This window comes from Pongo abelii, chromosome 11, assembly GCF_028885655.2.
Source record: "Pongo abelii isolate AG06213 chromosome 11, NHGRI_mPonAbe1-v2.0_pri, whole genome shotgun sequence".
Classification (NCBI taxonomy): domain Eukaryota; kingdom Metazoa; phylum Chordata; class Mammalia; order Primates; family Hominidae; genus Pongo; species Pongo abelii.
Genome location: NC_071996.2, coordinates 141,593,490 through 141,705,070, shown reverse-complemented (window position 1 = coordinate 141,705,070; position 111,581 = coordinate 141,593,490). Strand labels below are relative to the sequence as shown.

The 111,581-nt window shown below is 52.5% G+C and overlaps 3 protein-coding genes across 7 annotated transcripts; all 3 read right to left on the bottom strand.

The window, feature by feature from the left end:
* Positions 1-3,508: 3,508 nt before the first annotated feature.
* On the bottom strand, positions 3,509-17,699 carry KLHL30 (kelch like family member 30). The gene is made up of 8 exons (XM_024243552.2): positions 17,609-17,699; positions 14,744-15,587; positions 13,342-13,474; positions 11,319-11,405; positions 10,479-10,634; positions 8,304-8,492; positions 7,165-7,310; positions 3,509-5,638 (listed from the first exon to the last, which is right to left on the bottom strand). Exons 2-8 carry the CDS (start codon positions 15,515-15,517, stop codon positions 5,387-5,389), a joined length of 1,737 nt encoding a protein of 578 aa, XP_024099320.2. The 5' UTR covers positions 15,518-15,587; positions 17,609-17,699; the 3' UTR covers positions 3,509-5,386.
* A 5,710-nt stretch (positions 17,700-23,409) lies between these two features.
* ESPNL (espin like) lies at positions 23,410-55,932 on the bottom strand. The gene is made up of 9 exons (XM_024243595.3): positions 54,707-55,932; positions 53,285-53,475; positions 50,550-50,736; positions 47,429-47,611; positions 39,124-39,255; positions 31,327-31,441; positions 28,958-29,070; positions 27,789-27,986; positions 23,410-26,572 (listed from the first exon to the last, which is right to left on the bottom strand). The coding sequence occupies exons 1-9, from the start codon at positions 54,998-55,000 to the stop codon at positions 24,968-24,970; spliced, it is 3,018 nt and encodes a 1,005-aa protein (XP_024099363.2). The 5' UTR covers positions 55,001-55,932; the 3' UTR covers positions 23,410-24,967.
* Positions 55,933-56,021: 89 nt separating this feature from the next.
* On the bottom strand, positions 56,022-96,136 carry SCLY (selenocysteine lyase). Of its 5 annotated transcripts, none has more exons than XM_024243814.3 (12): positions 93,969-96,136; positions 90,602-90,714; positions 86,880-86,980; positions 85,555-85,735; positions 73,464-73,591; positions 73,091-73,255; positions 71,948-72,054; positions 64,037-64,073; positions 61,397-61,480; positions 60,819-60,921; positions 58,462-58,537; positions 56,022-57,162 (listed from the first exon to the last, which is right to left on the bottom strand). In XM_024243814.3, the coding sequence occupies exons 1-12, from the start codon at positions 94,055-94,057 to the stop codon at positions 57,009-57,011; spliced, it is 1,338 nt and encodes a 445-aa protein (XP_024099582.2). In that variant the 5' UTR covers positions 94,058-96,136; the 3' UTR covers positions 56,022-57,008. The 5 variants fall into 5 exon arrangements, with proteins under 5 accessions (XP_024099582.2, XP_054406039.1, XP_054406041.1 ...); XM_054550065.1 differs by having other exon boundaries at positions 57,090-57,162; positions 58,462-58,560; XM_054550063.1 differs by lacking the exons at positions 56,022-57,162; positions 58,462-58,537 and adding an exon at positions 58,567-59,835.
* Positions 96,137-111,581: the final 15,445 nt, after the last annotated feature.

Here is a 111,581-nt window from a genome sequence, read left to right as displayed (position 1 = left end):
GCCCACTGGGCAGGTTACATCTTCACAGCCTTATGTTTGGCTTGTTAGGGTTCTTCCTATTCTAGTTGATGTGAAATAAGAGCTCCGTGATGAGTTGGAGCATTACTGCAGAAAACATAGCCCCATCTTTTCCCTGTGAGGAATGGGCATCCCACAGGTCTGAATTCCCTCTGGCACCCTGGCTGCAGCTATGGCTCAAGGTGGATGCCGTTTGGCCCCACCCGAGCCCTGGGAAGGTGAGGCTCAGGTTCTGCCACCGTCGGCAACACTGAGGACACGCAGGGATGAGGCGCCCCGATTTGGGGAACATTACCCTTAAGATACTGGTGTGATGTCATTCCACCTCACAGTGGGGGGCCCCAGCTTTCAGGCCAGCATTGAGGACAGGAGCCGTTGCCATGTGAAAAAGTTATTTTCCCAAACAATGAACAATCGTCATGATGTCATGGGCCCTGCCAGAGGCCCAAATCCAATCGGTTCTGGTGCTGGGGCAGCCTCCTGTAACACTGTCCTGAGGGGATGACTCCGCCTGGGTTGGGGGCAGAGAGCAGCGAGGCCGGGGGTCTTCAGGTGGGGCCCCTGCATGTGTCTGTGTCCACATTTCAGAGTGGCTTTCACTCAGAGGAAGGTGGAGCTCAGCGAAGAATTGCGCAGATCAAGGAGCAGCAGAAATGGGGGCCTCCCCCTGCAGGAGTAGCCCATGGGTCAGAAGTGGGGCTGGCATCGGGGTGAGCCAGTGCATCCCAGGATGGAAGGACTAAATGAGTGGCCACAGAACGGGGAGCACTGGAGCAGGAGGTGGCCTCCCCCACGCACCTTCACGCCTGGCTGAAATCTAATCCTCATTCTTGGGCCCTCATGTCACCGCCCGGGCCTGGCTTCCCAGCAGCCTGATGCAGCCAAGCTGTTCCCACTCTTCTCTCTTCCTCCAGAGGAAGGACCTTTGCCGATGAAGTCATGGGAATAAAAGCTCTCTCTGCCCTGAAAACAGTGGGACCGTGAAGTCAGCTTGTTGTGTGGCCTCCAGAGGCCCAGGCGGGCAGCCTTCACTGTTTACTGGGCCTTGCAAGCCCACGACGTCATCTAATTTGCAAATCGTGTGATTATCCCCATTGCACAGATGAGGAAACTGAGGCTCAGATCTTGGGATTGGCCCAAGGTCACGGAGCCATCAAATGAAACCACATCCAGGTCTGGCCCCTACAACTTGAGGTCAGTTGCTCTGAAGAACCCGCAGATTTAGTTCAGTTCAGTGAGCATTTGTGCAGTTGTGCAGTTCCCATGACATGCCGGCACCAGGCCGAGCGCTCGGAATACACTGTGACCTCCTGCGTGGGTGTGTGGGCAGTCTCGGGTCTCTCGGGAGACAGTTCTTTCTCACTCCTGCCCAGAGGGTCTCTTGAGTTTTCTGCTAATTGTCTACATGTTTTTAATGGATTAATTAAAATAATCATCTTTAGCTCTCCTCCCAGTTGAACGCAATGCCGTTTTGGAAAGAATCACATTCTTAAATGTGACTGATCAAAATCGTCTTGGCTTCTGAGGGAGTCACGATGGCTCCTGGGGTTTGTTCCAAACAGGACACTTCCCCCGTGGAGATTCCTGTCCTAGTCTGCCTCACTCTCAGTGACAGCCACACACCTGGCTGCCCTGCCACATACCTGGTGCTGCAGAGCCCGGGAGAAGCAGCCACACTTCAGACCAATCAGCCGACACCGCGCCGGGCACTGGGAAGGGACATTGAACGACACAGCCCTGGAGGTGCAGACATCTTTCCTGTGTACGTGGCTGTGCCCTCTCTCCTTAAGCCATTGGCACATTCTCCATCCATACACATGCTTTCAGCTGGATCAACGATGGCCCAACCAACTGGAGTAGTGGCCTGTATCCGTCTGTTTTCTTGCTATAAAGGAAAACGTGAGGCTAGGTAGTTTATAAAGAAAAGAGGTTTACTTGGCTCACAGTTCTGCAGGATGTACAGGAAGCATAGTGCCAGCATCTGCTTCTGGTGAGGCCTCAGGAAGCTTCCACTCATGGTGGCAGGGGAAGGGGAGCAGGTGTGTCACACAGTGAGGGAGCAAGGGAGAGCAGGGGAGGTGTCATGCTCTTTAATGATCAGCTGTCCGTGAACGCACCAGCATTACTGCACCACGCCATGCCTGAGGGATCCGCCCCCATGATGTAAACGCCTCCCACCAGGCCCAACTCCAACAGCAGCGATCAGACTCAACAGACTCAACATGAGATTCAGAGGGGACAGATCTCCAAGCTATGTCATGGTCTACACAGACTATGGAAAAGTGTCAGGTGACCCGTCCATTTAATTACAGTCACATGAGGGTGTCAATGGCCTGATACCAGCAACCACTGTCCCTGCCTGAATAGAGAAGATGCCGGATAACAAAAGGGGCCTGTCTGCGAGGTGTTGGGAAACTCAAGTCCAGTGGAAGTGGCTGGAAGCATGCCTAGGCCCCGGCTTACCTGAGGACCTGGGGGAGCTGAGACACAGTTGGCAGTGCTGGGCCTGGCTGAGGTCCCTGTGTGCTCACTGAAGGCTGAGGGGCCTCAGTTTACCCAGCATCCTCTGTGGGAAAGACAACATGCACCAACCTGGAGGACATGAGCACGTGGGGCCGGGAGGTGGGTTTCACCCACACACCCCTGTGGGCTTTTGCACATGTTCCAAGGCTACGTGCTCCCTTTTCTAGAAGCCCTTTTTAGCCTCAAGCCTTCTAATGAGTCCTCGCTGTCCTGGATTTTGATGATGGAAGAGGATGCCTTGGCTGCCCTACGGCTGTTGCTTGGTGAGTGAGTGCATTAATGTCCCTTCGTGCAAAGCTCTCAAGTGGGTGACGTGTGCCGGACCTTCTGGCCACCGTCCTGGTGTCCTGGCCACCTTCTCCACCTGTTCCCTGTCCCCAAGTGGCCACAACAGCCTGTCAATGGCCTCTCTTTCCTCTGGGGTCTGGTTGGGTTTGGCCTGTAGGAGGCGCTAGTGGGAGACGGGGCAGGCTAGAGAGAGAGAGGGCAGATGGACTCTGCCACCTCCTCCCAGCTGGGCAACAGGGGTGGTGGCTGCGTTCCCCCGCCAAAGCCCTCTCTCAGCAGCTCCCTGGAGTCTGCGTCTGCCCTTTCCCTTCTCCCAAGACAGACGGGGTGGCACTCCCCGCTGCTGCTGTCCTGGGACGCCTCTCCAGCCACTGGGCTCCCTTCACCCTGCCCACAGCATGGGGAGAGGCCGTCGTGAAACTCTCCTTAGCCACTCACCTCAATACCCAACAGACGCCCCTTTCCTCCTGGTGCCCTGAAGGCTGCGATGGTGCCCTGAATCAGGAGCCCAGCTGATCGGGCGAGGTGCACTTTGGCACCCCAAAGCTGGGAGCCAGGCCCTGGAGAGGCCTACGCCTTCCACCCGAGGACCGCCCATATTCCCGCAGGGTGTGCAGGGGTGAAGAGCAGGCGTTGCTCTGGCATGCCGCCCTTTTGGCTACTTTGTGATCAAAGCCTATTTTGACATTTCATGTGTTCAGTTTCATTTTTATTTATTTTAAAATATTCTTGCAGAAATGGTTTACATGGAGGCTTTGTTTTTAAACAGCCCTTTGGCTGACCTCCTTCCATCACTGTCTAGAAAACATTTCAGATTTCCACATGGAAACAGAGCCCAGGGCCCCAGAAACCCTCACCCTTGCTTCATCCAATCCATCTGCTGCCGAAGGTCTCCTCAGCTCCGGGCTCTTGTTCCTTTGGAAGCACCCAGAGGCCCCACTCTGTCTGGCCCTCCAGGGTCAACTCACTTCTCCCACACCTTGTAATCCCAGCACTTTGGGAGGCTGAGGCAGGCGGATCACCTGAGGTCAGGAGTTCAAGACCAGCCTGGTCAACATGGTGAAACCCCGTTTCTACTAAAAATACAAAAATTAGCCAGGCATGGTGGCGAGTGCCTGTAATCCCAGCTACTTGAGAGGCTAAGGCAGGAGAATCGCTTGAACCTGGGAGGTGGAGGTTGCAGTGAGCCAAGATCGCACCATTGCACTCCAGCCTGGGCGACAAGAGCGAGACTCTGTCTCAAAAAAAAAAAAAAAAGCTATGAGAGGCAGGTCTGGGAGCAAAGCAGATCCCTACCTATGGAAGCTCAAGAGGCTTAGGGGTTTCCGTCCTCCGAACCCAAGGATGTCAGAGGCCCCTCTGGTCCCCAGGGGCAGGGGGTGTTAAGGAGGAACCCATGGGCTGGTCCTGGAGAGGAAGTCTGGATCCGGCGGGAGACGGGAGCTGCCCAAGGCCTCCGGGGCAACACCAGGGCCTGTGCCTGGCCGGGTCTGACTCCTGACTTCTAGCCCCATGTCCCGGGGCGGAGCCTGTGACAGTAAGGACATGCCACTGGGCACCCAGGGGGAGTCCTTCATTGTCTCCTTAGCTACAAAGATGGGTGCCTCATTCAGGATGAGGGAGAAGCCACTCGGAGCCTGAGCCAGCCGGAGTCGGGCTGCGCGTGCTGGCAGGGGCCCATCAGATGCTACCCCTCACCCTCAGGAGGCTGCCACCAATGCACCCAAGAGTCGTCCCCTGGTGGGAAATTCCATTCTAATGAAGAGCCTTTGTTCTGACACAAAGAGATGGAGGCAATCCCTTCTGAGAGCAGTCTTTCCTGCTCACCTCCCTGGGACCCTCCAGCTCCGCCCCACGCCCTGCCTCCCTCCTTCCTGGTGCTTCTGTGGGCACCGCCCTCTGGGTGCAAGAGATGGGTGGGGGCCTCCTTTGTCCACAGAAGCAGAAACACAGCACCAACATGCAAAGGCTGAGTGGGGACCCAAAGCCCACACAGCCAGCCCTATGTGTGGTGGACGCGGAGCTTGAAGCCCAGAGAGGGGAGGTGGCCGGCCAAGGTTACACTGCTGTGAGCTAGGCAGAAGCAGGCCCACGAGGACCTGGTGCTGACCCCATCTCCGGCACCTGCCTTCCCCAGCAGCCTCAGCTTTCTGGGACACTCCGTGTTCACCCCACATTCATGCAACTGCTCCAAAAGCCCCTGCTGGGGTCCAGGGGCAGGAGTGGAGCTCGCAAGCTCTGGGAATGCCGGCCCGGCCCCCGGCTCCCCACTCTGAGGTCTCGGGAACCCCAGGGGCAGCAGAGCTTCCTGTCCCTGTTATGCCAGCGTCCGACACTCAGGCCCTTGTCACTGCTCAGCTCGGAGTTTAGTGTGGTGGCCGCAGAGACCAAGGCTGTGTCCTCCAAGCCATGCCGTCTGATCACCCCTGGTGGCCCGAGCCCAGCTTGGAAGGAATGGTAGCTCCAAGTGAATGAATAAGCGAAAATGAAAGGGGCCGTTCCACAGGGTGATGAGGGGTGGCTGTGGGGACCCCTCCCTGGGGAGCCCGGCCCTGGTTTAGTGCTCCTGGGTGGGGCTGAAGGGCTGGGTCCACTTGGAGACATCCAGGAAGACAGTGGAGGCCCCGTGGTAGAGCCAGAGCCGGGGCAGGGCGCCGTGGCGGGTCCAGGTGTCCCGAACTGTGTCGTAGGCCTCCATCTCCACGTGGTAGTCACCTTCCATGCCCTGCCAGCGGCCGCCCGTCACGTACAGCGCATCACCCAGTGGCACCAGCGCGCCGTTCTCATGCAGGCTGTGCTGGGACTGCACCTGTGCACGCTCAGCGGGTTAGTGTCCGGTGGGCGGGAGCCGGAGAGCAGGGCTGATGGTGCCCTCAGCAGGGTCGGGGGAGTGGCAGAGAGGACAGCCAGCCACCTGGCCCAGATCCCCTCCCGGGCATGAGCGCAGAGTCCCTGGGCAGCCCACCCCAGCCCCTCCAGCCTCCTCAGACCCTTCTTTTGGTGGGGAGGTCCCTTTCCCTCTCTGAACCTCAGCCCTTGGGATGACACTTCCATGCCCTGCAGCCAGAGGGGGCCCTGAGGCCTCCCAGGGAGGTCTGGGCTGACTCGAGGCCTCACTGAGGCTTCGCTGTCTCACAGGAGACAGGTGTGGCTCAGCCCTGGCAGACACTCAGGAAAAGCCTAGACCAGCCCACTGTGGGTGTCCTTGCCTCACCCCTGCACCCCCTGCTCAGTCTATGGCCTTGGCAGTGCCCCGGGAGGGGTTGTGGGGTGAGGGCCGGCGGCTTTCCAGAGGCTGGAGAGAGCTGCGGCTTCAGGAAGAGCCCGGGCGGGTGGAAGTGGGAGGCCGGTCTGTGGCCTCCAGATGAAGACAGGGAAGAGATGAGGACCCAGGCCGGGAGAGGGTAAGACAGAGCCCTGCTGTGCTGGGACCTGAGCCTGGGACAATGGCCTGGGCTGGAGGAAGGCCTGGGTGTGGCCCAGCTGGGAGGGCCCAGGCAGACACGCTGGCCTGGCAGGGCCCACCCTGCACCTGTCTCACCACTGTAATGGGGGCCCTGGGTCAGCTGAGCAGTGATGCCAGGGGACAGCTGTGGGCAGCAGGATTGGAGAAGTTCTGTTGTCACCCGGACAGCAGCCTGCAGGGCGGCTGCAGGAAGGCGTGCCACCTTCTCAGCCTGCAGGGACTAGGAGTCTTGGGGCAGTGGGCAGGCCCAGGGCATCTGGCTTGATGCCAAGACCCATCCCCAACTTCCTGGGCACTGTCCCCTTCACCAGGGAGGCCGCCCAGAGGCCTACCTCCCTCGCCTTCCTCAGGGACTGATGGTCAAAGAGCGAGCCATGGTGGGATGGTGCTGAGGACAGCAGGAAAGCCCCCAGGCTGGTGGCTCTCACCTCACCCTCAGCTCAGGAACCCCCTCCCCAACTTGGCCACCCTGGGGCAGAGGACCCCCTCCCTCCTGGTCCCTATAGCACCCTCCGGCTGAACCTGGTTTTTCTCCCTGAGAAGGAGGACAGGCCACTCCTTTGTAGGAAGCTGGGTGTGCAGGGACAGAGCACCAGTGGCTGGCAACCCAAACCACGTTCTCCCACCATCACCGTCACCCCTGTCCTCAAGGGGACTCGGGCCAGGGCACTGTTGTCACCTTGTAACCTGGGGGGATCTCGGCCTGCACAACCCCCTTCACTGTGGGCCCTCTGTGGGCACCCCAGCCTGCGCTGTCCCCTTCGCAGTGGGCCCTCTGTGGCACCCCATCCCTCACTTCCCAGGCTGGCTCTCTGATGTCAGGAGCCCCGGGCAGGGGCTCACACATGTTGGGGGAGGGGGCGGCCCACCTTCTGCCACAGGTTGGCCCCGGGGTCATACACGTAGACCTTCTTGGTGTTGTCCCCGATGAGGTAGAGCTCCCCGTGCAGTGCGGCGCAGCGCGGCGAGGACAGGTACTTGGGCAGGAAGGGCGAGGCGATCACACTCCACGCATCTGTGGGGGGCACGGGCACTGGCCACCGTCACCAGGGTTGCCAGGGCGGGCACTGGCACTGTCCCCCACTCTGAGGGACCCTGGACTCAGTGCCTCTCTGAACCTCAGTGAACCTGTCTGTAAAATGGGAGCAGGTCCCTGTGGTGCAGCTGGGAGGGACCCACACCTGCCTCTCACCCAGCCTCGATCTTTCCCTCTGGGGACAGTGGCCCCTCACAAGGCTGCAGCATAGGTGAGGGGCCTGTGGAGGGTGCAGGGGTCCCTCAGGACTCTCCCTGTGGTGGGGGTGCTTTGGCCTGGCTGCCGCCCCACCCACCCCACCCTGACTAGGGACTGCTGGGGGCCCCTCCCTGCCCAGCCCCCAACCCCGGGCCTGGTACCCAGGTGGGCCTTGCCTGGACTCTGGGCCCACCAGTCAGTCTCTTGAACGGTCCTTACATCCACGCCTCAGATCAGGGCCCGCCACCATCTACACTGTCCAGAGGGTGAAACAGGACTGGAGACCAGGGCTGGGCTAGACGGCTGAGAGCTCAGGGAGGCTGTGCTGGGCCTGAAACTCTGGCACAGAGTCCAGAGCCCAACATGGGCCTCGAGGCCTCGGAGGTCAGGGGCAGCACTCCCAGCCCGTGAGGCCCTTTTGGGTAGAAGAACAGCCAGGCAGCTGCCAGGTGCTGGGCTCAGATCACTGGCACCCCAACCCCAGCCCCAGCCCCAGCCCCAGCCCACTGTTGCCCTAAGGCCTGAGCAGGACAGACGTGCAGCTCACCTCTGCGCTGGGACTCTGTGGAGGTGTCGCAGTGGGTGTCCGACCCCTTGGGCCCCTGCCTTCCTCCACATCCCCTCCTCTTTGTGAGAGGCCTGCGGCTGCCGGCTCTCTCCACCCCGGGCCCCGTCTATCCTCAGGAGCCCCCATCCTCACCATCACTACGAGCGGACTGTCGCCTGTCAGAGGGGCCTGTGGTCCTCTTTCCTCGGTCCCTGAGCCCCACCCACCTGTGACAGGGTTGTAGCACTGCAGGGCCAGGGCGTTGTACTTGCAGGCGCTGGAGCCCACCAGGTAGAGCCGGCCCCGGCAGCCGGCGGCCGAGAAGTTGCTGACGTATTTGAGGGCCGGGCTGACGGGCGTCCAGCTGTCCGTGTAGGGGTCGTAGCTCTCCACCTCCACCACGTCCAGGGTGGTGCCTGCGGGGTGAGGGCGGGGGCAGGTCAGGGCTGGGGACGAGAGGGGAGGCCTGGAAACTCAGGGTCTGGGGCTTTGTAAGGCAGCAAAGTGGTGGGAGGTGGGGTGCGCTCCGCATTTCACAGACAGGGAAGCTGAGGCTCTGAGAGGTGCCAGCAGCTCCCAAGGCCACCCGGCCAGGAAGTGGTGTGGGGGGTGGATACTCGGGCCTAGAAATGCCCCACTCCAGAGCTCGAGCTGGGGCCGATGTTCGGGAAAGAGGTGGCAGGGAGCTGTCAGGAGGCTGCCCGCCCCCAGGCCCCTCATGTGCTGGCAGTCATTTCCTGGGGTGCTCTGAACTGGAATGGAGGACGCCAGCCCTGGGAGGGCAGGTTGTGAGACCCTGGAGCTGTAGGCAGCTCCCTCCCAGTCCCAGATACAGTCTGGGTGTGGCAGTGATGGGGACGCCTCCTGGGGAGAGCAGGCCCTGGCCTGGGCCTCTGTGAGCACCTGGGGACCTCACAAGCCCTGGGCTCGGGAGCCCTGGGTGCTTTCTGCTCTCTGGTTGGGGACACGGTAGCCACTGAAAGGGGACAGCTGGGACAGGTGGGGCGTTAGAAGTGGCCTCAAGACCAGTTCATCACCTACAGAGCTTTTGGGCCACATGTGTTTTGTTTTTCTTTTCTTTCTTTTTTTTGTTTGAGACAGGGTCTTGCTTGGTCACCCAGGCTGAAGTGCAGTGGGGTGCGATTACGGCTCATTGCAGCCTCAACCTCTCAGGCTCAGCAATACTCCTACCTCAACCGGCACGTGACACAATGCCTGCCTTTTTTTTTTTGAGATGGAGTCTCACCCTGTCACCCAGGCTGGAGTGTAATGGCTCGATCTTGGCTCACTGCAACCTCTGCCTCCTGGGTTCAAACAATTCTCCTGCCTCAGCCTCCCGAGTAGCTGGGATTACGTATCCAGCTAATTTTTGTATTTTTAGTAGAGAGGGGGTTTCACCATGTTGGCCAGGCTGGTCTTGAACTCCTGACCTCATGATCCGCCTGCCTCGGACTCCCAAAGTACTGAGATTACAGGCGTGAGCCACTGCACCTGGCCTGGCTACTTTTTTTTATTTTTTATTTTTTATGGGCTGGGGGCAGTGGCTCCCTCTTGTAATCCCAGCACTTTGGGAGGCTAAGGCGGGTGGATCACTTGAGCCCAGGAGTTTGAGACCAGCCTGGACAACATGGTGAAATCCCATCACTACAGAAAATACAAAAATTACCTGGGCATGGTGGCATGCACCTGTGGTCCTACCTACTCAGGAGGCTGAGGTGGGAAGATTGCTTGAACCCGGAACATGGAGGTTGCAGAGAGCTGAGATCACTCCACTGCACTCCAGCCTGGGTGACAGAGCAAGACTCTGTCTCAAAAATAAATAAAATAAATAAATAAATAAATAAATAAATAATTTTTAAAAGGAAGACAGGGTCTCTCTATGTTGCCGAGGCTAGTCTCAAACTCCTGGGTAACATAGAGAGACCCTGTCCTCCTCCAAGCAGTCCTCCTGCCTTGGCCCCGCCAAGTGCTGAGATTACAGGAGCGAGCCACCACACCCGGCCACACTTTGTTTTTCGATGTTCCTTTAATCAGTGACGGCTCCTGGGTGACTCCTTGCTGTAGCTGCAGGTGCTGGCAGGTGGGTGTGGCCGTCCCCACTGGCTGCTCCTGCAGGAACCCCTCCTGGGGCCTGAGTCACCATCTTGCTGTCGCTGTCCCAGCACAGCAGAGGCAATGGGAGCTGGCTAGGGAGGACACCCGGGCTGTGGGTCTCGATGGCCCACCTGGTCAGGAGCCCTGGCCTGTGGCTTGCCCGCCCCACCAGACAGCAAGCCCTGAGGGTGGCAGTGGGAGCGGCATCTCTGTGGTCTCCGAGGCCAGCATGGGGCTCTCTGTTCCTGTTGCTGCAGGGATGAGAGGCTAGAACCAGGCCCCAGGGAGAGGGGAGAGGAAGGCCTCACCGCCGATGACGTAGATCTCCCCATTGAGGGCCGCGCTGGCGTGGTTGGTGCGGGGCTTCAGCATGGGCGCCACAGGCTTCCAGGAGGCCTCCTTCAGGCGGAAGCACCAGGCCTGGGTGGTTGACCAGGTGTCTGTCTTTGTGCCCCGAGAGCCACCTGCTGGGAGAAGTTCTGTCTACATGGGTGCCACCAGCTGGGGCGCCAGGCCAATGGGGTGTGGATACCAATGTCCAGGGGCCTCCTCCCGTGCCAGGCCATGATCTCCAACGTGGTGAGCCAGAGGTGGGACCAGGCTCACCGAGCTGTGTGACTGCCCAGGTCCCTCCATCCCCCATAAACAAGGACGACAAAATCAGTGGTTTCAAGCCCCTATCAGCAGAAGTTTGTCCCCTCCCAAATCTTACAAAGAACCCCAATTTCTGAGATAGGAAAGAGCAAAGTGACCCCTACATCACACAACTCCCGCTGGGGACCAAGACAGACACCTGGTCAACCACCCAGGCCTGGGGCTTCCCGCTGAACGAAGCTGCCTGCAACCTTGTGGCGCCCCGTGCTGAAGGTCTGCAGCAGCCACGCCAGCGCGGCACTCAGCGGGAGGTCTGGAGCCTGCCCTGAAGGAGCTGTGTGATGCAGGGGTGGGTACACACTAGCTTGTGTACAGAAGCGGCTTCCAGCTCCCACGAGTGACCACGGATTCTAAATGTCCTTGTTTTCACATGCATGGAAAGGCCTCGGCAAGCCTTGACTAACCGTCAGGGACCCCACGGAGTGCGGGGAGTTGCACTGAGCCCGGTGCTTGGCTGGGCAGGGCATCTCTGGAAGGGTCCCCGAGCTGCCCACCTGTGACATAGATGTTGTTGTTCAGGGCCGCCAGGGAGAAACCCCACTTGTGGTAGTCGGGGAAGTCTGGAAGTGCCATCCACCTCTCTGGCAGGAAGAGAGAGGCACAAGGGTCAGACTGCCAGGTTCCCTGCTGGGGCGGTCCCCACTCCCCCTTCCCAGGTGCCTTTCCATGCACCGGGTGCAGAAATGCCCCCCTCACTGGTGGGGAAAGGGAGGGGCAGGGTGACACTGGTACGGGGGCCCAGGGGGTCATGGGTGCTCTGGCTCATTGTGTCTCCCCCACCCACTCCGCAGAGCCTGGCGCTCAGAGTGGACACAGGATAGCCCCCTGGAGAAGCAGCAAGGCTTTGGAGGCCGGGGTCTCACCTTGACCCTGCAGTTGACCCCACTGACCCCAAATGGACCATTCAGCCCGTGGGTCTGGTCTGTCAGTTAGATGCGGTGTGGGTTAAGTGGCCTGATCTGTGGGTGTCACTAGTGGGTGATAACACCAACAGCATGCCTGCCTGCCTGCCTTCCTGCCTGCCTGTCTGCCTGCCTGCCTGCCTGCCTGCCTTTCCTTCCTTCCTTCCTTCCTTCCTCCCTCCCTCCCTCCCGGCAGCCAGGCACATACAGGGGATCAGGACCTGCAGCAGGCAGAGCAGGTCCAAATCTCAGCTGTTGTGCCCCAGCTGTGTGTCCCCAGGCAAACCCCAGCCTCAGTTTCCTTGTTGTAGAATGCGGATGACCCCAGCCTCCCAGGAGCTATGGGGACTTCACAGAACTGCTCAGCTGATGACAGCTGTTAGGATTATTGTTCCTAGAGTTGTGGGGCAGAGCAGTGTGCCCAAGTCAGGCCTGCCTCTCAGAGCTACAAGAGGTAAACTGAGGCAAGAGATGAGAAAATGCTTTGGAAAATCAAGACAAGACAATAAATGTGGAAATGGTAAAGTCCTATAAATGGACATATTTTGGATGTTTGTGGAAGAGACACAGGCCTTCGGGATGTCCCCTAGGAAGACTCTGTTTACTGTTTATGACCATTTTTGGGAGATGCGGAATTCCAGGTCTCCCTGGGAGCAGAGCCTGGCACTGTGGGCAGGGACCGTGTCCCCGTGACTCATGGCTCTGTCACCCCAGGGTGGGGGTTGCCCAGCCGTCAACAGGCTCTTCCTGCCAGCGTCCCCGCCTCCCAGCCAGGTCTGAGAGACAGCTGCTCCCTCCTGACATCAGCCCCAAATCCCCTCTCGTCAGCCCCTGACCCGAACAGCTGGCCTCGGGCTTCCTGGAGCCTGCCAGCCGCTGATGCCAGGGAGATGGTTGGCAACCTGCCTGGTGGCCCCACGACACCAGCCAGCCTGCATCAGCCCTTTCCAGAGCACCTCCTGGGGCCAGTGCAGGGGGCCTCCAGAGCCACTGCAGGGCCCCTCATGACTCCTTTCCCTCCAAATGGCAGACCTGGCCTCAGTGCCCACTTCAGGGCTCCCTACAACTGTGTGAGGAAGCAGCAGGAGCCCATTTCACAGATGACGAAGCTGAGGCTCAGAGTGAGGTCACCTGTTTGAGGGCTGGGATTAGAACCCCGTTTGGGCTGATCCAGAAGCTGAGCTCTCACTCCTCCAGCTGCCTGCACCCCTTCACCCCCCACCCCACTCTCCCCGTGGGGTCTCGATTCCCCCGGCAGGTGCACTGAGCAGGGAGCATGGGGAGGAGGCAGTGGCCAGGCCGCCCACCCCACAGGATGCAGACTGGACCATGGAGCCCTGTACACCGGCTCCAGGGCCTAAAAGGGACCAGAGTCCTGGGCTCCGGCTGCAGGGAGAGGGAACAGCAGTGCCCCCCAGCCTTCCCCCTGCACTGGGGTGCCCCAGGCTCCTCTGCAGCCCCCAGGTGAGGCCCACCCAAGCACACCCCTCACAGTGGCCTCACACAGCTCCGGGTCCTCTGTGAGCCTCACTCGCTCCACCTGCAAGGTGGACACAGCGGCTCCCGCCGGGACAGAGGGACAGCAGGTGGGCCCAGATGCAGGAGGGGTACTTACTGGCCTTGCTGTTGTAGAAGGCGAAGTTCCCAAGGCGGGGGGTGGGCTCCTCACCTGCCTCATCCTCCTCCAGCGCCTGCCCGCCTACCACCACCAGGACCTCCTCCAGCTTCTGCTGGAGGGCGAGTGGTGCCTGTGGGGGGGAGCCCAGGGTCAGGGCAACAGCAATGTGTCCCCATGCCCTGAGCCCCCGCGTGTCCTGGGCAGGCCTCAGCATGTGTGCGCATGTGTGCATGCATGTTGCTGGAGATGGCGCGTGCCCGAGTGCACGAGCTGCTCCCTCCTTGCACCATGTGCCTTTCAGCGGCATTCCTGGCGTTCCTGAACCACCTTCAGAACCGACCCCACAGCAGGTCCGCTGTGCCACGTATAAGCTTCTCCCTGCCCGTGCTCCCTGGGTGGCCTCCAGCAGGCAGCACGAGGGTGTCCCAGCTCAGTGGGAAATGCTGGCTGTCTTAGGAACGGCCGGTAAGCAGTCACTGCCTAGGGCTCCCAGGACCCCAGGCTCTCCGACAGCCATCCGCCCTGGCCCCACATATAGAACCCCCAGATCTCCCACTGCCAGGAATTAGAATACAAGGTAACCACCTACGGGCAAGGCTCTGAAGCCAGCTCCAGCAGGAGGCCGGGCGCTCTGTGACTGGCTGGAATCCAGTGGGGACAGGGGTTAGGGTTTAGCCCACTACTCACTCCACCCTTGGCCTGAGGACCATCAGCCTGAGCCACCCTTTGTCCCTGGACTTGGCCCTAAAGGAGTGCCCCGGAGCAAGGCCCCTGAGCAGGGTGCCCGGCAGCTGATCGAGCAGCCACTCCCAGACCTGTCACTCCACCATGACCTGCCATGCCTGCCAGGCACACGGCCAGCACAAACAGGAAGTAGCACCCCATAAAAGCTCGGGCGGACTGCCAGGCCTGTCTGTACCTCCTTGCCTGTGCACAAGCTACACCACCTTCCTGGATGGTTTTCCCCTCTTTTCCTCCTTGTGAGCTCCTATCCCTCCTCTAAGGCCCAGCTCAGATGCTGCCACCTCCAGAGAGCCCTCCTTGACTGCCAGCCCCTCCCAGAATGCATCCTAGGCATGTATTTGGCCCTTCCGCACTGCCTGAGGTCTGTTTCCAGGCTTGTCCCACTGAGCTGCAGGCTCCTTCAGGACAGAGTCAGATCTTACCACTTCCACATTCCCCTGCCCCTTGCACCCAGGGTGTGACACACAGAGGCACGATCTGCACTTGAAGGGTGAATAGTGATGTCCTCATAGGGAACTGGCCCAAAACAAGGAGCGTTGCAAGGTCAGAGTGCACCTTGGAATGTCCACTCCTTACTCTGTCCCTACTCAGGTGGGGTCTCTGGGGCTTTCCTCCCTGCTTCCCAGGGATGGGGGCCTCTCAGCCGCTCACTCACCCCATCATGGCCCTGGGACAGGGCTGCCCGGCATGCCTCTGACTCCTGGATCAGGGGCTCTGAGGCCAGCAGTTGCTGCACGCAGGGCCTGGGCACGGCGTCCAGGTGCACTAGGCTGAGCAGCTCGGGCAGGTGGGCGGCCCGGGCCTGCGGGTCATGGCGCACCCAGCGCAGCAGGGCCTCGAGTCGGCTTTGCTCCGGCTGCACCTGCAGCAGGTCGCTGGCCAGACAAGTGACCAGCCGGTCTCGAGGAAGCTGCAGGAACTCGTCCTCACGTGCCACAGCCTCAAAGTTCTCTCGCAGGAAGGCCCAGGCTTTGGCAGCCACGCCCAGCAGCCCTTGCTGCTCCCCAAACTCACAGATGCCCAGGCAGTTGGCAGCATCCAGTTGCTGCTGCAGGTAGCGGCCGCAGACCTTCTGCACCGAGGGGAAGTGCAGGCGCGCAGCCGTGCGTGTCAGCGCCTCCACGTTGCCCTGCGTGATGGTCAGCCGGCCTGTGTACACGAAGTCCACCAGTTGTCCCACCACAGCTGGCTCCACGTCCCGCAGCTCCACACGCGCAGAGAAGCTCTCAGCGAAGTCACCCGCAAACATGGCATGGAAGTAGGGGCTGCTGAGCGCCAGGAGGCCACGGTGGCATGGCAGCTCCCGGCCGCCCACCAGCAGTGTGACATCGGCCAGCTTGGGCTGAGAGCGCAGCCGCTGCAGGCCGTCCAGCATGTCCTGGGCATGAGAGGGCAGGTGGAAATCCAGGTCATCCATGTTCCGCACCATGATGCCGTGCCCAGGGGACCTCAGTAGTCCACCCACTCAAGGGAAGAAGTGCCTGGAGCCGCCCGAGCTCCTAGGAGAGAAGAGAGCAGGGTCAGCCAAGTGGGGATGGTCTCAACCTCCTGAGCAACCCATCCAGTCTGTCCATCAGCCCTTTCTATCCCTTGATAAACACAGGATGAGCATCGACCATATGCCAGTCACTTTACCCACCATCTGCCTCAAGCCACCCCCAGAACCCTGCAAGGTAGGGCAGGTGTCATTCCCATTTGCAGTGAGGAAATTGAGGTTCAGAGAGGGTGGGAGACCTACCCATGGCCAGGCATTCAGGGCAGAACAGGGTTGGCAAAAGAACCCATGCCCTGGGTCTCATCCGCAACCCTGGGCTACACTGAGCCCACCTCCTAGGGGCCCTGGGTCTCATCCACAACCCTGGGCTACACTGAGCCCACCTCCTAGGGGCCCTGGGTCTCATCCACAACCCTGGGCTACACTGAGCCCACCTCCTAGGGGCCCCGGAGGCACCCAAACTCCCGGGAGGCATCCTCTGTCGCAGATCCCACATTGCTGGGGAGGCCATTTGGGGGCTGCAGCAGCTCCTGCTCCCGCAGTGCTCCCAGGTGCCAGGCCACGTGCTAAGCATACAGAGAAGCTGTGCATTCACCACTCAGCCCCACAACAGTCCTGGAGGGTGGGTGCAATCATTGCCTCTTTTACAGCTAGGGAGACTGAGGCACAGAAGATTTCAGTCACTTGCCCAAGATCACACATCTAGGAAGTGGTGGAGCTGGAATTTGAACTCAGAGCTAGGCTTGGGGGCCCAGGCTCTGAACCCTGCATTCCACGTGGCCGGGTGGAGGCTGTTAAACAGAAACGGCCAGCCAAAGGCAGCGTCCTGGAGGGTTTCGCATCACCACGCCCGCATGGTTGAAGTCAGCAAGGCCGCTTTCAGGCTCATGTAATTATGTGCATGTGGTTTATGTCCTTCTGGTATCGCACCCTAAGACAACCGTCCGTAGGAGAGATCAAGTCTGTGCACAAGCCTTCGACCCGGGTCACCCCAGGGCGAAAGGCTGCGCAGCGGAGAGGCCGTTCGTCCGCTAGGGGGCGCCTCGCGGGCCATCCCGGGCGGGAGAAGCGGCTGCGCGTCCACAGGTGCAAAATGCGTGGGAACGCCAGCGGCATGGAAATAACAAAGCTCAGCTGGAGAACCAGGAGGCCAAGAATCTGGCCCCGGCAGCCACGGTGCAGGTACAGGTGCAGGCGGTGGGAGCTAGGGCTCCCCGACTTCCCGACCCCGGTGCCACCTCTTGACCCCAGAGCGGGGAAGCACCTGGGAGCCCACAGGGCCTCGCGGACCAACCCGGGCTCGCGCACAGGGCAGCTCAGGCGGCCGGGGCCCCACGCCCCAGCATCCCGGCCGGTACACGAAGTACCCACCCAACACTGCATGCATGGGGGGTCCTGCCTGGCCCCTCCCCAGGAGGCGCTGGCCCCGGTGAAGGCGGCTCTGCCCTCCCTGGGCAGCCGGGAGATGAGCTGGGGCCTGAGTAGGCGACGGGGCTGTCCCTGGGCCACCGCCTGCAGGCCTCACATTCCCGTCATTGTTGTGCTCCCTTGGGCCAGCTGCTGCCGGGCGATGGGCCGGCAGGCGTGAGCGCCCCCACTTCCCCTGGGGAACCCAGGGGTGCCTGCTGACACCTGTCACCCTGCAGTCCCTGCATGGGTCGGGGCTTCCTGAGGGTCTCAGAGCCTCACCCCAGTGCCTGCCCAGGCCCGGAGTGAGGAAGCTGAGTGGGCAGGACAACAAAAGGCCTGAACCCAGCCAGGCTGGCGACTGTGGCCGAGTGGCCCTGGCTGCCATCCGAGGGGTGGCCCAGCCTCTCCCTCCCACCTCTCCGGCTGGGACACAGAGGGAAACCTGTCTCCTGAGCCCCCACCCTGAGGAGCCTGGCTTGGCCGCTGGCAGGGGCCAGGGGGCGTCTCCGAAGCACCCTGCTGTGATCCGGGGCCTCACCCACCCTCCCCGCTGCTCCCGGCTGGGTTCCCCCTGCCCTCTCTGCTTCCCCTGCCCCAGAGCCCCCTGGATCCTACCTGTCACTCAGCCTGGACCTCGAAGCTGAGAACACAGACCCAAGAGAGCAGGACTGCCTAGCCAGCAGCCAGGGGACACGGAGGCCTGCAGGGCGGGGCAGGGCTGGTCTGGTGGCCACGTGGGGAGGGTATTTTTAGCCGCTGTCTGCAGGGCGAGGGGAGGGTCAGGCAGTGAGGGCTGGGCTGGTGGGGGAAGGAGTGCGATGCTGGCTCCCGCTCCTCGGTGACTGTTAGCTCAGAAAGCCCACTGAGGTCCTCCAGGGACTTGTGGCCTAGGACAGACATCAGGAAGGGCTCCAGGGCAAGGACAGGTGAAAGCTGCAGCGGTTGGGCTGGCTGGTGGGGGCAGGGATGCAGCTTCCCCACCTGCTTCCTCGTCTACAAGGTGGGGACAGTGGAGCCTGTGGTGGGGGCCCGGGGTCGCAGAGAGCCTCAGCCCAGGGCCAGGACACCGACAGGTGCTGCCCTCGCTGTTGATGTCAGTGGCACCTATGTGTCCTCTTGTTCTGTTGTCACATGGGAAAATGTGATTATCATGAATAAGCACAGGTTGGTCAGCAGAGGCTTTCCAAGCTTGGGGTCCGTGGTGGCAGTGGGGAAACTTTGCCCAGAGAGGGGAGGCACCACCCTCAGTTGCCCCGCCCAGCTAGCGCAGATAGGGGAGATCCTGGGGCTCCTTGCCCTGCTACCCCATGGCCTTGGCCTCGGGGCTGCCCAGGATGGCTAAGAAACAGGGTCATCTAAAAATACAGCAGTGGACTCTCAGCCTCCCGTCCAGCACTTGGTTCACGATAGTCGCAGGGGGAAGCCCTCACGCCTGGGACTGAACTGGGCTCAGAACCACAGGCCCTGACCAAAGTGAGGTGGGTTAAGTTGGGGACCCAGGAGGCCACTGGACATTTCTCACACCATGGCCAGAGCAGAGCTTTGTGGCTGAGGGACTTCAGGTGCATGGGAGAGAAGCCCTCAGCCCTCAGCCCTCTACCCATCGGCCATGTGGGCCTGACCAGTATGACCATTTCCATGTGTGCTGCGACCTGGAGGAACTGGGGAGTACTGGGTATGGCTGTGGCCTCTTGATGCTACTAGGGATTGTCCTAATGCTCTTACAGACCAGAGAGGCCCAGGTGGCCCCCAGGGAGACAGAACCCCACTCCTGGTCCTGAGATGCACACAGCCTATGGAGGGGAAGCTCACCTACAAATTACTGCCAAGTCTGCAAGGTGCCCTCAGGGTTACCTTCCATAGAGATTCCCTGAGTCCATGCTTCCTCTACAGCCCAGCCTGGCCCAGCCATAGCCCAGCCCAGCTCAGCTATAGCCCAACCATAGCCCAGCCATAGCCCAGTCCAGCTCAGCCATAGCCCAGCCATAGCCCAGCCCAGCTCAGCTATAGCCCAACCATAGCCCAGCCATAGCCCAGTCCAGCTCAGCTGTAGCCCAGCCATAGCCCAGCCCAGCTCAGCCATAGCCTAGTCCAGCTCAGCCATAGCCCAGTCATAGCCCAGCCATAGCCCAGTCATAGCCCAGCCCAGCTCAGCCATAGCCCAGTCATAGCCCAGCCGTAGCCCAGCCCAGCTCAGCCATAGCCCAGTCATAGCCCAGCCATAGCCCAGCGCAGCTTAGCCATAGCCCAGCCATAGGCCAGCCCAGCTCAGGCAGTCCAGCCGTAGCCCAGCCATAGCCCAGCCCAGCTCAGCCATAGCCCAGTCATAGCCCAGCCATAGGCCAGCCCAGCTCAGCCAGTCCAGCCGTAGCCCAGCCACAGCCCAGTCCAGCTCAGCCATAGCCCAGCCATAGCCCAGCCATAGCCCAGCCCAGCCCAGCCCAGCCATAGCCCAGCCATAGCCCAGCCCAGCCCAGCCCAGCCCAGCATAGCCTGGCCCCCGCTCCTGCTCCTTCCCCTGCTCATGATCCACACTGTCCCAAGATTTTCCCCCTGGCCTTGGGCATCAGCCTCATGTTGGGTGGGGGACCCTCATGGAGGACCCCAACTCTCTGTGTCCAGGACCACTATGGGGCGGGTGCTAGAGTGTTGGGTTTCCATACTGTCCCCCCTGTTTGCAATCCCAGCTCGGGCTGGAGGAAATGAGGACAGGGGATGCTGATGACAGGCTGCTGTCACGGGGAGCTGGCTCTGCTCGGGGAACAGCACTGCTTGCCAAGTGTGGAGGCCTCACAGCAGCCGTTGTGGGGCTCGGAGCCCCAGCACCTCAGATGACAGGTCAGTCTGGGAAACTCAACACCGGGGGCGCAAAACAGATCCTCCATCAAGAGATTGCTACTGAGTGGCGCAGTTTTTAAAAATATACCGCTTGTTTCTTTTTATGAAGATAAAAATAACACAAGTTCCTTTTGGAAAACATAAAAATAAAAAGCAGAAAGTGTCACCAGTAAAAGATCATTCGCCATTAATATGCTTCCAGCTCTTTCCTGTTGTCAAAATGAGCCTGCCTGCATGTGTGGGTCAGCGCCCTTTCCTTACACCTTGTTATATTGTGGGCGTTTCTGATGTGATCAGCACTTGAAGATTTTGAATTTTTGCCAGGCGCGGTGGCTCACGCCTGTAATGCCAGCACTTTGGGAGGCTGAGGCGGGTGGATCACCTGAGGTCAGGAGTTCGAGACCAGCCTGGTCAACATAGTGAAACCCCATCTCTACTAAAAATACAAAAATTAGCCAGTAGTGGCAGTGCACACCTATAGTCCCAGCCCACAGAGCCTCCCGCCCCAGGCCAGGCTTCTGATGACTGCAGCTGGGCTGAGCACTTCGTGAGACATCCTGAGATGCAGCCACCACACACACGTGCTCCCGAGGAGAAACTGAGAGATGATGCATGTGACCATGGGTGTGCGCTGTTCTAGGACTCTGGATTTCAGGCAGTTGACTATGCAGCGCTAGGTCACTAGTGCAGCAGACAAAAACATGTAAACAGCAGAGCAGTGGGGGGCTTCCATCTCAGATACGAAGATGTCATCATTATAGCACAATGTGCCATCAAACAAGGTGGTTTTGACCCAAGAATAAACAAATCCCAACAGTGAACGCACAGAAAGCGGTGCCACGGCAAGTCTGCAGGGAAGGAGGGGCCGTCTGACGTGTAAGAGTGCTGGTGAAAGGGAACCAAGGACAGCCCGATGGAACCCAGGCCCCAAATCACCCCAGATGGAGTGAGAGGTGCTGTGCAGGGCTGTAAGGCCCCCGAGAGGTGGGCAGACTGATATGCAGACCTGGCCTGGGATGTCCTCACAGCTGGAAGGCCCCCAGCCCAGCAGAGGGGAGCTCACTCACAAAATTTTTTTTTTTTTTTGGAGATGAAGTCTCGCTCTATCACCCAGGCTGGAGTGCAGTGGTGCAATCTCTGCTCATGGCAACCTCCGCCTCCCAGGTTCAAGCGATTCTCCTGCCTCAGCCTCCTGAGTAGCTGGGATTACAGGTATGCACCACCATGCCCCGCTAATTTTTTTGTATTCTTAGTAGGGATGGGGTTTCACCATGTTGGCCAGGATGGTCTCCTGACCTCAAGTGATCTGCCTGCCTTGGCCTCCCAGAGTGCTGGGATTACAGGCGTGAGCCACTGCACCCGGCCTTACACATTTTAACTTGGTGATTTCACACTCGGAATCTATTCTGAGGGAATAATCACACAGGTGACGCCACCTTCGTTGTAATAGTCCCAAATGGAAAACAGCCTGAGCGTCCACAAACAGGAGGAGGTTATCACTCCTAGCTTCACAAAGAGCGATATCATCCTACTGAGATGAAATTGAAAATGTTTTTTGTTTTTGAGACAGAGTCTTGCTCTGTCACCCAGGCTGGAGTGCAGTGGCATGAGCTTGGCTCACTACAACCTCTACCTCCCAGGTTCGAGCAATTCTGCCTCAGCTTCCCGAGTAGCTGGGAATACAGGTGCCCGCCACCACGCCCAGCTAATTTTTGTGTTTTTAGTGGAGATGGGGTTTCACCATGTTGGCTAGGATGGTCTTGATCTCTTGACCTCGTGTTCCACCCGCCTCAGCCTCCCAAAGTGCTGGGATTACAGGCGTAAGCCACCACGCCCGGCTGACATTGAATTTTTAAATGAGCTGGGCTTTGCATTAAGCCTGTGCACTGACATGCGGGGAGCCCGCCCCTCTGCACATTGACCCAGCTGTGAGGGAGAAGCTGGGGTTCCAGCACTGCCCTTGAGGAGGGTTTCTGTTTTTCCACATCTCCATCCTGCCCTCATCTATGGGCTGGGGACACGGGGCTCCCTTTCTCCTGGATGTTTTTGACTCATCGGGAAGCCCCCAGGCTTTGCGCCTTTGCTTTGCACGTGGCCGCCTCACTGATGTCGGTGCCTCCAGGGCGCTGTGGATGCCGTCTCTGGTCCTCAGTGAGATTTTTGTCAATTGAACAACAGATTTATAGGCACCAAACGGGCCCTACAGCTGTGAGTGTGGCGTTGCAGGGGCCAGTGCCTGCCTGCCCCCGGGAACACGTGCTTCCCACAGGTGAGCTGCTGGTGGGCCACGGGTTCCAGCTGCTGGGCATCAGAATCGTCTGGAATGTGTTAAAACCCCAGCTTTCCAGACCCACCCAGGCCAAGGGAATCAGAATCCCTGGGGCAGCTCCCCCAGAGGCAGGGTTTTGGCAGAAGGTCATTTAGGGGTCACCCCAGGGCACCCCAGCAGCACTCCAGGGGCCCAGCCGGGATCTGAGCCACACCTCACCCCTCGCCTGGCATCCCACCCCAGGCTCTCCTGGGACCCCTGATGCGTGTGTCCCCTGCTGGCCTTGATCTAGCTCCTCAGCTGGGAAACTGAGGCCTGGAGGCTATGGAGGACTTGCCCAAGGGCACGGCGAGTGGGCAGGGACGGCCAGAGCTAGGAGGGCCGACTCCCTGCCCAGTGCTTTCTCTTGAGCACCCTCGGCCAGGGAGTGACCTGAGGCCTGCTGCCCCTGCCTCCAGCCCCCTCGTCTGTCAGGGCCCTCAGAACAACATTGCCAGCAGCTGGTGCATGAGGGGATCCCGGGAGACACTGCAGCGCCCAAACCTTCTGACGCCCCCAGCCAAGGGCTCTGCCTAGACCCACCTGATGCCCCTTGCCCTCTGCCAGCCCTGGGCAGTGGCCGCACTGGGTGGAGCAGCCCTCCTCTGTCTCCACTGGGCGCGTGTTGTGGCCAAGAGCCAGGGCCCCACTGACTGAGAGGCAGTGTTCAGGATGCTCCTGGCTGGTCCCAGTGCCCTGCTCATTAGAAACAACTCTGAAACACCCGTAATCCCAGCACTTTGAGAGGCTGAGGCGGGCAGATTGCTTGAGCCCAGGAGTTCAAGACCAGCCTGGGCAACATAGCAAGACTTTGTCCCTACAAAAAATACAAAAAAATTAGCTGGGCATGGTGGCTGACATATGTAGATTCAGCCACTGAATCTACAGAAAAGAAAAGAAAGAGAGAGAGAGAAAGAAAGAAAAGAAAAGGAAGGAAAGAAAGGAAAAAAAAGAAAGGGAAGAAAGAAACAAAGAGAAGGAACTCTGCAATGCTGGCTGCATGTTGGTGAGTGTCTGAGACGATGCTGATTCCCCAGCACAGAGGCCCCTCCCATGTGGGACCCGCGTCCTCCTTCACCACAATCCCAGGAGCATGAGGTCCGCATGCATCCCAAGCTGCAAATGAGAAACCAGAGGCTCTGAGGGACCAAGGACAGTGGCCCTGGTATTTCGGCAGAGCTGAGATGAGGACTCATCTCGGGTTTGGTACCGGGCTCTGTGAGGGCGTAGGCGGCTCTCAGGGATGGGTGAACAAGCACAAGAGAGGGGGTGGGCTAGGAATGGGAATCTATTTAGCAAACACGTGTTCAGCTTCAGCTCTACGGCAGGGTCTTTAGCAGTGGAGGAAGCCAGAGCGGGCCGGCTGCAGAGTAGGCCCTTGGGGAAAAGCCACTGGCTCAGGGCTGGGGCCAGTGCTACTTCCCTTCCCGGCCCTGCCTGCCCCAATGGCCAATACCACCCCTCCCAATTTTACATCTTCTTGAGTGTCCCTCCCCTTGGGCCCTAGTCAGCTGCGAGGGTCTCTCTGTTCCATCCAACAGCTTGCCCGCTGCCCTCCAGGTTCTGCCTGGACAATAACCAGGAGCGAGGTGGGGAGCCCTGCCAAGCCTGTCGCCTGACTGCACCCTCCTCTGTCCCAGGGGGCCTGGATGCCAGGAGGAATATTCCTGAAGCCGCCCCTCCCTGCCACTCCCTGCTGGGCCATCTCACGGCTGCAGAGCCCCGCCTCCAAAGTCCCTGTGGGCTTGGGCCCCGCCCTCCTCAGCCCCAGAGCCTGGGTGATGACCCATTCTCCTGGCTGCCATCAGAAGCTGGGGACAAGCCACACCCTATGCCAGCCATGCCCAGCACCATGCCCAGTGATACTCGGCAGCAGTACCCAGAGCCCCCGAGGACGGAATCCATCTCCCTTCCTGTATCCCTCCCTCCAGTACCCAGGCCCCTGTGAAGAGGTGTACTGTGGGTGACACCCAGGTGCCCTCAGGGAGTATCCACACCCCACCGAGGTCTGGCTGCTGCCCACCCCTGCCGGCATTCTCCTCTGTGTGCGGCAGCCTTTGAGAGTGGGCGCCAGCCACCCTGCCTGGGGGACTCTCTCTCAGCCACTGCTACTCCCACGTCCCTGCTCTCCGGCCTTGCTGGGGCCCACGACTAGGCCGGGGCTGGTCAGGTTGGAGGACAGGGGCCCCATGGGGAGCCTTCCTTTGAGGGAGCAGGGCCTCTGGAGAACCCTGGGCTGGGGCACTGGCCTGGCAGGCATCGGTGTGTGACCAGCAGGGATGGCCTGGCAGGAAGGCCTCCTGCCCATGGAATCTGTCCTCAGAATCACTCCAGCTCCCCCAAATTCACAGACAGGAGGTGAAGGGGTGTGGCCCAAGGTCAGCAGGAGAAACAGGGGCAGGACCAGGGCCTGGGGCCACCTCAGACACACATGAAAGGTGGATGTGGCCGAGACCACCAGCACCACGGAAACTGAGGGACAGGACACCAAGGTAACTGGTGGCACTGGGGAAGGACAAGCGGGAAACAGGCAGCATCCCAGGTCTCGGGGGCCAGCTGGGCAGAGGTGCCCTGGGCTGGGGTGGCCCATTGCCTCACTTCAGAGCCTGCCAAGGGGCTTCCTGGGTGCAGTGGTGAGAAGGAGTCCGAGTCCTGGCTGGGAGGAGAACCATGCCACAACAGAACAGTCCCGCAGCCTCCGATAACCAGCAGGACTGGAGGCAGCCTTGCCCGGCTCACCCGGCCACCAAGGGTGTGAGCAAGGAAAAGAAAACAGAAACCCCAAGTCACCCCCAAACCACATTCTGGAAAGCAGGCTGCCAGTAGGGTCATTCTCCAAAGTTGAACATCTCAGCTTCCTTCTCCTTCCAGAAGGCAAAGCTCCGGTTGATGTAGCCGCAGATGTCCTCGCTGTTGAAGCTGCTCTGCTGGGAGCGGGACCCCGGCCGCTTTGCTGTGGGCTCAGGGCCGCTGCAGGGGACGGTGGCGTGCGGCAGAGGCCCGAGCGGGGTCAGGCCTGACTTGCGGCCAGGCTCCGTATCCCAGGCGGGACGCTGGCTGGAGCCAAAGAAGCGGGCTTTGATGTCCTCGAAGCCGTCGGTCCAGGCCCGGCGGCCGGCGGCCACCTCGTCGGTCACGGCCTTGTGGAAGGCGCGCACAGCCTCCCAGCCGTGGATGCCCAGGTGCTCGAAGACCTCGAAACAGAGCAGGTGGCGCAGCTTCCGCTCCTCGGCCGGCAGGTCGCACTCCAGCAGCTGGAAGTAACCCAGCATGAAGAGATCCAGCGAGAGGCTGCTGTAGGGCACGGGAGCCCCGTCCACGTGGGGCAGGAACTGCTCAGGGGACAGGGCCCCGCGGGGCCGCCGGCTCAGCCGCCGCAGCTGCCGGGCGGGCACATGAGCCATGATGGCCTTCCAGTTGCCCAGCAGGTGGGTGATGGTGCTGCGCTGCTGCCACAGGTGGCCCAGCCGGGGGCCCTCGCTGGGCGGGGAGGGTGGCCCAGGGCTCCTGGCGGCCTCCTGGCCCCGCAACCCCGCGTGGCGGGCTCCTAGGGTCCTGCAGGCCACTGTCTTGAGGGCCAGCGTGTAGGCCAACCTCCTCCAGTGGCTGAGGAAGAGCATGATGATGCGCTCCTTGCGCAGGCTGGCCAGGTCCGGGCCGGCTGCGGCGCCCGCCTCCGATGGCACCTCCTTGCAGCTGATGCCGGAGTCCCTGGCCTCCTTTGTGTCACCAGGCCTGGGCTCCCCTGAAGCCAGGCCACTGTGGGGCTTAGGCAGGGCCGGCCAGCAGCCACTCAGGCACTGCCTGCGCTGGGCCCCCGGCTCGCAGGGGCCAGGGTCGAAGCCACAGAGTGGGCCGGAGGCTGACTCAAAGTTGCCCCGCAGCGTCCGCACAGACACCCCCCACTCCTGGATCTGGCGCTGGGCCTCGCTCCGAGGGGGGCTGGCCGAGGCCTCCCTGCAGGTGTCCTGCAGGGGCCGGGTGGCCGGCTTCTCATCCCCCTGTACCAGCCCATGCACGCCCTTCAGCAGCAGGGACAGGCTGCGTACCAGGCGGGAGATGTGGCTGCACCAGAAGGGCAGGGGCTGCCCCCTGGGGGCCACCTCCGAGGCCTCCGCAGAGCCTGTGGGCTCAGCCGCTGGGGTTGAGGCCTCCTCAACCTCCAGTCTGGGTGCCCGGGGCAGGAAGTGGCTGTTGACCGTGATGCTGACCAGGGGCTCGGGCAGCAGGGCCTGCAGCTCAGCCGCCAACCGGCCCAGCTCACTCTCATACTCCTGACAGCGGCGCCGAAGCTGCAGGTCTGCAATCTGCTTCTCCAGGTAGACCAGGTCATCCTCTGTCAGCAGCTCCCCAAAGGGCCCCAGGATGGCCTGGTGAGTCTGTGAGTACCTCCAGGCCGCCTGCTCCGTGGGGCCTGAGCACCCACCGTTGTCCTGAGCACAGGAAGGGCAGGGTGAGCCCGCCCACCCGCCATCAGCCCACCTAGCTTCCAAGTCCCTGAGTTCTCAGTATCTCTGCAGAGCCTCTGGTCCTGCCCCAAGGTAAGACTTTCAAGGGCTTCCCAGCTAGGGCAGAAGCCCCTGACCTGCTCTGCCCCAGTCTTGCTCTGCTCTCAGCCCTATGGCTCCCAGCCCCTATGGCTCCCAGCCCAACAGGCAAGGACAGGCTGGGCCCTCAGACACGGCTGTGCCACAGTCCTGAGACGATGGAGATGGGCTGTATTCCAGCAGCCAGGAGCCACCTGTGGCTACAGAAACGACAGGTGGCTAGTGCGACGGAGGGGCAGGACTTTTACTTTCCTTAAATTGTAATGAATTTCAATGGCTGCATGTGGCTGGCGGGATTGCGCTGGAGACAGCACTGGACCGGGGGCGCAGAACTCAATCGTCCTGACAAAATCGTGGGCCTCTGAGGGCACAATTCCTGAACTGCTGTCTGCACAGCAGCCGGGGGAGCCTGTTAAAATCCAAGGCACATCACAGCCCTTCTCTGCTCAGATTCTCAGTGGCTCCCCACGGCCTCACAGAGGTGCAATAATCCCAGCCAGGTTCCTCTCCAACCTCAGGCGCCCACTCCACGCCAGAGCGCTTCCTCCTGCTCCTTCCCCGGCCAGCCGGGCCTCAGGACCCTTGCACTGGCTGTTCCCGCTGCCTAGGAGGTGCTTGCCCCAAATTCCCACAGGGCTCCCCCTCTCTTCCCTCTGGCCCCTGCTCAAGGCCACGTCCCCAGAGGGGGCGCCCTAAGCACCCATATATCATAGTCCCCCAACTGCTTTGCTTTCTCCGCAGCAGTGGGAATCGCACCCCACACACCTGCGGGCACCCGCCTATGGGCCACGGTCTTCCCTGCTAGACGCTGCGCCCAGGAGGGCCTAGAACAACGCTTGGCACAGGCAGGCATGTGCCACACATCCGCCAAGTGGAAGGATATGTGGGACCCATGCCTCCAGAGCAGGTGAAGGGGCTCTGCTCAGAGTCCTCTGGTCAGGTTCACTTCATCCTCCGGCGGAAGCAGCAGCTGAGGCCACAGGGGAGAGGGGCCCCAGGGTCTTGGATTCAGTTCTGGGCTTCGGTCGCCCTGACTTCCACTTCCACCTACCTGGAAAAGACCCCGCCCCGCCCACTGGTCCCGCCCCTCCCCGGGGCCTACCTGGGCCTCTGCGGAGCTCTCTGCGCCCAGGCGCGCCTGCAGCTTCCGCACCATCACCTGCCGCTTCCACTCGGGGATGGGCTGGCCGCGCTCATCCCGCGTGGGCACCAACCCGTCGATGTCGCCTGAGGGCAGCCCATCCAGCTGTAGTGCGGCCAGGCCATCTGAGGTGTCCCCCGCCAGCGCCGTCTCTGTCCCCTGTGCAGAAGGGGGTGGGTTACAGAGGCCCGAAGGGGACCCAGGCCCTGAGTGGAGGGAAGATCCGGGAGGACGTGGGGGGTTGGCTCCGCCCAGGGCACGCCAACAGGGCGCCCTGAGAGGAGGGACAGTGGGGGCCACGGACGGCACTCCACCCCCTCATCCCCAGCTTAAGAGTGAGGCCTCAGAGGGGAGGGACTGGAGGGGGGTGGGGTAAGATGTGTGTGAGGGGATTGTTGGCAGAGAAATGAAACCAGAGGTCCCTCCCCGTCCCCTATACAAGCCCAGCAGATGCTCGCGGAGCACACCGTGTCCCTGGGCAAACGTGCTCTGGGCACAGCTACATAGACAAAGCCTGGCAGCCAATCCTGTGCCGCAGAGGGCTTGTCAGAGCCTTCAATGCGCTCTGCACGCTCCAGCTCTCCAGGACGGGCAGCAGCGCCGCGTGGCATTTCCCAGACTCCCACCGAACATCTCAGTGGTTGAGAATCTGCAGTACCACTCAGGGAAAGGCTGGGCTGGCTTTCTAAGGGCCCGGCGCCCAGGAAAGGGAGGGTAAGGGGGAGCAGGACCCTTCTGCTGGTCTGGGCTGGCCGAGGCCCTGAGGAGGAGGACAGTGGCAGCAGGGCCCTGCCCATGGATGGCTGCTGCGATCTCCGGACTCGAAGCAGGCACGGAGCACCCCTGAGCTCAGAGGTCAGGGAGAGGGGCTTGGGCCACTGCAGCCATCTGGGATGACAGAGAAGGGTCCCGTGTTTCTGTGGTGGGGGGACAGCTGCCGTCGCCCTGACACTCCCGTCTCCTCAGAACTCAGGGTGTTCTTGAGAGCAGCAGAGTGACGCAGGCAGCCTGGCATCCACCCTTCAGGAAAGGCCTGGCTGTGCTGGGGGCTTCCCTGGGCCCCTAAGAGGATGGGAATGGAGGCTGGCTGGGGGCCCCGGGAGACAGGAATGCAGGGGTGGGGGACGTACCTCGGGGTCGGCCGTGGCACTGGTGGTGATCCTCGGAGGGGCCGGGCTGGTCATCTGCTCCCTGGAAAGAGGCTGGTAAGGATGGCCAGGCCAGGCCGGGCTGAGGGACATGGCTGCCAAGAAGAAGGGGGGTGTTGCAGGAAGGGCAAGGGCTGAGGAGCAGAGACCCAGAGCCTCAGGGATCCGGCCCTGGGGGCAGAGCTGAGCTCCTGAACAATCTGCAAGCTGGGAGCTGACCCCAGCCCGCCCTGCCCTGGAACACCTCGGGGGCCCCACTGGACCTTCTCTGGGGAGTCAGTGGGGACCGCCCCTGCCTGGTTGATGGGAGAGCCTGCGGCACACCCCTGGGCCACGCCGCGGCCCCTCCTGCAGCAGGGGAGGAGCTGGGAAGGGCTTGAGGCCTGGAGGTCACCGGCCCCTAACGCACCTCTGCAGGCCCCAAAGCTGGTTCCCTTGCTGCCCGCAATGCTCCCTGCCCCAATGAAAACATACACTTCAGTGTCAGCCTTGAGTGAAGAACATGTCTGCATCACAGCCAGGCAGACACACACAGACACAATCACACACAGACATGCACAGACACAATCACATACACACAACACAGACACAATCACACACAAACACAATCACAGACACAACCACACAGACACACACAGACACAATCACATCACATACAGACACAGACACAATCATACACACAGACACAATCATAGAAACACACAGAACAGACACACAAACACAATCACACACAGATACACAATCACACACAGACACACACACACAGACACAATCATACACAGACACACAGACACACAATAACATACAATCACACAATCACACACAGACACACACACAGACACAATCAAGACACACAGACACGATCATACACACAATCACACATAGACACATACAGACACAATCACACACACAGACACAATCACAGACACAGATACACACACAGACACAGAACAGACATACACAAACACAATCACACAGAATCACACATGGATACACAGACACAATCACAGATACACACAATCATACGCAGACACACACAGACACAATCACATACACACAATCAGACACAATCACAGAACAATCACACAGAAACACAGACACAGAACAGACACACACAGACACAATCACACACAGATACACACAGACACAATCACACACAGACACACATGAACACAATCACACACAGATTCACACAGGCACAATCACACACAGACACACAAGAACACAATCACAGATATACATAGGCACAATCACACACAGATGCATAGCCACAATCACACACAGAAACAGACACAGAACACACACACAATCACACAGACACAATCACACACTGACACAATCACACACATACACAGGCACAATCACAGACACACAATCACACACAGACACACACAGAAACAGTCACACAGACACAATCACACAGACACAGACAGACACAATCACACATAGATACACAGACATAATCATGCACAGAAACACAAACACAATACACAGATACACAGAACACACACACAATCGCCACATACAGACACAATCACACACACAGACACAATCACACACATGAACACAAGCACACACAGATGCACACAGACACAATCACAGACACACACAGACACAATCACACAATCACAGAGACACAATCACATAGACATAATCACACACAGACACACATGAACAGTCACACACAGATACACACAGACACAATCACACAGACACACAAACACAGACACAACATACACAGATACAGACACAATCACACACAGACACAATCACACACAGAGAAGGGTCCCCGTATCTATGTGTATCACACACAGAACACACAGACGCAATCACACACAGAACACACTCCCACATGTGAGTACAGGGCCGCAGCAGGGCCCGTGGAGGAAGCTCGCCCTCACTACCTGTGGCACCTGTTGATCATTCCATTCCATTCCATTCCATTCCAGTCCACTCCACTCCACTCCACACTGGTCACAGACCCCTAATGGTGGTGGCCCACAGTGTGAGGACCGTTGCTCGCCCTGCTAGCCCATGCATGCGAGGTGTGCTGGGGTCTGAGGGACAGCAGCCCATCCACAAAGGGCTTGGGCCCAAGCGGCCCGTCTCCCCGCTTTTACCCCTGGATAAGTTACTGTGACTGTAAGTGCCCACCACGGAAAATGCTAATCCTAACCTTTCCAAAGCACCAAAGACAGTCAAGGAAACCTGGAAGCAACCGGGGAGGGAGGGTGATGGGGTGCCCGGCTGCCTGTAGACTTCCCCACCGGTCCAGGACCTCGGAGGGGAGGCCAGTGGCACCCTCTCCCAGGCCCATGCCCCGGGCGGCCCACGTGGGGCTGTGCACTCACGGCTGGGGTTCCCCGGCCCTGGGCCTCCTCTTCTTCCATCCTCCAGGGAGCGCCTCGTGGCCAACAGTGGAGGTGGGGGGAACGGCGGTGGTGGGGGCGTCATTAGCAGGGGCACCTGTGGGTGGATGGACCTGGTCAGTGGGGGTCCCCGTGGGCTCCTCCCTGCTCACCTAGACAGGGGCGGGACCACCCAGTGGGCGAGCCTTGGGGAGCCTGTGCATCTGAGAAGGGCTGGGACAGGTAAGGAGGCGGCAGGAGAGGGGCAGGTCCTTGATCAGGGTTCTGTCTCAGGGTCATCTCCTGCCTGAGTGCCATCACTTCCCGGCACCCCACCTTGGTTCCCCGCCCACCGCCGCCTCTATTGGGTGGGCCACCCTCATCTCAGAGCTGAGCTTCCAGGCTCCCTCTGGAGGCAGCTGAGCTCTGGGGCTCCAGGCACTGGGTTAGGGCCTGGTTTCCAGCTGTGCCCAGCGCCCTGTGGCCTCACAAAGACGTGTGCACACGTATGCACACATACACATGTACACTCTCCTGCACACACACATGTACACTCTCCTGCACACACACGCACGTACACTCTCCTGCACACCCCCCTCCCCGACTGCCCTGACTCCTGTGCTGTGGTCCGCCTGGAACTTCAGCCCTGACATGGGGCCTGTCCGTGTCTTGAGGGTGGATGGCCCCGTGAGAGACCTGGTGAGGAGAGGGGAGGGCAGTGGACTAGGATGGGGTCCCCGATGTGCCCACCAGCCGAGGGCATGGGCAGCCCTTTTCCCCAGCCAGCAGGGCCACATGCCACTGTCCCTCTGGGCACCTCCCCCACTGTGCCTGTCAGACCAAAGCTCTTGTCCCTGCCCTCCAGTGGGCACTGGAAGCCAGACGTGGCCATCGGGGCTCCAGGGTCAGTGCTAGTGAAAGCCGTGGGCAGAGCAGAGCACTCAAATCGGCCACGAATCTGGACATGTGGCCTGGGCCCAGGGCCCGTCGTGAGAGGGGAAGGGACCCATGCTGCAGCTTGCTCGAATGCACGGCTGTCTCTGCCTTCAAATTCGTTCTCCTTTCTGAATGCAGGACCCCCATTTTCATGCTGCACTGGGGCCGGACTGCAGTGAAGCCGGCCCTGCTTGAGCAAATCTTTGGCCTCCCTAAGCCTCCCTTGCTCATGGACAAGGTGGCACAGGCTGCCTTCCAGCAAGGACGCTGGGTGGCCCCTCAGCCACCTCCCCTCCAGGACCCTCACCCCACTGGGCCACGGGGGAGTGAACACAGTCTGAAAGCCCATCTGCCCGGCCCCCACGCACCTCACTCCTTCCAGGAATCTGTGCCCACAGCCCAGGAACCCTGGTGCACGGTGGGCTGGGGAGCAACCGCCCAGCCCCGGCCCCGGAGGCCCTCAGACGCGAACTGCAGAGTGCAGGGAGCACAGCTGTCCTGGGACACCGGGGGCTGCTGAGGCCGCCGCCCCCAGGAGTGGGAGTTGTCACATGAATATTTGAAGCCGAGGTGTCAGGTGGCCAGGCGGGCTTGGGATCTCTTACCACGGAAGCTTTAACTCTCCACAGAGCAGGGGCAGGGGAGGGGATGCTCTGGGAGATGGAAGGGGACCTGAGATCCCTTGGCCCCATGAGAAGAGAGACCACCCAGTGGAATCCCCAGCCCCACCCACGGTACGGCTCCCAGGGCACAGATGGGGAAACTGAGGCTCAGAGAGGGCAAGGGGCTTTCTCAAGGCCCCACAGCCGGGCTGCCGCGGAGCCGGGATGAGAGTCTCACTGGAGACTTCAGTCTTTGCTCCCTCCAGTGCCCCTGAACAGCTGCTTCCTTGGTGGGGGACACCACAGAGGTCGGCCTCTGGGGAAAGACCAAGAACACAAAGCCTGGCTGTCCTTTCTGGGCCACTTCTCAGGGCTGTGCGTGCAAGGAGTGACTGAGGGACTAGGAGCGACTTGCTCTCTGCTGAGCAACGGCGTGTTCCCCAGACTCAACGGTCCTTGGAGGAGACACGAACCCACGCGGCACAGCTGCCATTGGGACCCAACTCGCACCACCTGGGACTCGGGGGTGAGGGAACACCACAAAACATGATGCGTGCTCCCTGCCGTGCTGAAGGAAGGTCCTCCGTCTTGGACCCAGGAGTCTGGTGTCTTTCTCCACGTTCAAGACATAGTGAGAGGCTGGCTTCCCCGCTTCAAGCGGGGCAGAGTCAGACTCCAGACCAGACACGGCCAGAAAAGCCAGACACAAGTGGTGTCACCGACAGAGGTGGGCTGAGCCCTGCCTGGAGTGGGCCCCTCAACAGCAAGGCCACCCCAATGCCCCCGCACTGTCCCCTGCCCAGCCAGGACCGAGCCGGGAGTGGGATGGTGCCTCTCGCCTCCTCTCTGCCCCTGCCTGGGAGCCCTCAGCCCCCTCCCTGAGATGGAACCTGCTGTCAGTGGGGAGGGGCCAGCCCTGGCAGAGTTGAGGGGCTTGGCAGGATGGCAGCAGCCCTCTTATGCTGGGGAAGACAAAAGAGGTGAAAGTTAGTCTGGGGCTCAGGGGACTACCGAACTCTGGCCCCAGCACAGCACCTGTGGCCTGGGGGACCTTACTCGAGGTCCCTGTGGCCCAGCCCTGCTCCACTCCTCACCAACGAGAAGCCCGGGATGCCACCCCCTGAGCCTCCATTTCTTCGCCTGTAAATCAGAGTTCTTGGAAAGTTGAGGGACTGCGGAGAGCACCTGGCATGGTTCAGACCTCGACGCTGCTGCCACCCTCGGTATTAGGATGGTCTCTGAGTTTAACAGGGATGAGAAGTCTGGCTGTGGCGTTTCCCTGGCAATGGGAGTAACCACACCCCTGGCTCCCATAGGAAGGCCCTGGACACGATGGAGCCTCAGGGATCTGGAGGCGCAGATGTTGGGGTCTTGTCCATTGGGGTCTTAACATTTAGGCATGTGCTGCCCCGAATCCCAGCGTCGGACAGTTGCCCTGAGGTTGGCGGTCATGTGGCCCCACGGCCCCGCCCGCTGTCCCTGTCCCTGGTTTTTGGTGAGATTTGAGCACTGCGGAGGCTCCATGCATTATACATGGAGAGCATCGTGGTGAGCCAGGTCACAGGCCTGTAATGCCACCTGGTCGGGGAGAATCACGGCCCATGTATGGGTGCCGGACACCAGGTGCCATGGCTGAGATTCCATTACTGGCTGTGTGGGTGCCAGCCTTCCCAGCGGGAGGAGAGTGCCCAGGGAGCCTCTCACCTTCTCTGGGCCTCAGTTTCCTCATATATAAAATAAAGATGTCTTAGTACCTTTCTGGCCCAAAGGGGAGGGAGTACACCTGTCCCGAGGGCCCACCAGGGCAGGCGCCTCATTGGGTGCTGGAGGAGCTTCTCCTTTACCCAAAAAGCAAGACTCTGGGCCAGGTGCGGTGGATCATGCCTGTAGTCCCAGCACTTTGGGAGGCAGAGGCGGGAGGATCACTAGAACCCAGGAGCTCAAGACCAGCCTGGCCAACATGGCCAAACCCCATCTCTACAAAAAATACAAAAATTAGCTGGGTGTGGTGGCACACACCTGTAGTCCCAGCTACTTGGGAGACTGGGGTGGGAGGATCACTTGAGCCTGGAAGGCTGAGGCTGCAGTGAGCTGAGACTGTGCCACTGCACTCCAGCCTGGGTGACAGAGACCCTGTGGTGAGAAAATTGGGGTTTAGAGATGCTCAGAACTTGCCAGTGCCCCATGCCCAGGAAGGGCAGCACCAGTGCTGGCAGGTGGGGGTGAGTGGGACAGCCCTGGACACCATGGGAGATGCCAGAGGCTCTGCTCCCCAAGCATGGCGGGTTCTATGCACCATCCCTGCCCAGACAGGGCGCTCAGAGCCCCACAGCCAGGATCCCAGCTCCTTGGCTAGCAGAGGGGAGGGGGCCTGCCTCGAGGGCAGCCCCTGGCCTTCAAGACCCCATCCCTCATTGCGTGGAGAGGGGCCCCAAGGCCCAGGGAGGGGCAGGGCTGGCCTTCCGTAGCACCCTGAGCAGACCCCGAGGTGGGCGGGCCCCACAGACCCGACACAAAGGAGGCACCGAGGGGGCACCTCCCACAGGGCAGGTCTCAGCACTACTGTCCAGCATTGCTCCCCAAGCTGCTGCTGCTCTTGGAATGCACAAGTCTCCTGGGGGCAGATACAGGCTGTGCTGTCATGGGGAAAATGATGGATCTCACCACCTCTTCTGAGGCCAGCTCAGAGGCGGCCAGTGTGAGCAGCCCCTGCAGATTGCATTCCCATCAATATTGCAGCAGGCACGTGGCCTCCCCCGGCCCACAGCTGACAGCCTGCCCTCCCTCAGAGGCCTGGAGAGGAGACAGCTCTAGTGGTGAGAGACGAGCACCCCCTGCTGTCACCAGACCCTCCCAGAGGGAGAAGACAGAGACAGGCTCCAGTCCCCACCCCAAGCTCCCAAACCGGCTCCTGAAGCTGCAGACTGAGGAGCCAGGAAGGCCCCGGGGTTGGGTTTTCATGCGCCAGGCAGGGGGCGCCCAGGCGCGGGCAGGAAGAGACTGTGGGTGGGAAGGACGTGAAGAGCCTAACGCAACCCGTCCTCCACTACCACGGGGTCTGGGGACAGAAGGCAGAGGCGCTGCTTGGACAGAAAGCCCAGGCATGGGATCCCAGAATGGCTGGGGTGGGAACAGTGTCAGAGACTCCCAGGAGGTTGGGTGGGGCTGTTCCCTTGTGCCAGGGGCTTGTGGAGGCTGGGATACCTGCAGAGCAGCTGCTCTCCCCACCTGCTAATCTTGGCTGCCATCCAGGCAGGAAGTGCAGGGAGGGGCCCAAAAAAGGCCAAGGCTGACCCAGCGGCCTTGAAGGAGCTGTGGGGAGACCCAGGCAGCCGGCACTCCTGGGCTGTGGGCCGTGGAGCACCATCTTCTGTGGCAGAAGCCAGCAGAGCGCCACCACCTTCTCAAGCCAAGCCAGAAAGACAGCCTTCTGCTGAACCAGGACCCGTTGGACATCTAGCAAGCACACCATTTAGTAAATACATGACTTCCCACAGTGACTGAATTCTAGTTCCTGAAACTGCTGCACCAGGGCAAAACCAGGGCAGAGCCGTGCTCCCCGGAGGCCACCTGAGCCACCTGAGAAGCATGGCAGGACTGGTGTGGGTTTCCGTCAGTGCTAACAGAGGCCCCAGTGGTGGCAGTGTGACAAGTGTCTGGCAGGCCCCAGGGGCTGGGGGTGGGGGGGACTGTGGCTCTGTCCCAGATGCTCTGAGGGGACACATCAGAGAAGAGGAGGCACAGCAACTCCTTGGGGAGACAAAGGGTTTGGGGGTGGAGGGCGATGACACCTTCCGGGCCTCAGTCCCCTCACCTGAAAAGAAGGGCCAAGTGATTTCAGAACACCTTCCTGAAGGTGTGGCCACTAAAAGAGGTGTGGCAGAAACTGAGTTAGGTTAGATGGATTTGTCACAGTAACTGCCCTAGGCCTCCCCTCCTCCATCTCCCCTCCTCCATCTACCTCCTCCATCCATCCTTCTCCATCCATTCCTCCTTCATCTAACCTCCTCCATCTCCTCTCCTCCATCTCCCCTCCTCCATCCACTCTCCTCCATCCACCCTCCTCTATCCATTCCTCCTCCATCCACTCTCCTCCTTCCACCTCCTCCATTCACCCTCCTCCATCCACCTCCTCCATCCAACTCCTTCATCCACATCCTCCATCCACCTCCTCCATTCACCCTCCTCCATCCACCCTCCTCCATCCACCTCCTCCATCCAACTTTTCCATCCACGTCCTCCATCCACCTCCTCCATTCACCCTCCTCCATCCACCTCCTCCATCCACCTCCTCCATTTACCCTCCTCCATCCACCCTCCTCCATCCATTCCTCCTCCATCCACCCTCCTGCATCTCCCCTCCTCCATCCACCCTCCTCCAACCACCCTCCTCCATCCATTCCTCCTCCATCCATTCCTCCTCCATCCACCCTCCTCCATCTCTCCTCCTCCATCCACCCTCCTCTATCCACCCTCCTCCAGCCACTCTCCTCCATCCATTCCTCCTCCATCCACCATCCTCCAACCATCCTCCTCCATCCATTCCTCCTCCATCCACCCTCCTCCATTTCCCCTCATCCACTCTTTTCCATCCACCTCCTCCATTCACCCTCCTCCATCCACCTCTTCCATCCATTCCTCCTCCATCCACCCTCCTCCGTCCACCCTCTTCCATCCACCCTTCTCCATCCACCTCCTCTATCCATTCCTCCTCCATCCACCTCCTCCACCCACCCTCCTCCATCTACCCTCTTCCATCCATTCCTCCTCTATCCACCCTCCGCCATCCATTCCTCCATCCATTCCTCCTCAATCCACCCTCCTCCATCCACCTGCTCCATCTGTCCTCCTTCAACCACCCTCCACCATCCATTCCTCCATCCATTCCTCCATCCATTCCTCCTCCATCCACCCTCCTCCATCCATTCCTCCTCCATCCACCCTCCTCCATCTACCTCCTCCACCCACCCTCCTCCACCTACCATCCTCCATCCATTCCTCCTCCATCCACCCTCCACCATCCATTCCTCCATCCATTCCTCCTCCATCCACCCTCCTCCATCCACCTGCTCCATCTGCCCTCCTTCAACCACCCTCCACCATCCATTCCTCCATCCATACCTCCTCCATCCACCCTCCTCCATCCAACTCCTCCATCCACCCTCCTCCATCCATCCTCCTCCATCCATCCTCTTCCATCCATTCCTCCTCCATTCACCCTCCTCCATCCATTCCTCCTCCATTCACCCTCCTCCATCCATTCCTCCTCCATCCACCCTCCTCCATCTATTTCTCCTCTGTCCATCTCTCCTCCATCCACCCTCCTCCATCTATTTCTCCTCTGTCCATCTCTCCTCCATCCACCCTCCTCCTTCCACCCTTCTTCATCCATTTCTCTTCCGCCCATCTCTGTCCACCCTCCTGAGCTCTCCCCTCTCCATGTATCCCTCTCCTCATTTTTCACTCCTTTGGCCTCCCTGCTCCATTCATTCCTCCTCTGTCTGTTCCCTCCCCATCCATCCCCTCCTCTGCTCACCCTCATGCATCCACCTGCTTTTCTGTCCATTTGCTCATTTGTTCATTCAGCAAACACTTGTTGAGCCCTGTCATGTTCTAGGGGCTGGGGACCAGTGGGATAGACAAGATCCCTGTCCTTACAAATGGGGAAATGAGAGGCTGTGGGGTCCCAGGCTGAAAGACGAGAGCCAGGGCTGGAATCTGCTGCCTTCCGGCTGCTGCAGGGCTGTTGGCCGCCTTGCAATCAGCTCTGGGAGGTTCTGCTCCCACTTCTGGGGCTCCTCAGTCTGACATACATCACCCATGTCACCCATGAGGAACTCTGGGCATGGAGGCTCTTGAGTCACAGATGTGGTCTCTGTGACCTAGACGAATGGCATGGCCTGGCCAAATTCCAAAAAGCCCAGGCCACGCCCTGGCCACAGCCATGGCCCCAGGCCCTGTCACATGCCCTCTGTCCTGACCCCTGTTACAGCCCCTGTCCTTGTCACAGCTCTGGCCCCACCCCTGTCACAGCCCCTGTCCTGGCCCCTGTCACAGCTCCTGTTACAGCCTGGCCCTAGCACTGGCTGCCCTGTGGTGCCTCAGTCCCACCCAGGCCCTTGCTCCTGGCTCCGATGCCATGTATGAGTTGGATATGGTGAGCTTCCCAGCTGACTGTGCTGCAGGTTCAGCAGTGGGGTCCTGGCTGGGGTCTGGGCCCATCCCCCATGCCTCCAGGGCAGCTGGGGACCCTGAGCCTTACCGGCTGGGCCACCTCCCGCAGGTACTGGGCACAGTCCCGGTGTCCGTGGTACTCCGCCAGGTCTGCCGCCGTGTAACCATCTTCATCCCGCAGGGAGGGGTCCACATGGTGGGAGACTAGGGTCTGGCAGCACTGCAGTGAGGAGGGCACACGTGTGACCCACCACGACACAAACCAGGTGCCCATGGGACTGGCCCTGTGCAGGCCGCTCCCCTGGCCCCATGGTGCAGGCTGCCCTGATGCCCTTCCCAGCAGGGGCAGGACTTGAATCTGGGCCGTGGGGTTCCAGAGACCTGCCTAGGAGCCCCCAAGCCTCATTCCACAGCCACCCCGTCCTGGCCCAGACAGTACCAGGCACTGCATATGAAGCAGTGCTGAGCTGACAGGCATCAGGGTGCCCCATCCAGACCCCTCACAGCTGCCATGGCCCAGGTGTTAAATGCAGAACCAGTTTCCATGTTTGCCACCCTTGGAGGTGTGGATCAATGCGCGTGAAGAAACAAGGCTCAGAGAGACAAGCAACTGGCCCCTGCCCCGGGGACTCAGGGCTACCTCCCGCCACAGCCCCACTCTCCGTGGGACCATCCTCCTGGCCCCATGAGGTTCCCCCCAGAGCCCGGAGCACCAGCTCATGCCTGACCAAGGCCGCTCACCACCTTTGCCAGCCACACTGCATGCTCCTACCCAGCCAACTTGGGGCCAGGACCCTCCTGTCTCCTTGTACCTGACGGGCTCTTGTAATTGGAATGGGGAGGAAGAAGGGAGGGAAGGAGGCTGGGAAGGGAGTCCACAGGACTGGAAGGCTAGAGGACATCTTGGCCTGTGAAGGATTCAGATGGGAGAGGGACGGGGGACCTCAAGAATGAATTCCGTACTTTATTCTGTAAACATTTCTGTATCTCTTTTGTAGTACTAGGGAAACACAAAAACGAACTTGAGTTAGGCGAATGCTGTGTTCACAAAACTGTGCCTTTGACCCAAACGTTATCTCTGAGATAGACCAGCTGGGCCTCAGCATCTTTGGGTGACACTGAATTGAACTAAGTAAGAAGTTGTGAGACCCTTGGCTGGGCGCAGTGGCTCATGCCTGTAATCCCAGCACTTGAGGAGGCCAAGGTGGGTGGATCACCTGAGGCCAGGAGTTCCAGACCAGCCTGACATGGTGAAACCCTGTTTCTACTAAATACAAGCAATTAGCCAGGTGTGGTGGCGGGAGCCTCTAATCCCAGCTACTCAGGAGGCTGAGGCAGGAGAATTGCTTGAAGCCGAGAGGCAGAGGTTGCAGTGAGCCAAGATGGCACCACTGCACTCCAGCCTGGGCAACAACGGTGAAACTCCATCTCAAAAAAGTTGTGAGACCCCAAAGGAATTTTCAGCTCCTCTCTGGACTGCAGTGCCTCACCTATGAAAGGTGCAATTAGTGTTCATTGTCTACAGATAAATACAGGTTCAGCATGCACGTGGAGCGGCAGGTGTGCCATGCCGTGAGTAAACACAACGTGACGCTGTCGTGCGTGGCAGGGGGCCTGGCAGCAAAGTCCAGCGGCCTTGAGCTCATCTGGCTCTGTGACTTGCCGGTCAGAGAACTTGGCCAGCTAACTGGGCCTGTCTGTAAAGTAGGGACAGCTGCACTGATCGATGGCCGGCACCACCAGCCTCCCTCGCCCCTGGCCCCTACCGACACCCAGCTGTGCAGCTAGCAGGTCAGCTCGAGACCTCAAGGATGAGTGCCTCGTCCTGGGGGAATCCTTCTCTGGAGGGCTTCCCTTCCCTTCCCTCCTCTGCCCTGAGCTCCATGGCCTCCAAGGTGGCCACAGCCTGAGGAAGCCACGGCGCCACCAGGGGAAGGTGGACAAAAAGATGGAAAGAGCCCCGCTCCCTGGAAGCCCTGCAGGTCCGAAAGACCAGCGCCAGAACCGCCGCAAGATCACGCCAGAAACGCCGCAAGATCACGCCAGAACCGCCGCAAGATCACGCCAGAACCGCCGCAAGGTCAGCGCCAGAACCGCCGCAAGGTCGGCACCAGAACCGTCCCAAGATCGGCGCCAGAATCGCTGCAAGACCAGCGCCAGAACCACCGCAAGATCACGCCAGAACCGCCGCAAGATCACGCCAGAACCGCCGCAAGATCACGCCAGAACCGCCGCAAGGTCAGCGCCAGAACCGCCGCAAGGTCGGCACCAGAACCGTCCCAAGATCGGCGCCAGAATCGCTGCAAGACCAGCGCCAGAACCACCGCAAGACCGGCGCCAGAACCGCAGAGCCACAGGGCTTGTCACTGCCTGAGGATGATGACCCTGCGCCTCTAAGCCGCGGACTGGGGTGTCTGCCCGTGCACTGCCTGCCTTCCTGGGTGCCGCGCTACCCTCCAGAGAGTAAGCAGCTCAGCCCGGGGGCCGCCGGCTCTGGCACAAATACGCAACCCTGGTTGTGGTGCGAAAGCTGCCACCCATAGCGTGGCCAGGTGCCCACAAGGCTTTATTTGTGGGCACTGACATTTTAACTTCAGATGTTTCATGTGTCATGAGATGTGATTCTTTTTCTTTTTCCCCATCTAAAAAGGGAAAAACTATTTTGAGCTTGTGGGGCCACACAAAATCTGGCGTGCAGGCACCCCTTCCCGGGGGGTCTGCTGGGAGGCTTGAACCAGATAACGCCTGAAGGCTCTTGGAGGCCCAGAAGGGCTGAGCCAGTGGCTGTTGTGGCTGAGGAAGCAGGAAGCATTTGTCAGATGTGCAAGGACGCTGGGGCTGGGGAGGCTGGGGCAGGTGGCTGAAGCCAGTCGCTGGAGAGAGGCACTGCTCCCAGAGGCTCTGGGCTGGGGGAATGGCAAAGGTCTGCCAGGACGCGGTGGGTGTGTGGGTGGGTGGAGGCGGAGCATCCCCAAGGAGCTGTTGCTGGGAAGAGGAGGCTAAGATGCGGAGGAGGGGAGTTATGGGGTCTGCAGGAGTATGAGGGGTGTCACAGCAGACGAAGGGGGACAAGTGTCAGACCTGGCCCCAGATGGTGCTGGGGAGAGAGGGCATAGCCCTGACAGGAACAGAGCCATAGGGAGGAGGAAGGGAACCTCTCTCCCAGAGTGACAGACCCCATCACCGCTGGGATTGTCAGCAGAGGGGGGGTGGTGACAGACAGAACTCTGTCTGGAAGTCTGTGCAGAGGCCACAGCAGTGGAAAAGCAGGTGAGCAGATGGATCCACTCTAGGGAGGAGAGAACCAGGTGGGTCAGAACAACCCACTGCCCAAGGACATGAAACACGGATTCACCGTAAAAGTCACCTGCCGACAGCCTCAGTAAGGTAACACAGAAGTCAGAGAGGAGTGACCCAGCCACACTCAGGAGAAAAGGAAAGCCTGGCGGGTGAGGGGTGTGGGGGAGCCCAGCACTCAGAACTGCCCTTGCTCTGAGCCTGGGCTGACGCCGGAAGAACAGTTATATGATGTGCCTTCCTCCAGCAGCCTCAGGCGACCAGGGAAGCCAGGAACAGTGCGGGCTCCACCAAGGGTGGGGGCTCTGGTTGACCCCCTCCCGATGTAGGCCAAGGGCTCCACCCTCAGAGAAAATGGAAGCCAGACGTCAGCCAGGCCCCTGGTTCCTATCATAGAGGTGGTCCTGGGAACTTCCTGCCTGGAATGCGGATTAAGATGATCCTAGGCCCACATGTGCCCAGCAAAGGCAAATAAGATATTGCCAAGGCCTCCAGTTATGCCTGCACTTCATTTTTCATGTCAGCGTACGCCAACAAAAATAAAAATACAAGGAAATAAGATACCATGAATGAGAACCAGAAGACCCAGCCCACAAAGAAATAGAAATAAAGCTCTGAGAACTAACAGACAAAAACAACTGTGCTTACTACTTTTAAATAAAGAAAAATCCAGGCAGCCAGATTACATCTCCTCAAAATAACAGAGTAAAAATAAACCCCTAAACAGTAATTATACTGACTATAGATGGTCTAAATGCACTAATAGATAAAGACTGTCAGGCTGATGAAAAAAATTAAACATGACTGCATATGGCTAACCAGAGGTACTGGCAAACATAAGGATTCAGAAGGCTGAAAGTAAAGTACGAATAAGCTTCACCATCAAATAAGTATAGAAAGAAAAGTCATGTGTGTACATATATCAGATAAAACAGACTAGATATGGGGTTCAAAATATATAAAACAAATGGTGACAGGATTATAGGGAAACACAGACAAATCCAGAATAATAGCCAGGAATGTTCACACACTTCTCTTGAGCCATTTGAAATCCAATAAACTAAAATGTGTACTATGGAGATTTGAAGAACACAATGACATGTAGAGAACAGTCTGCAAACTCTACGGTCTTTCCGAGAACCATGCAACGTTGATAAAAATTGACCATACACAGGGTAATAAAGTAACTTATCAAAAAATCAAAGGATTGAAATCACCAGAGTATGTTTTCTGACCACAATGCAATTTGGACAGAAATTAATAACAAATAGATAACTGGAAGGAACCCCTTCATATTTGGAAATTAAGAAACATAATTCCAAGGAATCCCTAGGGCAAATAAGAATCAAAATGGGAATTAGAAAATATTTTTTAACTGAACAATTATCAAACAGTGGGATACAGCTAAAGCAGTGCTTAGAGGAAAATGTATAGCCTTCAATAAATATATTAGAAAAGAAAAAAGGTTGAAAAGTAAGTGAAGTAGGCACCCATCTCAGTAATTTAGGAAAGTAATAACAAAGATAAATGCAGAAATTAATGAAATAAAAAACAAACATACATTGGAGACATTTAAATGCTTTTTGGAGGACCTTGAACAAGTTAAAACCTGATCGTTGGAAAAACTAGTGACTAACATCTAGTGAAGCTGATTGAGACAAAAAAAGAAACACGAAAATAACCAATATCAGGAATTAAAAGTGGGGAAATTACTATGTACAGACAATAAAGGATCATGAAGATATTAAAAATAACTTCATGCTAATACACTTAACAACTTAGATAAATTTGATTCCTAGAACATTTATAGGAAATAAATCCTAGAAAAATATAATTTGCTGAAAGCAACACATAAAAAGTAGAAAGCCCTAGTAGTTCTATAATTAAATAAATGGAATTAGTAATAAAAAACCTTCCCTCAAAGAAACAGCCAGATCCAGAGGATTTCACTAGTGAATTCCACAAAACCTTTAAAGAAAAAAATAAGTCTAATATAACCAAAATGTCTCAAAAAATAGGAAAAGAGGAAACACTCCCTAATTCATAGCATATTTTGATACCAAAATCTAACAAGGATAAAACAAAAAAAGGATATTCCATGCCAATTTTACTCAAGGATATAAGGCCAAAAATCCTAAACAAAATGTTAGCAAATTGAATTCAGCTATATTTAAAAGGAATAATATGTCATGTTGAATTTATTCCAGGAATGCAAGGTTGGTGTAACATTTTAAAGTAATCAGGGTAGATGCAGGTATTCTAATGCTGGGTATACACATCCAAAAGATTTGAAGGCTGGATCTCAGAGATATTTACACAACCCTGTTCGTGGCAGCATGATTCACAACAGTCAAAAGGCAGAAGAACCCAAATGTCCATTAACAGATGAACAGAGAAAGAAAATGTGGTATATACATACAATGGAATATTATTTAGCTATAAAAAAGGAAATTCTGACGTGTTACAACAGGGATGAACCTTGAGGACATTATGCTAAGTGAACTAAGCCAGAGACAAATGGATAAATACTGTACAATTCCACTTATATGAGTTATCCTAAGTCATCAAGTTCATAAAAAACAGAAAGTAGAATGTTGGTTGCCAGGGGCTGGGAGAAAAGGGAGATGGAGAATTGCTGTTAGATGATGGCCACAGAGTCTCAGTTTTACAAAATGAAAAAGTTGTGGAAATTCTGCTGCACAACAATGTGAACAGACTTAACGCTGATGAAGTGTATGCTCAAAAATGGCTAAGATGGTAAATTTTATGTTATGTATTTTTTAATCACAATTTAACAATTTTGAAAAAAATTAGTGTAATTCACACCATTCAAAGGATAACTAGGCCAAGCACGGTAGCTCACGCCTGTAATCCCAGGACTTTGGGAGGCCGAGGTGGGCGGATCATTTGAGGTCAGGAATTCAAGACCAGCCTGGCCAACATGGTGAAACCCCGTCTCTACTAAAAATACAAAAATTAGCCAGGTGTGGTGGTGCGTGCCTGTAATCCCAGCTACTCAGGAGGCTGAGGCAGAGGTTGCAGTGAGCCAAGATCGAGCCTCTGCACTCCAACCTGGGCGACAGAGTGAGACTCTGTCTCAAAAAAAAAAAAGAATAACTAATGTGATATACTGAAACATAAAACCTGTTAAAAATAACCATCATTCCTCTTTAGAGGTTGCTGGAGGATCCACTCATTGTTTTGACATTTTATTTTTAAATGGGAAAAAGCTGTCAGAGCCAAGAGGCATCTAAGGAGACTTGATAACTAGATATAATACAGCATTCTGAATGGGATCCTGGGACAGAAAAGGGACATTCGGTAAAAGCTAAGGGCATCTGAATGAAGTGTGGGCTCTAGTTAGTAACACTGTGCTAGTTTGGTTCACTAATCGTGACAAATGTACTGTACTAACATAAATTGTCAAGAATGGAGGAAAAGGCCGGGCATAGTGGCTCACACCTGTCATCCCAGCACTTTGGAAGGCTGAGGTGGGAGGATTGCTTGAGCCTAGAAGTTTGAGGCCTGCCTGGGCTCAGCATAGTGAGACTCCCATCTCTACAAAATTTTTTAAAAAAATTAGCCGGGTGTGGTGGCGTGCGCCTATAGTCCCAGCTACTCAGGAGGCTGAGGTAGGAGGATTGCTTGAGCCTAGGAGTTAGAGGTTGCAAACGGTGATGACACGCTGTTGTGTGTTTTGAAATCCACAGTAAGAAATTTTAAAGGGAAGAAGTCTCTGTTTTGAGGCTTGAGTAATTTTCTTTTTACAGAGGGAAGGTGAGGAGCCTGAGGATTCAGCTGATTTATTAAACTTCTTGGGCTCCTATCGAATATTTCATTTGAAAGAAGATTTTGCTGCTTTAAAAAAGCTTGAAAACCACTGGCCAGGGGCCACTTGCCCCCTTCTGAGCCGAGGTCTCCTGGGGGCCTGCCTGAGCCACTCAGCAGAGCTCCTCCTGCCACCAGCTACCTGTCAGGGACACGCCTCCCAGGGCCTTCGGGTCACCCCTCCCCCCACTTCCTATCTCTGTCTAGGTTGGGGACAGCGACTGGGGAGACAGAGCTGGGTTGTGCAGAGCTGAGTGGACGGGGGATGGTGAGAGGAAGGGCGGTAGTTGGGGGCCTCAGAGAAAGATGCTTTCAGCAGCGCTGCTGGGAGCGGGGATTGGGTTTCCTCCGCATTCTGCCAAAAGCTCAGCTCCGCAGGGAATGCGCGCCTTCCGATGGCTCTGCGGCTGCACCGTGTGTGATTCTTTCAATGGCACTGCTGAGAGTGGGTGACCCGGGGCCCCAGGAAGACCTTGGGTTCCAGCTAGGAGCAGTTGTCTAGACTCGCAGACCCAGAATGCGATGGTTGGTTGCCCTTCCACGTAAAATCCCCCAGACTAGCCTTGCAGAGGCCTGGAGCACGCTTCTGGCTCCAGACTGAGCAGCCTGAGCCCAGGAGACCTCATGGAGGTGAACAGACCCGACACTGCTCAGGACTGGATGGGGCTGGGGAGAAGTAAACTGTGTGCTTTCTCCTGAGATGGGGCCTTGCCTTTAGATGAGGTCGACATCGGGTGGGCACCTGTGTAGGGCCAGCGGCTTATGGCTGCACCCACCCTCAAAGGCTGGGTGTGGTTCTGATGTTGTTGAACATTTGAACACCATCCCTGCCTACGCGGGGTTTTTGGATGTCGTGTCCTTGAGGCTGGGCCATGTGAGCCCCCAAGATTTATCCGGGTAATAGCAAAGGGGCTGACATCACACCCCTGCCACAGCTCTGCTCCCAGGCTGCTCACGGCAGAGGGTCCGCCCCAAGGGCTCTTCTGAGAAGACTGTCACCAAGAACAAGCCCTGACTGGGCACGAGGGAGTTTCTGCGCGAAGGGAGGGAGCATGGTACGCAGGACGAGAGCATAGAGCTTGGATCTTGCCACTTGACCCTGGGCTCTTGACCTTGGGCAAGTGACGGTGCCACTCTGAGCCTCAGTTTACCCATCTGTAAAAGGGGGGTCATCACTCTTACAGGTTTGCTGTGAGGGTCAGTGACACAGCACTGGGCATGGCTGGCACTTGTGACTGCTCACCCTGTCTCCCTCGCACCCACCTTACCTCCATCTGCCCGTTCTCTGCTGCGTCGTGGAGGGGGGTCCCACCCCAGGAGTCTCTCAGGACGGGGGCACCCATCAGCAGGAGTCGGTCTAGAATGGGCGTGTGGCCGCCTCGGGCTGCAAAGTGCAGGGCCGTGGCCCCCTCATTGTCCCGTGCGGTGAGTCCGATGTCGGTGAAGGTGACCTGGAGAAGAAGGAGCAGAGGGAGGAGCCACCCTCCCAGGGAGGAGGCACACAGAGTGGGAGGGGCTCGGAGCAGAAGTGAAAGTGGACCCTGGCTGTGCCTCTCAGGGCACAGGGTACAACCTCAGGAAATCCCAGACAGGGCTGGCTCAGCATGTGCGTCCCCGTCACCCTGGGGCAGCAGGACCTCTGGGGTCCAGGTGGGGATGAAGTGAGCACAGTAGCTTAATTTGGAGACACCATGGTCCCAAATCTGAAAGCAAACATCATGGCAAATGAAAACACCTAGGGAACAGTAAACATGTGTTTGCTATGAAGGAAAGACAGAAGGAAAGAAGGGAGGGAGGGAGGGGCAGAGGAGGAAAGAACTTCATTTGGCCCGAGGGTGGCGCTGCCTTGTTGGGCATTTGCACTGAGCCCCTTTGCTGGAGCAGTGGGTCCTGTGGCCTCCCTCCAGGGCCTGGATTCGAGCCAGGCAATGAGGTTTGGGGCCCCGACCTGCCGGCCACCACCACTGGAGCGACTTGAGGCCAGCCCTGCCTCTTGGGGCCTCATCTGCCTTCTGAAGGGCCTCCTGCTCTGGTCCACAGCACCAGCCAGGTGACAGTCCTCTACACTAACTCGCTGAAACCTGTGCAGCTGGGACAGCCATGGGGCCTGGGCCTGCCATGGGCCTGCCATGGGCCTGCCCCCATGGCAGCCCAGACAGAGAGGCCTTCCTGACAGAGAGGCCTCCCCACTGGGGAGAACAGCAGAACCGTCAGCAGCCCCTGCCACCTTGGGTGTGAGTGCCTCCTAGCGCAGCCAGGGTGCTCCTGACTCATCAGTACTCAGAAGTGTCTGTAGGGCAAAGCACAATGAGCTGGAAACAGAGACAGCCGTGGGGCTCCTTTGCATCTGGAGTGGCCTCTCTGGCCCTGAGACCCCGAGGCCTGCCCGCCTTCTCCCCAGGAAGGGCTGCTCATGCCTCAGCACATTCCCAGGGGCTCAGTGGACACCCTGCTTCCCTCCCTCAGGACATCCGTGGTGAGCTGCTGCTGCTCTGCCCGCTGTGTGCAGCTTCTGCTCATCCCAGGAGCCAGGCATAGTTTGGGAGGCTGAGGTCTGGAGTGAATGGGTCAGAACTGCTGGAGGGGCAAAGGGAGGACGGCCAGGGTGGGACCCAGGTCCAGAGAGCCTCCTTTAGGGGAGGCCGCTCCAGCAGGATGAGCTGGAGAGGCCGCTCCAGCAGGATGAGCTGGAGAGGCAGCCCTGGGGTGGGGAGGGGCGCACTTGCAGGCGAGGCCCCGGGAGGGACTATAGTCTCCATGAAGGGAGGCTAGAGGCCAATTCAGGTGGCCCTGGGGACAAAGTGGGCAGGCTGGCACCAGCCTGAGGACCTTGGGGTCACGGGGAGCAGGCCAGTGCCATCCTGAGTGCCTGGGGGCACGGTGAGCAGGTGGGACCCGTCCCAAGGGCCTCAGGGCCATGGTGAGCAGCAGGCACCATCCTAAGGGACCAGGCCCCCTGTTCCTTCACTTGCCCATTGGTTCAGTAAACATCTCCCGAGCCTGACCGCGTGCCAGGTGCGGGGAACGTAGCAGGTGGCGAAGTCCTGCACCCACGGAGCTCCTGGTGCCTACACCCCAGCAAGTGGAAACCACCACCAAGGCCAGGAGTCAGACGTGCCGTGTGCCCGGTGCTGGTGCGCCGGCGGGGAGGAAAGCAGGAGTGAGGATGGTCTTGGCAGGCGGCTCCCCCCGGTAAACCAGCTGGGCAGGGAAGGCTCCAGGGGCACTGGGGAGCTGTGTGCCAGGCACAGGGTGCAGCGCATGCAAAGGCCCTGGGGGCAGAGCCAGCCTGGCTTGCTGGAGAAGGAGCTGGAGCTGAGTGGGTGGGAGCCAGGAGACGGGAGGCCCCAAGCAAGCATGGGAGGTCTGGGGGCGGGCAGCTCTCACTTCTCCATCAGCAGCCACAGTGACCTTCCAATATGCCAGTCAGATCCTGCTGCTCCTGGCTCCGAGCCTTCCGTGGCTCCCCAGGACCCTCAGGAAAGAGCCCCAGTCCTCCCCGCGCCTCTGTTTGCCTTTCCTGCCCACCCCGGGCCCCATGGGCCAGGCTCTCCCCGCCTCTGAATGAGCTGTGCCCCCCTCAGGAAGTTGCTGTGGGCCCCACTCCTTGTCCGGCTGTCTCCTGTCCATCCTCAGTTCTGCCCCCAAGTCCCCTCCTCAAAGACGGCCTCCCCTACTCTTTTTTTTTCTTTTCTTTCTTTCTTTTTTTTTTTTTTTTTTGAGACGGAGTCTCACTCTGTTGCCCAGGCTGGAGTTCAGTGGCGTGATCTTGCCTCACAACAACCTCTGCCTCCCAGGTTCAGGCAGTTATCCTGCCTCAGCCTCCTAAGTAGCTGTGATTACAGGCCCCACCTGCTCTGCTTTTCTGTTGTAGAGGCAGGAAGTCCCCAGCACCCCCTTGAAGATGGCACCTCCCCAACCCCAGCCACTCTGCTCTGGGGTCTCAGGTCTTCCTTCCCCAAAGAGGCCAGAAGTGGAGAAAGGTGGGGACTAGCCTGGGATCTCAGGCGGCAGGGCCTGAACAAGTGGCCGAGTGGCCCGAACTGGGCACTGCTGGTGTGGGCGCAGACAAAGCAGCTGGGCCACCACCAACTGTGAGAGCACCAGGGAGGCCTACCAGGACTTCCAGGGAGAGAGGGACTAGGAGAGCCCCAGGGGAGCTGTGGCACGACCCCACGGAGCAGAGTGCACTGCAGGTGGTCAAAACTTCCGGGGCCCAGCCTGGCTGGGGCTGCAGGTTCTCGGGAGCCATGGACCAGCTCATCGGATGCTCCAACAGCCCTGCGTGTCCCCACTTCACTCTGGAGCCCCCATCTAGGCTCCAGGCTCTGCTTGCTGGAGGGCCCACACTCCCTGGATGTCCCCTTCCCACCTCTGGCACCTACTAACCAGCCAGACAACGAGGGAGTAGTGGCCGCGGGCGGCGGCAGCGTGCAGGGCGCTCATGCCGTCGAGAGCAGGAAGGTGCACGTCAGCGCCACAGTCTTTCACCAGGAACTGGGCCAGGTGCAGGTGGCCCTCCTGGCAGGCCAGGTAGAGTGGGGAGGCGCCACTGTGTGTCCGCCGGTTCACGCTGCTGCAGGGAAGGGAGGGTTTGGAGGCCCAGTCCCTACCTATGGCTGAGCCCATCCCTTAGCTGCTCGGACTTCACCGCTGCCCTCTGGCCCTGCCCGTGATGACTGAGTTTCCCACATGCTTTCCAGCTGCTGCTGCGGGGTTCCCCCCTCCAGGTTGCTCCCCCAGGTGGCTGTGCAACCCCACTCTCCTATCCTTCTGTCCTTTTCTGGGGACTCCTGGGTCCAGGTCTGAAACATGCATCTTCTTAGACCTGAGGGGTCACAGTCTTGGCTTCCAGGTTCTCAGCAGTCCCAGTGGAGGCCCAGGATTGACCCCCGACTCCCTTAGGGGTTTCCCTCTGCCCTGTGCCCTGTGGCAGGTGGTGCTGGGTGCCTGGTAGCTGTGGCAGCCTGTGATGAGCTGAGGGTTGCACTGGCTGGGCTGGGGTCGCAGTGGCGGCGTGGAGGCAGGGCCAGCATCGCTGGGGAGGGTCAACTCTTGGGCTCGTGCCTGCTTTCCCACCAAGCCTGCTGACCACGCCACCCTGTCCCAGACCCTCTACCTCCGGGCCCTTCCCCTCTCAGGAGGGGAAGCTGGGTAGTAATGAAGGGATCTCACGAGCACCCACACCTGCTCCCCACTTCTGATAGACGAATCTGAGCAACTCAGGGTCCACCCCAGAGGAGAGTCCAGTCACAGGCCTCAGCTGGCAGAGGGGAAACAGAGGCTGGGAGCTGATTGGTCCAATGGCTTGCACCTGGGTTTGAACCCCCCTCCCCTCACAAAGTCCCTGCCAGTACCAGCCCCCTAGCAGCCTCTCCCCTGCTCCTAGCAAGGGGGACACAGGACCTTGGTGTCTGTTTCCTGGCCCTGGACCACACAGGGATCGTCCCCTGCACCTGCAGAGGCTGAGGGTCCACTCCCTCGTGGAATGTGCCCCAAAGGGCTGCCAGTATGCCTTGGTGCCCTTCTCAGGAGAGGATCCGTGCTTTCACCGGACTCTGCCAGGTGTCCTTCGCTGCATCCAGGGTTGGAACAGGCAGTGTCCAGCGCGGTGGCTGGGAGCAGGCCGTGATGCAGCCAGTGGGTCGGGGGCAACTGGAGGGGGCATGGTCTGGCCAGGGGCAGCCACCTCTCGGCTGCTGCTGGTCAATGCCAGGTGGGAACTAGGCCAGGGGTACAGGACCTTCCCATTTGTGTGTGTGTGTGTGTGTGTGTGTGTGTGTGTGTACGCATATTAACATGAAGCCTCCTGGTTTTCTTCTTTTTTTTTTAGATAGGGTCTTGCTCTGTCGCCCAGGCTGGAGTGCAGTGGCACAATCCCAGCTCACTGCAACCTCCACCTCCCAGACTCAAGTGATCCTCCCACCTCAGCCTCCTGAGTAGCTGGGACTACAGACACTCACCACCATGCCTGGCTAATTTTTAAATAAATTTTTTGTAGAGATGGAGGTCTCGCTACATTGCCCAGGCCAGTCTTGAACTCCTGGGCTCAAGCAATCCTCCAGCCCCAGCCTCCCAAGATGCTGGGATTACAGGCATGAGCCACTGTGCTCGGCCCAAGTCTCCCAGTTTTCAATGGTGGAAACTTCTTTAAAAGCCGTGTGGGTCTGAGAGAGACTGTGGCCAGCTAAGGCTGGGGGTGGTGTGGACACTCTGGGGAAAAGCCACAGAAGCGAATCCCAAAGGCCTTTGCCAAGCGGTCCAGGACGGGAACACCCGGGAATGAGAACCCGATTCCACAAGCAAGCTGTCGGGGCTTGTCCTGGAGCTAAGCAGGTGTGGGGGACTGAGGCCTCTGGGGCAGCGACAGGAAAATGAGATGCTGCCTCGAAAAGAGAAGAGCCGTGGTCAGAGGTAGGTGGGTCCCTGGGGGACAGGAAGGTTCGCCCTCAGCCAAGACAGTAGGAGGCGGAGGGCCTGTTCCTATGACAGCAGTGACATTTGTAAGCAGGGCGAGGACTGGAGGCGCTTCCAGGTGGGGAGAAGGCCGTCTGCCTCACTGGCTGTCCTGACCCTGGTCCTTCCTCGTTGCCCATCCACCAATTCCAGCAGGGGGCACAGGGCCCCGGAGATGAAGAGGCCAGCGCCCGGCTCTAGGGGTCCCAGCGCAGGGGTGGGGCAGTGCAGAGGCAGCTCCAGCCTCTGTGTCCCCAAGTCCACTAGACAGTCCCCACTCCTGTCAGGTGATGGGAGGGTGCCCTCACAGGTTGCCAGCTGCCCATATCCCCAGCTGTTTTAGGTCCCGAGATGCCCCCAGGTGGGGCCAGAGTTGCCCTGGGCATCACAGCAGCATCTTGCCATCGTCACCGCCCCCAGCCACTCTCCAAGCTGAAGCGCTGGCCTGTGTCCCCTTGGGCCCTGGCATGGCACCGCCACTGCCTGGCCTGTGGGTAGAGGCCTCATTGCCCTTGGCTCCTGCCAGCTCACCCCCACAGTGACAGCACGCCTGCCTGCAGGATTCACCTCAAAGGCCACCAGCCTGTCCTCTTGGCCCTCCTTGGTGCAGCTTCCCCTTGGCCAGCTCGCCCCAGGCTGCCCCCCAGGCGGGACTTTGGGCTCCTTACCTGCCATGCGCGGCTGTCAGGAGCTTCAGGCAGGTCAGGTCCCCACTGACGGCGGCATGGTGCAGTGGCAGGGCTCCCTCTCGGGTCTCTAGCGTGGCCGAGTGGCCCTCGTGGAGCAGCCACTCCACCAGCACTGGATGTCCAAAACGGGCGGCCAGGTGCAGCGGGGAGATGCCCGAGGCATCTTGGTCCTACCAAGCCCCAGGCAGGTCAGTGAGTTGGGGGTAGGCTGTGAGGCCAGAGCCAGAGCCAGCTGCCAGAGGTGGGCCCTGGGCGAGGGCTCACATTGCCTGCAACCCAGTGAAGGGGCTTCCAGCTCCTTCCTCCTTCCCTCCGTTTCTGCCTGCAACATGGAGAGAGGTGCTCCCTGCTGGGACTGAGGTGAGAGGAGGGCCAGGACTCAGGTCCAGGTCTTGGGAGGCCACCTCTGGCAACCCTGCCCTCTCCTGAGCCCCTGTCCGCAGTGTGGAGAAGGCCCTTTCCCACTCAGTCAGGTGCCCGCAGACACCCACCCACTCTGCTCATGGTCAGAAAGGCTTCCCAGGACACCTGCCTCTGGCTGGTCCCCTGCCCCAGTGCCCTTCCGCTGGCCACAGGGTCCCGGGGCCAGGCAGGGAGCGTTCCCACCACAGGTGTCAGGGGTCCAGCAGACCTGGGCCTTCTCCAAGGGCCCTGTCAGAATGGATCCCCAGCAGGCACAGCTCCCACCTGCTGCCCTTGGGTTTGGCAGAAGGGCCAACAGGAACAGGATGCTGGGCCGGGACTCTCAGGCGCTCTGGCGAGCCAGGTGCTGGGGAACCTTCCCACTCCGTAGTCTCAGCAGGCCCCACCGGCCCCCACCCCAACTCTGACCTCTGGGCGGCGTTCTAAGGCCGGTCAGTCCTGCTCACCCTCAGCCCTGAAAGCTCCACAGGGCTGAGCGACAGCCCTAAGGCCCTCGCCTGCACAAAGGGGACTGGGCAGGCAGGATAGGGGAGGGGGGCCCAGTAAAAATGCTCCGGACAAGACGATCACCATCAGCAGCCCTCACTCCCGTCCCCCAGGGCTGGCGCCCAGCTCTCAAGCCCAAGTTCCCACAGTGCTTCTATAAAGATCCCTTTCTAGACCCTTTGGGAGGCAGGCCCTGTGGACCAGGCCTGATCAGAGACAGGGGTCCTGGTATCTGGCAAGACCCCCGCTGGCAACGCCCAGCTTCCTGGCAGGGGAGGTGATAACAAAATTTAGGAGGTGTTCTTGGCTCTCAAGCCTTTGTGCTCTGAGAGGTGTGGGGTAGAGACGGTAACCACTGACGGAGTCCCCAAGAGAAACAAAGGGCCCAGGGCTGTGGAGCCCGGGGTGGCCAGTACTCTGAGCCTCCGTGGCTCACACCTCCCTGGTTCCCCAGCCAGGTTCGTGGAGCCAGGCTGCCCCATCCCCGCTCACCTGCAGACCGCAGCCCCCCTCGCGGACCAGCCAGCACAGCTCGGCCAGGCTGCCCGTGGCAGCGGCGTCATGCGCTGGGGTGGCCCCGTTGTGGGCCCGCTGGTTGCCGGGCAGCTGGGCCCGCTGCACCAAGAACTTGATGCAGTCCAGGTGGCCAGCCCGGGTGGCATGGTGAACCAGGCTGGCCCCCAGAGCATCGGTGATGCCCGGGCCCAGGGCGCCAGCCTCCAGCAGCTGCTCCAATGTCTCCACATCCCCATCCTTGGCGGCCACGAGTGCCCGCTGCTCCTCCATCCTCTGGCCCGGGCTCTCGGTGGCGACTCATGCACAGGCCGGGGCTTCCTGTTTCAGACGTGGATGAAGCTGCCGGCTCTGGTTACCCGATAAGCCGCCACAGGGCAGATGGGAGGTGGCGGGGCGGGGTCGGGTGGGGGGACAGGCCTTGAGGACCTGCCCAAGCCACTCCCACAGTGTGAGAGTGCCAGGTGCCTGGAGCTGGGAGGATGGAGTACAGGGCACAGGCAAAGGCCCACACCAGGCTAGGTCAGGGCTGGGTATGGCCAGCAGAGAAAGGAGGCTGGCTCTGAGGCTGCTCAGATCTGTTCAGACAGCAGGAACCCGCCTCTTCATCTGCGGAGCGAGGGCTGAGGACACGCGCCACTGAGCTTCTCACAGGAGCCCCGAGTGGCCTGGGAGATGGTTCCCCCAATTCTCACAGAAGGGCAGACCCCCAGCTGCCACCACAGTGTGTCTGAAGTAAAGGGTGCCCAGTAGGTCTACATATTTGGCTGTGTTGACACCCACAGAGCTGAGCGCCCCGCCTCTGGATCCCGGCCCTTGGCCCTGGAGGCTCCTAGGAATCTCTGGGGACATAGTGGCTCCACAGGGCCTGCGACGGGCTCAGGACCCTGACTTGGGTGTGTCCAGGCCTCTCAGGCGAGAAAGTGTCAGCCCCTGCCTCGGCCCCCTCTCCAACTACACTGACCGAGTCTCTGGGCTGCAGCCCCAAGGGCCCAAGTACATTTAACCCCTTTCCAAATTGTTCTGGACAATCCATAGTTCTTCTTTACGGAAGTCAGGACCACCGCAGCCTCTTCCTGGCAGCAATGGGAAGCTGCAGATGGGGGACCCATTACATTTGTAGGGGCTTCCAGAGACACAGTCTCAAGCTGGATTTCCGGGCTAGTGCATCATCACACAACGGTGACCTGGGGGCTGCTGCACCCCTGGCTTCTCCCCCACAGGCTCCGTCAGATCGTCAGATGACTTCATGCTGAAGCGCAGCGCCCACTAGAGAAACCACAGGATCCCCAAGCCGGGCACTGAAATCTTTTATTCGTTAATTTAGTTTCTGGCAAGTGTTTCCTCAAAATTATCATGTAGTTCCTTGAACCGTAAAACCACACATTAAAAATGTTATTCCACTGAAAATGACTCCTATGCAAATATCGACATGTGATGTGTGTCCAAATGCCAGAGCATTTTGAGAAAAGAATCCTCTGCAAATAAAATTAAGGTAAAAGCTGAGTCAGGGATGATCCGATTCCCACCCCAGGAATGACCCAGAGCTCCACCAGCTCAGCGAGGTTGGAGCTGAAACCCTGAGTTAATGATCAAAAGGGACAAGACAGGAAGGCCTGGGGACTGTGGATGGGGAAGCGCGCAGCCCTGATTACCAGTGGGTGGAACAGGGTCAGGCTTGGGGAAGCAGGAGGGGTGGTGGGCAGTGGGCGCTGAGCAGAGCAGGCCTGGCCGAGGCTGGGGGCCACTGTGCACTGAGGCCAGAGGAGCAGGGTGGTGAGGGCAGCTTTGGAAAGGGACTAAAAAGGGCCTGAGAAGAAACCACTCTGGAAAGGTGCATGTGCGAGGCCATGATCAAAACAAAAAAATCGAGTTTCCTATGTTCATGATAGCATTTGGCTGACAATGAGTTATAAATACTTGGATTCTATCTTCCAGATAAAAACACCTTCCAGGAAAGGGCACTCACAACAGGCTTGCCCAGTTCCCAGTGGGGAGGGTGGATGAAGCTGAAGTGTTTCCGCTTCACCACTGGAGGACGGTTCTATGTGGGCGGTCCTATGCGGGCGGTCCTATGCGGCGTTGGTGTCCTGGGCCCTGTGAGCTCTGCAGGGGTCCAGGGAAGGAAACTGGGGGTGCACACTCGCAGGCACTCCAGGACAAAATGCAGAGGGGGCATGAGACAGTCATCCTGGCACAGCCCTCAGGAGGGAACTGGAGGGACAACTCGGTGCCCTGCTACGGGCTTCCTAGAAGCGGCGCGGGGAGGGCGGCCCCGGCGCTAGGCTTGGTCCTCCAGCTGCGCCACGGCCTGCTTCAGGTCCTGCACGACGAGGTCCACCTCAGCCCTGGTGGTGCTGCGGCCCACGCTGAGCCGGAGCGCGTTCCTGGCCACGTCGAAGGGGACGCCGTAGCTCAGCAGCACTGGGGACGGCCTGGGGAGGGCGAGACCGAGCTGCAGCTGCTGCTGAGGGCACATGGAAGAGACACAGCCCCCCCTGCTCTGGACCACTCCCCCAGTGGGGCTCTGCCCACCCGGGTGCGCGCCTGCCCCGCCTGGCATCCACCTCCTGTTGAAATCCCAGACCAAGCACACCCCTAAGACCACCCACATCAAGTTGCGGCTCAGAGTCGCCCCGTTCTCCCTGCAGAGTTCTCTTGCACTTGGCACTCCCAGGTGACACTGCCTCCCTCTCACACTGAGCTCTGGGGCCAGGGGCTCTCCTGTCCTTGAGGGGTCTGAGGTCCTGGAGAACACGGATGCCGACACAGACAGTGCCTCACCCATGAGGCCCGCCTGAGCCACTTGGTAACTTCATGGCACCTGGCACGGGGCTTTGCAGACACTAGGGACCCAGTCAGTATCTAGCTATGAACAGATGACTGCGTGGGGACGTCCTGAAGCAGAGCTGTTGGAGGCTCGAGATGTGGGCTCTGTCAAGGGGCCTGCCCTCATCACACCCGGGCCCCTTTCCTCCCCTGCCCCCCACCCCCAACGCCTCCAAAGGGCCTCATCCTGCCCCTCCTTTTCCCTGGAGCCAGGCCCACCACTGTCTCGCTCCAGGTGCTCCTGCACAATCCCTCCGCCCTGACCTTGATGACCACGTGCTGCTGGCTACAGTTCCGCTCTCTCCCCAGAGCCCTGTGTTCTTCCTGCGTCCACTCCGACCTCCCACAGGGGCCTCACATTTTCAGCAGGTCAGACCCGGAACCGCTTCTCCCCTGCTGCCAGCAGGCCGCTGCTTGGGTGCCCTACGCCCTCTACCCCACAGTCTCTGCCAGGCAGCCCACCCGCTCACCCGGGCCCTGCTATCTGAGAATCTCTGCTGCATCTTGCAGATGGCTGATCTGACACCTGAGTCTGCTCACACCACGGCCCTCAGGGCTCCCACTTCCGTGAGGTTTAAGTAAGCACTGACACTCGGGCCATCCCCGCCCCAGCCCGCCCCAGCCCTCCCCAGCCCCAGCCACACTGGCCCTCCAGGCCCTGCCCCCGCTGCCTTCAGAACTGAGCACGAGAAGCCCCCTTCTCCCGCACAAGTCCTAGTCCTTCAGATGGCAGCTTGGAAGTCACTTCTTCCAGGAAGCCCTCCCTCTGCCCCTCCTAGGGCCCAGACAGGGCTGTCCTTCACCAGCCAGAGTGCGGCCCAATGGCCGGATCCTGCTGCCTGCCCACCACACCCAGTGCCCAGAGGACCCCTATGCCCTGGAGTGGGCTTGTGAAGAGCACTTACTGGTCCCCGTGGTCCGAGTGGCACGCGGCCCCCACACTGGCCATCAGCACTCGGCACTGCGCAAGCACCACATGGCCTGTGGAGACAGAGCACATGCCCCTGAGATGGGGCTCCAGTCAGGCCACCCTTCTCTCCCTTCCCGGGGTCCTGCTGGGCGCAGGCTGCTTCCCTCCCTCTGTGCCACCTGGTGGAATTCCAGCGCTGGCCATTCTGGCAGCTGGGGAGAGATCTCACAGCAGGAGCCGAAGAAAATACTTCTTTCTCCCTTGGCTGCAGAAACGCAGACACTATTCTGCCTCACAAAGCTGGCCTTGAAAATCGCATTTGTAATCAACTGCCTGCTAAGACACCTGGAGTCCTGACCTGCTCCTTCCTTACAAGCTGGCAGTCCCGGCAATATCATGTCTCCACCTGTGTTCTGGATGGTAGAGACACGTGGGAGTTCTATTAAGCCAGAAGGCATTTCCCTCTTTCACAAGCACAGCGATTAATGACTGCTGATGTGATTAACATGAAAATTTCAGCCAGGTGCAGTGGCTCACACCTGTGATCCCAGCACTTTGGGAGGCCAAGGTAGAAGGATTGCTTAAGCCAGGAGTTTGAGACCTGCCTGGGCAACACAGGGAAGCCCTATCTCTACAAAATATTTTTTAAAAATGAGCCAAGGCCGGGCATAGTGGCTCATGCCTGTAATCCCAGCACTTTGGGGAGCCGAGGCGGGTGGATCACCTGAGGTCAGGAGTTCGAGACCAGCCTTGCCAACATGGCAAAACCCCGTGTCTACTTAGAATACAAAAATTAGCCCAGTGTGGTGGCAGGCACCTGTAATCCCAGCTACTCTGGAGGCTGAGGCAGGAGAATCGCTTGAACCTGGGAGGCGGAGGTTGCGGTGAGCTGAGATCACACCGCTGTACTCAAGCCTGGGCAACAAGAGTGAAACTCCATCTCAAAAATAAAAAAGTTATCCAGGTGTGGTGGTGCGTGCCTGCAGTCCCAGCTACTAGAGAGGCTGAGGCAGGAGGATCACTTAAACCCAGAAGGTCAAGGCTACAGTGGGCTGTGATTGCGCCACAGCACTCCAGCCTGGGTGATGACAGAGTGAGACTCTGAATCAAAAAATAAATAAATAAAATGAGAACCTCTGTCTCATTTAAAGTAACACAGGTAGTCATTGGACACAAAGTCTGACCCCAGAACAAGGGGAACGTGGACAGAGAACTCTCCTTTCCATGGTGAGGAATCTGAGATGGTCAAGGAGACCAAGGCTTCACTGCCCACAAGAGCGCATTTCAGCCCAGGTTCTCATGAACGCAGCCATCATGACGGTTACCCACGGGTTCTTCTTCATGGGCCAAACACGACTGCTGGGTTTCTCTGAGTGATCCAGGAAGAAGAAAGAAGCAAAACTTTCATCTTCTAAGAAGTCAAAAACTTGTCTACAGATGCAGCTCATCGTGATCTCAGGGCCACTATAACCTCCTCCCAAATGACACGCGGCTGGTCAGTCACCTGGACTTCCACTCTCAGGGAGTCAGGGCAGACCAGGTTTTAGGTGCATCTGGGACGGGGGTGATCCTAACCGCTCCTAGCCGAGGCAGATGTTGCAGGAAATCCAGATTTGCACTTGATCCTTACTCTGCCAGTTATTTTTGTTGTTTTTTGTTTGTTTGAGACAGACAGAGTCTCACTCACTCTGTCGCCCAAGCTGGAGTGCAGTGGCTCAATTATGGCTCACTGCAACCTCCAGGTTCAAGCAATTCTCCTGTCTCAGCCTCCCGAGTAGCTGGGACTACAGGTGCACACCACTATGCCTGGCTAATTTTTTGTAGTTTTTGGTAGAGATGGGGTTTCTCCATGTTGGCCAGGCTGGACTCGATCTCTTGACCTTGTGATCAGCCTGCCTCAGCCTCCGAAAGTGCTAGGATTACAGGCATGAGCCACTGTGCCCAGCCTCTGCCAGTTTTTAAAACTGATCGCCTCCCCTTTCCCTTACTCTAATAAAATATTTAATAAAAACTGCCAACAAAATAGACAAATGTCTAGAATTTAATGTTGCTTCCTTCCCTGACGGCTTTTGGGGCGGTGCTAACGCCAGACACGAGAGTTCGCCACAGTCCACATCCCAGCAGCAGCAAAATGGGCCACGTCAGGGAGAGGAGGGGCCGGCGGCGAGAGCCCTATGGACCACAGCACAGCCACCCGAGCCTGCTCTTGGCAACCCCAGCAAGGCCCTCTGACAGCCCGAGCTGTGTCATGCTCAGGGCAGGGCAAGTGGGAGTTGCGCTGGTTCGGACCAGAATCCATGCACCGCGGGAGCTGTGCTCACACTTGGAAAGACCAGGGTGAGGGGCCGTCACCTTGAAGCCGGGGTCCCCGGATGGAGAAGTTGCAGGTGTTGGGAAGCCGCTGGGTGCCTGGAAACTGGCTATTCAGATGGATTCTCTTCTGACCGAATTCAGCCTGAAAAAAATAAGTGAAATATTTGGTGACAGCTTCAAAGCCACCACCACCAGCAACTGTTTGAAATTTAGACTTTTCCAGAAACACAACCTCAGCAGGTGCATACTTTTCAATCAGCATCTACCGAGAATAGTTATGGGTACAGACTATGGAAAGCAAAGTTAATTAGGAGAAAAACCAAATATTCGGAAACATATGAACCTTCCACATAAACCATGAAGTATACCACCTCTGCATATTTGATCCTGTGTCTCTGAAAAAGATCATGCCCCTGGCCTAGGGTCCTGCTTTCGGGGTTTCAGATCCCCATGTACTTCCCGCCACTGTTCTTTCTTCCCTCACTGTGTCCTGCTGAGTTCCAGGCTACGCTGCAATCCCCACAGGTCCTGGGGTCCAGGAGCACCACGCCCCCTCTCTCTGGGCACCTGCCCCACACACCCTCCCCCTCCTGATGCCCACCCCATGCTGCGCTCACTTCCAGCCTCTCCTCCAGGTAGTCGCGGACGTCCCTCATGTGGGCCTCATAAGCCTCGCAGTTCTGGGTCACCAGCTCCGCGGCCTGGGGGCAGACACACAACGAGTGGATGCACAATTCTTGCAAAACAAAGGAGGGCAAAAAAGCTTTCAATGGTACAGGTGGCATTTCCTGAAACTGCTCATTCTCCTGACAGTCACAGACAGGACATATTTTTTGAGTGCTGCCATTTGGAGGGTGTGCAAGTGCCCCAGAAATTGACTTCACCAGGCACCTCCTGACAGCGCCAGGCACTGGAGATGCCCCAGCAAAGCAGCCCTGAAAGGGATCCCAACCCTTGAGGAGCCAGCATCCCAGAGAGGCAGACGGACAAAAGCAGGGGAAGAGGGGAACAGACTCCTACCCACTAGTGGGCGCTGTGAAGGGACCTCGCAGGCCCAAAGTGGGGTGGTGACAGAGCTGGCTGCACAAGGGCAGGGAATGGCATCCCAGCAAGGGCTTTGAAGGGAACAGACAGCCATTCTGACTCTAGAACAGAGGGGCCTGGTGTGGCGGGTGGAGAGTGCGGAGGGGGTAAAGGCGCAGGGACAGATCGACAGGCCCTGCAGGCCTGGCCATGGGGCAGACGCAGTGAGGCTCTGAGGGAGGGATGTGATGGTCTGACTGGCCTGTGTGTTGGTCACTCTGTGGCCGTGTGGCAAATGGCAGCAGCAGGCCCCCAGGAGGCCATGGCAGGCATCCAGACCCTTGGTCTAGGGTTGGTGGCCATGAAAATGGACATGAGGCCGGCAGTGGGTGTATTCTGGAGTCCAGACAGGACAGGACAGGTGCTGCTTGAGAGGCAGGGACGATGACAAGGAAGGACTGAGGGCATCTCCTGGACTTCAGAAGAGAGAACCTGGATAGTGGAAGATGCCCAGGGTGGGCAGAGGGTAGAGGACAGCGGTCGGGACAGGTTTTGAACTCAGAGGAATGGGTCTCTCAGGAGATGGGCCAGGGCCTAGCAGAGATGTCAAGTTCAAAGGCAGGAGCACAGGCTAGCATCACAGTGACGGGACGGACAGACAGATCCACAAGGGGTGCAGGGAAGGGCTGCCAGCATGCAACCAAGGCAGAAAGGAATGGGTGTGAGAAAGCACACTGGGGAGGGCATGTGCAGGATGGAGTCCAGGCTGGGCGGCGGAGGGGGGCTGTCTAGAGCACTGGTAGCATTGGGGTCTGGGCTGGGCGAAGCTGAAGAACCAGTGGGGATGTGGTGCTGGGGCTGGGGGTCTTCAAGCACTGTGAGCTGAGGCTCTATCTAGGAAGCTGTTACCATGATTCCTATCTGGCAGGGGGGATAGCCAGGACTCAGGGAGTTCCAGCGACCTGACCCAAGGCACATGGTGAGTGAAGCTTCGAGCCAGGATTTGAACCCTGGGTATTTCAAAGCCTGTGGACTGCACCACTACTTCATCATTCAGGTCAACACAAGCAGGTACTGGACTCCACTTTAAACACACTCTTCCGGCCGGGCGCAGTGGCTCACGCCTATAATTCCAGCACTTTGGGAGGTCAAGGCAGGTGGATCACCGGAGGTTAGTTGTTCGAGACCAGCTGGCCAACATGGTGAAACCCCGTCTCTACTAAAAATACATAAATTAGCCAGGCATGGTGGTGCATGCCTGTAGTTCCAGCTACTTGGAGACTGAAGTGGGAGAATCTCTTGAACCCGGGAGGTGGAGGTTGCAGTGAGCCAAGGTTGTGCCACTGCACTCCAGCCTGGGTGACACAGTAAGACTCCATCTCAAACAAACAAACAAATACACACTCTTCCTTCTAGTAAATGTAGCCTTAGTTATCACTATTAATAATTTTGAATATTCTAAGTAACAGGGAATCCATTCATACTCTTCCCAAGGCCCGGCCTCCTGGGCGCCAAGCCCTTTCTCTGTACTGGGGATGCTGAGGCCGACATGGCCAAGCCCCTGCTCTCGGGGAAGCAGGAGGTGGCGCATACATCTGAACACACTACAGAGAAACATCAGATAGGGGAAATAAAGCAGTGTTAGGGATAGAGAGTGACAGCAGGGGACATGGGAGGACCAATGTAGGTGTGGCTCATGGAGGGTTGCTTGAAGGTGGTGGCCTCTGAGCAGAGCCTGCAGAGTAAGGGAGCAGCCTGCACACGCTGAGGTGTGACCAGTACCTCTGCCTTCGCACAGCAAAACCTGAGCCTGGTTACTGTCGCAGAAGCAGGACAGGCCCCAGTGGAGGGCTGGTGGCAGGTGCTGGATTGGCCACCCCACAGACCAGTCGGGGACAGAACGTCGATGGTGTGGGGGCTGCCGACGCCTTTGGGAGTGGTGAACCTGCGGCCTGACGCTTCACCTCTGCTGTAACAGTATCACAGTTTCTCATGTCAGAAGAGACAGAGACAAGGAGTTTTTCCCTTTTAAATGCTAAATAAGTGCCACTAATCCACAGATCTGAAAAAGTACAGCTCTCCAGGTTGATAAATCAGATTCTAGGCTTTTTCTCGTCAGTCCGCTTATGAGATCACGAATATGATCTCCCTAAAGCCCCAGATTCCTACTACAGCGGCTGGGGACACTGATGACAAAGCAATCAACTCGTCTCCTCAAGCTCACCAGGGCTCACCTTCCCAAGGCCGGCAATCATTGGGGTGTTCTCTGTCCTGTAAGAAACAAGGGATTAAGCAAGAATAAACAAATGTCTCAGGAAGGAATCCTGTCTCCATGAAAGTCATTGTGTTAAGATAAAAACAAACTCACGCTACATCTTTCCTAAGCACGCGCCATGTGGCTATCTCAATGGCAGCTGCAGGCCCCAGAAACTTCCCCTGCCAAGTTTTCACTTGCCCTGGCCCAGTGAAGGTCAACGAGGCCCACTGTGGGTGACGTGTTGGGTGTTCACTGTGACAGTTCTATCTGGACCCTTTTCCTATCCAAAGCAAGCACTCTGCCTCCTGCAGGCCCCAAGGCACAGCTCTCTTTAGTCCTCACTGCCAAACCAGTATAGTATGGAACAGGGGAGAACTCTTTGTTCTCAACATTTCAGGCATCAGCAAACAAGAGGGGTGTGTCTGTGTGTGTGTGCGTGTGAGCGCATGTGGGTGTGTGCACACACAGGAGATGGGCAAGAGACCCCTAAAAACAATGGCTTGCATACTCTGACCTAACAAACCGAAAAACAGAATTCATTATCCTATTTTCAGGAAAAAAAATTAACTTAATAATTAATTTCTTAATTTTTTTTTTTGAGATGCCCAGGCTCTGTTGCCCAGGCTGGAGTGCAGTGGATCTCGACTCACTGCAACCTCCACCTCCCGGGTTCAAGTGATTCTCCTGCCTCAGCTTCCGGAGTATCTGGGATTACAGGCACGTGCCACCATGCCCGGCTAATTTTTGTAAAGACAGGGTTTCACCACGTTGGTCAGGCTGGTCTCGAACTCCTGACCTCGTGATCCGGTCGCCTCGGCCTCCCAAAGTGCTGGGATCACAGGCGTAAGCCACTGTGCCCGGCCCATTAACTTCTTAAGTTTGCCTGAACAAAGTTTTCTTAAACCTCTGGACCCGGCTATTGCTTGTTTACCAATAGATATTTTCTCTGCACCCTCACCAGCATTTGGTGGTGTCTCTATTCTTATTTTAGCCATTCTGATAGGTGTTAGTGATATCTGGTGGTTTTAATTTGCATTCCCCCAATAACTAATGCTGTTGAACATCTTTTCCTGTGCTTGTTACCTGGGTCTCCTCTTTGATGAAATGTCTGTTTATATTTTTTGCCTATTTTCTGATTGAATTTCTTATATTATTTTTGCTGTTGAGTTTTGCGAGTTCTTGATATATTCTAGATACCATTTCTTTGTCAGATATGCCATTTGAAAATATTTTTTCCTAGATTTAGCTTATCTTCCCATCCTCTTAATATGGTCCTTCCCAGAGCAAAAGCTTTAAATTCTGATGAAGTCTAATTTATCAATTTTTCCTTTTATGGATGCTTTTGGTGTCAAGTCTAAGAACTCTTTGCCTAGTCCTGAAACTTGAAGATTTTCTCCTATTTTTAAACGGTTTTATTGCTTTATGTTTTACACTTAATTTCATGATCTATTTTGAGACACTATTTTATGAGGTGTAAGACAGGGGTGTCTAATGCTTTGGCTTCCCTAGACCACACTGGAAGAATTGTCTTGGGCCGCATATAAAATACACTAACGATAGCTGATGAGCTTTAAAAAAAAATCGCAAAAAAAAAAAAAATCAATGTTTTAAGAAAGTTTACGCATTTGTGTTGGGCTACATTCAAAGCTGCCCTGGGCTGCATGCAGCCTGCAGGGCGCAGGTTGGACAAGCTTGGTGTAAGACTTGGGTCAAGGTTCATTTTTTGCCTATGAATGTCTAACTGCCTTGGCACGATCTGTTGAAAGGCTAACTTTCATCGGCTGAACTGATTTGCGTCTCCTGCGGTTGTATCTGCACCCGTAACTCATATGGGCCTATTTCTGTTTGGGTCTATTCTCCTCCATTGATCTACTTGCTGGGATTTTGATAGAAATTGTTAGGCTTGTATATCCATCTTTGACATCTTTGGTATGAAGAATCTTCCAATCTATGAACATGGCATGTGTCTCTGCTTAGATCTTCTTCTCATCCACATTGTATTATTTTCAGCATATAAGTCCTTTATATTTTGCTAGTTTATATCTGAGTAATTTTGTTTCATTGTAAATGGTATTATATTTTTAATGTTACTGTCTACTGTCCATTACCACTATATAAAAATAAGATAGATTTTTGCATGTTTATCTTGTGTCCTGCAACCTTGCTATACTCACTTATTAGTTCTAGGAGTTTTCTTGTATATTCCTTGGGATTTTCTTTATAGAAAATTGTGTGATCTGATTAGAAACAATTTTACCTCTTCCATTCTGATCTATATGCCTTTTGCTTCCTTTTCTTGCCTTACTACGCTGACCGGAACTTCCAGCACTATGTTGGATAAGTGTGGTGACTGTGGACATCCCTGCTTTGTTCCCCAGCCACAGTAGTAAAACGTTCAGGCTTTCACCACTAAGCATGATGTCAGCTGTAGGTTTTATGTAGATGTTCTTTTTCAAGTTGAGAAAGTTCCCCACTAATCCTATTATTCTGAGTTTTTAACATGAATGGTTGAATTTTGTCAAATGCTTCTGCTGCATCAAATATGATCATGGTATCTTCTTTATTCATCAGCTTGTTAATATGGTAGATTACATTGATTGAATTTTTTTATTTTTGTAGAGCTGGGTCTTGCAGTTCACCTAGGCTGGCCTTGAACTCCTGGCATCAAGTGATCCTCTCGCCTTGGCATCCCAAAGTACTGGGAGATTACAGGCATGAGCCACTGTGCCCTGCCTTGATTGCATTTTTTCTTTTCTTTTTTTTTTTTTTTTGAGATAGAGTCTTGCTCTGTTGCCTAGGCTGAAGTGTGGTGCTGCCACCTCAGCTCACTGCAAATTCTGTTACCCAGGTTCAAGCGATTCTTGTGCCTCAGCCTTCCAAGTAGCTGGGATTACAAGCGTCCGCCACCACACCTGGCTAATTTTTGTATTTGTAATAGAGACGAGATTTCACCATGTTGGACAGACTGGGCCCGAACTCCTGACTTCAAGTGATCTACCCACCTTGGCCTCCCAAAGTTCTGGGATTGCAGGCATGAGCCACCACTCCTGGCTCTAGATCGCATTTTGAATATTGAACCAGCCTTGCATCTGTGGAATAAATGCCACTTGGTCACAGTGTATCATTCTTTATTTTTTTGAGACGGAGTCTTACTTTGTCACCCAGACTGGAGTGCAGTGGTGTGATCATAGCTCAATGCAGCCTTGACCTCCCAGGCTCACTCAGGCAATCCTCCTATCTCAACCTCCCAAGTAGCTGGGAATATAGGCGTGTACCACCATGCCCAGCTAATTTTTTTATTTTTTGTAGAGGGGTCTCACTATGTTGCCCAGCCTGGTCTTGAACTCCTGAGCTCAAGTGATCCCAATCCCCCTGCCTCAGCCTCCCAAAGTGCTGGGATTACACACATGAACCACCACACCCAGCTGTGTATAATTCTTTCTATGTATTGCTGAATTCTATTTGTAAACATTTTGTTAAATATTTTTTGCATCAAAATTCACGAGGATGTTGGTGTGTAAAGGATTTTTTTGTACTGTCTTTATCTGGTTTTAGTGTCAGGATAATACTAGCTTCATAAAATGAACTGGGAAGTTGTCCTTCCTCTTTATTTTCTGGAAGAGACTGTATAGAAATGTTAATTCTTCCTTAAACAAACAATTCTTCGATAGAATTCTCTAGTGAAACCACCGGGCCTGAAGACTTCTCTTTGAGGAGTTTTAAAGCTATAAGTTCAATTTCCTAATGATTATAGAGCTATTCAAATGATCTATTTTATATCAAGTGAGTTGTGGTAGTTTGTGTTTTTTGAGGAAGTGGTCAGTTTCATCTAAGTTGTTAACTTCCTATGTGTAGAGCTGTTTGTGGCATTCCCTTATCCTTTTGATGGCTGCAGGGACTGGAGTGGCACTCCTTGTTTCATTCCTGATGTTGTAACTTCTCTGTTTTTTTAGTCAGTCTTGCTAGAGGTCTGTTCTGGGCTCAAGCAATCCTACCATCTATCTCAGCCTCCCACATAGCTGAGACTACAGGCCTGTGTCACCACATCCAGCTATTTTTTTTTTTTTTTTTTTGTAGAAACAGGATTTCACCATGTTGCTCAGGCTGGTCTTGAACTCCTGGCCTCAAGCAATCTACCTGCCTTGGCCTCCCAAAGTGCTGGGATTAGAAGTGTGAGCCACCACGCCCAATTAATGTTGTCTTTTTTTTTTTTTTTTTTTTTTTCAGACGGAGTTTCGCTCTTGTTGCCCAGGCTGGAGTGCAATGGTGCGATCTCGGGTCACCACAACCTCTGCCTCCCAGGTTCAAGCGATTCTCCTGCCTCAGCCTCCCGAGTAGCTGGGATTACAGGCATGCGCCACCACACCCGGCTCATTTTGTATTTTTAGTAGAGATGGGGTTTACTCAATGTTGGTCAGGCTGGTCTCAAACTCCTGACCTCAGGTGATCCACCTGCCTTGGCCTCCCAATGTGCTGGGATAACAGGCGTGAGCCACCGTGCCTGGCCAATATTGTCTTTTTTTTTTTTTTAAAGAGACAGGGTCTTGCTCTGTTGCCCAGGCTGGAGTGCAATGGCGTGATCATAGCTCACTGCAGCCTCGAACTTCTTGGCTCGAGTGATCCTTCCCCCTCAGCCTCCTGAATAGCTGCGACTACAGGCACACACTGCCATGTCGGCTAATTAAAAAAATTTTTTTAGAGATGAGATCTTGCTATATTGCCCAGACTGGTCCTGAACTCCTGTCCTCAAGCAATCCTCCTGCCTTGGCCTCCCAAAGCAGGGGGATTATAGGTGTGAGCCACCGTGTCAGCCTGTGTTGTCCCTTTGCCAGTTCCAGTGAAGCACAGACCTCATCTCCTTTTATGTTCCTTTACCTTTACCTTTCTATAATTATCTTAAATATGTCCTTTATGTACATTTTGAACCACATCAGATATTGCTATGATTTTTGCTTCTGCTATCAAACGTAATTCAGAAAACTCTAAAGAAGGAAAGCCTATTGTATTTGGTGATAAATTCTTAGTTTTCCTTCATCTGAGAATGTTTTGATTACTTCTTCATTCCTGAAAGATATATTCACTGGGTACAGGATTCTAGCTTGACGGTTTTCTTTGAGCACTTGAAGAAAAACAATTGCGTCCCTTTCTTCTGGTCTTTTTGGTTTCTGATGAGAAATTCACTGTCATCCAAATTCTTTTTCCCTTACTGGTGAAGTATCATCTTTCTCTGACTGCTTTTGAGAATTCTGTCTTTCATTTTTAGAAGTCTAATCATATGTCTCTGGCATAGATTTCTTTGGGTTTATGCTATTTGGGGTTTGCTCAGTTTCTTGATTCTGTATGTTTATGTCTCTTGCCAAATTCAGGAAATTTTTTAGCCATTATTTCTTCAAGTACTTTTTCAGGCTGTTATCTTTCTCTGTTGCAGGGATTTCAATGAAACGAATGTTATATCATTTGTTATCATCTCATAGGCCCCTGAAGCTCTATTTTAAACCCCATTCTTTTTATTTTTCTGAGACAGAGTTCTGCTCTGTTGACCAGGCTGGAGTGGCATGATCTCGGCTCACTGTAACCTCTGCCTCCTAGGTTCAAGGGATTCTCCTGCCTTAGCCTCCCAGGTAGCTGGAACTATAGGCGTGTGCCACCAAGCCTGGCTAATTTTTTGTATTTTTTTTTTCAGTAGAGATGGGGTTTCACTGTGTTAGCCAGGATGGTCTCGATCTCCTGACCTTGTGATCCGCTCACCTCAGCCTCCCAAAGTGCTGGGATTACAGGTGTGAGCCACAGCACCCGGCCGAAGACCCACTCTATTTCTTCTCTGTGGTCTGGATTTCTATTGTTCTGTCTTTCAGCTCATAGATTTCTCTGTCCTCTTATTTTTCTATTAAGCCCATCCACTGAGCTTTATATTTTGGCTGCTGCTGTTCTTAGTTCTACAATTTCCAATTTCCATTTGGTTCTTCTTTTATGTTGTCCTTCTCTTTGCTGACACTTTGTTTCACTTGTTTCAAGTGTGTTCACAATTTCTCATTGAAGCGTTTTTACTGTGTCTGCTGTAAAATATTTGTTAGATAATTTTAACATCATCATCTTAGTGCAGGCGTATATTGATTATTATTGTTCATTCAATTTGAAATCTTTCTAGTTCTTGGTATGATGAATGATTTTCACGTGAAACCTGGACATTTTTGCCTTACTTTATGAGAATCTGGATCTTATTCAACCTTCCTGTTTGGGCTGCCATTTTCTGACGTTATGCTGGCAGGAGAAGGGGTATGCCACTCATTACTGCCAAGTGGAAGTAGAAGTAGAAGTCTAGGTTTCTTTTTTTTCTTTTGAGATGGAGTCTCTCTCTGTCACCCAGGCTGGAATGCAGTGGGGCGCTCTCAACTCAGTGCAACTTCTGCCTCCTGGGTTCAAGTGATTCTCTTGCCTCAGCCTCCCGAGTAGCTGGGATTACAGGAACACACCACAACACCTGGCTAATTTTTCGTACTTTTAGTAGAGATGGGGTTTCACCATATTAGCCAGGATGGTCTCAATCTCCTGACCTTGTGATCCGCCTGCCTCGGCCTCCCAAAGTGCTGGGATTACAGGAGTGAGCCACCGTGCCTGACTTTCTTTCTTTTTTTTTTTTTTTTTTGAGACAAAGTCTCGTTCTGTCACCTAGACTGAAGTGCAGTGTTGCCATCTCGGCTCACTGCAACCTCAGCCTCCCGGGTTCAAGCAATTCTCCTGCCTCAGCTTCCCGAGTAGCTGGGATTACAGGCGTGTGGCACCACACCTGGCTAATTTTTATATTTTTAGTAGAGACAAGGTTTCACCATCTTGGCCAGGCTGCTCTCAAACTCCTGACCCCAAGTGATCTGCCCACCTCGGCCTCCCAGAGTGCTGGGATTACAGGCAGGAGCCTGTGCCTGGCCAACGTCTATATTTTTTACTTGGCTGATGTTGACACCCAATGGGAGGACGCTCCCTGTGACTGACAGGTGTGGGTCCAAGATCCCGAGATATGGTCTCTACTGACACCATGGTGGGGGTGCCTAAGTCCTGGTTCTCTACCTGGCCTTCTTGACACACCTGGCAGGGGGTGTGGGATGCCTTGTTACAGCCTGTATTGGTGGAAGTCTGGGTTTTCCACTCCATCTTTGCAGGCGTGGATAGGCGTGGCAGCACAATTTCCCCCGCAGCATCTGGCTGGAGTAAAGCAGGTGTTGTCTCAAAGTTTTCTGTCTTGCTAGGCCATTCCTTTCCTGGTCCACTGGCTAGAGAGGACAGGCTTTGGTTGGGGCATTTTTGTGTCTGCCCTTACTGGCGTATCAGGTTTGCTGGCTTCTTCAGCACTAAGTGTGGGATACACAAGGTGAAAAGAAAACCCGGGGAACTCACCACCACGCTGTTTCTGTTTCTCTCTCTTGTTAAGTAGTTTCTAACAAAAGGTGTGGTGGGGGCAACAACTAATTTCCCAGTTAACACGTCACTGTACACAGAGGGGACACGGGAGCTATCAGAAAGGAGACCAGTTTTTCTGTGTGGTCCTGCTGATCCCCGAAGTTAAAACAGCAGCAGGCCTCAGCCATGAAGGGTCCAACAGTTATCTCTTCAGTGGTCTGGGCCAAAATTACAAGGGGAATTGGATGCGTTGGAGCAGTTAAAAGAAACAGAGATTTCCTTCATTGCTTTCAATCATTCCCAAAGAGACTGCAGGTCCTGTGAGCCCTCAGTGTAAAATCAATCAGTGGAGCCAGTTCTGACAGAGCAGCAGTGTGGACATGCTACAGAGCCTCCATGAGACCAAGAAACGGCGCCATGTTTCTTTACAATGTCACTGCTCTACAAATGACACGGTCAGTAGGTCAGAGACTTTGTTAACTTTCTGCCTTACCCTGGCCTGAAATTCCATTCTTGTCCACCTCCAAATAGCATAGGGTAGAGAGGGGTAAATTCACCAAGTCCTCGTACATAAAGTGCGCCAATCCTGGGACCATAAAACTGGAAGGAAAAGTTGGTCATTTATTCAACAAGAACTTTCCAAGGACCTACTCTGTATACATGCTACGTGCTTAGGGGCACACAGGAGAAATGCTCTGCAATGCACAGTCCTGCTGCTTCCTTGTGGCGCCTCTGAGTGCCACCCCTTTTGACACGCAGAGTCACAAAAGCCTTCGGGGCAGGGTGGAACCCCAACCTAGGAGGCAGCGCAGGTGCTAGACTCTCGTGCCCAGCTCTGTGGCAGGCAGCTCTCCCCTGCACATCATGTGATACAATTTGTAAAAGGATCTCAAGTCATACGAATCACAGGTTTAAAAAAAAAAAAAAAGAAAGAGAACGCATAAATAGAGAGGGGTTGGAACCAGCGGTTGGCCAGGGCTTTTCCTGCAAATGATTCCATGTTTCCAGCTGACACAATGCAGAACTCTGGAGTGCCAGTGTCAGGCCAGCACAGATACTCCTTTGGAAACCAGCTGAGGACTGTGCTTCAAAATTGAGTACTAAAAATAGCTCAGGCCCTGGTAAGCTGCCAGAAAGATGTGCAAAATTTTCAGAAGGGTCTTCACTGTTAACTATTTTCCCCATACTCCCACCTTAAAGATAGCTGCAAAGTTTTTGCTGAGGAGCCGCATCTGAAATCACATTAGAGAAAGCAATAATTTCCTGTCCCCACATCTTCCACCCCACACCCTCTGCATATGCTCTGTCCGCTGCAGAGACACTCACTGCCTGGCCGAACCCCCTGCCTTACTCTCCCTGAGATCTTGATGTCTCCTCCCCTAGCTTGGTCTACTGCCCCCACCCTGCCCCATGTGGGCTGGGCACCCCCATCATCCCTGCCATGGCATTCGTCCTGGCATGCTGGCCATGTGGGGCTCCCCTCTTAAAGCTCCTGAGGACAGGGATCCCATGTTGCTCCTCGCAGTGCCCCCAAGGCCTGGTTCATGGTGGGCAGTGAGGCTTACGGACCGAGGAGTAAACAGCCACCTGCGCAGCAGGCTCTGCCCACAGAGGGAGGAAGCCTCTGCAGACGTACCTTGTGCCCCACGATTGTAAGGAAGTCCACGCCCAGGTCCTCCACATCCACGCGCTGCTTCCCCAAGGCCTGTGCAGCATCCGTGTGCACGAGGATGGGAGGCAGCCCAGCTGCCACCCGTTCCTGGTTCAGGGCTTTAATGCGCTGGCTGATTTCAGGGACAGGCTGACGGGGAAAGGAAACAGTTGAGTATGTTGCTCCGATCTGATGAAAACTGAATGACAGAAATCAGGAGTAGTGAGCACAGGCCAAACATCATCAAAGTGAACAGAGAAACGGGAGAGGCCAGAGCTGGGAAACCTGAAACGCCATGAGTCTAAGCCGCTGTTCTTCCCCATGAGCTCTCCTTAAAGAGAAACAAAGGCCGACTCACCATGACAACGCCAGTCTCATTGTTGGCCAGCATGATGGTCACGAGGCATGTGGTTGGGCGGACTGCCGCGAGGATGTCGTCCACCTCTGCCTGCCCGCTCACCTTGGACACCGGGACAAAGGTGACCGCTGGGAAACAAACATGAGTACTGAACTGAGCTGCACAAATTGATTCCTCTCAAAACTGCATTCCAACAGAGCTTAACAGTTTTCTACAACTATAAAAGTAAACTGTTGTCCAAGTTCAGAAGACTATAAAGAAGAATATAAGCCACCCATCATCACTGGCCCAGCGTCACTGTCAGGTGCTTCAGTGTGAACGCGTCTTTAACGTGGCTGCAGTGAGTGAATCAGTGTCGTGGAACCTATGTGCCTTTCTGCTTCTACGGAGACAGAAGGCGAAGCGGAAACAGGGATGCAGGCTCTTGCTTTTGGGGAGGGTCCTAGCCGCACAGCACTTCACTGCCACGCATTCGGCACCAAGCCAGTGCTGATGAAGCCGCTCCTACGCGCCAGGCACTGGCTGCCCCAGGCACTGAGAGTCTCACTACTGCAGATGGAAAATGAGCAGAGGAGACTACATTGTTTAGCTTTAGTCCTTTGAGTTTAAAATGGTGAAAAACAAATGTATCCACTGCCCACTCAGGATCCTACTGAAATGAAAGAGAAAACAGCTACTTCTCCGAATAAGAATCAAATCAAAACAACACCAACAAAGGGTATCTGGCCAGGCGCAGTGGCTCACTTTGGGAGGCCGAGGTGGGTGGACTGCTTGAGCCCAGGGGTTCAAGACCAGCCTGGCAACATAGGGAGATCAGACCACTGCACTCCAGCCTGGCTGACACAGTAACACACTGTCTCAAATAAAAAGGGGTGGGGTGGGGTATGTGGACTAGGAATTTTGAGGAGTCCCTAAAATGTAGCAAGACGATGGCATTAGATTAACAGGGAAAAGAACACTTAAAGGCCAATCTGAAAGGATCCAGTGGCCGCCCAAGTTCAGGGTGGACAGCGGGAAGCGCAGGGCAAGGGCCAGCTACTGAGGCCGGCAGAGGACAGCGTCCCAATGTCCGAGCACTCCCTGCTCCCGTACACCAAGTCAGCGGCAGAGGCACTGGCCTCAGGCTGAGACAGCACCACAGGCCCAGAGAGGCACAAGGCAGGCTCACAGGAAGGGGGAAGGATCTAGAAAAGGGGGAGGAGCTTGAGGCATCTGCTAGGGGACTCAGAGGAGCAAAGCAAAGGCAGCTCTGTCCAGGGAAGTCACAGAGAAAAGTGGGCGGGGTCCACGCGGCTTGCTGGGCTCTGCTGCCACCACCTAATGCAGAGCCCACCGTGGGCCCTCCCTTCCTGGGAGACACCTCCTGGGGAAACGCATTGAGAATTGGAGATGAGCCCTCCCTAGGCCCTACATCAAACAATGAAATGCTTCATCCATCCACAGGAACAATCCAGGATTCCCAAGCCTGAGGAAAAACCAGGATGAACAGGTAAATGACTGATTCTAGATCACACAGAAGCAATCCCAGGAACAGGAAAATTAAAAAAATTCTAACTGGTATCTTCAGTGTGTGGAAAAGCAGGAAAAAAGACAAGCAATAAAAACTGCCTGCGACTGTACTTAAAGAGATAAAGAAAAGTATGATGACAATGGCTCATCAAATAGAGAGTCCTCAAGATAAACGAGAGAGAAATTATGAAAAAGAACCAAAAGGAAATCCCGGAGTTGGAAAGTACAACCGATATGAAGAATTCACTGGAGGGGCTCCAGAGTATACTGGAACTGGCAGAAAATACATTTAGTCAACATGAAGGTAGATTTACAGAGATTATGAAATCCAAATATAAGAGAGGAAAAACATGAGAAAGATAAACAGAGCCTCAGAGAAATGTGGGACACCATAAGGCACCAAATATGGAAAACAGGAGTAGCAGAAGGGCAGGAGCAAGAGAAAGTGGCAGAAAAGGTCTCTGAAAAATAATGGCTGAAAACGTCTCAAATGTGATGGAAAACATTAATCTACATACCCAAGAAGCTCAATGAATTCCAGGTAGGATAAAACACAAAGACATTCACTCCCAGACACATGATAATGAAAATGTTGAAAGCCAAAGACACAGAAAGTATCGCGAAATCAGCAAAAGAGATTCCGTCTCAAAAACATAAAGGAAAAAAAGGGCAGTGTAACTGTATATTGCTTCTCTTAACTGATTTAAAAGCAACTGTATAACATGTAAATAATTATTTTGTAGGGCTATAACACACAATATTTCATGATAATAGCACAAAGGAGGTGGAAGGGAGCAGAACTGTCTATTAAGGAAAGGACACCAGATGATAATTCAGATCCATGGAACAAATGAAGATAATGTGAAAAGGCAACTAAGAAGGTTACTCAAACAAAATCTATAAACCTATACTTGCTCTTTCTTCCCTTAGCTTCCTTAAAAGACATGAAATTGGCCAGGTGCAGTGGCTCATGCCTGTAAGCACTTCGGGAGGCCAAGGCAGGAGGATCACTTGAGCCCAGGAGTTCAAGACCAGCCTGGGCAACATAAGGGCACCTTATCTGCACAAAAAATAAAAAATTAGCCAGGTGTGATGGGATATGCCTGTAGTCCCAGCTACTAGGGCAGCTGAGGTGGAAGGATCACTTGAGCCTGGGAGGTTGAGGCTGTAGTGAGTTGTGATCATGACACCAAACTCCAGCCTGGGTGACAGGGTGGAATCTTGTCTCAAAAAAAAAAAAAAAAAAAAAAAAAAAGAAAGAAAGAAAGAAAGAAAAGACAGGAAATTAACTAAAATAATATTTGTGGCTGGGTGCAGTGGCTCATGCCTGTAATCCCAGCATTTTGGGAGGCCAAGGTGGCAGACCACTTGAGGCCAGGAGTTCAAGATCAGCCTGGCCAACATGGAGAAACCCCATTTCTACTAAAAATACAAAAATGAGATGGGCCTGATCGCACATGCCTGTAATCTCAGCTGCTTGAGAGGCTGAGGTGTGAGAATCACTTGAACCTGTGAGGTGGAGGTTGCAGTGAGCCAAGATTGCACCACTGCACTCCAGCTTGGGTGACAGAGCAAGACTCTGTCTCCAAAAAAAAAAAAAAAAAAAAAAAAGATATTTGTAACAATGCACTGTTGAGTTTGTAACATATATAGATGTAATACCCATAACAATAAAAGCACAGAAAAGAAGGAACAGAACTGTATAGGAGTAACATTTCTACATCTTACTGGAATTAAATTAGTAAAAATCTGAAGTAAATACTGGTAAGTTTATACATATATAGTAAGCCCTTGATAACCACTAAGAAAATAACTAATTTAAAAGTGAAAAAAGCACTAAAGAATTTTGATGTTAAACTAGAAAATATTCGTTAATGCAAAAGAAAACAGTAAAGGGGGAAAAGAGAACAAAAAATATATTAGACATCCAGAAAACAAAAAATGAAAATATAGGTGGTACTCCAACTATGTCAATAGTAACATTAAGAGTGAATGATTAAACAATCTAATAAAAAGGCAGAGGCTGTCAGACTAGATTTAAAAAGAACTGGCCGGGTGCAGTGGCTCACGCCTGTAATCCCAGCACTTTGGGAGGCCAAGGTGGATGATCACCTGAGATTAGGAGTTCAAGGTCAGCCTGGCCAACTTGGTGAAACCCTGTCTCTACTAAAAATACAAAAATTAGCCAGCCACGGTGGCGGGTGCCTGTAGTCCCAGCTACTCGGGAGGCTGAGGCAGGAGAATGGCTTGAACCTGGGAGGTGTAGGTGGCAGAGAGCCAAGATCGTGCCACTGCACTCTACAGCCTGGGCAACAGAGCGAGACTCTGTCTAAAAAAAAAAAAAGAAAATCCACAGGAGACCCATGCGTCCTGTTCAGGGATCTTGGGGTGGGCCTAGTTAACCTTCCCCAAAGGTGACTTTTCCCTTTTCGTATTATTCACATCAAAGATAAGTCTTCAATGCTGTGTGATGTTCAGGCAGTTTATTCTGGCAGTGCTCTTACAAGATAGCTAGCAGGAGCAGGCAGGTGGCAAGGGTCAGATACATTCAGGTATCAGATGACTGCCTGGCTGGGAAAGTCTCTGTCCAGAGAACATTCTCAGATTTTTGGGGATTCTTCCCCTTTCTTATCTTGTATTTAGTCCAGGTCAGTTACGAGGTTTTTCTTCCATAAGGGAGTTAAGCTATTTTGGTAAGGGTAAGCTTTGTATTTATGCTTTATGAGAGTTCCATCTATGCTGAGGTGGTCTTACCTCCTGGAAATTACCAAGCCAGGGTTGGAAATCCCTAGACCATGTTGCGTCATACTGCTAATTGACACATAGTGTCAGCCCTGCAAGATGTTTGCATGGGCCTTATGGCTATCATTAATCTCATAGCCACAATATGTCTCTTACAGTGTATTACAACATGTCAGATTTAAAGACATAAATGGATTAAAAGTAAAAGAATGGAAAAAGATATTTATGCTAGCAGCAACCATAAGACAGTTGGAATGACTATACTTACATAAAATAAAAGGGACTTAAAAAGTTACCAGCGATAAAGATGGACGTTTTATAATGATAAAAGAACCAGTTCATCCATAATATATAACAAATATAAATGTATATGCACCTAACAACAGAGCACCAAAATACACGAAGCAAAAACTGACAGGTTTCAAGGGAGAAACTGATTAATAGTGTGATCAACTATTAATCAGACCACTGATTAATAATAGTGGGATCATTCAAAATCACATTTTCAATAATGGATACAACAACTATGCAGAATTTTAACAAGGGAACAGAAGACTTGAATAACACTACAAATTAAGTAGACCTAACAGACATCTACGAGACACTCCACCCAACAACAGCAGAATATACATTATCCTCCAGTGCACTTGACATATACTCTAGGATAGACTATATGGCTAGGCCACAAAATAAAAAAAATTAAAGAATTTAAATCAAAGTATTTTCTAGCTCTTATGGAAGAAAATTAGAAATCACTAGCAGAAAGAAATCTTAGAAATTAAAAAACATATGGAAATTAAACAATACACTCTTAAATATCTAATGGGTCATAGAAAAAAAACCACAAGGGAGACTAGAAAATACTTTGAGATGAATGAAAACGAAGACACAACGTACTAAAACATGTGGAATGTAGTTAAAGCAGTGCTTAGAGGGAAATTTATATCTTTAAATGTGTACATTAAAAAAGAAAAAATGTCTGGGCATGGTGGCTCACACCTGTAATCCCAGCACTTTGGGAAGCCAAGGTGGGTGGGTCACTTGAGGTCAGGAGTTCGAGACAAGCCCAGCCAACATGGCAAAACCCTGTCTCTACTATAAATACAAAAATTAGCCAGATGTGGTGGTGCATGTCTGTAATCCCAGTGACTTGGGAGGCCGAGGCACAAGAACTGCTAAAATCTGGGAGGTGGAGGTTGCAGTAAGCTGAGATTGTGTCACTGCACTTCAGCCTGGGCAATAAGACTCTGTCTCAAAAAAAAAAAAAATACAAATCATAACTAATCTTCCACCTTAAGACAATGTAAAAAAAAGGAACAAACCAAACCTAAAACAAGAAGGAAGAAAGAACCCATTTATGCCTAGTGTTCCATTATTGGAACGCTAAGCTTGTGGGAGTTATTTATATCCTACTGCTCAAGGTTATTGCCAAGGTCTGATTTTTCACACAAAAAAACTTGCAACCTCTGGCATAAATGGGTTAATAAAGATTAGTGTAGAAGTTAATAAAATAGAGACTACAAAAATAACACAGGAAAATTAAAAGTTAGTTCTTTAAAAAGAGTTTTTAAAAAGATAAATCTTTAGCTAAATTGATCAAGAAAGAAAAAAATAAAATTACTAAAATCATGAATGAAAGGGATATATAAATCTTACAGAAATAAAAAAGGATTACCAGAGACTACTATAAACAATGGTATGCCAATAAAATTAGATAACAAATGAAATGCACAAATTCCTAGAAGGACACGAACAACTGAAAATGACTCAAAAGAGATAAAGCCTGAACAGTCCCATAAAAAGTAAAGAGACTGAATCAGTAACTTAAAAATTCTCCACAGAGAGAAGCCCAGGCCCAGATGTTGTCATTGGCAAACTCTATCAAATATTTAAAGATGAATTAAAACCAAATCTTCATAAACCCTTCCAAAAAACAGAAGAGGAGGGAACACTTCCCATGATTTATATGGAGCAAATTTTACCCTGACACTAAGCTAGACAAAGACACCACGAGAAAACTACAGACTAATACCTCTTATGAATATTCACAGAAAAATCTTCAGCAAAATACTAGTGAACCAAATCTAAAAACATATGAAAAGGATTAAATGGTTTAACATTCAAAAATTAGTTAAGGTAATACAACATTACAAACAGAATAAAGAACAAAAACCCACATGATCATCTCAATAAATGAAGAAAAAGCATTTAACAAAATCCAACACCCCTTTCATGATAAAAACACCCAACAAACCAAGCACAGAAGGGAACTTCCTCACCCTGATAAAGGCCATCTACAAAAAACCCACAGCTAACATTACATGAAATTATGAAAGAATGAATACCTTCCCTTACAATCACCAGCAAGATAAGGATATCCACCTTGGCCACTTCTACTCAACATTGTACAAGAGGTCCTAGCCAAGGCAATTAGACAAGAAAATAAAATTAAAGAAATACAAGTTGGACAACAAGAAGTAAAACTATCTCTAATTGTAGATGATATGACCCTCTATACAGAAAATCCTAAGGAATCCATTAAAGAACCAACTGAAACTAACAATTAGGCCGTGCATGGTGGCTCACGCCTGTAACCCCAGCACTTTGAGAGGCCAAAGTCAGGGGGATCACCTGAGGTCAGGAGTTCAAGACCAGCCTGACCAACATGGTGAAACCCCACCTCTACTAAAAATACAAAATTAGCCGGGCATGGTGGCACATGCCTATAATCCCAGCTACTTGGGAGGCTGAGGCAGGAGAATCACTTGAACCCAGGAGGCAGAGGTTGCAGTGAGCCAAGATCACTCCATTGCACTCCAGCCTGGGCAACAAGAGCGAAACTGCCTCACAAAAACAAAACTAAACTAAACTAAACTAACAATTAAAACTAATAAATTCAGCAAAGTTGCAGAACCCAAGAGTAACATACAAAATCAACTGTACAGTTGATCCTTGAACAATGTGAGGGTTAGGGATGTGGACCCCTCATGTAGTCGAAAATGTGTGTCTAACTTTTGACTCCCCCAAAACTTTTTTTTTTTTTTGAGATGGAGTCTTGCTCTGTTGCCCAGGCTGGAGTGTGGTGGCACCATCTCAGTTCACTACAGCCTCCACCTTCTGGGTTCAAGTGATTCTCCTGCCTCAGCCTCCCAAGTAGCTGGGATTACAGGTATGTGCCACCACTCCCGGCTAATTTTGTATATTTAGTAGAGATAGAGTTTTGCCATGTTGGTCAAGCTGGTCTCGAACTCCTGACCTCAAGTGATCCATCCCCCCTTGGCCTCCCAAAGTGCTGGGATTACAGATGTGAGACACCACACCCAGCCAGCTCCCCGCAAACCTAACCAACAAATAACCTACTGTTGACTAGAAGCCTTACTGATAACGTAAGCAGTTGATTAACACATATTTTGTATATTACACATTATATGCTATATTCTCACAATAAAGTAAGCTAGAGAAAAAATACTAAGAAAATCATAAGGAATAAAAAATATATTTACTATTAATTAAGTGGAAGCAGATCATCATAAAGGTCTTCATCTTCATCATCTTCACACTGAGTAGGCTGAGGAGGAGGAGGAAGAAGAGGGGTTGATCTTGATGACATAGAGACAGTGGAGATAGGAGAAAATCCACATATAAGTAGACCCACAGAGTTCAAACCCATGATGTTCAAGGGTCAACTACATTTACATACATTAGCAATGAACAATCCAAAAATGAAATAAGAAAACAATTCCATCTACAATAGTATCAAGAGAATAAAACACTTAAGGATAAATTTAACAAAAGTGCAAAAACTTAATCCTGAAAACTGCAAAAATTGCTGGAAGAAATTAAAGTAACTATAAAGACATCACATGTTCACGGATTGGAAAACAATATTGTTATGGTAGCAATACTGACCAAATTCATCTACAGATTCAATTCAATCCCTATCAACTCCTAGCTGGATTTTTTTTGCAGAAATTAACAAGCTGATCCTAAAATTCTTTTGAGATTTCAACAGATGCAGAATAGCCAAAACAATATTAAAAAATAACAAATTTGGAGAACTCCTACTTTCCTATTTCAAAACTTACTACAAACAACAGTAATCATAACAGTTTGGTACCAATCTAAGAACAGAAATATAGGTAAATGGAATAGAGTTGACAGTCAAGAAATAAACCCTCACATACTATGGTCAACTGATTTTCAATAAGGGTGCCAAGACCATCCATGGAAGAAGAGTCTTTTCAACAAATGTGCTGGAACAACTGGATGTCCACATGCAAAAAAAGTAAATTTGGACTCCTCCCTCACACCACACACAAAATTAACTCAAAATGTACCACAGATTTAAATGTAAGAGTTAAAACTATAAAACTCTTAGAAGAAAATATGAGTACATTTTCATGACCTTGGGCAGGACAAAATCTTCTTAGATATGACACAAGGAACAACAACAACAACAAAAGTAGACTTCATCAAAATGAAAAGCTTCTGTTCTTCAAAGGATACCATGAGAGCGAGAGCAAACCCACAGAATGAGAGAAAATATTTACAAATCATCTATCTGACAAGGGACTTGTATTAAGCATATATAAAGAACTCTTACAACTCAATAAAAAGACAAGTCATCCAATTAAAATAGAAGCAAGGACTTTAATAGACATTTTTCCAAAGAAGATATATACAAATGGCCAATGAGTACATGAAAGATGCTCAACACTACTGGCCATCAGGGAATTGTAAATCAAAACCAAAATGAGATACCACTTTACACCTACTAGGCTGGCAATAATCAAAAAGACAGATACCAAATGTCAGCAAAGACATAGAGGAACTGGAACCCTATGACACTGCAAATAGGAGTACTAAGTGGTGCGGCTACTTTGGAAAACAAAGCTTAAGGTTAAACAGAGTTACCTAACAGTTGTCAGATAGTTACCACATGACCCAGCAATCCCACTCAAGTATAAACCCAAAAGAAATAAAAACATACCAATACACTAAAACATATGCACAAATGTCACATTAGTCATAACAGCCAACAAATGGAAACAATCTAAATGTCTATCAACTGACAGACAAATAAAATGTGGTACAGATAGACAATGAAATGTTGTTCATCTGTAAAAAATGAATTAAATACATGTTACAACATGGGTGAACCTTGAAAACATTATGTTAAATGGAAGAAGCCCGTCAAAAAGAGCACATTATAAGATTCCATTCATAAGGGAGTCTAGAATATGGAAATCTGTAAAGACAGAAAGTAGATGAGTGGTAGCCTAGGGTTGAGGGAAATGAAGATTTACAGTTAACTGGTACAAGGTTTCTTTTGGGGCTGGTGAGAATTTTCTATAACTGACAGTGGTGATGGCTGCACAACTTGGTGAGCACACTAAAAACTGCTGAACTGTACACTTTCAGTGGATGAATGATAGCTCATTAAAGCCGATATACAAGAAATCCACTGGGATGTCTGGAGACAGAGGGAGCGTGAGGAAGGCTTATGAAGGTCCAAGCCCTCATTTTTACATTGAGGATGCTTGTGTTGATAAACCAAGAACTGGGGGTTAGGTTTTTAAGTTATTTAGCTTAAACTGGAAGTGGTTAAAATGATAATATCCACAAGAAAAACTCAAGGCAAACTGTAACAGTGGTTGCTGCTGCAGAGGTTTAGGGGCAGCAGGAGAATGACTTCTGTTTTTTTGTTTTGGAGATAGTGTCTCACTCTGTCGCCCAGGCTGGAGTGCAGTGGTGCGATTTTGGCTCACTGCAACCTCCCCCTCTCAGGTTCAAGTGATTCTCCTCCTTAGCCTCCCGAGTAGCTGGGATTATAGGTGCCCACCACCACGCCCGGCTAAATTTTTTTTGTATTTTTAGTAGAGACGGGGTTGCTATGTTGGCCAGGCTGGTCTCAAATTCCTGACCTCAAGTGATCTGTCCGCCTCGGCCTCCCAAAGTGCTGGGATGACAGGCGTGAGCCACCACACCCTGGCAGACTTTTTACTTTATACTTTTCTATAATATTTTAACTATTTCCATCACGTGCATGTCTATACATTTTTTAAATTGTACAATTTTAAACAAAAGGTTAATTAATTATAACAGTAACTAATAATAATGTATACTAAGTTGCCCTTCTCTGTATTGGTAAGATAGGGAAAAAAAGGTACCAGAGGCTGGGCTCTGGCCGGGCTCAGGTGGCTCACACCTGTAATCCCAGCACTTTGGGAGGCCAAGGCAGGCAGATTACCTGAGGTCAGGAGTTCAAGACCAGCCTGGTCAACATGGTGAAACCCCATCTCTATTAAAAATATAAAAATTAGCCGGGCATGGTGGCGTGTGCCTGTAATCCCAGCTACTCAGGAGGCTGAAGCAGGAGAATTGCTTGAACCCAGGAGGCAGGGGCTGCAGTGAACTGAGATTACACCACTGTACACCAGCCTGGGCAACAGAGTAAGACTCCATCTCAAAGAAAAAAAAAAAGGTACCAAAAACTAACAGTACTTAAATAAGAAAATTAGATTTTTTTAAGTGGTAAAAAATTAAATCTTGGGATCTAAATCCTTCACGTGAATATGTTTACCTATGGGCAAGCATTCAAGTAAGACCACAGAGAGAATGTTATAAATTTTTTTTTCCCCCTGAGATGGAGTCTTGCTGTCTCTCAGGCTGGAGTACAATGGATCTTGGCTCACTGCAATCTCCATCTCCAGGGTCCAAGTGATTCTCCTGCCTCAACCTCCCCAGAAGCTGGAACTACAGGCACGTACCACCATGTCTGGCTAATTTTTGTATTTTTAGTAGATATGGGGTTTCACCATGTTGGCCAGGCTGGTCTCGAACTCCTGACCTCAAGTGATCCACCCGCCTCCGCCTCCCAAAGTGCTAGGATTACAAGGCTTGAGCCACTGCGCCCAGCCAAAAATTTTTTTCTTTCCAAAAAAGGCTTCATAGTCAAACCAAGCAGTTTGGCCACAGTACCTTAATCTTTAAGATAAAAATATTTTCTTTTTATTCACCTGCAGGTTTCCAGACAGATTACACAAGAAAACTCAGGCTGAGAAGAAAATCTGTTTCAAGGATAGTGTTGATTAATTGGCTGCCCCATTTTTACAAGTTAATGGTCTACACCTGGTGAACATGTCACTCCCTTTTGGGACTTCCTATGACTCTGTGGCTCTGTCCCTGCTGTGTGACAGCCACAAGGCCACTGCTGCTGCAGCGAGCCTCCTCCTCCCTGAGGGCCCCTGCGCCTGCTGCTGCACCTGGGCACCACCTCACTCCGCTTCTCCACACACAGCAGGAGGCCTCGCGTCATGGGTGCTGAGATAAGGTTCGGCAGCTCGCTTATTCCAGGCTTCAAACCTGAAGTTTAAGTCTATTTCATCCTTTTCCTTCATGTGAGAGGAGAGTGGGAGCCGAGATTTTATGGTGAAAACCAAATAATGACAAGCATCATTTGCCTATTTGCAGGCGTACTATTTAAAGTTTAAATATTTATTGTATGCAAGTTTCAAATATCACTCAGTTATACAAATGGCTAGTTCTACATATTCATTCTCAATGTTTTTCCTAAGGGAAAGTTTGGCCACACTTGCCGACCCTCTTGTGGCAACTGGCCTCTGCACCGAGAGGGGCAGCCAGGGAGCCCAGTGCAGTGAGGGGCAACTATTCACCAAGGTGCCAGGGCCTGCCTCCCCATCAGGACCAGTGAGTTACAGTGAGTGGCACACTGAATCTACATCTCCGCAGCGGATCCCGGGCTCTGCTCGCAGGCCACTTCCCGCCTCGCAGCTGGAGCTCAGCAGGCTGGTCCCGGGGCCACCCTGCACTCACTCACCTGCCACTTGTTCTTCCACCAGGTGCTCCAGGGGCAGCCGGATGGAGTCGTGTTCCACCGAGGAAGTAATGAAATGGGGCTTGGCCCCCTTCACTGGGCTGTGGTGCGCACCTGTGTGTGCCTCTGAGGGCTGGCTTGCGTGGAAATGTTTCACCACAGAATGGATTACTAAATTATTTGACTGCAGAGACACAGCAAAAAAAGCATTTACAAAAACTGTGCTGAGGTAAGGGTCAGAGCAACAAATTCTGTTACTTAATTTCTTTTGTGGCTAACATCAAAAAAGCTTCAAAGAAATTCAACTTCCTGAGTTGGACCTTTTGAAAGATTTGGGGTTTTCCAACATTCAAAAACATGAGATTCATTTCCAGTCAATCATGTCTGTTTTATTGTTAAGCAGTATTATTAATTTTTAAGAATTTATATAAATGTATTGGTATAAGTGCAGTTTGGTTATATGCATAGACTATTATGAATTTTTACATTTTATAAATCTGCCATAAAGAGTATTTTGTCCAGCCACCCACTATTGGTGGGAATATAAATTGGCACAACCTCTACTGTGGGCCATTTATCACATCTACCAAATGAGCCCCGTGGCCCAGCAATTCCAGTTCTTGGACTTTTTCCTACAGCTACATTCACAGTGAAACAAAATAGTGTGTATAAAGGTTATTTATATTTATTAAGTGCAGCACTGTCTGTTACAGCAAAACCTTGGAAAGTCCTTAAATATCTACCAATTAGGGATGAAAAGGAATGATTCCAGGGCAACAATGACGGAGAAACCTTTATGGAAATAACAATGCAAAGCAGGTTACTTTACATATTACATTACAAAAATCCTATTGGCTACCTGGAATTTACTTAAAGGATATATACTAATTATCTCGAGCTAGTATGCAATATAGCAAGACCACACATTACTCTTTCTTTGTTTCTGAGACAGGGTCTCACTCTCTTGCCCAGGATGGAGTGCAACAGCATGATCATAGCTCACTGCAGCCTTGAATTCCTGGGTTCAAATGATTCTGCCACCTCAGCTTCCCTAGTAGCTGGGACTACAGGTGTACACCACCACGCCCAGCTAATTTTTTTTTTCTTTGTAGAGATGGACTCTCCCTATGTTGCTCAGGGAGGTCTCAAACTCCTGGGCTCAACCAACCCTCCTGCCTTGACCTCCCAAAGTACTGGGATTACAGGCATGAGCCACCACACTTGGCCTACTCTTTCTTTAAATGAAAATGTAGCAAAAGGGAATCACTTTCTGTGTATTTTATTATAACTTACAGTTAAAAGAATGTGAGTGTGTTCAGAAGCTTTACCTCAGTACCCCCGGAAGTGAAGATTATATCTTGAGGTTTCCCCCCTATCATCTTCGCGAGGCTTTCCCGAGCTGCATTTATAATATCCTTGGCCTTTCTTCCTTGAGGGACCAAAAAGGAAATTCATTAACATTGCTTCACCAAGCTCAATCAACGCATCTAAAAGGACAACCAAATACAAAGGAATAAGAGGTCTGCGTGGGCCATTCTAAGACAAAACCTGGCCCCTTAATGTGAGCACAGCAAAATGCTACAACCTAGACACAACCCGGCAAAGGGGCGGCCAAGACAGAAACGAACCAGGGACCAAACTGAGAGTTATTAACTCCATGAGACCCAGAAACAAGTACGGGAGCCTGGCTAAGAACCTGGACATCCCCCAAGATGTGGCTTTCTTCTTACCGGATGCTAGAGGGAGGGAAGCTGTGGCCATCTGCCTTGCTTCCCATTCATCAAGAGAGGAGAATGAAAGGATGAAATGAGTTGCAAACAACAAAAATAAGCAAAAACAGAACTCATGACACCTCAACACGAAGTCCAGTGCCATATCTCATTTTGCATGTCGCCCACAGCGTACCTGGGCTACAAAGGTTACTGTCTCAGGGACACACCTGCTTTCAAACAGGGCTATGCATCCGGCCATCACCCAGTTTCACTGGCTAGAAGGAAAACACAGCAACCACGCTTGATGGGGCAAAGAAAGAAAGGCTCTGGCATGGGAATTCTGAAAGTTTCAGTGACCATTCTTAGTGTACACACCAGGAGTCCCCAAACTTTTTTGACCATTCAGTCTTATTTAAAAAAAAAAAAAAAATTGAGCAGGCTCCACTAAAACATATACTATTACAAAACATCATAAAAAAGAGAAATATAAAAAGCTGAGGTAAAATAAATATGCAAAGTAATTCTGCTGCTCCTTAACGTTACTGTATAGATGTCAGATTTAGTAGTAGTTTCCTAAACATCTAAGTGGTGTTTAGGAAAACTCCATCATTTTTCTTGGTGACACTAAAAGTCACCGTAATAAACTGTCACCCTCACTCTCAGCCTTCCCTCTCTCAGTGATAATGGTTTGGCTGTGTCCCCACCCAAATCTCATCTTGAATTGTAGCTCCCATAATTCCCACGTCATCAGAGGGACCCGGTGGGAGGTAACTGAATCACAGCGGCAGGTCTTTCCCACGCTATTGTCGTGATAGTGAATCAGTCTCATGAAATGTGATGGTTTTATAAAGGGGAGCTCCCCTGCACACACACTCTTCTCTGCTGCCACGTAAGACGTGACTTTGCTCCTCTTTCGCCTTCCTCCGTGATTGTGAGGCCTCCCCAGCCATGGGAAACTGTGAGTCAGTTAAACCTTTTTCCTTTATAAATTACCCAGTCTCAGGTACATCTTTATTAGCAGCATGAGAACAGACTAATACACTCAGGAAATGGCAACTCCATCCCTCAGCAGCCCAGGGCAAAAGCGTGGGCTCTTTCCCTTTTCATTCCCCGCCAATTAATCCACCAGCAAATGCTGTAGGCTCTGTGTTCAAAAGATGTTCCAAACCTGACTCTGCCTCTCCACCGCCCAGCCACCAACCAAGCCAAGGCCACCGCTGTGATGTTCTCCTAGCAGGCCCCCACCAGGGTCCCTTCTCCACATAGTGGACAAAGTAATGCCTCGAAAACTCAAATACATTTTGGGCACTGTGCTTCATCCCTCCCCCAGCAGGGTGCTGAGTACACAGCTGCTGCTCAGTCAGTGCTGCTTACATCAGCGGTTTCCAAAACCCCAAGGCCCTCTCACGAGGTCCACAAAGTCAAAACTGTTTTCATGATGATACTAAGAGATGAACTGCCTTTTTCACGGTCCTTTTCTCACAGGTATATGGTGAAGCTTCCAGAGGCTTCCGTTACTATAATGTAGTGACTGCAGTGGGCTGGAGGGGGAGGTCTGAGCACCAGCTATCTTCCAGCAACAGGCAGTAAAGAGACTTCCACATGCACAACAGTGCAACGCTCACTAGGTTTCTTCTGTTTTGCCGAAGACAGTTTATTTTTCATAAAAATTCTTGAATGCTGAGCTTATTTTCAGGGTTTTTGTTTGTTTGTTTTGCTATTATAAGCAAGACTGTGATAAATATCTTAGGTATGTAAAATCTTTCCCCACATCCTCAACATTTTCCTTAAAATAAATTTCCCTCAAAGACTTTAGACAATAATATTTAGGCCGGGCATGGTGGCTCACACCTGTAATCCCGGCACTTTGGGAGGCCAAGGTGGGTGGATCACAAGGTCAGGAGTTCAAGACCAGCCTGGCCAAGATGGTGAAACCCCGTCTCTACTAAAAATACAAAATTAACCAGGCATGGTGGCGCGTGCCTCTAGTCCCAGTTACTTGGGAGGCTGAGGCAGAAGAATCGCTTGAATCTGGGAGGTGGAGGTTGCAGCGACCCGAGATTGTACCACTGCACTCCAGCCTGGGTAAGAGCGAGACTCAGTCTCAAAATAATAATAATAATAATCATCATCATCATCATCATAATATTTAAATATTATTAAAGAATGTTTAAATAACAATATTGTGAAAATAATTAAACCACTCTATAAATTGATTTTTTTTCTTTTGCATTTCTATCTGAGTAGCAACAGAAAGTGAACTGCAACACTTTTGAGTTTATGGTTCTTAATTTGTGGAAACAAAAGCTACCAAGGAAACCTAAAAGCCACTGCCAGGCTTCATTCAGGTCCAGAACATGATTTCTCCCTGAGAGCGATTCCCAGACTTTTTCAGGAGACAATGCCTGTCATCGGCATTTAATTATTCTCCATATTTTCAAGTTTAATACGTCAGAAATTTCAATTTTACTAAAGGAGAGACTGGATACAAGGCAATGTGCAGAAGATTAGCCAGAATAGATCAACAAATAAGCCAACAAATAAGTTAATGAATGACTAGTATCTGAGCTGAAGGGCTTTAAGTTGCTGTGAAATGTTTAATAAGCAAATGGATATGAGAACATATTAAACTTGTAAATTGTACACAAGTGTTACTAAATCATATGGCCTGGCAATATTCTGTTTGAAGTTATTTTAGTTCATCATAATCCACAGTTAACATAGTTTATCTTAATTATCCCTAATAAACATTAAATAAGAAAGGTAAGACTTTAGCTTGCTCATCTGTCTGAAAAACAGAATGTAACTCTGTCATAGAACTGACTTGAAGCAAATTATTCTCCAAAACCTCCAATTTAATGCTCTACCTTACAATAAGAATAAATTGGAAACAAATAAGAATATTCATAACTAAAGTAATTAATGAAAAAGTAATTTTCATCTTTAAAAAGGGCCAGGATTATATGTTATCCTGATGACCTAAAAGACGTATTTTGCAAATTCTGTAAGGATTGACTGAGCTAGATCTGTGAAGTGCTCCATAGGTACTGACTGCTACTTCAAGGAACTCTCAATAGACACCCTTCTCATCTGGGAAAGGGTGACAGGACAGCATGTTAAAGATTAAACATTAAAGGTTAAAGATTACAGTATCGACAAGGCTCAGCTTACAAATGGGGACTTCTCAGAAAAGAAACTATCAAAAATTACAGCTAAAGATTTGCAGCTAACAGAAACCTATTCAAAACAAAGCCGTCACATGTGGGTGTGCAATTTCTCTAAGAGCACCCCATCCCCATTATCTCCCATCTGTGAACACATGCATCTTCTAGAATTACCTGCTGAATACGGGCTGCTGGGATTTCCCCAGGCTTCCCACATGGCCTCGGTCATGGCCTGGATAACTTCTGGCTCCAGGGGAGTGGTTGCATTATAGTCCATATAAACTTTCCTGAAGGAAAGAAAGCAAAGACACCCATTAAGGAAAAGGAGATGGCATATGGGAAATACGGCTGCTCTGTGTCTATCCCATCGGCAGGAGCAAATAATGTCAAGGGCATGGCAGTCCTCTGCATAAGCACTGCAGGCATCCACAAGCTGCACATGGGAATCTCCAGATCTGCACTACCTATGGAAAATGTATGCATAATTTCTACTTATGGAAAATATATGCATAATTTCTACTTATGGAAAATATATGCATAATTTCTAATAATCTAGTTTTTGTCAATTTCTTTTATAATTGATAGGACTTGGATTTTCATTTAGGTTTTCAAAATTTCTTTCTAGCAAGGCGCAGTGGATCGTGCCTGTAGTCCCAGCCACGGGGGAGGCTGAGGCGGAATGACCTCTTGAGGCCAGAAGTTTGAGGCTGCAGTGAGCTATGATGGTGCCTATGAATAGCCAATGCACTCCAGCCTGGGCAACACAGCCAGACCCAGTCTCTAACAACAAACACTCTTTCTACCCCTTGGTAGGATTAATGGTCTGTTGGGCCCAGATTACCCATCTGACTGCTGTAAAGGGCAGATCGCTGGCCTCTTCCTTATGGAAGGAGCGGAACAGCTGCACATTCCCAAGGGAACTTTCCTGTCTGCTGTTTTAACTTCATCAGAGGTTCGCCTTATTTACCCACACCCATTTTTGCGATGGCCTGTGGGGCTCGTGGTGACCTGGGCTTCTCCCCGGGGCAGGTGAACTTTGGCCCCAGACCTTGCACTTTCAGTTTCTTTGCCCAGAAAGACTACATGCCTTGCCCCCACCTTACTTTTTCAGGTCTTTGTTCCAACTTAGTCCTCTTGTGAGACCCCCTGCCTCACAGCTCTGTTTAAAACTACAGCTGGCTGGGTGTGGTGGCTCATGCCTATAATCCCAGCACTTTGGGATGTCAAGGCAGGTGGATCACTTGAGGTTAGGAGTTTGAGACCAGCCTGGCCAACATGGTGAAACTCCATCTCTACTAAAAATACAAACATTAGCCCTACTAGGGAGGCTGGGGCAGGAGAACTGCTTGAACCCAGGAGGCGGAGGTTGCTGTGAGCTGAGATCATGCCACTGCACTCTAGCCTGGGCAACACAGTGAGACTCTGTCTCAAAAAAAAAAAAAACAAACAAACCCACGAAACTGCAGCCACCTATGTCCCTCCCTCCCCAGCCTCCAGGTCCCCTTCCCTCCTTCCTTTCTGGGCAGCATCATCATCTGACATACTAGACTTGTTCCCTTACTGTCTACCTTAATAGAGTGACAGAAGTATGGCTCCATGGGCATGGGGGCTCTGTTTTTCTCACTGCCCTGTCACCAATGCTGAAGCCCATGGTTGCCACACAGCAGGGGCCTGATTTTTATAAGATGACAAAATAAATGCCACAGAAAGTACAAATTCCCTGAAAGATCCCTCACTAAGTAAAATTTATCGGTATATCTTTTTACTAATACCCAAAACCTTCGAAAGCCTTTAGAAAAATGTGTAGTAGTAGTCCTGCCTGATATTAATTTACCTAGTTTTTAAATAAACAGTGCTTACACCAATCCACATGAAAACCCAGATACAATGACTAACTATGGCTGTTAAGCCACTGAGTGTGGACAGAATGTGCATTAGTTGTAATGAAGCATCTTTTCTGTTCAAAATCACTCAACAGGCTGTGCCCTGTGGCTCACGCCTGTAATCCCAGCACTTTGGGAGGCCAAGGCGGGCAGATCACCTGAGGTCAGGAGTTCAAGGTCAGCCTGGCCAACATGGCAAAACCCCATCTCTACTAAAAATACAATAAAATTAGCTGGACGTGGTGGCACGTGCCTGTAATCCCAGCTACTTGGGAGGCTGAGACAGGAGAATCGTTTGAACCCGGGCAGTGGATGTTGCAGTGAGCCGAGACTGCACCACTGCACTCCAGCCTAGGTGACAGAGTGAGACTCCATCTCAATTAAAAAAAAAAAAATCACTCAGTAGGTACAAGGCTTTGACAAGTTTGACTCGCCAATCTTTACCACTCTGGTACTAGTATTAATAGTCCCAGGAATCCCCCAGCCCGGCTTGACTTTGCTTGTGTCTTTAAATCTGTTTTTCTTTCCTATAAATAAGCATCCAAAGTACCTTAGGCTAGCTAGTGTTTGTTGAGCGACTATAGCTCTTCAATCTGCTGCTGGGCTGAACAAATCTATGGCTCGAATTTCAGATTAATACTTTACACATTCCTTTGCTTCATTATTTGCTGCTTCCTTAAAATGCTATCAGTATTGGATGAGCAGGCTCAACTTTGTTAGCTTCATAACCAAAAAATAAAAAGTCTTGGGAATCCCGCTCCACTGATTCCCTAGGGGATATTTTCCCAGATCCCTTCACTTTGTTCCAACCAAGGGAGAATGCCAAATGTGTGTGCTTTAGGCCTGGACCCCTCATATTCTAAGCATGGGTAGCGAATGAGCTCACAAAAAGGAAAAAGAGGGGTCTGGAAAGAGAAGACACACAAACCGGAAAATTCATATCCCTGCCTCCTGCCCTTCTCGGACTTAACTAGTGTGGACACCACGTGCTCCAGGTCTCCGCGCTTCTCAGCGGTGGCCATCCCGTTTCCTGCAGCTGGGCCAGTAGCCTGGGAGAACCCTTGATTCCCTTTCACCTGCCCCAGTGCACCAGCTTCCTACCAACGCACCCGTTTCTGGGCGCACACATCTCCCTCCTAGGTTGTTACAAGATCCTCAACTGGCTTCCCGGCTTCCTCTCGTCCCACACCTACCCGCGCCCCTACTTTCTAGAAAGCAGCCAGAAGGACTCCTTCAAAACACTTAAATTGCATCGCCCCGTGATCAACCTCCCAGGCCCCATAAGGCTCCGAATGAACCTCAAAGTTCTTCCCGGGCTCAGGGGCTCTGCCGGGTCACCTCCGACAAGTCCCCTGCCCTTCGCATCTGCTGTGCCCTCTTCCTGGCAGGCTCTGCTTCTCCAGAACCTGCAAACCTCACCCCTAGAAGTCACTCGGGTTTCGGTCCCAAAGTCACCTCTCCGTGGGCCCTTCCGGGGCCACAGCTCGCACCCGCTCCTCCTCGAAGCTCGCATCCCTGACTTAGGCCGACCTCGTGGACATCCCCACGCGGGACGCCCCACGCGAGAGCGGCCGGCCGGCAGCCCCCTTCGTCCTCCCGCGCGGGACAAACGGCGACGGGCGCCGGCCGCCCCCCGGCCCTCCCCTGAAGGCACGCACCTCTCCGGCGAGTTGTATTTCCCGCACCCGCTGGGCTGACTCGCCGCGGGTGCCCGCGCATCCCTCCCCGGCACCACTGCCGCCTCCATCCCCGTGCCACTGCTGCCGGGGTTCCAGCCTCCTTCCCGCGGAGCGCTACCAGTCCCGAGCGCCGGAGAGGAGGCGGGGCCGCAACGCCCGGGCGCGCCCGGATTGGCTGAGCGAAGCACTCCCAGCCAATCCACCCGCTTCACAGGGCCGCCGAGCCCCCAGCGAGGAGGCGGGGCTGCGCGGGGTCAGGTGACGGGTGGGGGCGGGGCCTAGCGCGTCACAAGAGCTTCCCGGGAACTGGGTGCGGGGAGCGGCGTTTCCTGGGCCCGCGGATCCCCGCACTTTCACTTCCGGGGGAGCCCCGTGACCTTGGCTGTCTGGGGCAGGGCCGCCATCGGGCCGCGGCCGGTTAGTCGGCGTAAGAGCAGGCGGGGCCTGAGCTGGACCGGAGGAGCAGAGGCGGCTGGGCAGTCCTGCGGCTGCCTCCCTCTAGCCGCATGAGCGCGGGACCGTGCGCTCCGGGAAAGCCGGGGCCGCGCGGCCTTGTTCGCCGCGAACCCTCGAGGGGAAGTGCTGGGACCGCGGCAGCAGGGCCAGGGCCCCGGGGGTCTGTCGCAGGCCGCCCTGGACAGTGATGAGCAGGTCCGCTGTTGCGTTAGTCGCAGCGGCTCCATAGGTCCCCTATGGCGTGAAGTTAGAGTCACGCATCGAGGATGGACTTGAGGGGATCTGCAGTAGAGGATGGGAGGGCATTGAGAAAATAGGGCAAGAGATGAGGGACTCTAAGTGGGCGTGGAAACGCAGGAAAGATTAATTCAAGATCTGTTTAGGCCGTTAAATAGGAATTGGGGCATGAGGGACAGGAAGGAAGCAAGGATTATTAGACAAGTGACTGGGAAGATGTTAGTGCCTTTATCTAGGTAAGAGGGAACACGGGAGAGGGAAAGATGATGGGTTGAGCTTTGGACATTTTGAGACAGTTGAGCTTTGGATATGTGAGACAGTCACAAGTGTAAACATCCACCATTCAGGTGTCCCGCTAACCATTAAGAAAAGTCAGTTGTGAAAGTGGTAAAAATGAGCAAAAATCCCTGAACTCTCATGAAGCCATCCTACCGTCACTTTTTTTGTTTTTTTGCTTTTTGGTTGTTTTTTTTTTTTTTTTTGGCATAATAGTGTCTAACTTTAATTGAGCCTTGAACTATGCCAGGCAGTGTTCTAGGTATTTTTCGTGTGTTCACTAATTTAATCTTGATGATTAACCCAGTCCGGTAGGTATTTATATATGAGGAATCCAAGACACAGAAAGGCATCTTGCCCAAGTTCACACAAGTAGTGGCTGGAGCCAAAGTTCGGTTTCAAGCATGCTTTGCCAAGAGGTTGAATTTTAATTGGATTTCATTGGCTTTCTCTATTTTATGTCCTGTTGGGGTCCAGAATAACTTGACTTTTCCAGCACAGCAAATCTGCACATTTCTGGACTCATTCTCTCTCATTCTTCCCTATAAACGCAGCTCATTTCTCGCCAAATGCAGCCAATAGCAAAGGGCCCACTAACATATAAGAAGCACATGGATGCACAGGAGCATGAGAACAGTCAAAAGAGGAGGAAAGGGAATTGAGAAGGAATGTCAAAAAAGCCAAGAAGACAGATAATAGTGTAAAGTGTGGCTGAGAGGCCATCCGAAGTATACTGTGCGTAACAATTAGGAGGCACTGATAAACTAGCGAGAGAAGTCTCAGTTGTGGGAGAGGCATGGAAGTTAGAATGCAAAGATGGGATATGAAACAAGAATGCAGTCAACTCTTAAAATGGTTGAGAAAGGAGGAATTAAAAAGGCGTACAAGATTACAGGCAAGCTGGGCGTGGTGGTTCACGCCTGTAATCCTAGCACTTTGAAAGGCTGAGGTGGGCGGATCACCTAAGGTCAGGGGTTCGAGACCAGCCTGGCCAACATGGCAAAACTCTGTCTCTACTAAAAATACAAAAATTAGCCGAATGTGGTGGTGCATGCTTGTAATCCCAGCTACTGGGGAGGCTGAGGCAAGAGAATCACTTGAACCCGGGAGGTGGAGGTTACACAGTGAAGCTGAAACCATGCCACTGCACTCCAGCCTGAGCGACAGAGTGAGACTCCGTCTCAAAAAAAAAAAAGAAGAAGATTAAGAGCAAATAGAAACTGAACATGTTCATAGGCTAAAGGGAGGTAGCTAACAGGACATGCAAGAAAGAGAAGCCAAAGTCCTGGAGGAGACGATAGGGGATGAAGTTAAGAGTAAAGGTGGCTAGGGAAGTTGATAGGCATGGGGAGAATTCATTCTCTAAATCTGTTTGGAAGGCTGTAAGGATAGGAGCCCAAGGACAATGGACAAGGTGACGATTCATCCCAAGCACTCCTTGGGCCACCTAGGCAGCAATAAGGTTTGTGTTTCCAGGTGAACATAGTGAGTGTAGTGGTGGAGTCAGACAAGATAGTGTCCAACGTGGCTGGTGATGCCCAGAAAGAATTGAGTACAAACATATAGAAGCCCAGGTGCTGAGGTAGCCCAGCTGAAAACAGTTTAGGGTGCAACATGCAGCAGCAGCTACCACCATTCCAAGTATACTGGTCACACATGCAACAGATGACCTACCAAGATGTGTCTAATACGAACACAAGTGCCCCATAGCGGCCAGACATTTGAGGAATGCCATCTCCATAAAGATAGTGAGAGGTGACAGCGTGCTGGCAGCCCTGGCAGCCCTCGCTCGCTCTCAGCGCCTCCTCTGCCTGGGCTCCCACTTTGGCGGCACTTGAGGAGCCCTTCAGCCCACCGCTGCACTGTGGGAGCCCATTTCTGGGCTGGCCAAGGCCGGAGCCGGCTCCCTCAGCTTGCAGGGAGGTGTAGAGGGAGAGGCGCGAGCGGGAACCAGGACTGCTCAGGGCGCTTGTGGGCCAGCTGGAGTTCCGGGTGGGCGGGCGTGGGCTTGGCGGGCCGCGCACTCGGAGCCGCTGGCCGGTTCTGCCAGCCCCGGGCAATGACGGGCTTAGCACCCGGGCCAGCGGCTGCGGAGAGTGTACTGGGTCCCCCAGCAGTACCGGCCCACCGGCGCTGTGCTCGATTTCTCCCGGGGCCTTAGCTGCCTCCCCGCGGGGCAGGGCTCGGGACCTGCAGCCCGCCATGCCTGAGCCTCCCCACCGTGGGCTCCTGCACAGCCCGAGCCTCCCAGACGAGCACTGCTCCCTACTCTACGGCACCCAGTACCATCGACTGCCCAAGGGCTGAGGAGTGCGGGTGCACGGCGCAGGACTGGCAGGCAGCTCTACCTGCGGCCCCGGTGGGGGATCCACTGGGTGAAGCCAGCTGGGCTCCTGAGTCTAGTGGGGACTTGGAGAACCTTTGTGTCTAGCTCCGGGATTGTAAACGCACCAATCAGCGACCGGTCAAAACAGAGCCCTGGGCTCTCTGTAAAATGGACCAATCAGCAGGATGTGGGTGGGGCCAGATAAGAGAACAAAAGCAGGCTGCCGCAGACGGCAGTGGCAACCTGCTGGGGTCCTCTTCCACCCTGTGGAAGCTTTGTTCTTTAACTCTTTGCAATTAATGTTGCTGCTACTCACTCTTTGGGTCCACACTGCCTTTATGAGCTGTAACACTCACCGCGAAGGTCTGCAGCTTCACTCCTGAAGCCAGCGAGACCACGAACCCACCGGGAGGAAGGAACAACTCCAGATGCGCCGCCCTAAAAGCTGTAACACTCACGGCGAAGGTCCACAGCTTCATTCCTGAGCCAGCCAGACCACGAACCCCACCAGAAGGAAGAAACTCCAAACACATCTGAACATCAGAAGGAAGAAACTCTGGACACGCCGCCTTTAAGAACTGTAACACTCAATGCGAGGGTCCGAGGCTTCATTCTTGAAGTCAGTGACACCAAGAACCCACCAATTCCGGACACAATAGCACATGCACCAAATAGAATTCTCACCTAAGGGAAAAAGTTAATAGAGCTATCAGAGTAGGTCTCCGATAGAGCAAGGTCTTGAGACAAATGGGTATTTTATTTTTAAAAAAATAGGCAGTCATGAAACAAGAACAAACAGTGAAAAGAGATACTGAACATTAATAATTGAAGTTTAAAAACTCACTGAGTTGTCAGGTGTTGGGGGAGGAAAAAATGCACAGGCAGAGAACAGAATTTTTAGGGCAATGAACTATTTTGTATACTATAATGGTGGATACATGTAATATATTTGTGAAAATTCACAGAAGATACAACACCAAGAATGAATCCTAATGTAAACTATGGACTGTGGGTGATGATGTGTCAATGAAGTTTAATCAGTTGTTAAAAGTACCACAGTGGGTGTTGATAGTGCAGGAGGTTGTGTACATGTGCACAGGCAGGGGATATATGGTAACTGCTCAATTTTCAAGTGAACCTAAAACTCCTAAAAAATAAGGTTTATTGTTTTTTCAGAACCCCCCAATAGGTGGGTTGAAGAGCAGAATAGGTATAGCTGAGGAGTGAATTCGTGAACTGGCCCTAGGAATTCTCTGATTATTGCTCAAAAGGATAGAGATGGAAAATATGAAATAAAATCATCCATCGAATATGATGATTCTCAAGCAGGGGTGATTTTTCCCTCCAGGGGTCCTTTGGTCATATCTGGAGACAATTTTTGTTGCCATAACAGGAGCTGTGGTGCTTCTGGGCTGTAGTGAGTGAGGCTATTTATACTACTGAGCATCCCCCACAATAAATTATTAGCCCCAAGTGTCGCCAGTGCCAAAGGGGAGAAACCCTGATGGGGTTCCACATTTCCATTTGGTATCATTTCTTCTGCCAGAGGACTTTGTAGTGCTAGTCTGCTGGTATGCTTCCTTCAGCTTTTGTACACATGAAAACTCGTTATTTTGCCTTCATATTTGATATGTTCCTTAGATCTAGAATTCTGGCTTGAGTTTTTTTCTTTCAGCACTTTAGAGTTACTTCTCCAATATTTTCTTGCTTGTATTGTCTGCACGAGACATCTGTTGTCACCCCTTTGTTCCTCTATATGTTGTCTATTTCCTTCCTGCTTGCTTTGAATATTTTGCTCTGGCCGGGCACAGTAGCTCATGCCTGTACTCCCAGCACTTAGGGAGGCAGAGGTGGGAGGCCAGATTGAGCCCATGAGTTCCAGACCTGCCTGGGCAATATAGCGAGATCCCATTCTTCACAAAAAATTTAAACAAGTATTGAAAATATTTTGCTCTGTCACTGATTTTGAGCACTTTCATTATGAGACTTCATTACGGAGTAGTGTTCTTCATGCTCTTGTGTTTTCGGTTTGTTGACCTTTTTAGACCCATTGGATTAAAGTGTTCATCAATTTGGAAATTTTTTCTTTTCAAATATTTCTTTCTCCCCTGCTTCTTTGGGGATTCACAATTATGAGTTATCTCACAGCTCATGAAGTTCTCATGGGGGAGAGGTTCCCAGTTTTTCCCTTTATTTTGGATTGTCTTTGTGGCTCTATCTTGAAGTCCATGTTTCTTTTGCAAAATATAAGCTGCTGTTAAACCCATCCAGTGTCTTTTTTTTTTTTTAGATGATCTCTGTCACTCAGGCTGGAGTGCAGTGGCACGATGTTGGCTCACTGCAACCTCCGCCTCTTGGGTTCAAGTGATTCTCCTGCCTCAGCCTCCCAAGTAATTGAGATTACAGGCATGCGCCACCACACCCGGCTAATTTTTGTATTTTTAGTAGAGACAGGGTTTCTCCATGTTGGCTGGTCTCAAACTCCTGACCTCAGGTGATCCCCCTGCCTCGGCCTCCCAAAGTGCTGGGATTACAGGTGTGAGCCACCAAGCCCGGCCTGTAATTTTTAATTGAATGCTAGGCATAGTATGTTTTCTCTGGTGGGTGCTGGATATTTTTTTATTTATTTTTTTTTTGTAGACAAGAGTCTTGCTCTGTCACCCAGGCTGGAGTGCAGTGGCGTGATCTCAGCTCACTGCAACCTCCTCCCAGGCTCAAGCAATCCTCCCACCTCAGCCTCCCAACTAGCTGAGACTACAGGTGCACACCACCACACCTGGCTAATTTTTGTATTTTTCGTAGAGATGGGGTCTCACCATGGTGCCCAGGCTGGTCTCCTGTGCTCAAGCCATCCTGACCTCTGCCTTAGCCTCCCCAAGGGCTGGGATTACAGGCATGAACCACCACTCCTGGCCTGGATATATATTTTTAATTAAAAATTTTATTGAGATCATTGTAGATTTACATGCAGATGTAAATAAATGACAGAGATCCTGGCTGGGCGCGGTGGCTCAAGCCTGTAATCCCAGCACTTTGGGAGGCCGAGGCAGATGAATCACCTGAGGTCGGGAGTTCGAGACCAGCCTGACCAACAAAAATACAAAAATACTCTCTACTATACAAAAATACAAAGTACTATACAAAAATACTGCCTCTACTAAAAATACAAAAAATTAGCCAGGTGTGGTGGTGCATGCCTGTAAATCTCAGCTACTTGGGAGGCTGAGTTAGGAGAATCACTTGAACCCGGGAGGCGGAGGTTGCAGTGAGCTGAGATCGCACCATTGCACTTCAGCCTGGGCAACAAGAGTGAAACTGTCTCGGAAAAAAAAAAAAAGAGATCCTTTACCCAGCTGTCCACGATGATTAACATCTTGAAAACTATAGTATAACATTACAACCAGGGCCAGGCGAAGTAGCTCATGCCTGTAATTCCAGCACTTTGGGAGGCCAAGGTGGGTAGGTCACGAGGTCAGGAGTTCGAGACCAGCCTGGCGAATATAGTGAAACCCCGTCTCTACTAAAAATACGAAAATTAGCCAGGCATGGTGGCATGTGCCTGTGTTCCCAGCTACTCGGGGGGCTGAGGCAGAAGAATCACTTGAACCCAGGAGGCAGAATTTGCAGTGAGCCGAGATCACCACTGCACTCCAACCTGGGCAACAGAGCAATACTTCATATCTCTTTCTCTCTCTCTCTCTCTATAAAATTTATATATTATATATTTATATATTATATATTATATATATTTATATATTATATATTTATATATTATATATTATATATATTTATATATTATATATTATATATAATTTATATATTTATATAATATTTATATATTTATATATTATATGTTATTTATATATTATATATTTATATTTATATATATAAAATATATATATATCTCTCTCACAACCAGGATATTGACATTGATACAATTCATTGTTTTTCCCCAGCTTTACTCATTTGTGGGGTGTTTAGCCCTATGCAATTTTTTGATGTGTACATTTGTGTATCCACTACCACAATCAAGATATATTTCCGTCATTACAGGGATCCTTGTATTAGTCTTAAAAACAAATCCACCCCCTCCTCCTGCCCATTCCTGTCTAACTCCTGCCAGCCACTAAACTCGTTTCTAAAATTTTGTTTTTCCAAATGTGTTATATAAACAAAAATATACAGCATGTTACTTCTTGAGATTTTTTTTTTTTTTTCCCTCAGTGTAATTCCTGGAGACTGGTCCAAGTTGCTGTGAATAGCTTATTGCTGTTCACTGCTGAGTAGTATTCCAGGGTATGTGTGTACCACAGCTTGATTATCCATTCACAGGTTGAAGGACACCTGGGCTGATTCCAGATTACAGCTGATATAAATAAGGCTACTATAAACATTGGTGTAAAGGTTTTTGTGTGAACTTAAGTTTTCATTTCTCTGGGATAAATGGTCAGGAATGTAGTAGCTGGGGCATACAGTAATTGCATGTTCAATGTAATGACTCAGCAACTGAAATTTCCAACTATGACTGCAGATTTGTCTGTCTCTTTTCAGCTCTATCAGTTTTTACTTCATGTGTTTTGAGAGTCTGATGTTGGTAAAGGCACATGTAGGACTGTCTGGTGGTGAATCTTCTGTTATGTAATATCCATCTTTGTCTCTGCCAATTTTCTTTGCTCTGAAGTCTAAGTGATCAGATATCAATACAGTCACTGCTGCTTTTTTTAAAAAATTAAATTCTGCATATCTGTTTTCATCCTTTCAATCTACAAATGTTTTTTAATTTGATGGGAGTTTCTACTAAACAATATAATTGAGTTGTGTCTTTTAATCCACTCTGCCAGTCTTTGACTTAAGAGAACTACTGATATGTTAGCTCTTAAATCTACCGTTTTGTTTGTTTCATCGGTTTACAGGCTGTATCTCTTTACTTGCCTTCCTTTGGGTTACCTGAACAGTTTTCAGTATTCTGTCTTGATTTCTTTATACTGTTTTCAAAAACTGAGATATAATCCACATACCATAACCTTCACCCTTTTAGAGTACACAATTCAGTGGATTTTCATCTATTCCCAAGGTTGTGCAACCATCACCACTAATTCCAGAATATTTTCAACACCCCAAAAAGAAATAACTGTGCTCATTAGTATTCATTTCCCATATCCTAGCAACCAGTAAACTTTTTTTTTTTTTTTTTTTTGTAAGATGGAGTCTTGCTCTGTTGCCCAGCCTGGAGTGCAGTGGCTTGATCTCGGCTCACTGCAACCTCTGTCTTCCGGGTTCAAGCAATTCTTGTGCCTCAGCCTCCCAAGGAGCTGGGATTACAGGTGTGCGCCACCATGCCCAGCTAACTTTTGTATTTCTAGTAGAGACAGGGTTTCACCATTAGCCAGGCTCTTGTATTTAGGTTTTTAATTCATTTGACTTAATCTTTGTATTATAATATATGACATCAGGCAAGAAAAGACAATTCTTTTTACCATTTAATCGTCTCGATACTCATCAAATATCTATTGACTGTAGGCCAGGTGCAGTGGCTCATGCCTGTAATCCCAGCACTTTGGGAGGCCAAGGTGGGTGGACTGCTTTGAGCTCACAAGTTCGAGACCAGCCTACACAACATGGTGAAACCCTGTCTTTACAAAAAATACAAAAATATTAGCCAGGCGTGGTGGCGCATGCCTGTAGTACCAGCTACTCGGGAAGCTGAGGTGGGAGGATGGCTTGAACCTGGGAGGCCAGAGGTTGCAGTGAACTGAGATCGCACCACTGCACCACATCCTGGGCAACAGAGCCAGACCTTGCCTCAAAGAAAAAAAAATCAATTGATCAAGTCAGGCATAGTCCCACATACTCAGGAGGCTGAGGTGGGAAAATCCTTTGAGCCCAAGAGTGCAAGTCTAGCCTGGACAACATAGTGAGACCCCTATCACTTGGAAAAGAAAACTCAATTGACCATAGATGTATAGGTTTATTTCTGGACTCTATTATCTATTAATCTATACATCTCTCCTTATGACACTGTCTTGATTACTATGACTTTATAGTTAAGTTTTGAAATCACAAAGTGTGAGTCCTCTAGATTTGTCCCTTTTCAAGATTGTGTTGGCTATTTGGGGCCCCTTACATTTTCTCAAGACTGTTAGGATTAGCTTGAGAGGGTTTGCACTAAATCTGTATGTTTATTTACTGTATTAGTCCTTTTTCATGCTGCTGATAGACATACCGGAGACTGGGCAATATACAAAAGAAAGAGGTTTAATGGACTTACAGTTCCACATGGCTGGGGAGGCTTCACAATCATGGTGGAAGGCAAGGAGGAGCAAGTCACATCTTATGTGGATGGCAGCAGGCAAAGAGAGAGCTTGTGCAGGGAAACTCCCCCTTATAAAACCATCAGATCTCGTGAGACTCACCCATCACCATGAGGACAGCACGGAAAAGACCTGCCACCATGATTCAATTACCTCCCACCAGGTCCCTCCCACAACACGTGGGAATTTAAGATGAGATTTGGGTGGGGACACAGCCAAACCATATTATTTAGGGAGTATTGTCATCTTAACAATATTAAGTCTTGCAAAACATAAACACAGAATGGCTTTCCATTTATTTGTCTTCAATTTCTTCCAGTGGTATTTTGTAGTTTTTGTCTCTAAGTCTTGTTTCTTTTATTAAATGTATCACTAAGTATTTTTTATGCCATCACAAATGGAATTGCTTTCCTTATTTTCATTTTTAGATTGTTCATTGCTAGTGATTACAGTATACTGAACTTATATATTGCAACCTGGGAAAAGCAGTTTTGTCCTCAGTGAGCTCTAACTCAAGTCAAATACAGCCTTGCAAGTGGGGTTTTCATGGAACTACAAGATTTGTTAAATGACACATTTCTCAGCTGGGCGACATGGCTCATGCCTGTAATCCCAGCCCTTTGGGAGGCTGAGGTGGGCAGATCACCTGAGGTCAGGAGTTTGAGGCCAGCCTGGCCAACATGGTCAAACCCCGTCTCTACCAAAACTACAAAAATTAGCGGGGTGTGGTGGTGTGCACCTGTAGTCCCGCTACTTAGGAGGCTGAGGCAGGAGAATCACTTGAACCTGGGAGGTGGAGGTTGCAGTGAGCTGAGATCATGCCACTGCACTCCAGCCTGGGCAACATAGCAAGAAAAGGACACATTTCTCCAGTAATGAGGCTTTGAAGGATCTCCAGCCATGTTCTGCTCCCTCCAGTGGTGTCCAGGCTGTGCATTTGCACTGTGAATGTGTTTAAGGCTACTGTGGAGTTTGAGGGTGTGAAAGAGGGATAGTGTGCCAGGCATGGTGGCTCACAGCTGTAATTCCAGCACTTTGGGAGGCCGAGGTGGGTGGATCACCTGAGGTCAGGAGTTCAAGACCAGCCTGATCAACATGGAGAAACCCCGTCTCTACTAAAAATACAAAATTAGCTGGGCATGGTGGCGCATGCCTGTAATCCCAGCTACTCAAGAGGCTGAGGCAGGAGAATCGTTTGAATCTGGGAGGCAGGAGGTTGAGGTGAGCCGAGATCATGTCATTGTTCTCCAGTCTGGGTAACAAGAGCAAAACTCTGTCCAAAAAAAAAAAAAAAGAAAAAAGAAAGAGGAATAGTGTAAGTTAAAAATGCCATAAACCTCTGTTGTTAATGAGATTTACATATTTTTCTTGAGTAAATACTCTGGATTGCTTCAAGCCTATGGTTAATTTCCAGACCTATAAAAAGGTGACTGATAATTTTTTGCCAGTTTTGTTACTTTTATGGAAGAGAACATTTTAAGAAGTCCTTGGCTGGATGCGGTGGCTCACGCCTGTAATCCAAGCACTTTGGGAGGCTGAGGCAGGCGGATCACTTTAGGTTAGGAGTTCAAAACCAGCCTGGCCAACATGGTGAGACCCTGTCCCTACTAAAAATAGAAAAATTAGCCAGGCGTGGTGGCGCATGCCTGTAATCCCAGTTACTCGGGAGGCCGAGGCAAGAGAATCTCTTGAACCCGGAAAGCGGAGGTTGCAGTGAGCCGAGATTGCACCACTGCACTCCAGCCTGGGTGACAGAGCAAGACTGTCTTAAAAAAACAAAATAAGTTCTTTGCCAATCTCACTGGTATCATTTCTATTCATACTGTCTCTTAGTGTGTCTCTGTAGTTTCCTTAGTGGCTCTGGTATTACAATATACATATATGACTTATTAAGTCTACTAGTGTCAACATTTTACCACTTCTAATGAAATAAGGAAATCTTACTTGCATTTAATTTTATTGGTTTTTTTTTTTTCCAAGAGAGAGGGTCTTGCTGTTGGCCAGGCTGGAGTGCAGTTGCGGTCATAGCTCACTGTAACATCTAACTCCTGAGTTCAAGTCATCTTCCTGCCTCACCCTCCTGAGTAGATATGACTACAGGCATACACCACCATGACGGGCTAATTTTTTTTTTTTTTGAGACGGAGTCTTGCTCTGTCACCCAGGCTGGAGTGCAGTGGCACAATCTCGGCTCACTGCAAGCTCCGCCTCCCGGGTTCACGCCATTCTCCTGCCTCAGCCTCCCGAGCAGCTGGGACTACAGGCGCCTGCCACCACACCCGGTTAATTTTTTTGTATTTTTAGTAGAGACGGGGTTTCACCGTGTTGGCCAGGGTGGTCTCAATCTCCTGACCTCGTGATCCGCCTGCCTTGGCCTCCCAAAGTGCTGGCATTACAGGCGTGAGCCACCGCACCTGGCCCCATGATGGGCTAATTTTTTAGAGATGGGGTCTTGCTATGTTGCCCATGCTGGTCTCAAACTCCTGGCCTCAAGCAATTCTCTTGCCTTGGCCTCCCAAAGTGTTGGGATCACAGGCATGAGCCACTACACCCTGCCCTATTTCCTCTACTTTTAAATATCATTGTGTTGAGCATCAGACAGCATGATTTTTAATTTAATCAACACATATGATTTATGAAGATTATTTTATCACTTCTTTTGTTTGAAGAACTTCCTTTAGCTAAACTTTATGGGTAGATCTGCTATTAACTAATTCTTCTTGTTTTATTTCATCCAAGAATGTTTTGATTTCACTCATTCCTGAAAGTAAGTTTTGCTGTATATAGAATTCATGGTAGACAGTTATTTTCCTTTCAACACTTATAATACCATGCCACTTCCTTCTGGCCTCCATGATTTCTGAGGAGAAATTGACTGCTTTCAAACTGGTGTCCCCCTATAAGTAATGCACTATTTTCCTCTGGCTGCTTTTAGGACTTTTTGTTTTCAGTTTTTAGATGGTTAACTTATTATTTGCCTTGGCATGGATTCTTCTTTTTTTTTTGAGATGGACTTTCACTCTCGTTGCCCAGGCTGGAGTGCGATGGCGCGATCTCTGCTCACCACAACCTCCGCCTCCCGAGTAGCTGGGATTACAGGCATGCAGCACCATACCCAGCTAATTTTTATTTTTAGTACAGACGGGGTTTCTCCATGTTGGTCAGGCTGGTCTCAAACTCTTGACCTCAGGTGATCCGCCTGCCTCGGCCTCCCAAAGTGCTGGGATTACGGGTGTGAGCCACCACGCCTGGCCTCTTGGCATGAATTTCTTTGAGTTTATCCTGTGTGGGGGTCACTTAGCTTCATCAATCTCTGTTTCAGTCTTTCCATAACATTTGCAAAGTTTTCACATTTATTGTTTCAAATACTCTTTTAGTCTTATTCCCTTTCTCCTCTCCTTTCGGAACTCAGTAGGAAATGGAATCTTTTGTCATTGTTCCATTGAGGTTTTGTCCTCCTGCACTCCCCCTTTTTGGTTTCTCTCTCTTCGGATTTAGTAAATTCTATTGATCTGTCCTCAGATTTGCTGATTGTATCTTCTGTTATTTCTACTCTACTATTGAGCTCATCCAGTAAATTTTTAAAGTTTCTGTCACTGCACATTTTAGTTCAATAATTTCCACTTGGTTTTCTGTAAGTTCTATATCCTTGTAGAGATATTCTATTTTTTTATTTGTCTCAGAACAATTCATTATCAGCTTTTGAAACATTTTTATGATGGGTACTTTAAAATACTTATAAGAAAATTCCATCTGATTCAGCTCATGATTAGTGTCAGTTTATTGTATTTTCTCATTTAAGTTGCAATTTTCCTGCCTCTTGGTATGATGAGTGATTTTCATTTGTATCTTGGACATTTCTATTACGTTAGGAGATTGTTAATTTAAATCGCTGTCATGAACTGCCTGACGTCATGTCTGAAAGCCTGAAAAGCCATAGATATTGTTGGGTTTTTGCTTATATTCATATAGGAGGGTGGATCCAATCCTTGTTACTCAAGCTGCAAGCACAAGTCCCCTCTGTCCTTTCTGTTATCTTCCTTCCGATGGCTTTTGTCTGTTTTCTTCTGCATTCTGGGAGAATTCCTCAAATTTGTCTCCACATCATTGATCTACTTTCTCAGCATCAATTCTGCCCTTTGCTGTGCACTTTATTATGATGATTTTAGTTTCCTCATCTAGTTCTTTTATAGTTTCATTCTGTTTCCTTTTCACTTTGGCCTATTGCCTACTTAGGGCTTTTTTAGTCAAACATGCAATTTACTGCATTTTCCTAAACATGTGGATTTTTCTTCCCTAAAATATTTTTTTCATTCTACACTTCATTTCCAAAATCATGTTTACCCTTAGAATCTCCAGGATATTACTTCTTCTTTTCTGCAGCATTTTCCCACAGGCTTTACTCAAGCAAAGTAAACTCTGCTCAGCCTTGACATCTGTCAGCTGATGGAAGGGCAGTTACCTTGCCTGGGTGGTGCCAGACGCCATCCTCAGCTATTGCCTGGGCTAGTAAGTGCACCCAGCTCCTGGTTGACTGCCACAAGCAGGCTTGCAGCTGGTGTACTGTGCTCTTAAGCTACTACATATTTACTCAACAGCCAAAAATCACACTGTAGTAACCTACTCAGTTACTGCAGCTGGCTAAGGCCTGTACTCCAGATGCTGACTCCTGGGAGAGGCAGGAATACATATGTGAATAAGTGCAGTCGACACCCTTGGTGCTTCTGGAAGCTTGGGAAAGACGAGGATACTCAGAAAGTGTTCGTCTACCTGTAAGAGCAGCAACAGCTTCATAGCAGTGGCACTATATGAACTAACTCTTGAAGGAGTCCCAAGAGGGAGGCTGAGTGTCTTGGAAAAGCGGACCTCATCTCAGAGCATGTAAACACTACTTTGAGGCCAGGGTCTTCAGGGCAGTGGCTGGCAGGGTGGACAGGGGCCCAGTAACAATGGGCTCTGTACGCCAGGCACAGGAATGCTTATTCTGAAGGCAAGAGGAAGAGCTGGAATGGTCAGAGGTGTTTCAGAAACCTCTGTGGGAGTAAAGTGGAGAGGATGTGGGTGAGGAGGACATCCCCACGGGTTTTAGTCTCACCTGGATGTCTGGCCAGCTCTTCCACATGCCACTGCCCTTCCTACAATGACCATGGTTTCTGTCACATGCCACTGCCCTTCCTACAATGACCATGGTTTCTGTCACATGCCACTGTGATTGGTATGGCAGCCATGTGAGTGGGATCCACAGAGTCACTGGGCTCCACCTGTGTCTCCTGCTCTATCTGGAGCTCCTTGCCACAGCATTCCCCAGGGAGACAGGTTTTCTCTTTCCAGACTAACTTGAGGCAGAAACCTCTTAGGAATAGGAAACAAGGCTACTGACCCACAGGGCTGCACCCAGCTACAGCTCCTCCACCTCACCATGGGTAGGAGAGGAAAGGACACAGGTGAACAGGGTCACTGAGGTTGGAATACATATTTTTAGAAAGGGATATCTGGTAATATCAATGACTGGTTTGAGACAAAGTAATCTTCCAACATTAGGCATCAGGAATGACATACGAGTGATGAGCTGCTAGGAACGTCATGAGGTTGGACACTGAGGTGATGAAAACCCAACACTGAAAAATACAACAAATACAGACAGAGGAGGCCTTATAGGCCACAAGAGCATCATCTGGGTATCACCTAGATTATCAGAGAAGGGGAAACACCCACACATGAACTGTGGACCAGAGGCCCAAGGAAGAGACAAAATGGAAGTGCTAAGCCACTACGGCTACTATGTAAGTCTCTCCTGGTTACTGTGCCTCCCTGACAAGTATTTACCCCAGTCGGCTGTGCATGGAGGCCCTGTTCACAGGTGTTCTCTTCCCCAGCATGGGGAACTCTTGGAGTAGGCACTGTCATTTCCATCTGGCCCTGACATAAGCTAAAAAAAAAAAAAAGCAGTGAATATACTGGAAGAACTCTGGCTCAGTGAATTTGCCAATGAGAATCAGCAAGGCCTAAGATGAATTTTCTGAAGTGATCGTTCAGTTCTTTATATAACTGTGTGAACAAACAGATATTCTTAACAATGCAGGGTCCCCAAATGCTCCCATCAGTGGGTTTCTTGAAGAACTTTATTTTTTCAAACCACATTTCTTTCAATAAATAAATTTCTGTAACCTATGGAAACCTGGGGTAAGAGAGGTGACGCAGATAGGTGATATAGACGCCTCTGAACCAGCCCCTCTCAGCTGTTCAATATGTTTAATTTTAGGCAGGGCTATAGGAGGGAAGAAAGAGGGGAGTGACAGGTTTTCTCATTTTTCAAATTATTCTTTGGCAAAGAACAAGTTAAACATTTTACTAAGACTATATATCAACATTTTACTAGACTTATTTTATGAAGAATAGTGAACGTGTAGCAAACTTGAATTTCCAAAGCGAAACATACGGATAAAAGTGAAGGCCAGGTGCGGTGGCTCACACCTGTAATCCCAGCACTTTGGGAGGCCAAGGCGGGCGGACTGCTTGAGCTCTGGAGTTTGGGACCAGCCTGGCTAACATGGTAAAACCCCATCTCTACCAAAAATACAAAAAATTAGCTAGGAATGGTGGTGCATGCCTGTGGTCCCAGCTACTGGGGAGGCTGAGGTGGGAGGATTGCTTGAGCCCAGGAGGTGGAGGTTGCAGAAAGCTGAGATCACACCACTGTACTCTAGCTCCAGCCTGGGTTACAGAGTGAGGCCCCATCTCAAAAAAAGAAAAAAAAGAAAGTGAAAACAATCCTGAATTGGTGGTTTACATCTTCTTGTTGGAATTCTTACTTTAAAAAACACAGTCTGCTTGATTTGATTATTGGCAAAAAGGGCGATGTTAACACGAATAAGTGACTTATTTTGAAAATCTCTTAGGGAATAAGAAGGTTCTACTTAACAAATGTAAATCAGAATGCACCAGTAGTGCCGTGGGTTTTACAGAAGAAACTGGAACTGATTTTTTACAGCGGTTCTTTAAATAAGTGGGGGTGAGGAGTGGCAGCAGAGCAACCCCAGGAACAGCAAGTGGGGTTTGTTCACTGAAGACTGTGACAGACTTTTGTGATCACCACCGCCTGGGAGTTTGCCCTCTGGGATTTTATTTTTCTTTTTTGGGGGGTCTAGAATCCAGCAGAAGGGCTATTCAATCTTTCTGCTGCCATAAGAAAAAAACATGCTGGGTCTATCACCAGACGGCCTCTGAATGGGCTAGGACTCTGCTGAGACTGGCCTAGCTATGAACACTGTTGTGTTCTACACCCCACAAGGTCTTTCCAGACAAGTGTGCAAGTAACTAGAGACAGAGGAAAATATGCACAGGTGCTTTGAATCATGTAAACTGCCAAATACTAAGGTACATGATCCTTTAAAAAACGGACATTCACAATGTTTTAGCTCCTGAGCAGCCTCTCAGGCCTCTCGTGCTTGGAGACGAGGGCAGGTGAAGACAACCCTAACCCAAGACACTGGCTCCCTGTGGTCTGTGCTCTGCAAATAAAGCTGTTGGAAACACCACAGATGACGAGTCATGGGAGAAAAGGCGAGGGGCACAGCTGAGATCCATTTTCAATATCTGAGTAATACTCTTGCCTTGGCTCCTTAGTAGAAAGACTGCAAAGGGATGGTCACCTGCTGGTGGTTATTTAGGGGAAGATCAGAGGTAAGATGTGAGCCTTCTTCTGAGAGGCCTACCCTGGAAGTGTTTCCTTCTAGGAGTGGTTGAAAAACATACAGCTTATGCATCAAATTCTAAGCAATAGTCATAAGGACCCTCTGGAGTCCAGCCAAGAACCAGGATTCAGGAAGCAAAGGTTCTGGATGTCCAATTGGATGTCAGAGCTTCCCAAGAGCTTCACTTCCCCAAGGGCCTGCTCACTCTCACTATTTCCAGGACTGGCCTTTTGGCCGAGTCTAGGGATTCCCATTCCCTGACAGATCAGAAACCACCAACTAGTACCCGGTT

Bases quoted from the DNA above. Each gene is read 5' to 3' on its own strand.
- KLHL30 (XM_024243552.2), bottom strand. From the start codon at position 15,517: ATGGTGCGGAACATGGATGACCTGGATTTCCACCTGCCCTCTCATGCC. The intron at 13,475-14,743 runs GTGAGTGAGCGG...TCCCCCCCACAG, and splicing joins TGTCCCAGGGCCATGATGGG to GCACCACTCGCCCTCCAGCA. The intron at 7,311-8,303 runs GTGGGTGGGGCT...TGCCCCCCACAG, and splicing joins GTGCTACAACCCTGTCACAG to ATGCGTGGAGTGTGATCGCC.
- ESPNL (XM_024243595.3), bottom strand. From the start codon at position 55,000: ATGGAGGAGCAGCGGGCACTCGTGGCCGCCAAGGATGGGGATGTGGAG. The intron at 50,737-53,284 runs GTAAGGAGCCCA...CCTTCCCTGCAG, and splicing joins CTGACAGCCGCGCATGGCAG to CAGCGTGAACCGGCGGACAC. The intron at 27,987-28,957 runs GTACGTCCCCCA...CCTTCTGCACAG, and splicing joins GTGCCACGGCCGACCCCGAG to GGGACAGAGACGGCGCTGGC.
- SCLY (XM_024243814.3), bottom strand. From the start codon at position 94,057: ATGGAGGCGGCAGTGGTGCCGGGGAGGGATGCGCGGGCACCCGCGGCG. The intron at 61,481-64,036 runs GTGAGCCCTGGT...GTCTGCCCCCAG, and splicing joins TGATTGCCGGCCTTGGGAAG to GCCGCGGAGCTGGTGACCCA. The intron at 58,538-60,818 runs GTGACGGCCCCT...CTGTCTCCACAG, and splicing joins CCGGGGACCCCGGCTTCAAG to GCCATGTGGTGCTTGCGCAG.